At 53.1% G+C, this 140,877-nt stretch overlaps 2 protein-coding genes across 5 annotated transcripts; one reads left to right on the plus strand and one right to left on the minus strand.

Moving 5' to 3' along the window:
• The first annotated feature begins 10,888 nt into the window (after positions 1–10,888).
• On the plus strand, positions 10,889–50,895 carry PITRM1 (pitrilysin metallopeptidase 1). Of its 2 annotated transcripts, XM_032881673.1 has the most exons (27): positions 10,889–10,906; positions 13,075–13,174; positions 15,285–15,391; positions 15,685–15,836; positions 16,340–16,454; positions 16,528–16,624; positions 17,792–17,952; positions 25,330–25,456; positions 25,732–25,820; positions 26,591–26,719; positions 27,322–27,435; positions 27,666–27,762; positions 28,697–28,831; positions 37,170–37,308; positions 42,362–42,478; positions 43,464–43,596; positions 45,001–45,121; positions 45,217–45,293; positions 45,493–45,658; positions 45,935–46,035; positions 47,362–47,482; positions 48,198–48,269; positions 48,811–48,923; positions 49,587–49,712; positions 50,114–50,259; positions 50,574–50,676; positions 50,778–50,895. In XM_032881673.1, exons 4-27 carry the CDS (start codon positions 15,794–15,796, stop codon positions 50,872–50,874), a joined length of 2,739 nt encoding a protein of 912 aa, XP_032737564.1. In that variant the 5' UTR covers positions 10,889–10,906; positions 13,075–13,174; positions 15,285–15,391; positions 15,685–15,793; the 3' UTR covers positions 50,875–50,895. The 2 variants fall into 2 exon arrangements, with proteins under 2 accessions (XP_032737564.1, XP_032737565.1); XM_032881674.1 differs by lacking the exons at positions 10,889–10,906; positions 13,075–13,174; positions 15,285–15,391; positions 16,340–16,454 and having other exon boundaries at positions 15,751–15,836.
• Positions 50,896–51,878: 983 nt separating this feature from the next.
• On the minus strand, positions 51,879–101,851 carry PFKP (phosphofructokinase, platelet). 3 transcript variants are annotated; one of them, XM_032881677.1, is made up of 23 exons: positions 101,655–101,851; positions 89,409–89,482; positions 79,833–79,910; positions 77,179–77,368; positions 76,579–76,744; positions 75,588–75,632; positions 75,305–75,413; positions 73,476–73,571; positions 72,144–72,236; positions 71,446–71,571; positions 70,200–70,264; positions 69,668–69,737; positions 69,403–69,549; positions 67,818–67,888; positions 66,726–66,813; positions 66,091–66,243; positions 61,761–61,913; positions 59,919–60,083; positions 58,367–58,428; positions 57,263–57,374; positions 56,276–56,375; positions 52,583–52,685; positions 51,879–52,300 (listed from the first exon to the last, which is right to left on the minus strand). In XM_032881677.1, exons 1-23 carry the CDS (start codon positions 101,764–101,766, stop codon positions 52,153–52,155), a joined length of 2,526 nt encoding a protein of 841 aa, XP_032737568.1. In that variant the 5' UTR covers positions 101,767–101,851; the 3' UTR covers positions 51,879–52,152. The 3 variants fall into 3 exon arrangements, with proteins under 3 accessions (XP_032737568.1, XP_032737567.1, XP_032737566.1); XM_032881676.1 differs by lacking the exon at positions 66,091–66,243; XM_032881675.1 differs by lacking the exon at positions 61,761–61,913 and having other exon boundaries at positions 101,655–101,766.
• Between the last annotated feature and the right edge of the window lie 39,026 nt (positions 101,852–140,877).

The raw sequence follows: 140,877 nt of genomic DNA on the forward strand, positions 1-140,877 counted from the left end.
ATAAAAATTATATTTTTGTAATATAAAACTATTATAAAATAGTTTTATATTTCATATAAAACAAATATTTTATATTTATATAAATACTTAAAATATTAATATTTTATTAAATGTTTCATAAAGAAATTATTTTATAAATTATTTTATAGATTATATAAATAAATTGTATAAACATTTTCTAAATAAAATTATAAAAATTATACCCAGTCCCTGCCTTCAAGGGGGACTCAGAAGAACGGAGGAATATACTGTCTTCCCAGGAAAACTCATGCAGAAAAGCAAAAGTTGTGAGCAGCACACTTTACATTCACACAGGAAAGGAGCAGCATAGAAGCCCAAGGCTTTTCTAAGTAATGGTTTCTATGTATCTGTTGGAGAGGTATCCATAGACATGGTACACATTCCTACTGGAGGTAACTATTGAAGTCATAGATACACAGGAAAAAATAAAGTTTCAGAAGGGTGTAAAGGGAAAGATACATATCCTCTATGGCTCACATCTGTTTCTACCCTCTACAGCCATTCTTAACAGATGCTTCCGGTTATTTTCAATTGCTGTAACATGTATATCTGTGCCTACATTTCTATTTTAAAAAGTTTTATTTTTAAAAAGGATCATACTAGTGGTCTCTCAAAAAATTAAAAACAGAATGACGACATGACCCAGCAATCGTACACCTGGGTCTACACCTGAAGGGATTGAAAGCAGGATCTCAAAGAGATATTTGCACACCCGTGTTCACAGCAGCATTATTCACGACAGCCCAAAAGTAGAAGCAACCCGAGTGTCCATTGACAGATAAATGGACAACGAAATGTGGTAAATACAGACAATGAGATGCTTTCCAGCCTTTGAAAGGAAGGACGTCCTGACATGGGCTAGCACACGGATGAACCGTGAGGATAATATGCCGAGTGCAACTGGCTGGGTGCGAAAGAAGAAACAACCGTTGTGTGACTGCATTCACACGAGGAGCTGAGAGTAGTCGAATCCATGGAGACAGAGAGGAGGGAGGCTGCCAGGAGCCGGGGAAGGGGAGACAATTACTCCTGAGTGTGTGCACAGTGCGTGCACGGTTTCAGTTTGGGAAGATGAATGTTCTGTGGATGGACAGTTACACAGCAATGAATGTGCTTCCTGCCACAGAGCTGGTGATGTGAAAATGGGTAAAATGGTCAATTTTCTGTTACTTGCATTTGACTAAAATTAAGAGATTTTTTTTTTTTTAAAGGAGGATTATACTTTTCACATTTGTTCTTTTTTAGGCAATACTCTTGATGGGCCATCTTGTCCTATGGGCACACAAAGCCTGGCTCTTTGTTATTATAGAATATTGAATGGGTTGTCCTTTTTTTCAAGAATCTGCTAAAAAGTAGTGGCAGAACCAGGGCCCAGCACACCAGGGAGTGTGCCCACGACAGGGGGTTGAGGAGCCCTATGTGGGTAGGGATGGCTGGCAGCCGCCATCTCCAGATCCTGGGAGCTGGGCGAAGGCAGCCCAGCAGACCCGGACGTGGGCAGGGGGAAGGCCAGGGATTTGAGTCATAACCGGGAGCAATGGGGTCTGAATGTACCTTTGTAGTGGCCGCAGGAGACTGGGAGGATGGCGCCTCTGTGAGATGGGGTCAGCGAGCAGGGAGGGAGACAGAGAAATAACACCTCTTCCCTGGGCTCCAGCTGCATCATCAACAGGGCATGGCCCTAAGGATGGCTTGCACTTCCAGCACATTCCACGAGAAGAACGTGTAACAGTCTGTTAGATGGCACGTGGGCACGTCTGCACTTACCACGACCTGCTACACACAGTTCTGCCGTCTTTGGTGTGTCTGTGCCCCTACTGAGCTGTACGAGGTGACAGTGCTCTCCAGAAACAGAACTATCTGACCTTTTACCCACACTACGGGTGCACTTTAAGGTGCCTGCGGTGACCAGTGCTCCAACCGTGAGTGCACGAGGACTGCTCCTGACACCGACTGTTATCAAACACCTAAACCTTAGCCAGTGGGAGTGGTTAAAAATGGTTTCATGTTTTATTTTAATTCTTATTTCCTTACTTTTGAGTTGGACAGCCTTTCTTCCTTTTTCTTTCTTTCTTTTTTAATTGGTCATCTGTAATTCTAGTTTGGAAACAACTTTGTTTGTAAAAAATGTGTGCTAAGGCCTTTTCCTGCCATGTGATTTGCAGGTTTTTTGGAGTTTTTTTGTTTTGTTTTTTTTTTTTTTTTTTGGTTTGTTGGTCTTTTGACTTTTTAATGATACTTTTGCTGTGCCCATATTTTCAAATTTTATAATGACAAATAAACCAGGTTTTTTAAAAATATTTATTTATTTATGTGAGAGAGAGAGTGCAGGGGGTAGGGGATTGCAGAAGGAGAGGGACAACCCAACTCTACCCTGAGCAAAAGCCCGATACAATAGGGCCTCCATCCCATAACCCTGAAATCATCACCTGAGCTGAAATCAAGAGTTGGATGCCCAAACAACTGAGCCACCCAGGTGCCCCAAACCGGTGTATTTTTGTTTGTTTTTTTTTAATGGATTCTAGATTTTTTTGTCATACATATAAGTAATACCTAAATTGTGTTTTAAATTTATCCACCTTTCTTTTTATGTTTTTATGTACTCATTTTATATTAAACTCATTGATCTATCTGGAATCTCTTTTGGTATAAAGAATAGGTCTGTACTGAACTTATTTATTGCAACATCATTTCTTAAATAATGGCCATTTACCCTGTGATTTAAAATGCTTCCTTTATCATGGATGAAAATTCCATATGTTCTGTTGTCTGTTTCTGGACAGTGTCTGGGGTCCTTGTGACCAGTCCGTCTGCTCCCTCCTCATAGCCATCCCTGCTGGTTTCCTGGGGCCACCATACCAAGCACCACAGACCAGGGCTCAAACAACAGAACTTTGTTGTTGCCCAGTCCTGGATGCCCGGAGTCTAAGATCCAGGCGTGGGCAGGGCTAGTGTCTCCTGAAGCCTCTGTCCTGGGCGTCCAGACGCTGTCTTATTCCCCCATGCCCCATGTCCTCACATGCTCTCCCTTCTGTGTGAGTCTGTGTTCTCATTTCCCTCCTTAAAAGCATACCAGTCAGATTGGATTCAGACCTGTCCTAGTGACCTCATTTTACCTTAATCACCTCCATAAAAAACCCATCTCCGAAAGTAGTCCCATTCTGAAGAACTGAGGGCTACTGGGGGTTAGGGCTTCAGCATAGGAGTTTGGTTGAGAAATGATTCAGCTCATAACACCATCTTATAACCAGAGACAAAAGATGGTTTCAGGGGAAAGATAAAATCAGGAAGAAAATAAATCCTGTCTGTTTAAACCATAATGACTCAGATTATCCACCGTCTGCCTCCAAAGCTTTGCTAATGATCATGAATGGACATCCCAACACTTAATTTCTCTGGAAATATATCTGACAGGTCCACAAATTTAGAAAGGAGTCTGTGAGGCAGAAGGTGCAGAACCCAGACATCTGCTTCTGGCTTGTCCATTAAGCCCAGGTCTCTAAGTACCTTCCGCAAACATGTCAGGGTGGGGGGTGGCGGGAGCAGGATAGAAATGAGTCCTAACCGAGTACTAACATGGGATGTGCAAGGTCCCTTAGGAACCTGTGCCTTTCTCTCATCCAATTCCTGATTCTTACTTCTTTCTCCCCTTGGATTCAGACTTAATATTTGAGTTGAGACCCTCCCAACTTTGTGTTTTCAAACTCAGTTCCCCTAAAAACACTTTCATTAGAAACAGGACCAGCCCTGCCCTGGAATAGGACCAGTCCTGCGCTCCCCACCACACACTAGCCATGGGGGTAGAAGAGCCACTTCTTACCCAGCTTTATTTTTCAGTTTTATCTGGCTTCTGACCCAACAGATCCTTTGTTTCCCCAAGAAGTGTATTTCAACAAGGAGATGACTCCTTTATTATCAGTATTATCAATAAAGGAGTAATTTTCATGATTGATATGTTGAAAAATGTGTTGAAAGGAACCTACTTTAAAGATACATTCTCTGAATTTAGAAAAGAACCAATTCAGAAGTAACAAAAACAGCTTTTCTCCCATTGAGCTTTAGGTTGTATAAATATGCTGTTGCCTCTGGCTTGTTTCCACTAAAAAGACATTTCACTAATGAATATTTATTTCACTGCCACTGATAATAATGCATAAAAATGCTAAATAAATGCTATCCTGGGCTTTCTTTCCCTGCCTCCCTCCTCTGATATGTACCCATTTGTTCTTTCTCTAACTGACAGTTATTTGTTTCAAAGCTCCAAAAAGTGATGTTTGGAAATTCAATTATAATATTCATTTCCTTCTATTTCTGGCATGTCAAAATTCCTCCTTCAAACAATAAGCTAAAATACGGCAGCATGTTCTGCTGAAAAGACCAACAATTTACCATAAAACTTCACATTTGTTCTGTGAAATAGTGATTTCGATCAGTCAGCGGAACTCAAGGAAGAAACTTAGAGGGAAAGCCCAAGGGGTGTGTGGGGGAAGGGAATGGCTATCCATAGACTTCCCCTTTTTAGGATATAAACCTGACAATTGTGTTCTAAAGAATCAATATCAGATTAGTAAGATACTAATTTTAACAGTATAGCACAAACATTAACATTTTATTTTGAAAGGTCTTTCTAGCTTTTCGTCATACAGGAAGCTGACTTATAACATGGAGGTGGGGTAACATAATGGTTCCCAAGTATGTCCACATCCTCAACCCTGGAACCTGAGAGTGTGTTAGGGTACATGGGAGAGAGGATATAAGGTAGCAGATGCAGTTAAGGTTGCCAGTCAGATGATCTTTTTTTTTTTTTTTTAAGATTTATTTTTTTGACACAGAGAGAGAGTGAGAGAGGGAACGCAAGCAGGGGGAGTGGGAGCGGGAGAAGCAGGCTCTCCACCGAGTAGAGAGCCTGATGTGCGCTAGATCCCAGGACTCTGGGATCATGACCTGAGCTGAAGGCAGACGCTTAATGACTGAGCCACCCAGGCACCACCACCCCCAATCAATCAGATGATCTTAAAGAGATTATCTTGGATGATCTGGGTGGGACCAACATAATTACAAGGGTCCTTAACTAGGGCAGCCAAAGACAGAAGAATCAGAGACGGAGAAATGGCATTGGGAGAAAGACTGGACCAGCCATTGCTGGCTTTGAAGATAGAAGAAGAGATGATGAGTCAAGGAATGTGGGTGGCCTCCCCAAGCTGAAAAAGGCAACAAACATTCTTCCTGGAGTCTGCGGGGGAAGGGCAGCCCCTTCACGCTTCTTTTAGCCCAGGGAGACCCGCACTTCTGACCTCCGGAACTGTGAGATAATTAACTTATGCTATTTTAAGTCAGAAAATGTGTGGTAATTTGTAGCATCAATGGGAAATAAATACAAACACATCACATTGTTTATTAATTCCCTGTTTGGGGGAAGTCTGATGTGTCCCCTTCCCCAGAAAGGCTTCTCTGAGCCAACATTTGCCAGTAGAATCTTTGCCTTTACCCTCTCAGTCATTTCCCACTTACTTGTTTGCAACCTGTGCAAGACCAAAAGTTCCATAAAGTGGGGATTATGTCTTTAGTCTCTGCCTGAAGAACTAGTTTCTAAACTTTTACCCAAGTTTTTGGCCGCAGCTAAGTTGCTTATCCTAGGAGTCCAGTAAATATTTATCCAACCAGAGTGATTATGGACCCATTGCATTCCTCCCTGGAAACCATTTAGAAACATATCATAAAGTGTTTTCAGTTTTATAAAATGACTTGTCCTATGAAAGATGTAACCCATGACCACAGAGCAGATAACAGGTCACACAGAGAGCTTGGACCTGAATATTGCAACCAGCCAACTGAGCTGTGGGTGAGTCACAATAACTACCAAGTCATTCACAAGGAAAGAGTAGCATTTGGGTTGCAGATAAGACATCAGAAACAGACAAAACGATTAGAACATGAGCAATGACTAGCCTTGGAAAAGAAACATTTGAGGAAAATAAACTTGGGCTTTGGAAGTCCCCAGAGTTTTGCTTTCCCTCTTCATTTTATCCTTTCTACCTGGTGATGACACCCTGTCCGCATAGCCTTCCCCCAACTACTCAATAAAAGCCATTCGGTCTCGGCGTGAGTTTTGGTGAATGAGCATTTGCATTTTAAGCATTTTGCTCAATTTGGAACACAAGTCCGTCTCCTTCTAAAGTATTTCAGGCAACAATAAAGACGTGCTAAAGGCACGATGCAGGTGGAGGTCCTTTCTCTGCCTGGGTTCCAACCCTAATTTGCATCTTGGGGGATGGGGGTCCAGATTTATTCTGCAATCATTTTAATCTCGAGGATTTCTCTGTTATGGAAGCAGAAACAAAATTCAAAACCATGTGTATTAAAAGCATAAGTGAGAAAAGTAAAACTTCTAACTCCTTTGAAGAAACATGAAATCACTATGGCCTTGGGGTAGGTGCAGACTGATCTGAACCAGCAATTGACTTTTTCCCATATAAGTTATAAGAGTCATTGAGTCTGTTCTCCGTGACCTACTTCTAGGTGCCTATTCCTGGCTTTCTTTATATTCCTTTAGACTCTTTGACTCTCTCAGTGCTAATATTAACACACTGTCTTATTTCTTATAGTTTTTTATAGACTTATAAAAGTCCTTAATAATAGGACTTGTTTTAATATCTACTAAAATAAGTTTCCCACATTGTCCTTCAAAACTTCTTTGCCTGTTCTTGAATCTTTTCTTCTTCATCTGTATTTTAGGATCATTTTGTGCTCCTAATCTATTGGGATTTATATTGAAATTGCATTGCATTTTTTTAACAAAGAAATGACATCTTTATCACACTGTGTTTCCTATCTATGAATATAGATTGTCTTGCCATCTATTTAGTCTTCAAAAATTTCCTTTCATTAAAATGTTATGTTAGATCCATAATTAAAATCTCCTTTCCACTTATTCCACTCAAATGGGAGTATATGTTTCCCACTCTATGAGAGTTTCAGTCTACATCTAGCTTTCTTTTTCTTACTAATCTGTGCTATACACGGATGAAAAATAATGCATATCCCTATTTTTACTATCTGTGTAGTATTCAGTTATATACTGTATATATACTGTGTTACTTAGTTATATAATGTGTTATATTTTATTTAAGAAAACTCTTCTTGGTAGACTTTAATGTTATTCAATATTTGCCATAGTTGAAAATCCTGCAGAGAACATTATTACTTATAGATCATTGTGCCCTCATGAGAATAGAGCTGTAGGGTAATTCTCAGGAAGTGTCATTTCTGCTGAAAGAGTACACTCACTTAAATTTTGCATAAATTGTACCAAAGTGCTTTCCAAAAGGTAAATAGAGAAGCAGAGTAGCACATAGTCCTACAGCATAAAAGTACCTGATCTCCGTAACTTCACTAGCCTCCCTGGTCTTAGATTTTATCCAACCTTTACATCTGATAGATAAAATAATATTCCATTGTTATTTTGATGTTCTTTTTCTTCAATTATGATTAATCCTGGATTTATTTCACATATGAATACATAAGTTTGTAAGGTCTTTGAAAAATTATTATTAATATTAGAGGCAGTAGGCAAGTGAGATCACAACATCTTAGATTTTCTGAACCAACTGTTCAAAACATCTGAGGTCAAAGTACATTCAAGCGGAGAGCTTCTCTCTGTCAAAGGTGGCTGTCAGATAGCATACCCAGAAGCAGAAATGGAACCAAAATCTGTCAAATTAATGTGAATTTCTTAATGGGTCATTGTAAGCAGACAGAAAAAATAAAGCTGAAGCCTGGAGTTGATGCTGTCCCAACGTCACAATTAAGACCCGAGATAACACAACTATGGGATCTTAGCATTGAAAGTCAATGTGCAGAAAATCATAGGCTTGTTTTTAGAGTTCAGCAGAAAGATGAAAGGCTTGTATTTAACTCAAGGTGGCAGAGTTCAGGTTGTTAAGTAGGTGACACACAATTTATTCCTGTTGACTGAAAAACAGTGAAGGGGCACTGGTGCCAGGGCTAGGTTTTAGTATGGGGACTTCTCCTTACTCCATGTCATTAGCGGTTTTTGTTGACATTTTATACATTTCTAAATTTTATAATTTTAAAGTTGGAGGTGCTGAGGTAATCCCTTATCTTGTTTATTTATTATTTCCTTGTATACTTGTATATTATTTCCAACAGTCATCACTTGTGGATTATGATAGACTCAGGAGAAAGGATTTCCAAAAAGTATGCACTGTGTCAATGACATGCAATCCTGAACAGCACATTTTGTATTTTATTTCGGGAGGTGGAAGAACCTTGGCTTCTTTGCATTAGTTGGCTGGGGCGGCCATCACGAACTACCACAAACCCCATGGTTTAGAACACCAAGTTCATTGTTCATTAGTAGACAAATTCCTTGTCTCTTCGGTCTGGAAGCCAGAAGTCTGAGATCGAGCTGTGGGCAGATCGGTTCGGGGAATCTTCTCCATGCTTCTGGTGTACAAACAATCCTCGATGCTCTTTGGTGTATAAGAGTATCATACTGATCCTTGCCTTCATCGTCACATGGCCTCCTGTACGTGCCAGAGGGTCCAAATATCCTCTTTCGATAAGGACACTGCTCGTATTCACTAGCCGTATTCTAATGACTTCATTCTCATTTCATCACCTCTATAAAGACCCTACTTTCTAATGCAGTCACAGCTTTCTGGGGAGATGTAATCTAATCCGTAACCCTCAAATATTCACTCGATTGCTTTTCTACATCCCAGACAGCAGCCATTCTGATCGGTGCTCTTCTTACTAAAACAGTGTTTCATTATGACACTGGATGTGTTTTTGAACATAGGATATTGCATAGAGAATTTTTTATTTTTAACTTCACCATCAAAATGATTTTTAATATATGTCAAGATTACATACAAGTGTTAAAATTATACTAGTTGCTGTTCAAATAATTATTTATAAACTCTTAGTATGTGTGTGTGTAGGTGGCCATCAATGAGGTTGTACACTGTGGGAACATAGCAGTAAGTGGCAATTACCAGATTTACACAGCATCTGTCCTTCAGAGAGATCAAAATACTCTAACTTCCGGTGCTTATTTCCCTAAACACTTAGTCAGGTTAATCACACCCAGCTGTGTCTGCAGGATCACAGGCATGCGATGGTGACCACCCAGATTCCCCCAGGAAGGAAGGTTCATGCCGGGAGTGTGTTTGTATTAGTGGCTTCTTATCATCACCTCTCTTTGTGCGGGTTCAGCTGGTTTCTCCTCTGGATAAAGAGGTACTCAGTTACCTGCAGAATCCATGGCGCCCTGGAGAGTTTTTTGGAGACTTTTGGAGGCTTTTCAATGTGACATCACCCTCTGCATCGCTGCCACAGCACTTATATGTTCAGACAGAAGGCACCTGTCTACTTAGAAGCCTTTCTTTAGAGCCCAGAAGTTGGGGCAGGCAGGGGTTTGAGTCTGTCTGCAGTAGAGGGTCTGGGGGATGAAAGACGGAGAAAGAGAAGAGAGGAGGGCCATGGCCCCGGGACTCTGCAGACAGATGTGGGACCGGGTTTCTCCCCACTGCTGCAGTGCCCAGGGGTGGTTAATCCCAGATGCCCTTCTACCCCACAGTCTCAATGAGGGCCCACCCGCATGACCTGCCCTCCTGGAGCCCGTCTTTGCGGTTCAAGAAGGGCACGTGGGTACTGTGGACAGCTTAGAAGTGTGCAGTCTTCCCAGACACGAGAAGCAGGCGGGGAAAGCGGTGAGTCAAAAGACCCCTGCAGGTGCTTGGAGATGTCCTGCGTTTCCCTGGGGACATTCTGAGCAGAACCATTCGTAAGGAGGGTGATATCAGGGTAGCCTGACCCTGGAAACCATCTGGTGCAGTCCTCAGACCATTTCCACCAAGCCCCAGAGCCAGGGGCTGAGGAACCTTGCGTGCCCGCACCCCAGACCGACGTTCTTTACTGTCACCCTAATATCCGAGACCTGCAGGCAGAGCTGCGAGCACGCACAGGTGCAGGCTCACGACCTCCTCCAGGAGAGCAACCGGCGGCTCACCTGGCCAGCCCGAGTCCGCCCCACCCCCAGGGAAACCCACTTCACCAGAGTCGGCCTGCCCCTCGCTTGCGCAGTCCCCGCCCCTCGCCCGCGCAGGCCCGCCCCAAGCCTGCACAGTCTCCTCCCCTCGCCTTCCACTCCCCGTCCCCGCCCTCACAGCCCCCGCCTCTCTCCCTCACAGTCCCGCCCCTTGCCTTCACAGTCCCGCCCCTTGCCTTCGCAGTCCCGCCCTCCCCCGCGCAGTCCCGCCCCTCGCCCTCGCAGTCCCGCCCTCCCTCGCGCAGTCCCGGCCCCCCGCCTTCACAGTCCTTGCTCCTCAGCACCGCCCCTACCCGGCTCAGGCCCGCCCCTCGCCTTCACAGTCCCTTCAGCCCTCCCCTGAGCAGTCCCGCCCCTCGGCTTCACAGTCCCCGCCCCTTCCCTGCGCAGTCCCGCCCCCTACTGCGCACGCCCCTCCCCAAGCAGGCCCCGGACTCCGCCCTCAGCGGCGCCCCGCCCCGGGCTCCGCCCCTCTCCGCGCCGGCCTGGGCTCCGCACGCAAGCCCCGCCCCCGCCCTGCTCCTACGCTCCGAGGCCCGCGACGCTCCGCCCCCATGGCCCCGCCCACCCCGTGTCCCGCGGCCTTCGAGATCGGCCCGCCGCCTCAGGAGCCCACCCTTTTCCCCGCCAGCCTATTAGAGAGAGCGTCGCCGTGCGCGCTGACCAATGAGAGTCGCGGCCAATGCGTCACGCCCCCCGCCCCCGCGCGTGTGTCTGGGTACGTAACGCCGCGACCTCGGGCCTGTAGTGGTCACACGCCATGTGGCGCTGCGGCGGCAGGCTTCCCTGCTTCGTGAGGCGGCTGAGCCGCGGGTGAGACGCGCGGGAGCGCGAGAGGGCGCAGAGGCGGGAGCGCGGGCGAAAGGCGTCACGGGCGGTCTCGGCGGCGGGGAGAGCCGGGAAGGATGCGGGGTCTTGTCCCGGCCCGGCGGTGCCGCCCGCGGCCCCCTGCTCTGGACGCCCCCGCCCGGGGAGCCCCGGCTCCCGGCCGCCTCTCCCACAGCCCAGCCCCGGGAGCCTTGCGGAGCCTGGGTGAGGGTGCAGGGGGTCCCCTGGCCTCGCAGCCCCGCCGCAGGAAAGGAGCTCCTGTCCAGGGGTCAGGGTTGGGGCCTGCAGCCCGGAAAGCCCGTGGGAAGGCGGGTCCCGGCCCAGGCAGCCCCCGCGGCCCCGCGACCTCAGGCGCTGCCGGAGTGGGTGGCCGTGTGTGCGGGTCGTCAGAAGAGGAAATGGCCATCGACCTGGGTGTCGGGCCGCGTCGTGGAAGGAGTCGCTGTGCTTCTCGTTCGCGTGCTCGCCGTGCTGTGGCCGGGAGCCCTCGGACGCCCGAGGCTTGCGCCCGCAGCGCTCTCGGCCCGCGGTGGGGGTGATGGGCCCCGGGAAGCGTCGCACGGGTGAACCGCGGTGGTCCGGCCGGCATCCCGGCGGCCAGCAGCGGGCGTTTTGCTGAATGACGAGGTTCACGGCGAACAGACCCGCCCCAGCCCTGAAGCTGTGGCGTTTCGCTCCAGGCCGACTCACAGCCGCGCTTGCCTTACGGGCGGGTGCGCTCGGTGCCCGGGAGCGCTCGGTGCCCGGGAGCGCTGTGCGGCACGGTCCGCGGCGCCTCAGCCTTCCTGCGCGGTGTCCGCGGCGCCAACGACCCCTCGGAACCCGCTGTCCCGCCGGCCGCGGGTCGGCCGGCTCGGTGCGGAAGCGCCGGCTGCGGACGCGCGCGGCCGTGACGTTGCCTGACGGTGGCGCGTCCGCGCGTTCTCCGCGGCGTCTTCCTCAGAAGAAACCGTCTTTGTGAGCGGCAACCGCGTAGAAGCTCTTGGAAGCGTACGATGCCGTTGGGAGGGAACATCCCTAAACACGGTGTCGCCAGCTCCCAGATGACGGTCACCGCTCAGTGGCCGCGCCGGCCCGCCCTGTCCCTCCCTGTCCCTCCCTCTCCACGCGCTTCTCCTGCTCTGTTTCCTGCGTTCTCTAGAGAAGCGGCTGCGGGGGTCCGCGGGTCCTTTCCCGCCTCCCCACCCTCCCCAGTGCTAACTTCAGCCCCTTCTCTGCAGTGGAGTCTGTTCCCTGATTCGTCTCTTTTTTCTCCTTTGCTCGTTCGTTTCTTAGTGCACGGGAGTGACGTCGCACGGTCTTTGTCTTGCTCGGTTCACGTAGCATGACACGGTGCAGCTCCGTCCGTGTTGTTGGTTTTCTTTGTTTTCACCATCTGTATGTGGCCTGCAGCCGCGTTGCCTGTTTAGGACAATACTGCGTCTGTCGTTTCCGTTTGGTTTGGTTTGGTTTCTTGGTGCAGCACTCTGTGACCCTCTTCTTCGCGCGGTTGCAGTCGGCCGTATTTCTGGCCGAGCTTCTTCATCTGTTGCATGGTCCCCAGTTTATCCGTTCTGATGACCGTCGCGCTGGTTGCTGGGGGTTGGGACTCAGCAGTGTCGCCCACATAAAGGGTGTGTGCTGGCAAAGGATGAGTACACGTTCTCCCCGACACACACACGTGCAGGTGAATAGTTGCTGATTTAAACGATGCCACGTTATTCCAGAATTACTATTTGCACAAAGTGCAGTTTAGGCATTCCTGGCAATGATGGATTTCTTACTTTTTACCAGTTCGGTAGATGTGTAATGGGAGTTTACTGTGAGACTGTACTGAGACAGAAAAAATCATTTGAACATGAGAGTTTTTCATATGGGTAAGGAAAATCGGTATCATAGTTATTTATGAGCATTTACACATAAAAGGCGTGGAATATACAATTATTAGTTGATATGAAGCTTAAGCTGCGTAGACATAAAGATCATAAAATTGAAAGAACTTAACTAAAGATTCCAGAAATCAGTTTTCTGGAATCTGTAAGAGGTAAGGTTTAATTTTTATTGGAAATGTCTTGATCATGTGAAAATGTTTTTGTGATGTTGCTGAATTACGTTAGCCAGACGGTTGTCCTGCAGGAGCATCTAACCTTGGTTGCTTTCCTCCCATGGAGCAGTGCCAGCCCCCAAGCGCGGAAGAGGAGGGACGCCACCGCCTGTGAGAGGGCGCAGCAGTATGAGGTGGGAGAGCGGATCCATGGGTTCACCGTGAGCCAGGTGAGCACCGCCCACCTTGTTGCCCAGCCCAGAGCCCAGGGGAGTTGGCATCTCTGTCCCAAGGCTTGATTCATCCATAATTTCACAGTGTGGGCTCTACTGAGTGGAGTTTGCAAGTGAAAGGATTTCCTGATTCTTTAATAAGGGATTCCCTGAACTGAACCCCTTGAAGCCTAATGTCGCTACATTTTAGAAAGTAAGTCACACACATTGAGGTTTGTGCGTCCACACACGTGGCTGTTCACTGTGCTAAGACGGGCCCCATCCGTGCAGGTCACATTTTGCCTAGCACGTGAGTTTGCGCCACACACAAAAAATTGGTTTTTGAGCTGAGTAAGGAGCTTCTGAGCCTGTACATTCACAATGTTGTTTCTTTTTCTTTTAATGCAGTAATTCAAACATACGTATTTCACATCACTGACTGGCTTTTGGCTTCATGCTGTAGATAACACTCTTTTTTTTTTAATATTTTACTTAGTTATTTGACAGAGATCACAAGTAGACAGAGAGGCAGGCAGAGAGAGAGGAGGAAGCAGGCTCCCCCCATGGAGCAGAGAGCCCGATGCGGGGCTCGATCCCAGGACCCCGGGATCATGACCCGAGCCGAAGGCAGAGGCTTTAACCCACTGAGCCGCCCAGGCGCCCCTGTAGATAACACTCTTAGCAGATTCAGAAGACAGGCAGCTCACAGTCCAGAAGATACGAGTGCAGCTGCAGTGCGAGGGGGAACGTGAGGAACGTCTCTGTCTCCAGGGACATGCAGAGACCAAGAGAAAGACAGGAGGAGAGGGTGCTCTGCTGGGTGGGGAGGCGTAGGGACAGGTTCACGGAGAACGGAGGAGTGCGTAAGTGGGAGACGGAGGGTTGGACGTGCCCGTAGCAGCAGTCCGTGCTGGGCTCCTGGGGGGGGCCGGTTAGCTTGAGACGGGGGGACTCAGGACACTGGGTGAGAGCACGCACGTGAGCACGTGTGAAGTCCCTAAAGGCCAAGCGGGGGAGCTTGGCTGTAGAACAGTGACTGTCAGGGAGGACCTCAGAGCTGTGTTTCTGTGTTTTCGCAGCGTCACGGAAACTCCCGATAAAGCATGGGCCTTGTTGGACTAGTAGTTCCCGTGAAAGAGGTTAGGAGGTGGAGGTTCGCTGTGTGAACGGACTTTAAATACGTTGATCATCTCTTACAAAGTCAACTCTCAACTATGGGTAATTTAACACTTGTAAACTAAGCAGGCATCGCAGGCCTCTTTAAGCAACGTCGCTTGCGTAGAAGGCCCCCACACGACGGTCGGACACCGAGTTCTAACGTCTGCCCTGCTGGTAGCTTGCTGTGTAAGCACCGACGAGACCCCTTCCCAGCCTCTGAAGAGTGGGGCTTGATAAACAGGGTGGCTGTCGCAGTGACGCACTATTGTGATTGAAGGGGAGAGGACCCTGGCGTGGTGGGACGATACGGCACTTTCTAAGGGCCAACAACCCCAGAAGGTCTCGGGAGGCTTGCATAGCTAGGAGACCACTGTCCTAGGGGTCAGGATGCTTTGTTCTTACTGGAGGTGATTTGGACCCTCCCAATAGGAGCAGGTAACTGGCGATACCCCAGCGCACCCCTGGGAATTCCGCAGAACTGTAGTAGCCAGGTGAGGCACAGTTCAGTCCCAGGCTGTGGGCCCGCTCCAGCGCCTGCCTCATTCTGAGCTTTCCTGCCGTGACATGTGGAAAAGGAGGCGGGCTGTAGGCCTGGCAGGTGAGAGCAGGGCTTCTCTGGTGCAGCCTGACGTGCGAGCTGGGGTCTGCGTCCCTGTCTGACCGTTCCTCCGAGCCTCAGCCTTTCCATCTGCAGATGGGAGTGAGGCTCCCCCTCCCAGCGTTCCCCGGGAACCGTTTGCAGACTGGCCAATAACAGGTGTGCAGAAGGCTAAGGCGCCCAGGATGGTCACGTACATGGGTCTTACTTGGCTCGTTTGTGAGATTCAGGGTTTAAACAAGGTAGTTTGTGTTGACGTGTTGGCTCCCTGCTGTCACCGGAGACACAGGCCAGGGCCTGCGGTGTGACCGTACCTGTGCCAAAGGCCTTCCCGTCTAAGTTCAGCTGCTCGCGTGTTTCTTGTTCATGCAGGTAACGGCCATCCCTGAGCTGTCCCTGACCGCAGTGAAGCTCCGCCATGACGGCACAGGAGCAAAGTACTTGCACTTGGCCAGAGAGGACACCAACAACCTGTTCAGGTGCGTGGGCACCACGAGATGTGTCCTGGACTGGCTCCACTGAGAACGTCTGCCAGACGTTAGGCAGTTTAAGATCCCCGTTTGCTCGCGTTTTAGTTTTACTGACCGCATCCTAGAAAACAAAGGAAAAGGTGAAATGAGTTTATGTCCTCAGCTGCCTAGAGTAAGAGCCGAGTCTGAATTAGTGATTTTCTGCGTTGCGGGGGGAGGCTGTGGCGGTGAGCGGCAGGGCGGTGGGCCGGAATCTGGCGTCCGCCTGAGCCTTCACCTGCTTCCCCCCCGTCTGGCCGCAGCGTGCAGTTCCGCACCACGCCCACGGACAGCACCGGCGTCCCGCACGTGCTGGAGCACACTGTCCTGTGCGGCTCTCAGAAGTACCCGTGCAGAGACCCCTTCTTCAAGATGCTCAATCGGTCGCTGTCCACCTTCATGAACGCCTTCACAGGTGAGCGGCGTGCACGGCGGCCCGGGCTCCTGGAGGCCGGAGCGGGCGCCCTGTCCTCTGGTCTGCTGCAGGGCTGCTGGAAGTGGAATCCTCGCATTATAAAAACCAGTTTTAGGGAAAAGGTCTCTGATCTTTTTCTGGGCAAGATCAAATTAATAATCCTTTGGAAACCTTGCTATGAAATTTGAGCTGGGCCCCATATGTGAACATGGTGGCTGTGGTGTTTGAGTTGATTTCCAGGAGCTCGGGCAGCGTAGGGGCTGCTGCTGGGCACAGAGAAGTGCCCAGGCCTCCAGGTAACTGGTGCACTCTGGTCGCACCCGCGGGTCAGGTCCGCTGTGTAGGCGTGTGAGGTCATGGCTGGCTGTGGCCCTTCCACCTACCCCCAGCCAGGCCTGCCCAGGACAGTAAGGGTTCAGGGTGGGGGCCTGGCGGTGGGGCTGGACGTGGCTCATTCCTTTGGGAATCTGTTGAATTTTTAAAATCTTTTCATTTATACCCAGCTAGCGATTATACTCTGTACCCATTTTCCACACAAAATCCCAAGGACTTCCAGAATCTCCTGTCTGTGTATTTGGATGCAACCTTTTTCCCATGCTTACGGGAACTGGATTTCTGGTGCGTAATGATTGATTGATTTGACATTAGTATTAGAGTTATTATCATTCTGTAATTACTTATCATTATTTAGGCAGGAAGGTTGGCGACTAGAACATGAGAATCCGAAAGACCCCCAGACACCCTTGACCTTCAAAGGAGTCGTCTTTAATGAAATGAAGGGAGTGTTTGTGAGTTTGTTTGTTTTTTCCTTTTTAAAACTGTTAAAATGATCTGTAAAATATTGGGATGTAAATGGGCCTGGGAGACAGCGGACATTCTTTTATGTCATTTGATATGCTTCTCATGTCGGAATTGTTGAACTAGCCCGAGACGGTGCAGTGAGCACCAGCTGTAGGACAGTAGAGGGCCACACACTCGTGGCAGGTGGCAGCTCTGGAGCTGTGGGGTGGGACCCGGGCATGTGGTCTCTGGAAGTCTGTGAGATGAAACTGTTAACATGACAGTGATAAGACCTTGTCTTTTTTTCTCATTCAGGACTTTCCCCAAGCCTGTGTTACATGTTTTGCAACAGTTTATAGGATACAGTAGCAGATAGAGTATCGCTGTCTCTCCTTAAGCATGACATTAAAGAGATTTGCAAAATGTGCAAAACAGTGCAATTCTTCTCAGTAATATTTCCGCTTTTTTCTGAGAAAGTTTCCAAAAAAATATTAACATATTGCTGGGTTAAGATAATGAGTGGATAAGTAATGTCTTCTAAGGTCTCAGCTTTAACTTCTAATGTGCGAAAATTATGTGTACACACACACACCTGTGTAATCAGGAAACCCACATCATCAAAAGCTCTTTGGGGGCCTCGCTGATTTTTAGGCGTGTGAAGGATCTCGAGAGTAAGCAGTTTGAGAACCTCTCTGCTGGGCCCGTCCTCCCAGCTCCTCTGCCTTTGGAGTCCTGCCCTGACATATGGGGCTACTCGATTGGGGCCTCATTTCTTCAGCACCTTCTGGAAACTCAAGCTATAGTGACCATTCTTGCTCCAGAAGACCATGGGACCCCTCCCTGCAGCTCAAGGACAGGGACCCTTGTGCCTCTTTCCTTGGTCTGCAGTTCCCTCCCCTGCCCTCAGCTGTGCCGTTGCTGGCGGCCCACGCACACCACAGAGAGTGTTTCCTTCTCTTGGGAGCCCCTGGGTCTCTGGGTGCTGTGCGGAGGTAGTGAAGGAGTGGCACGCTCTGTTAGGCAGGGTCTGCAAGGACCACCTTGCCTTCCACTGCCGCAGTTCGAACCGTAGGGTGGCACGGCTGTGTGTGCCCAGAATGTGATTAATCGGCTGCATTGTAACGTAGCAGTGGGCGTTATTTTTCACACGTGTGTATATTTGTTTATATTTGAAGACGGACAACGAGAGGATATTCTCGCAGCACCTTCAGAACCGCCTCCTGCCCGACCACACGTACTCCGTGGTCTCCGGGGGTCACCCGCTGTGCATCCCAGACCTCACGTGGGAGCAGCTCAAGCAGTTCCATGCTACCCATTACCACCCCAGTAACGCCAGGTAACACTTCCTTTCTGTAGATTAACTCAGTGGGTTGATTAAGAGTAGGCTCGTTGGCACACACTGAAGGGCACGGCTTCTCTCCTGTGCGGCGAAGAATTGTTTGCGAAGAACTGTGTAAATTTAGAGCATTCTCGGCCTGGCGGATTGCCTCTCTCCTGTGGGTGCTCTTTCTGAGTGTCTGCAGCGGGGACTTCTGTGCCCGGCCTGATGGGGACGCCGCCTCCTGAAGGAGGAGCCATGTGCCACCGCGCTCCCTCCCTGCGCCTCCGCTTTCTCGTGTCTAACACAGGAGCGCGGGCTGCTGTCCCCTCCTGAGCTGCCCCGGGACCCGGAGAGCTCCTGATACGGAGCTTGATCCCAGGCCCCGAGATGATGACCTGAGACAAAGTCAAACGCAACCCACTGAGCCACCTAGGTGCCCCGATGTACCTTCCTTTTTTTTTTTTTTTATTGTAATTCTACTGTAGTTAACATACAGTGTTATATTAGTTTCAGGTGTAAAAGACCATGATTCGACGCTTCCATATATTGCCCAGTGCTCATCAAGCTTCCCCGTCATCTTTTTCCCGTTGCCCCCATCACCTTCCCTCTGGTAAACCATCAGTGTGTTCTCTAGAGTTGAGACTGTTTTTTCCAGTTTCTCTTTTTCTTTCCCTTTGTTCATCTGTTTTCCTAAATTCCACATGAGTGAAATCATGTGATGCTCGTCTTTCTCTGGCTGACTTATTTCACTTAGCGTAACACTAGCTCCATCCACGTCAGAGCCAATGGCAAGACTTCATTCTTTTTTACGGCTGAGTAATATTCCATAGTATATACGCACCACATTTCCTTTATCCAGTCATCTGTAGACGGACACGTGGATGGCTTCCGCATCTTGGTTATCGTAAGTAATGCTGCTATAAACACGGGCATGTACACATGTGCGTACCTGTGTGACCCCTGCGTGTACACAAGCGCGTGTACACAGCAGGTATACCAGTTTGCATTCCCACCAACCATATAAGAAGCTTACCTTTTCTCCACCCTCACCAATGTCTCTTGTTTCTTGTGTTGTTGAGTTTAGCCATTCTGACAGATGTGAGGTGGGATCTCATCATGGTTTTGATTTGTATTTCCCTGGTGATCAGTGATGTTGAGCATCTTTTCATGTGCCCGTTGGCCATCTGGTTGTCTTCGGAGAACTGTCTGTTCATGTCTTCTGCCCATGTTTTAATTGGATTACTTGGGGTTTTTTGGTGTTGAGTTGTAAAAAAAAATTTTTTTTTAAGACAAAGATGTCCTACATCCTTTTTTTTTTTAAGATTTTATTTATTTATTTGTGTATTTATTTGTCAGAGAGAGCGAGTACACAAGCAGGCAGAGTGGCAGGCAGAGGCAGAGAGAGAAGCAGGCTCCCTGCCAAGCAAGGAGCCCGGTGTGGGACTCGATCCCAGGACCCTGGGGTCATGACCTGAGCCAAAGGCAGCTGCTTAACTGACTGAGCCACCCATGCATCCCAAGTTGTAAAAATTCTTTATGTAATTTCGACATTAACCCTTTATCTGAGATGTCATTTGCAAATATCTTCCCCCATTCTTTTTCCCATTGAGTATGACGTTAGCTGTGGGTTTTCATATACGGCTTTTATTTTGTTGACTGTTCCTTTACTGTGCAGAAGTTTTTTATTTTGGTGTAGTCCCAGGAGTTTAATTTTCCTTTTTTCCCCTTGCGTCAGGTGACCTATGTAGAAAGAAGTTGTTAAAGCCAGTGTCAGACGGATTTCTGGCCTTGCTCTCTTCTGAGATTTTTATGTTTCAGGCCTGACATTTCATCCTAAATCCAACTTATTTTTGTGTACGGTTTGGGAAAGTGTCCACTATCGTTCTTCTGCATGTTGCTATGCAGTTTTCCTAGCACCATTTAGTGAAGAGACTATCTTTTTCCCATTGCATAGTGTCCTGCTGTGTTGAAGATTAGTTGACCACAGGATCATGGGTTCATTTCTGGGTTTTCTATTTTGTTCCGTTGATCTGTGTGTCTTTTTGTACCAGTACCATACTGTTTCGTTTACTACAGCTTTGAAGTGTATCTTGAAATTTTGGTATTGTGATACTTTTAGCTTTGTTCATCTTCCACATTGCTTTGACTGTTGGGGTTCTTTTGTGGCTCAATACAAATTTTTGAATTGTTTGCTGTAGTTTTGTGGAAAATGCTGTTGGTATTTTAATAGGGATTGCATTAAATCTGCAGATTGCTTTGGGTAGTTTTAATAATATTGGTTCTTCCAACCTATGAGCATGGAGCATCTTTCATTTCTTTGTGTCCTCTTCAGTTTCTTTCGTCAAGAGTTTTGTAATTTTCAGAGTACAGGTCTTTCATCTCTTTGGTTGTGTTTGTTCCTAGGTTGGTTTGTGTGTTTGTGTGTTTTGGTGCAGTTATGAATGGAATTGTTTTCTTTTTTTTTTTTTTAAGATTTTATTTCTTTATTTGACAGAGAGACAGAGACAGTGAGAGAAGGAGCACAAGCAGGGGAAGCAGGGGAGGGAGAAGCAGGCTTCCCACCGAGTAAGGAGCCCGATGTGGGGCTCAATCCCAGGACTCCAGGATCATGACCTGAGCTGAAGGAAGATGCTTAACAACTGAGCCCCCCCAGGGGCCCCGGCATTGTTTCCTTCATTTCTCTTTCTGCTGCTTCATTATTAACGTGTAGAAATGCAACGGATTTCTGCGTGTTGATTTGTATCCTGCAGTCTTAAGAATTAATTCAGTTCTAGTAGTTTTTTGGTGGAGTCTTTAGGGTTTTCTGTACATAATATGTCGCCTACAAATAGTGAAAGTTTTAGTTCTTCCTTACCAGTTTGGATGCCTTTTGCTCCTTTTGCTTGTCTGCTTGCTGTGGCTAGGACTCGCCGTGCTCCGGTGAATAACAGTAACGAGAGTGGGCATCCCGGTCGTGTTCTGACCCGTAGGAAAAGCTCTCAAGTTTTTCCCAGTTGAGTATGATGTTAGCTGTGGGTTTTTCATAGATGGCTCTTACTACCTTGAGGTGTTTCCTTTAAATCTGCGTCGTTGAGGGTTTTTATCATGAATGGATGTTGTACTTTGTCAGATGTTTTTTCTGTATCTTTTGAAATGCTCATAAGGTTTTTATCCTTCCTCTTACCGATGTAGTGTGGCATGTTGATTGACTTGTGAATATTGAACCATTTGCATCCTGAGAATAAATACCACTTGATGGCGGCGAATGATTATTTTAAATATATTGTTAGATTCAGATTGTTAATGTTTTATTGAGGATTTTTATATGTATGTTCATCAGAGATGATGGCTGTGGTTCTGTGTGTGTGTGTGTGTGTGGTGTCTTTATCTGGTTTTGGTATCATGGTAATGCTGACCTCATAGAATGAATTTGGAAGTATTCCTTCCTCTTCTGTTTTTTGGAAAAGTTTGAGAAGAATAGGAATTAACTCTGCTGTAAATGTTTCATAGAATTCACCTGTGAGGTTGATTGATCCTGGACTTTTATTTATGGGGGTTGATTACTGATTCACTTTTGTTTCTACTTATAGGTCAGTTCAAATTTTCTATTTCTTGTTGATTCAGTTTTGTTGGTTAATATTTTTTTGGAATCTATTCATCTCTTCTAGGTTGTCCAGTTTGTTGGCATATAGTTTTTCATGATATCCTTTTATAGATGTTTGTATTTCTATGGTGTTGGTTGTCACTTCTCCTGTTTCAGTAGTGGTTTTGTTTATTTGGATCCTCTTCCCCCCCCCCCCCCCCAACCCTTTTTTTTTTTTTTTTCTTCCATGAGCCTGGCTAGAAGTTTTATCAATTTTGTTGATGTTTTGAAAGAACCAGCTCCTGGTTTCATCTGTTCTATTTTTTTTTTTTTCCTAATTTCTCTATTATTTATTTGTGCTCTCATCTTTATTATTTCCATCCTTCTGCTGGTTTGGGGTTTTCCTCGTTATTTTTCTAGCTCCTTTTAGGTGTAAGATTAGGTTATTTGAGATTTTTCTTGCTTCTTGAAGTAGGCCTGTATTGCAGTAAAATTCCCTCTTAAAAACAATTTTGCTGAGGGCTTTGTGGCTCAGTTGGTTGAGTGACTGCCTTCAGCTCAGGTCACGATCCCGGACTCCCGGGATTGAGTCCTGCATCAGGCTCTCAGCTCCAAGGGGAGTCTGCTTCTCTCTCTGACCTTCTCCCCTCTCATGCTGTCTCTCTTTCAAATAAATAAATAAGATCTTTAAAAACAAAAACACTTTTGCTGAATCCCAGAGATTTTGGACTGTTGTGTTTTCATTTTTGTTTGTTTCCATGTATTTTTAAATTTCCTCTTTGATTTCTTGGTTGACCCATTCATTGTGTAGTAGCATGTTACTTAACCTCCATTTATTTGTGGTCTTTCCAGATTTTTTTCTTAGAGTTGATTTCTGATTTCATAGTGTTGTGGTCAGAAAAGATGCCTGGTATGACTGATCTTTTTGAATTTGTGGAGACTCATTTTGTGGCCTAATATGTAATCTCTTCTGGAGAATATTCTATGGGCACTTAATAAGAATGTGTATTCTGTTTTAGGGTGGAATGTTCTGGATCTATGTGTTAAGTCCATTTGATCCAGTGTGTCATTCAACACCATTGTTTCGTTATTGATTACCTGTTTAGGTGATCTGTCCAATGATGTAAATGGGGTGTTAAAATCCCCTATTATTGTTGTATTTTTGGTTAGTTCCCTTATATTATGAACTGTTTTGTGTATTTGGGCGCTCCTATGTTGAGTGCATAAGTATTTGTAATTACATCTTCCTGTTGGCTCGTTCCCTTTGTGATTACGTAGTGTCCTTTGTTTCCTGTTGCAGTCTTTGTTTTAAAGTTTATTTCATCCAGTGTAAATATTGCTACCCCAGCTTTCTTTTCACTTCTGTTTGCATGAGAATTGTTTTCCATCCCTTCCCTTTCAGTCTGCAGTCCTTTTTAGGTCTGAGGATGGATAGGTCTTGTGTTTTTAGTCAGTCACCCTGTGTGTTTTGATTGGAGCATTTAGTCCATTTATATTCAAAGTAGTTATTGATAGGTATGTACTTAGTGCTATTTTGTTACTTGCTTTATGGTTATTTTTCTGGTTTTTCTCTCTTTCCCCTACTCTCTTCTCTCACCATAAGTTGTTTTTTTAGTGCCATGCTTAAATTCTCTTCTGTCTTTTTTTTTCATATCTGTTACTGGGTTTTGATGTGTGCTTACCGTTCGGTTTGCATAGAACGTCTTCTGTGCATGGCAGTCTCTTTTAGTTGACGGTTGCTTGTTTGCCCCCATTCGTGACTCCCCGCCACCCGTGTTCTAGGTTATGGTGTCATACTTTACATTCTTTTATGTTGAGAGACCCATGGTTAATTTTTACAGACACACTTACTGCTTTGTGTTTCCTACCTTTTTCCCTCTTACTAATGGTCTTCTCTTTCCATTCAGAGTCCCCATGAACATTTCTTGTAGGGCTTATTGAGTGGTCATGAGCTTCTCTAACTTTCGTTTGTCTGAGAAGCTCTTCATCTCTCCTATTCTGAGTGACGGCCTTGCTGGATACAGTGTTCTTGGCTGTAAATTTTTTCCATTCGGCTCTTTGCTATGTCATGTGACCCCCTTCGGGGCCTACAGTGTTTCTGTTGAAAAACCCACTAATAGCCTCATTGGGTTTCCCTTTTACCTACCTTTCTTTTGCTGCTTTTATAATTCTCTTTATCACTGTTTTTTGCCATTTTAGTTACTCTGTCTTGATGTGGACCTCACTGGGTTGGCTGCTTGTGGGGGGTCAGACTCTCTGCCTCCTGAATCTGGATGTCTGTCAGCTTGCTTGCATTAAGGAAGTTTTCAACTATCATTTCTTCACATAAATTTTCTGCTTTCTTTTCTCTCTTTCCTTCTGGAATCCCAATAATGCAAGTGTTCCTGTGCAAGTGTTGGCATTTTGCGTAGGTCTTCTGCTCTTTTCCCGAGTCCAGCGAGTATCTTTATGGCCATCACTTTAAATTCTCTGTCAGGCATGTGACTTATCTCTGTTGTGCTTAGGTCTCTTGTGGTTTTGTCCCGTTCTTTCATTTGGACCTTATTTCTCTGTCCCCTCATTGTGGCTCACTCTCAGCATCTGTTTCTGTGCATCAGGAAAGTCTGCCGTGTCCCCTGCTCTTGACTGTAGGGGTCAGTGTTTACAAGGTGGCGCTGGTGCGAGAGGAGAAGCAAGGCCACTGGGGAGACCGAGTCGGGTGGGGCGGCCTGCAAAGTGCACGTGCACAAGGTTTTAACAAGGTGTGTGCATGTCACCCGCTGGAGGTGACCAGCCGCCACCACCAGCGGGACCGAGGCCCTACAGGATGTGTGTTTGGGAGACACGGTGTTGGCCAGGAGTGCCCTGGTCCTCTGTGGGAGGGGACCCGCTGCACTGGGCTAAGGCAGGCCTGGGTGCAGGGGGTGGGACACGTAAGCAAGTTGGGAGGTGGTGAGAGCTGGTGCCTGGCTGGTTCCCGCAGGTGGCTGTCTATGCTGAGGAGCAGGGCTGGGAAACAGTGTCATTTGGCTCCTTTGTTCCTGGAGGAGTCTCCCATCATCTCTGTCCCTGTTGGAAACTCTGAGATAGGAACCCACTCTCCCTCCTGTGTGCCCCTGCCTTTTTCAGACTGCTGCTTCTGTGGCGTATGTCCCTGGGGTGGTTGCTGTGCTGTCTCTTTCAGGGAAGAAACTCCATTTCCTGTCACCCTCCAGGTTCTCCCGGAACAGAGCCTGCTGATCTTTATTTTATTTTTTAAAGATTTTTATTCATTCAGGAGAGACAGAGACAGAGGGAGGTAGAGGCAGAGGGAGAAGCCTGATGCAGGACTCGATCCCAGGACCCTGGGATTAGGATCTGAGCTGAAGGCAAAGGCTTAACCGAATGAGCCACCCAGGTGCCTGCACCTGCTGATTTCTAAAGTTCGAGGTTTAAATCCCACTGGTTGTAAGAACTCATGAAATTTGGCCTCTCTGGTTTTCAAAGCCAATGTTACGGGGATTTTTGTTCCTGTGTGGGCTCCCTGGGGTGACCCGCTGCTTCTCTCCCCCTACCCACGGGTCCCTTCCTCCAGCAGACAGTCCCGTGGTGCAGTTAGCCCCCTCAGCTGCTCTGACCTTCCCACCCTCTCCAGGGCAGTCTCTTGTGTACATTTAGTTGTGGAGTTTGTTCTGCCGGAGTTTGGGTTTTTGGGTTATTTACCCTGATGAAGCTGTTACCTGATTGTATGTGCAGGAGGAGGTGCGTTTAGTTTCCTGCTCTGCACATCTTCCATTCGTACAGAAAGCCGTCCGCGCTGATTTCTCATCTTTTAAACTAAGGTCGACTAACACCTTCTCTGAATGTTTCAGGTTCTTCACTTATGGCAATTTTCCATTAGAGCAGCATCTGAAACAAATTCACGAAGAAGCACTGAGTAAATTTGAGAAAATTGAGCCAAATACTGCGGTGCCAGCTCAGAAGCCTTGGGATAAGCCAGTGAGTTCCCCATCTGGAGAATAAGCAGTGTTTTTACTTAGTAAATCCACTGACGCGAGGAGTCGAACTGTGTATTAGTGATAAGATTTTCAGATGTGGCCTCTGACTTGAATGTAAAAGCTTCTTACCCCAAGGAATGGTTACTTATTTGATAAGAAAATTTAGCGGAAAGCATCTCTTAGACCACTTTGTACCTATGTGGGTAACTCACTCTAGTGTAAACCCAGTCGTTCGTACTGTGCACTGACTTAATAAAGTATCATGTCGTTGTACAGAGGGAATTCCATATCACATGTGGCCCGGACTCCCTGGCTGCGGGTTCCTCTGGACACACCACCGTCGGGGTCAGCTTCCTCTTACCAGAGTAAGTGTCCGTTGTGAAGGGGGGGGGGGAAGTGTCTTTGCTGGGTTGGAGGCGAATTCTCCACACTGAACGGCTCGATGGTTAGGGTTTAGGAGTTGAGCAGCTGTTGGATGGCAGGGAAGGTGTTAACATCTGGGATGGTTTGGGGGTAATTGCCTTTAGTAGCTACCCAGGAAAAAAAGTAACTTCTTACCATGTTTTAAAGCTTATTTCTGTGGAGAAAATGGGACAGCTGGTGATACTTATGGGCGTGGGATGCCCCTAAGCACGAGAAGAGCACAGTGAACATGGGCTTCAAAACTGCGCGCGACCGCGGAGCTCTGTCGTCAGCTGTGCACGCCTGCGGGCGCGTGGGCGGGTGGGCGTCCGTGGCCAGTGGGCGGCAGACTTGGCTGCCTCAGTGGCCCTGCGGCTCGAACGACTTCCCCATCTGCTCGCTGCTCTTGTCTGTGTGTGCACAGTGCCCTGTGATCGGCATGACCCAGGTCAGAGTGCTTGGCACGCTGTGACGGGATGACATTCGGCAAGCTGCCAAGTCAGCTTGACGTACGAGAGCTTTGCAAACCAAAATCAAAACAAACAAAAAAAACAGTTTACTCTTTTTTCCACATACCTTAAAACAAAGGTTGAAATACAAGCATTTGTAGAACATCTGTTTCTTTGGAAATAAATGTGTCGATTTGGTAGTGATTTTAATGATTTTGAAAACACAAGGGCCAATAGTTTCCCTTTTTCTCCTCCCCCTCCCCCAATCTTGGTTTTAAATGAAGCATCACTGATACATTTGAAGCCTTCACGTTAAACCTTCTGTCCTCACTCTTGATCAGTGGACCCAACTCCCCCTTCTACAAAGCATTAATTGAATCTGGACTTGGCACAGACTTTTCTCCTGATGTTGGGTAAGTTTCATTAGCCTAACAGATCAGTGGTGTTTGCACTTGGGGCCAGTTTGGACATTGACAGTATATGGACACACCTGGGGAGGGTTATTGGCCTCTGCTAGGTGGGGTTAGGGATGGAGAATGCTGGAGATCCCACAGTCGCAGGATAGGTCCCCTGCTACCCCGGCACAGAACTGTGCATGAGAACGCTCGTCCGGTAAAGCTGTTTCTCATCCCTTGGGGAGCACATTTGGGGAAAGAAAAAAAAAGGTAGCTTGTCCAGCATCTGAGAACGGCATACAGCTGCCTGCTTTAAAAGCCAGGTTGTTACATATTTCAAATCTTAAGATTTTGTAACACTTAGCAGTTTTGTTTCTAGATTTAATTTTGCCGTCACTCTGAAGTTTAAACTGCACTGATTTTTAGAAACGTGAGAAGGACAGAACGTAATTGTGCTCAGTTATGTTTGAGAACTCGGCTTCTGTGGCTTTCTCTTGGAAGACTTGGGAGGTTGGAGTGTCCATAGCTTTGTTCTCTACAGTATTGGGTCTCTGAGTGAAGCATGTGGTGATGATGGAAGTTGCTGGAATTCTGCCGTGTGACCCATTTGTGTATTGTAGATACAATGGCTACACGCGGGAGGCCTACTTCAGCGTGGGCCTGCAGGGGATCGCAGAGCAGGACACCCAGGCCGTCCGGGACATCATCGACAGGACGATCGAGGAAGTCATTGAGTGCGTGTGGCTTGCGCTGTGCAATCCTGACACTGTCCTGACACTGTCCTCGCATTGTCCTTGCACTGTCCTGACGCTGTCCAGTGAGGGCGCCCACCTCCCCGTGTCTGGCTGTCTCTTTACCTCATAAAACACAGTTGGTTCGCTTAGAGCTATTTAAAGATTATCTCTGCTGCCTTGTTGCACGGGGACTGGTTTCCTTTTTAACATCTGTGTACTCTGTTCTTTAGGAAAGGGTTTGAAGAGGACCGCATTGAGGCTCTCCTTCATAAAATTGAAATACAGATGAAGCATCAGTCTGTCAGCTTCGGACTCAGCCTGACGTCTGTATGTAATTTCTCTTCTGCCTTCTTCCGTTTGTCCTTTGCTTTTACTGCTGTGATCGTTGGGTACTTGCCAGCACTGTAAACACAGGTGGGCGTTCATAGTGCCTTTCGTTTGAACCTTGAAATTTGTGCTGTTTTGGGTCTGATACAAATTTACTTTTAATTTAGTTTTATAATACATCGTGCCTTTTTACCAGCGCAGTTGGCTTTCTGATATCCTTTTTTTTTTTTTTTTTTTTTTTAAAGATTCACTTATTTTAGAGAGTATATGCAGGGAGGATGGATAGTTGGAGAGAGAGAATCCGAAACAGGCTCTGCAGGTGTGGAGTCTGACACGGGACTCCATCTCATGAACCTGAGATCATGACCCGAGTCGAAGCCAGGAGTCGGACGCTCAACCAACTGAGACCCTAGGCCCCCCGATATCTTGTGTTTTTCTATGGGACACATTCCTGCGGAGTATGCTTGAGTAGAGATCTGTAACTGTACATATGTTGGTAGTTATATTTGCTAAAAAAATTTTTTTTAATAATTTTTCTTTTTAAAGATTTTATGTATTGATTTTAGAGCGAGAGAGACAGAGATAGCAAGAGAGAGCACAAGCAGGGAGGAGAGGGAGAAGCAGGCTCCCCGCCGAGCAGGGAGCCCGATGGATATAGGACTCAGTCCCAGGACCCTGAGATCACGACCTGAGCCTCAGGCAGACGCTTCATGGACTGAACCAGCGAGGCGTCCCTCCTCAAAATGATTTGAAAACCTGTGCTTCACTTTGTCAGAGAAAAAACAGACTTAAAATTTCCTAACCAAAATATGATTTAATTTTTGTTACAGTCGTCATGGTATTTTTAAATACAGAAACGGAGATCTTAATACAATGTTAGGTTTGAGGTCGAGGTGCTGGTGTAATGTGCGCGGCGTGGCGTTCTCGCTTGCAGTACATCGCCTCCTGCTGGAACCATGACGGGGACCCCGTGGAGCTCCTGCAGCTGGGGGGTCAGGTGGCTCGGCTCCGGCAGTGCCTCAAGGAGAACCCACACTTCCTGCAAGAAAAAGTAAAACAGTACTTTAAGGTAAGGAGATGGGAGAATTTATATGAATAAGTGACATGTTTCTTAATGATTGATTAATGTACTAACAAATTTAGCTCATTCTGATGCAGTTTGGCTTTTTATGTGAATATGTGAGTTGTCTTTTATATTTGAAGGTATCGTGTGTGTTTATTAACAGAGACATCTGTAGGCATTTTTGTTCTGTTTTGTTGAAAGAAAGATTATACTGTCCACCCCTCAGTTTTTGGGAAGTTTTCGACAAGAATTGTTCACTTGTTAAATGATTGGTAGAACTCACGCATGAAGAAATACATTCCTGGGATTTCTTCACTGGGAGCGTTTCACTTTCCTTTTCCGTGGCTGGTTCAGTGTCTCCCCAAGTCCCTGATCTCTTCGGAGTTTTCTGCGTCTTGCCTCGGTGTTGGTGGCCGCCGCCTGATGAGGGTGGTGGCTGCTGAAACCACGGCGGCTGCCGCAGTTCCTTAAAATAAGACACTGGTGAATTTTGCGCAGCGACTGACTCTGCCTTTCACAAAGGAGTTCTCGGTAGCAGGTGCTGTTCGATAACACTCCACCCACCGCGGGACTTCTCTCGGAACTGGAGTCCGTCCTCTCAGACCCGGTCCCTGCTTTACCAACCGAGTTCATGTGATATTCTAAAGATTTTTATTTATCTTAAAGAGAGAGCGAGAGCATGTGAGAGAGCAGGAGGGAGGGGCCGAGGAGAATGAGAGAGAGAATCCCAAGCAGACTGTGCTGAGCACAGAGCCCCAACATGGGGCTTGATCCCACAACCCGGAGACTACAACCCGATTAGTAGATCTTCAGTAAGATTGTGCTGTTTGTTTGTTTGTTTTATTTGAAAGAGAGAGCACAAGCAGGGGGAAGGGCAGAGGGAGAGGGAGAAGCAGGCTCTCCGCTGAGCAGGGAGCCCAATACAGGGTTTGATCCCAGGACCCTGAGACCATGACCTAAGCGGAGGGTAGATGCTTAACTGACTGAGCCACCCAAGCACCCCTGTTTTTAATTTTTGAGGAACCTCCACACTGTTTTCCAGAGTGGCTGCACCAGTTTTCACTCCCACCAGCAGCGTCGGAGGGTTTCCCTTTCTCCACATCCTCGCCACACATGTTCTTTCCTGTGTAGTTGGTGTTAGCCGTGCCGGCAGGTGCGGTGGCATCTCACGGTGGCTGTGATCTGCATCTCCCTGATGCTGAATGATGCTGGGCATCTCCTGTGTGTTGGCCATGAGATGTCTTCGCCAGTACCGTATTTATGCCAGTACCGTACTGTTTTATTACGGCGGCTTGGAGTCGTGACGCCTCCTGTACTGTTTCTCAAGACCGCTTTGGTAATAGGGTCTTCTGTGGCTCCACACACATTGTAGTGTTGTTTGTTCTGCTGCTCTGAAAAATGCCTTTGGTATTGTGACAGGGATTGTATTTAAGCGGATTGCTTTGAGTAGTATAGACATGTTAACAATATTTATTCTTCCAATCCATGACCAAGGAATGTGTTTCCATTTTTTGCATCATCTTGAAATTTTTAATCGGTGTTTATACTTTTCAGAGTATAGGTCTTTCATCTCTTAAGTTTATTCCTAGATGGTTTACTGTTTTTGCTACATTTGTAAGTGGGATCGTTTTCTTCATTTCAGTTTCTGTGGCTTCACTATAAACATGTAGGAATACGCAGATTTCTTGACGTTGATTTTGTATCCTGCGACTTGGCTGGATTCATTTGTCAGCTCTGGTTGTTTCTGGGCGGTCTTCAGGGTTGTCTGTACATGGTACCGTGTCGTCTGCAGATAGAATTTTACTTCTTCCTTACCTCTTTGGATGCCTTTTATTTCTTTCCGTTGTCTAATGGCTAGGACTTCCCCTACTGGGTTGAATAAAAGCAGTGAGAGCCAACATCTCTGTCTTACTTCTGACCTTAGGGGAAAAGCTCTGGATTTTTCACCATTGAGTGTGATGATGTTGGCTGTAGGTGTTTCGTGTAAGCCTGTGTCATGTTGAGGTATGTTCCCTCCTGCTCTGCTCTGCAGAGGGGATTATCATGAATGGATGTTGTGCTTTGTCGAGTGCCTTTTTTTACATCTATCGTAATGATCATGTGGTTTTTATCCTTTTTTTTAAAGATTTATTTTTTATTATTATATATATATATATATATGTATTTTTTTTTTAACTGATGTGACATATCATGTTGATAGTTTTGCAAATATGAACCACCCTTACTTAGGAATAATCTTGGGAATAAATTCCACTTGACTGTACTGTGTGATATTTTTAATGTGTTGTTTGATTTGGTTTGCTAATAATTTGAGATTTTGTGCATCTGAATTCATCAGAGATATTGGTCTACAGTTCTCTTTTGTTGTGGTGTCTTTATCTGATTTTGGTATCAGGGTGATATTGGCTTTATAGAATGAATTTGGAAGTTTTCATTTCTCGTCTCTTTGTTGAAATAGTTTGAAAAGAACAGGTATTTACCGTTCCTTTAATGTTTGGTAGAATTGGCCCATGAGGCGATCTGGTCTTGGACTTTTGCTTTTTGGGACATTTTTGATTACCGATTCCATTGCATTGCTGGTAATTGGCCTGTTACAATTTTCTGTTTCCTTCCTGCTTTAGTTCTGGGAGGTTATGTGCTTCTGGGAATGCATCCATTTCTTCTAAGTTGTTGGCATGTAGGTATGCATAATATCCTGTGACATTTGTTGGTATTTTTGTGGTGATGTTTGTTATTTCTCCTCTCTCATGAGTGATTTTGTTTATTTGGGTCCTCTTTCTTTATTTTATTTTTTTCCCCCAATGAGCCTGCCTAGAGGTTTAATCGATTTTGCTGATCTTTTCAAAGAACTAGCTTCTGGTTTCATTGACCTTTTTTAGTTTCTGTAGCATTTATTTCTGGCCTAATCTTTATTATCTCCTTTCTTCTGCTGATTTTGGGTTTTGTTCTTTTCCTAGCTCCTTTAGGTGTAAGGTTGGGTTGTTTATTTGTGATTTTTCTTACTTGAGGTAGGCCGGTATTGCTAGAAACTTCCCTTTCAAAATTGCTTTCATTGTCTCCCAAGGATTTTGGACCATCATGTTTTCATTTTCATTTGTTTCCCTGCATCTTTTTATTCTTTCCTTTCCTGGTTGACCTGTTTATTATGGAGTTGCAGGTTACTGAACCTCCATGTGTTTGTGCTCCTTCTGGATTTTTTTCTTGTGATTGATTTCTAGTTTCTTAGTATTATGATCAGAAAAGATGCATGTCACAGGCTTTTTCTGCATCTCTCGAATTAATCATATGATTTTTATTCTTTCTTTTATTGATGTGATGTAGCACTTTGATTGCTTTGCAAATACTGAGCCACCCTTGCATTCCTGGAGTCAATCCCACTTGATTGTGGTGTATGCTTTTTGGTTTTGTTCAGTTTTTGTTTTGTTTTGCTTTGGTTTTTTAGCTTGTTGAGGCTTCTTTTATGCCCTAATATGTGATCTATTCTGGAGAATCTTTCTTGTGCCCTTGAAAAGAGTATGTGTGCTGCTGTTTTAGGATGGACTGTCTGAATATGTTAAATCTGTCTAATCCAGTGAGTCATTCAAAGCCACTATTTCCTTGTTGATTTCCTGTTTCGATGATCTGTTCACAGACGAATGCAGGATATTAACAGCGCCTACTGTCTGCTGTCAGTTCCTTTGTATTATTAACTGTGTTACGGATTTGGGTGCTCCCACATTGGGTGTGTGAATACTTACAACGCTATGACTCCTTGTTGGATTGTCCCCTTTATTATGATTTTTGCCCTTCTTTGCCTCTTGTTACAATCTTTGTTTTAAAATGTTTAATGTAAGTATCGCTTACCTTGGCTTTGTTTTCACTCAGTTTGCATCATTGTTTCTCCATCCTTCACTTTGAATTTACAGGGATCTTTAAGTCTGAAGAGGAGTGTGGGTGGGTCTGGTTTCTTTATCCATTTTGTCACCCTGTGTGTTTTGATTGGAGCATTTAGTCCATTTATATTTAAACTAATTATTGGCAGGTATGTATGTACTGCCATTTTGTTTCTTATTTAGTGGTGGTTTAGATTTTCTCTTCTCCTTTCTTCTTGCTCTCACAGTTTGTTGGCTTTCTTTAGTGATACAGTTGGATTCCTTTCTCTTCATTTTTTGCATATCTATTCCTGGTTTTTGGATTGTGGTTACCATTAGGCTTATGTATGACATCTGTACATAGCAGTCTCTGTTCAGTTGCTGGCTGCTTGAATTTGAACACATTCTTTACCTCTGTCTCCCTCACATTTTAAGTATGTGTTGTCCTATTGTACATCCTTTGATTTTATGAATCCCTTGACTGATTTTTGCAGAAATACTTATTCTTACTGCTTCTGTGTTTTTTACTTTTCATAATCTTATTTACAGTGTTTCCTTTCCATTCAGGTTCCCTTTAGTATTTCCTGTAGGGCTAGTTTAGTGGTCATGAACTCTTATGTTCGAGAAACTCTTTAGGTCTCCAACTGTTCTGAATGAGCGCTTTGCTGGGTAGTGTATTCTTGGCTGCATGTTTTTCCCTTTCAGCACTTTGAATATGTCATGCCACTTCCTTTGGGCCTGTTCCTGCTAAAAAAAATTCCCTGATAGCCTTAAGGGGCGTTCCCTTATATGTAATGTCCCTTTTCTCTTGCTGCTTTTGAGATTTTTTTCTTTATCAGTAGTGCCATCTTAATTACTGTTTGTATTGGTGCGGACCTCCTCAGGCTGAACTTGTGGGGTGATCTCTGTGCCTCCTGGATCTGTCATCTGTTTGGTTTTTTCTCCCAGATTAGGGAAGTTTTCAGCTATTAGTTCTTCAGATAAATATTCTGTCCCCTTTTCTCTCTCTCCTTTTGGGACCCCTATAATGTGCATGTTATTCTGCTTGATTAGAGTCACTGAGTTCACTAAGACTTCTCAGTTTGCAATTTTTTCCTCTCATGTGCTCAGCTTGGTTACTTTCCATGGCTCTGTCTTCCAGAGACATCTAGCCTATTTATTCCCTCAGTGGTATTTTTTATTTTATTTATTGTGTTCTTCATCTCTGGTTCTTTTTTTATCTCTCTGTTAAGGGTCTCACTGAGGTCCTCCACTCTTCTCTAGTCCAGTGAGTATTTTTATGATTATTATTTTAAATTCTCAATCAGGCATACTACTTAAATCATTTCACTTTAAGTCTCTTGCCGTGGTTTGGTCCTTCCGTTTGGGACACTCCTCCATCTCTCCATTTTGTCAGCTCTCTGTGTTTCTTTGTGTTAAGAGAGTCAGCTATTTCTCTTGCTCTTAACAGTAGTGGCCTTACGAAGAAGAGGTCCTGTTGTGCTCTGCAGTGCAGTGTCCCCTGTTCCCCAGGGCCTGGAGCTTCAGGGAATGTCCTGCTATGTGTGTTGTGTGTGCCTTGTTGTTGAGTCCTGGCCTCTTTTTTCCTTTCCAGTTTTCTCATGAGGCTCTCTTTGCCTCTTGTGGGCAGTGTCGTTTCCCATCTGAGGTAGGGCACGTTTTAACAAGGTGTCCAGTGCTCTGCTTGTGAAATGAGCCTTGCCCCCACTGCCACCAGAACTGAGTCCTCCTCAAAACACATGGGTCGGAGATCCGGTATTGGCAGGATTTGTGCCAGCCTTTGCGGGGAGGAAGCCCACAGCTCCAGGACTAAGGCGAGTGCTACCGGGAAGGACAGATCCACTGAAGTATGGTGAAGGTGAGGCTCGGTGCCAGTTGATTGAGGAGTGTCCATGTGGTCCTGGTTCCCACAGATGGCCATTGTTTATGGAGGGGGTGGGAGCGGAAAGTGGTGCCTACTAGCTCCCTTGTTCCTGCAGGAAACTCTCCTTGATCCGTGTCTGTCTCTCTGTCACGCTCTGAGATGAGCAAATCACTGTCCCTCCTGTCTGCCCCTGGCGGTTCTCAGACTGCTGGTTCCATGCTAGATCTGCACAGCTGTTTGATGTGCTGTCTCTTTAAGGGTGGGATTCTGCTTCCGAACACCCTCTGGTACTGATGTTTTAGATTCCAGGCTCTGTTTCCTACTTGGTGTAAGAACTCGCGACATTCAGCCCCTCTCATTTCCAGAGGCATGCTGTGGGGATTCTTGCTCCCCAGTGGTGGGCTCCCCAGAGTGTCTGTTTTTCACCCTTCTCTGCATCACCTGCTTCCTCCCTGCCCTGGACAGCACTGGTTTGTTTCTCTCCCAAACTGCGTCTTGGCTCTTCTTACCTTCTCTGATGGGACCTCTTCTCTACCTAGCGAGGAATCTGTTCTGCCAGTCTTGAGGTCGTTCGCTGGGTTATTGACGTTGATGGGACTGTTTCTAGTTGTATCTGTGGGATGAGGTGAGCCAATGGGATGCCATCTTTCCAGCCAGCCTGAGTGTCTGTCCTTGTGCCGGTTCCATACTGTTCTGATGACTGCAACTTGGTAGTTCAACTTGAGATCTGGGATTGGGTACGTCCAGCTTTGTTCTTCCTCTTCAAGATTGCTTTGGGTATTCTGGGTGTTTTATGATTCCTTATGAATTTTAGGATGATTTGTTCTTGCTCTGAGAAAAATGCTTTTGGTATTTTGATAGGGATTGCATTGACTCTGTGGATTGCTTTGTAGCATAGACTTGTAACAATATGTGTTCTTCCAGTCCATGAACATGCTAGATCCTTCCATTTATGTCATCTTCCGTTTCCTCCATCAGCATTTCATAGTTTCCAGAGCACAAGTCTTTTGCCTTTTCAGTTATATGTTCCTGGGTATTTTATTCTTTTTGATGCAATTGTATATGAAACTGTTTTCTTAATTTCTTTCTGCCACTTTTTTATTGCTGTATAGAAACAGCCGATTTCTTTAAATTTTACTGAATTCATTTATTCTAGTAGTTTTTTTGGTGGAGTCTGGCGTTTTCTGTGTTTAGTATCAGGTCATCTACAAATAGTGAAGCCTTTCTTCTTCCTCACCAATTTAGATGCCTTTTTATTTCTTGTCTGATGGCTATAGCTAGGACTGTCAGTACTGTGCTGAACAGAAGTGGTGAGAGTGGACATCCCAGTCTCATTCTTGATCTTAGAGCAAAAGCTCTCAGGTTTTCACCATTGTGTATGGTGTCGGCTTTTGCTTTGCCTTATGTGGCCTTTGTTATGTCCAGGTATGTTCCCTCTAATCCCACTTTGTTGAGAGTTTTTATCATGAACAGATGCTGAGTTTTGCAAATGCTTTTTCTGCATTTTTTGGCAAATGATTGTTTTAATGTTACTGCTGAGTGTGGTTTGCTGATGACAATTTGTTGACGATTTTTGCATCTTTGTTTATCAGGGCTATAGGCCTGTCATTTTCTTCTTCTGTAGCGTCTTTGGTTTTGGTATCAGGGTAATGCTGACCTTGTAGGATGTGTTTGGAGTACTTTGAGGAACTTAGGTGTTAAACTCTTTAAATGTTGGGTAGAATTCCCCTGAGAAGCCATCTGGTACCTTGATTTTTGTTTGTTGAGAATACAAAAACAGTCACCTGAATGTGTGGATATTTTGTTTTATGATGGATTCTTATGATGCTTGCTCCTTTTGTTTCTCATTTGTTTGCATTTGCTTCAGGGCATTTGTAGTCTGCGTATGCCCTGGTAGACTGTCAGGAATGTGGTAGAACCTAGCCAGATTTACCATGGGGGTTGGACTGTCGTATCTATGAAGAGCCTCTCTGTCGTGCTGTGTGCCATTAGGGACATGGGGCATAGGTTTGGCGCTTGACCTGCCATTGCTCTGTTACTCCAAGTCACTTGGTATAAAGTTTATACTGTACTCCGGTGTTCCTTCCTTCCTGTAGTATTAAAAACAGATGAGTAGTGTGTGTGTGTTGAAATGAATGAGAAAAGCACATTAAATCTTCTAACATTTTTATAGTAGGTGGACATCTAACTTGTCCTCATTTTTAAAAAATGACGAATGCAGAATTTAGTTCAAAATCTTTAAGAAGTTAATACTCTGAAGAAGATTAAAGATTACATTGTTTTATTGCTATTTTTGCCTTAGAATAAAGTCAGAGATTTATAATGTTAAAACACGTACAAAGAAAATGTCGAATGTCGGTATGTTTCGAGTCTACACGTGGTACCCGTAACAGGAAGCGCCCCAACGGTGAGAACCCCAGCATGCGTGAGTGACAGTTACTGCGCAGTGGCCAGGGTGCCCCGTGCCTCCTGCGCTTTCTCCAGGACCGCCTTTGAGGCCGCTTTGTCATCACCGCCCAGAACAGGCGGGAACCTCGTGGCGCAGAGCACCGTGCTGCAGGCTGGTCAGCGCGCCGGGCTCCACTGACCCCATATTTCAATTTAGCCTTTGTTTCTGTGCCCGTTGCAGAACAACCCGCACAAGCTGACTTTGTCGATGACGCCCGATGACAAGTACCCTGAGAAACAAGCACAGATGGAGACAGAAAAACTCAAGGAAAAGGTCGACTCTCTTTCCCCGAAAGACAAGCAGCAGATCTATGAAAAAGGTCAGATGTTTGATTTTGTTCTAACTCCCTCGCCTTCTCCCGAGCCCAGCGAACTTTGTAAAATGAATGGATAGTTGGAAGCAAGTATCCTTTCAACTAACAAATATTTATTAGGCACCAACAAAGGTCAGTGTTGGATGTGATGGCTTCATCCCCAGTAGGACTGCCCTTACTCTCAGGAGACTGATCCTGCAGTTCAGTAGGAAGGGCAGGAGTCCTAGGAAAGAAGCACACTGATCACCCCGATCGACCCCGTCCGGGTCCCTGGTTCTAGTCACCTGGGCAGGCATGGTCTCTGGAAGATGGCGCTGCTTCTGATCTGTCGTCAGGCCAGCGGTAGCCTCCTGCTGCACTGCAGGGCCTGCACGCCCACCTCATGCGTCTCCCCATGGAGGCATTCTCTCATCTCCCATCACCACAACAAGAGATTTTTTTTTAAGATTTTATTTATCTGAGAGATTGAGAGAACACGAGCTGGGGGAGAGGCGGAGGGAAAAGCAGGCTCCCCCCTGAGCAGGGAGCCTGACTCGGGGCTAAGTCTCTGGACCCTCGGATCATGGCCTGAGCCAAAGGCAGACGAGTACTGGACTGAACACCCCAGGCTCCTACAACAAGAGATTCTGAGAGCGAGACAGACCACGTTCAGCGTAACTTTATGACAGTTTATTGTTGTCAGTGTTCTGTGTTATCATTAGTTGTTCTCTTGCTGTGCAGAATTTATAAGTTGAGCTTGATTATAAGTAAGTACGTATAGGGTCAGGTCCTATCCACGGTTTCAGGCGTTCTCTGGGGTGTTGGGAACTTGCTCCCCACAGATAAGGGGGGACTACTGTAGCTTCGTAAGTTTATTCATTTTACAAATTGTATAAGTACTTGCTGTTTGCCGGGGCTGTAATAAGCCACTAAAATATATGTTATGTTTGATCTGTCATTAATTGCCAAGTGAGCACTGCATACGGTGTGATTTTGCATTCAGAAGGGGCAGATCTTGGTGAAGGATGAAGGCCTTGTGCTGGTCATGAGGCCCTGCTTGGGTCCCGGGGGTGTAGGCGCGGGTGAAGACCGAGTCCGTTATATAATTCCTCACTGTCTAAACACACACTGTTAGGCGCAGTGGTCTGTTCCAGAGGATGTGCCCAGGAGAAACGAAAGTGCATGTCCACACACACTTGCAAGAACCCACATTTCCATCAACATGGTATATCCGTACTGTGAACCACCACTCAGCCACAGAGAGGAGCAAAATACCGATGCACTCACATTGATGAATCTCAGAAGCACTGTGCTAAGTGAAATGAGCACAAAAATACCTGCTCTGTGAGTCCGTTTATATGAAACTGTAGAAATGGTAAAACTATACTAACAGAAGGCAAGTGAGGGCAGGGGATTGCCTGCAGGGAGCCAGGAGGGAACCTTCTGGAGGATGGAAATGTTCTGTGTCACTATGTGATGATTACATTATTTTTTGCATTTGTCAGAACTCATTGAGTTATATCCTTAGAACTATGCGTTTTGTCATATGTAAATTCTGTATTAACAAAATGTACCAAAAGAGGTATACAAGACCCACGGTACCTGCCCCACCAGAGTGGTAGTTGGCCAGAGCTACATGAAGGATTTGTCAGGTTTGTCAGGAGGTAAAGTTGGCTTTCTTTTTCTTTTTCTTTTTCTTTTTAAAGATTTTATTTATTTATTTGAGAGAGAGCATGAGAGAGAAGAAGGTCAGAGGGAGAAGCAGACTCCCCGTGGAGCCGGGAGCCCAATGTGGGACTCGATCGAGGACTCCAGGATTATGACCTGAGCCGAGGGCAGTTGCTTAACCAACTGAGCCCCACCAGGCGCCCTAGAGTTGGCTTTAGATAGGAAGTAAGTAATGCTAAGTTCCAGCTGATTTCATCCAGTCGAGGCAGAGTTAATTCCAGCGTGTAACCTCTTACTCTCTGTCTCCCAAGTTCCTGTCTGCATACAGCTGTTGTAAGCTCTTCCTACATTCAGTAGCTCATCATGAGTAACGTGATCACAGAATGATCACTTCTGTTATGGGAGTGCCAGTTGGCAAGTCCCATCTTCCTTTTTTATTATTTGTTTGTTTGTTTTAAAGATTTTATTTATTTATTTGACAGAGATCACAAGTAGGCAGAGAGGCAGGCAGAGAGGGAGGTGGAAGCAGGCTCCCTGCTGAGCAGAGAGCCCGATGCGGGGCTCGATCCCAGGACCCTGGGATCATGACCTGAGCCCGAAGGCAGAGGCTTTAACCCACTGAGCCACCCAGATGCCCCATCCATCTTCCCTTTTTAAGTTGAGATACTGATTGCTTGCCAAAAGGCTAAGATCAACTGTAGTGTCTGTTCTGATGTGTTTAACATCTGGTGCGCTCTCTCGGAGCACGGTCTCCGAAGTGGACTGAAGTCAGCGAGTACAGGTTATCAGTGGTGCATTATGTGAGCTTCAAGTGTGTAGCAGCACGAATGGACAGTTTGTGCAGAGTGCAGTGATCACAACAGACCACGCTGACCTCTGTCACCAGCCAGTTTATTTTTCTTGTGCTGGAACTCATGAGATCTACTCTCTCAGCCACTTTCAAATATGTAGCACGGCACTATTACCCGGAGTCACCGACGCTGTGCGTTGCATGCCATGACTTACATAAGTTTGTACCTTTTGACCCCCTTCACCCATTCCTCCCACCCCAGCCACCAGCCTCTGGTACACACCAATCTGTTGTTCATGTCTAAGAGCCTGGTGTTTGGTTTTTTGGGTGCCACAAATGCATGAGATCGTACAGTGTTTATCTTTCTCCATCTGACTCATTGCACTTAGCTTAATGCCCTCTGTATTGCCATAAATGGCAAGATTTCATTCCTTTTCTTCGGCTGAATAATAATCCGTTGTGTGTACACCACGTCTTTGACCGTCAGTGGACACTTAGGGTGTTCCCACATCTTAGCTTCTGTGAGCAGCTCCGTAATGAACATGGAGGCACAGATACCTTTGCAAGTTAGAGTTTTTGTTTTCTTTGAATAAATACCCAGGGGCAGAATTGCTAGGTCATGTAGTAGTTCTGTGTATGATTTTTATTGGAGGATCCTCCTTACTGTTTCCCAGAGCCGCTGCACCAGTTTGCATTCCACCAGAGTGCACGAGGTTCCCCTTTCTCTGCATCCTTCAACGCTATTTCTTGTCTTTTTGACTTAAGCCGTTCCGACGGGTATGACGTGGTATCCCATCATGGTTTTGATTTGCATTTCCCTCTTGATGAGTGACGTGGGGCACTTTTTCATATTCTTGTTGGCCCTCTGAGTGTCTTCTCTAGGAAAGTGACTATTCAAGTCCTATGCCCATTTTTAATCAGAGTATTTCGGCTTTTTCTTGGTGTTTAGTTATTATATAGGTCCGTTTGTATCTTCAGATATCAGCCGCTTATCAGATGTGGCCTGCCAGGATCTTCTCCCATTCTGTAGATGGCCTTTCATTTTGTTGATGGTTCCCTTTGCTGTGCAGAAGCTTTTAGTTTGATGTAGTCCCGTGTGTTTTCCATTTTTGATAAAGCCCTTTATAGCACAGAATGTAATTCCAGGCCTGAGCAACAGATTGTACATTCCCTGGGTCGTCAGATTCTTGGCCTGGCCATGAAGGTGTGTGTGGTTCCAAGAAAACCCATGTGCTCCGGTCCACACTCACATGTGAGTGGATGGAGGCCCGTGTTACATAAACGTGTGTTTATTTTACAGATCACCACAGAGTTCCGTTAGGTAGGAGACCGTGCTGGTGCATTTCAGGGGTATTTCAGGTCAGTCTCAGTTGTGGACTTCTGGGAGCAGTCTGTGAATCTGTAGCTAACCACCAATGACAGCAGTGGCACTTGGAAGTCAATTTACGGAGAACTTTAAACAAGCCTTCAGTTTGGGGTATTGCTGTGTAACTGGCCCAGTGCTGTTGCAAAGGGTTATAGCCCCTGCCATTGGGAGCTTGTTACCTGGCGGAGGAGAAGCTGCTGGAGATTGCCCTGCTGACCCAGGGGTGTAGGGAGAGGAGTGGCAGGGGTCAAGGTCAGGGGACTGCACAGGAGGATGGGTTGACCCTGGAGCTGCTCTTGGAACTGGATGCGGGGAGAGGCAGGAGGCAGGCTTCTCAGATCCCGCACACAGACCCAGGAGGTGTCCAGGGGCAGAGGGCAGCCAATAGTTGAGGGCGGGCCTGGGAAGTCTCTGGAAATTCTCAGAGAGCCCACTCCATGTGCCTCCCAGAGCTAGTGCTGTGGGCCAGCAACCCCCCACCCCGGGAGTGGGGGAGCGGAGGGAAGGTGGCCAGCCGCAGTCCCTGTGCCTGTGCAGGGCTGCCCTGAGGGTCCCCCAAGGGGACAGGTGCTGGGGACCTCAGGGAGGCAGACATGGAGGCGAGTTCAGCCCAGCTCCTCAGACTGCCACGGGGAATAGAGCTGCCATCCGTTTGTTTGACGGAACTCTCATCTGGCGTCATCCCTCGGGCACCGTTCAGTGCTGTCGTCGGGCGCAAGGGCTGAACATTTGGGGTTCCCTCCCTGATGGGCTGGGTGGTTCTGTGACTCCAGGAAGGAGGGGTCTCTCCCCTCTTCTTACCAGGTGGGTGAGGGCCCCGGCCCAGAAAAGCTGTGCTTGAGCATTTCTAGGATTTGGGAAATTTATGTGATGACACAAGCATGGAGAGATTAGTGCGGATGAAGTAAGAATAGAGAAGTGTGAAAGTCACTAACCTTCAGTCCAGCAAGAAATGTGTTGAAAACCCTGAAAACAGTGGACTCCGTGTAAAATGCAGGGTGGAGGGGAAGCTTCTTGAGCAAACTACCCCCTCCAACCGAGCAAAGTAGTTCTTGCATGGCGTGAAGAGGAGAGAGCGGGCTTCGGGGCTCTGGAAGGGCTTGCTGGGGACAGCGGGGCTGCGAAACCACGGTGGGCGCGCCTGGGGCGGCCGCCCACGCTGGTCCTCTGGTGCTGTTGTGAGCAGGTTCAGTGGCGGAGGCGCACCTCTCCGCGGCTGGGGTGTCCCGCACACTCACCACCCGACCTGTCTCCAGGCTTAGAGTTACAGACCCAGCAGAGCCAGCCGCAGGACGCCTCTTGTCTGCCAGCCCTGAGGGTGTCGGACATCGAGCCCACCATGCCGCTCACCGAGCTGGAGGTGGCCCTGGCAGGTCAGTCTGGGGGCGCCGTGTCTGTAGGAGAGGGCACCGCGTGCGAGTGTTTTCTGGGAAGCGTCTCACCACCCTCTTCGTGGGCTCACTACCCCCATGGCGTCTGAGTGGGTTTCCTGTGCTGGGACCAAGGACTTCCCTGCCCAGAGACCTTGGCGCTTCCTTGGCGGGGGCGCTCCCAGGACGCTGTGGTGTCCTGCTTCCAAGGTCGCGGGAGGATCCGGCTCCGGTGGGGGCTTACCTGAGTGCAGCCATGGGGCAAGCTGTGCCCGGGGAGTCCAGACCTCCCGCCGCACTCCAAGGCCGTCTTGCTTCCCCTTTCGCAGGCTCCTTCATTCACCAGGGCTGGTGCATGGGGGCACACGCACGGATGAGGTCTTCGTCTCTGGATGAGGCCTCTGGAAAATGGGCTTAGCGTCCCGCTTGTGTTTTAGTCTCGCCCAGTCTTGGTTTAACAGTGAAGGTCATTGAGTGTTGATGAAGAGAGCAAGTGAGGGTGAGTGACGGGTTGTGAGTCCGTGCCAGCTCCCTCTGCCCGGTGTACGGCGCCGCGTGGTGCCAGAAGGACCGGAGCATGCAGCATGTGCCCCAGAGGGACTCGGGATGCCGGATGATCATCAGATCTGAGGTGGGGGCAAGGGCAGGATTTGAAATGGGAGAGAGGAGCGTGGGGTGTCGCAGGTGGGAGCTCTCAGTCCCGTGACAGCATGGAGGGCTGCATGGAGGGGGTGTAGAGATGGGGAGAGGCGGGCTCTGCCAGCTCAAGCGCCAGGGCGGCCTCAGAGCCCAGAGAATGCTGCTCCTGTTCCCGCCCCGCCAAAGGCGTGGGTTATTTTAGTACTGAAGGTTGTTTCAGTGTTTACCAGTGATGGGTAGTTAGTCTTTGCTGATGTAATGTTTAAACACTCTTTAAAAGCAGCAGCATTTTAAAAACCCTGAACGATGATTTCATGATTCAGAAGTCAGCTGCCTTGTGCTTCCGCAGCTGGCCAGACCCCTGTGCAGTTCTGCGCACAGCCCACCAACGGCCTGGTGTACTTTCGTGCCTTCGTCAGCCTCCATACCCTCCCTGAGGCGCTCAGGCCCTACGTCCCGCTCTTCTGCAGCGTGCTCACCAAGTAAGTAAGACACAGGGCGCCTGGGTGGCTCAGTGGGTTAAGCCTCTGCCTTCCGCTCAGGTCATGATCTCGGAGTCCTGGGATCGAGCCCCGCATCAGGCTCTCTGCTCAGCGGGGAGCCTGCTTCCCCCCCGCCATCCCCGCCTGCCTCTCTGCCTACTTGTGATCTCTGTCTGTCAAATAAATAAATACAATCTTTTAAAAAAAAAAAAGGACACATATTTTGGGGTCGGGGTGTCTTTGCATATTTTGGCCGTGCGTTTTTCTCCATATGTAGTTGTTTTAGTGCCTCAACAATCATTTTTTAGCATATCATTTTAATTCTAAAAACCCATCGTGTTATTAAAGTGTATAAGTAAAATTTGTACGATATTTGTTGAGAATTTTTCCTATAAAAACCATATTTTTGTTTTAAAATGTAGGACTTTATTTATAAGCCTAGCGTATAAGGTGATACAGATACATCTATCTCAACATATTAGTTTCTTATAAAATTGTGACAGTGCTGGTTTTTCATCAGAAAATGTTAATTGACTCTGACACGTAGTCAATTGAGAGGCCGTGTCGTGTGCCCTACTCTGAGCTAACTGAAACCCCACTTTACTCCCACAAAGCTGGTGTCCAGGTCGATGTAAGAACACGGGCGGGTCATGCGGCCGCAACCCGCCGTTCCTCTGCTGAGTGTCGGTGGCTGACGGTGCCGGGCTGAGTGGCAGGCAGGCAGAGCGCTGGGGTTTCCCTTTCCATGTGCTGGGACGGTGAAGGGGATGGCAAGGGGACAGTGAGGGGAAGGAGCCTTTTAGGGAGTAGGCCGGCCGCCCCCTAGGCCACGCGCATAGCCTTCCCAGTGAGGAGCCAGAGGACATGGGTCCTGTGTACCCTGGCAGGTGTCAGGGGAAGACCGCTTGGACCTTTTCCATGTTCTCTGCCCTCCAGGGCTCCCCTTGCTGGCCCTTCTGCGGCACAGCCGTTTCGGGGCGACCTCATGAGCGTCGCAGTGGCCTGAGTTACACTGGGAAAAGCATCACCCACCTGAGATGACTTCTGCTTTTCGTAAAAGCTCTAAAAGATCTCCTTTGTGAGCATGAACATTTGGGCAGATGCCCTCTGTGCCAGGACCTTTTAGAGCAGAGACAAGCCCAGGGCGCGCTAGGAGGCCCGGCAGGCTTGGGCCCGCAGGAGCAGAGCTCAGTGTTCTGTTGTTTGCGCCGGGCAGCGGCCGCCTCTGCACACACGGCCGGGGCACTGCTCGGTGACCTCCCAAACGTGTCGGCGTCTGCCTGGAGCATTGCACGACCGTGCTCCGTAGTGTTGTGCGGGGGTGGAGGCTGCGGCAGCTCGCGGTGACCGGGGATGCGCCGAGACCACGCCGGCAGTTGGGGAACCCTCCTTTGCTGTTGACAGGCTGGGCTGTGGCCTCCTGGACTACAGGGAGCAGGCGCAGCTGATGGAGCTGAAAACGGGGGGGATGGCCGCGTCGCCCCACGTGCTGCCCGACGAGGCGCATCTGGACACGTACGAGCAGGTAGTGCGGTGCTTCCGCATCCCAGCGCTCCGGAGCGCGTCTCCACCTCTTTTCCCTCTGAAATAATTTTTTCTTTTGTTTCTTTCATGATTCAGGGTGTGCTTTTTTCATCTTTTTGCCTCGAGAGGAACCTGCCCGACATGATGCATCTGTGGAGTGAGATATTCAGCAGGTAACCGCTCACAGAGCCCTCGTCCTGGGGCTGGGTCAGAGGGCCACGCCTGAGAGCGGTTGGTTTCTGAGCTTGATTTTGGTTGTAACCCCTGAGCGTATGTACATCATCTGACGACTTACGTCTAATTAATTCTCCCGAGTATTGAAAAGGGCGTGGGTGGGTCTCCAGAACTGAGCACGGTTTTCTTTTCCCACAGCCCGTGCTTTGAGGAAGAGGAGCACTTCAGGGTGCTGGTGAAGATGTCCGCTCAGGAGCTCGCCAACGGGGTCCCCGACTCGGGCCATCTCTACGCGTCCCTCAGGGCGAGCAGGACCCTGACGCCCGTGGGGGACCTGCAGGAGACCTTCAGTGGGATGGATCAGGTGACGAGCTGCGTCTTCCAGAGTTGGTGACAGACTGTTTCTATCTCAGAAAAGCGAACTCTGACTGGCCCCACTGATGGGGAAAGAGTCTGTTCTTTCATCCTCCTCTCCCAGCCCTCCCCGCCCCCCCCTACCCCCCCCCCAGGCAGCTGCATCCCACACCCAGCCCGGCCAGATTCCCGAGTCCAGGCTGTCTGGTTTCCAGACCGGGAAAGCGCACCTGCGGTCACCCCCTGCCTGCGGATCCGTCTCTAGATCTCGGTTTCTCTGGCTCAGGTGAGGCTGATGAAGAGGATTGCAGAAATGACAGACGTCAGACCCGTTCTGAGAAAGCTCCCACAGATCCAGGAACACGTGCTACACCGTGACAACATGAGGTACCCCCCCCAATGCCCCGGGCTGTTTCTGCACAGACATCATCTCATTCTTCCCGTGTCCCTGGGTGTAGTTTTTACGGTCTTCTCACTTGAAGCTGTAGTTGCACACAGTTTAGTTCAGAGAGAGCATTTGGGGCAGGTCATAGAATTCATTCTAGTCCTCAGATGTTCTTGTCCTCAAGAAGTCCTTTTTTTTTTTTCCCCAGAAGTCATTTTTTATGGGAGAAAAGGTTTAATAAACATGGAAGGTGGGAAAGCAAGCTAATTTAATCCTAGACCTGCTAAGTTGATTTCTTACACGTGTCCAGTTATGTTGGTTCCAGAAGTAAACTGCAAGACAGGTAAGGCTAGCTTGCTTAAGAACAGAGTAAAAGTGCAGTTTCTCGTGAGAACAGTTCCATGATGATAAGAGGAGCACGTCTGACACCATCGGTGTGAACAGAACTTTCAGTGACGGACGGCGCATTCTTGGGTCTCACCAAAGGACACGGGTTTAGATTACTTGTAGTACCTTGTCGAGACCCCCACCATCTTCCCGGGCTGGTTTTCAGGAATCCGCGACCCTCTGGGATGGCAGCACTGGCTTTCACTGCCTGGGCCGCCACCCGCCCTCACCCATGGTGTCCTGGGCAACGAAACCACTCGGACCCTCTGTTTCCTTCTCCATAAAACACTGTTGCGTGGACTTACGCGAGGAATAAACGAGCTTCTAAAGCAGTTGGTGTAGTGCGTGGAATGTAGTTCGCATTGATACGACGGTACTTGCTATTAGACGAAATTCAGGAGTGAGGGCAGTGTCAGGAAGAAACACCACACTGTCCGCAGTCTGTACCGTCAAGTAGCTTGCACGTGACGGCGGCGTTTGTGACTGTGGCCGGCGGAGGACTTACGTACGGGCGTGTTCGGGAGAGCACAGGAATTCTTTGGCAACTTAAACTCCACTTGAACGACCAGTTCACATCTTCAAATTGTTGATTTCTCTTCTAGACAGTAACGTAGGTTTTCTGCCTTCAAATAACATAAGTCGCAGGCACGGTTGGCAGATTGTGTTCTGTGTCTCCACGGGCTGAGCGTCCGAAGCATGCTGCTGGCGGCCCGACGGGCCCCGGCTCTGGCCTGGACCCGCGGGCAAAGCCTTTTTGTAACTTGGAAGCGCTGTGGAGACGGCTGTATTGTTTGCTACTGTTTGTTTTTAATTCTTTTGAACATGATTTGATTCAAAATGGGTGTTGTAGTCCCTTCTTTGTATTATTCATGCAGAATACCAAATTAGTAAAACTTTCATTTCTCTAAGGGTTTCCTCCACATTTGTGGTGTTTTGCACAGGTGCTCTGTGAACGCTACACCTCAGCAGATGTCTCTGGCAGAAAAAGCAGTAGAAAAGTTCATTAGAAACCTCGGTCGGAGTAAACCGGAACGGGAGCCGGTGTGCCCGTACGTGCTTGAGGTGAGTGCCGCGGGCGTGGGTCCCCGTGGGTCCAATGCCCCTGATGCCCCCATGGCACGTGAGGAACCAGAGCCTGGCAGGGGGCGGTAGCTTTTGCCCTGTTTTAGTTCGGCCAGGTGAGAAATGAATCCACACCCTTCATCCCATTTCCCTCGTTGTCACTGCAACCTTGGCACTGGACATTGTCCTGCCGGGGAGGAAAGGCCGGTTTGAGATCCGCTGTGCTAGCATGAGAACAGGCCAAACCTGACCCAGGAAAGCCGGGACCGGAACGCCCCAGCACATGGCCGTTCTCTAGGTCGCACCTAGTACGGGCTGCCTGGTTCCGTGACCGTACAGAGCGGGTTTCATGGAGCTCACCGGAACACGCCAGAACATTCTCAGGGAGAAGGTGGGCAGTCCATAGGTGGGGCAGAGACCATTCCTGCTCTCTCCTCCGCGATGTTCATGTGCCGGTGACCCCATCGGGCGGACCAGGCCCGTCTTCCCGGTGAGCAGCGCCCCGGCGAGGTGGCCTGCTGCTGCTTCTCCCTGCCCGTCTGCCAGTCCGCACAGAAATCCCACTTGTTTCAAACAGGGTTGCTGGAAACACACAAGCACGTATGCCCCAGCACTTGTAAGAATTCTTTGGCCGTGAGTTTTCTAGACCATTCCTTAGCTGTGTAAGGTGTATTTGGGATTTTTCTCATCTCTCTTGGGAACGTTTTATTTTCAGAAACCTGCACCCAGTGGATCCAGTGGGAGCGCCCACGTTAGCGGCCCCCAGGTCATACGGAAGCTGATCACAGTGAGTGGACACAGCCCCTGTCCCCTTAGGAAGAGCAGCTTCCCATCTTTGCCCTGTCTGGGATGGGGTGGCCGGTGCCACGGGGGCTTCTCCCCTGCAGGGGTGCAGCAGGCCCTGGGCCTCTCTGGGGCCCTTGTGTTGCCTGTGTCATCCTCGCCCTGTCCGCCTTTACTCAGGCACGGCAGGCTGCCGCGTTGGTGGGGTCACCATCATCAGGGCATCCTGTGCCCTTCTCCCTGCTTGGCTTTAATGGTGACGGTTTTTGGTTTGGTTCATCAGACAGTGTTGATTTAACATATTTCTGGGGAAAAACGCAAAGGTGAGGTCAGTCACTTATGGATGGAAACCATGTAGGAGGAAATCTTTCTAATTGAGGAACTACATTTCGAAGCCCTGAGTTAGGGTTTTGGAGTGTTTTTTGGTAAAGCAACCGCTTGTGTGGACTGACCTGACGGACACGATTGCCAGTGCCTTGCCCTTAGCCGTGAGCACATGGCGGGGGTGGCGGGGGGAGCCAACACGGCCTGCCTGTCGTCCTCAGGATCCCACCTTCAGGCCGCGCCAGATGAAGACGCACTTCCTGCTCCCGTTCCCAGTGAACTACGTGGGCAAATGCATCAGGACTGCCCCCTACGCAGACCCAGACCACGCCAGGTGCGGGGCCAGGGGAGGGCAGAGATGGCTGGTGCGCACACAGGGCCCCGGCACACGAGGCTGGTTCTGGGTTCCATGGGAAGTGTGTTTCCATGAGGGAAGTAGAATCATGGGCTGGTGTCCAGCTGTGTGGCCAGTTGCTTTCCGTGTTTCTGGGAAACAAACGTGTTTTCTACACGGAGCCCCACAGACCAGAGATATGTACTGTATTAAACAGACTCAAAGCACAACAGGTTATGAGAAGTACCCTGGGTCGTATCGATTTCTTTCCCCCTTTCTTTGTATTTTATAATTTTCCAGCAATGACCTTATGTTCCTTGTGTAGTACAGAATGTTCACAACCGGGGCGGGTAAGCCTCCCGGGCCCTGCTGGCGAGGGGGAGCCCGTCCGCACGCGTCTGGCACTGCGAACCCATGCTGTGAGCGGCTCCCCTCCCCCATCTTCCAGGGACACCACCTCTCCCCGCAGCCCTGGTTTGAAAATTCATCTCCCGTTTTCCTCCTTGTAGTTGTCCTCCCCCATCAGGAAAGGGGAGACTGTAGTGTTCCGTGCTCTGTCTTGTTTTCACCTAATCCAGGACAGCGAATACGAGTACATCACATGGGGCACTTCCCTGCCGGGCCTACGGTTTTTAACTTGTGTTTTTTAATCATTCATTTCAGCCTTAAGATCCTTGCACGGGTGATGACGGCCAAATTCCTGCACACAGAAATCCGAGAGAAGGGCGGTGCTTATGGTGGCGGCGCCAGACTCGGCCGCGACGGCGTGTTCACACTGTACTCCTACCGGTGAGTGCGAGCGCGCGTCTCCCAGCTCCGCTCAGCGCCGCGGGCCGCTGTCTGACGCGTGGGGACCAGCCTCTGAAGAAGAGTTTGCCCTTGTTTCTCGCTTCTGCGGCGCATCAGCACACCCAGCGGCGGTGCCTAACGGGAAACTTTCCTGGCTTGCGGAGGACAGCAGCGCCGCCGTGGCCTCCTCGGTGTCTGCTGCCAGGACGCGGGCTGCTGCGCACGGAGCCGGGAGCAAGGGCATCCGAGCTCTCTGGCCCCTTTGGGGGGAGTGTGGGGCGTTCGTCTGTCCCGGGTGTGTCTTAAGGAAGTGTGTCCGTGAGTCGTCTTCCCTGTGCACCTGGTCTGTGTTTGATGATCTGGTGGGGAGCAGGCCAGCATGTGTCTCTTCGGTCTCCTAGGGATCCACGTTCCGCAGAGACGCTGCAGTCTTTCTCGAAGGCTATGGACTGGGCTAAGGCTGGGAGGTTCACGGAGCAGGACATTGACGAAGCAAAGCTTTCCGTTTTCTCCGCCGTGGATGCCCCCGTGGCTCCTTCGGACAGAGGTATGTGCCGTAAACCACGCGCTGCACCCGATGTGAGGTGTCGCCATGGTTCCCCTCGCCCGTCCGCCCCTGTGGCGCGCAGACCTCCCCCTAGAGCTGCAGCTTCTCGTTGGCCGCTCGCAGAGGGTGGCATCCTGTCATCCCAGAGCTTGAGCCATCCGAGTTCCTGACTTGGCCTCCACCCCGAGGGGAGAGGCTTGGTGGGCATGTGGAGGTCAACAGTGGGACCTCCAATGGAAGTGTGTCCCGCGGGTACCCTTAGAACAGGGTCCGCGCCCCGGGCCGCTGCCCTGAGTGACTGTGCTCATGGTCAGGGCTGGACCACTTCCTGTGCGGCCTCTCGGATGAGATGAAGCAGGTGCACCGGGGGCAGCTCTTCGCCGTCCGCCATGAGGATCTCGTCAATGTGAGCAACAAGTACGTCCCGAACCCGGGGCCGGGTGTCGAGAGCCCTCCCGCGGCAGCCCCAGGCTCCTCCTGCGGGAAGCAGCCCTGACAGGTCTCCGCCTGCTTCCCAGGTACCTTGACACTGGGAAGAGCACGCATGGGTTGGCTCTGCTGGGACCAGAGAACACAGAAATCGCTAAGGACCCGTCGTGGGTGACCGGCGAGTAGTTCTGACCCGGGAGTCTGACTGCTCAGGTGAACCTGCAGGCCTGTGGGGCTCCTCAGCACGAAGCCTGAGCTGCTCTCGTTTGAAAGGAGAGAAACGTTACTGTTCGCCCCATATTTTGCTCATACCTGGTTCTTATGTGGCCGGCCAGCCCAAGCTGCTCTGTCTCGGAAGAGACGACCTCGAAGAACTTGAAATAATCACGTATTAAATGCCAGAGTCGCACAGACTATAACTAAAGTTGACATAAATGCCATTTATCTTATTAATTCTGGAGCATTTATTTCAAAAACTTAGAAATAAAAGACCACTCTGACCTGACCTGCTTGTGCCTTCGTCATTATTTTAAGTGACATTTTGCTAGAGTAGTTCTCAAGGCCTTTATTAAAAAATAAGTGAACAAAGGCCCCTGAGGTCCCTTGATTTGTGAAGCCAGTGTGGTCGCAGTCTGGAACAGATGCGCGGCCTGGCGGATTAAAAGTGCATTAAGCTTCTCCCACGGGTTTACAGGACGGAGCTTCTGTCATCCTACGTATCTCCCACAGAAAGCACAGTCCGTGCTGGTGCTTCCTTGGCCGCGCCGCCCGGCTCCCGAGCAGACTTGGTGGGGGCCCTCCAGCTCTCGGACCTCTCAGACGATGGAAGAGGCAGAAACGCCGCTCGCTGAGCACAGGCTCAGGTGAGCGAGTGCCCTTCCTCGGCGAAGCCGGGCTGTGCCCCGGCCCCTGGCTGGGCCCCTCCCAGCGGACACCACGCGGGAAACCACCGGTTTCTGTTTATAATTCTACAGCCGGCATCGCATTAGGAGGAGTTGGGTCACCTCACCTGGGGTCCTGGGGTCCCGGTCCAGGGCCGACTCCGCACACTTGCCAAGTCACGCTCTGTGGATGAGAGCGGAGCTTCTGTCCCTGCACCGGGCCTGGTTCACGGACGCAGAAAGAACACTTCATGGCGGCCCGCGGAGCCTGAGGATTTGAACCCCTACCCACAGAGACAAGCACCACGGTTGGAGGTTGAGCTCATGTTTAATTCTACTGGCTACACACGCTGGGAAGCAGGACACGGAGTACGAGACGCAGCAGACCGCTCGTGCTGGAGTCTCAGGGTCCCGTGGGGAGGCAGGACACAGGACGGGGGCTCTGTGAATGGTATTCGCGTCAACAATACTCGCATCGGAGGGCCGACAAATAACTTAAGTGTTACAAAAACGGGCGGGAAACGAAGTCCAAAGCGGTGCTTGCTAGCCGGGTGGGGCGGGTCCGGTCCGGGTCCGGCGGCGTCTAGATGGCAGCGGGCTCCTCGTGGCCTCGGGGGTGCACGGGCTCCAGCTGGTTGGAGTCGGAGACCTCGTAGCTGGCCTTGTACTTGGCCAGGATCTTCATGAGCGGCCGCAGCTTCAGCCACCACTGCTCCTTGGGGATCCTGTGCCTGCGGACGGCAGGAAGGGGTTGTCAGGGCAGCCTGGCCCCGGGGGATGGTTGTCATGGGGTCGGGGCTGGAGCAGCTCCGCAGGATCTGCTCATTTTCCTAAGTGGCATGAGCCCGTTCTATAGACGTCTAGAAATCTGCCCTGTTTCTCAAAGGCTTGTGTTTTCCGAGTTGTGATGACAGGTTAGTGCCCCTAAGTCTGGCAGCGGCAGCGTCCCCCCGCCCTGTCCTGCACACCTTCCCGGCCCGGACGTGTGCACCCGCAAGGGCTGATTTACTCACTCGAAGTCCGTGTCCTTCCTCAGCTGTGTCACAGGCTGGAAAAGAAGGTTTCTTTTGCTTATTCCCAGCACGCAAATGGAATCCTCACTCGTAAACCTTTTTCCTGTGAAAGAGAAAAAGTGATGTCAGAACCAATTCTCAGTCTTGTTGAGGACAGGAGGAGAGGTGAGGGCGAAAAGGAGGTTTGCCGACAGCGGGGAGCAGGATCCTGGGAGGCAGAGATGAACTCGGATGGCTTGGCAGGAGGCAAGGAGCCCCAGGCGCTCTGGGGTCTGCGGGCGAGGTAGGGAACGAGCCCAGGTGACTGACCGCTGCATGATCCTGCTTTCTCAGGGGCTGCTGGCTCTGGCCCGCCGAGCCCCGCAGGGCTGGAGCGGGGAGGGCAGAGATGGAGGCGCCTGGGTCACCACGCAGCCCATCATGCCACACACACCCCAAGGGGGGCCAGGGACACACATTGAGCGCTTCACCCCCCGAGCTAAGGGAGGAGGCGCGCGCTTCTCGTGGCGAGGCAGGGGCTTGATGAACACCGGCGGCAGCACTGGCCTCCCCCGCGGAAGAGCCGGCTTCGGGGAGCCAGCGGCAGGAGCCCCGGCTCGGGAGTGCACAGACGGCGAGGCCGCAAGGTCCGGAGAGGCGCGTCCTCGGGGACGTGGGAAAAGACCCCAAAGTAGAAATGGAATCAAAGCCAGAGTCTCTTCTCTGAAGACTAAAATTATGTTGGCTCTATTGGCCTCGCTGTTTTTTAAGTCAAAGTCTGGAAATCAAACTGACAGACACGGATCTGGTCAGGCTGCTCCGGAAAACGGGGCTGAGGCCCGGTGTCCGCAGTAATGGGTGGAAGCACCACGTGCACAGAAAGTTCTAGAAACAGAACCTACAAACCCGGTCACAGAGCAGCTCTGCTCTTTCTGTTAACTTAGGGAATTCCAGTCAACTCTGCCCACAAGGTGAGCAGGAGGCTTGATGGTATCCACGGGGAACCCTACCCCCCCACACCTAGACTCCGTGCAAAGCCAGAGCGAGCTCGCGCCCCGCACCCGACAGGGACAGGACGCGTCGGGAAGTCACCGGGGCAGGAGGCCATCACGGGAGACCGTCCAGGAGCCCGTGCCCGGGGCGGGCAGCGCACCGCAGGAAGCAAGGCCGGCCTCACACCGGCTCCTTGGGGCCAGCAGGCCACACGTGCCTCCATCTGTGCAAAGGTGCATACAGGTACCCCACTTTGTCCCAAGACCTGCACCGGGACCTCTCTGTACAGACAGGACACCCAAAGAGGATTTTAGCTTTTACAAAAAGCGAAAAGCGCAAACCTCAGAAGTGGCGCCACCCAGCGCCTTCCCTGGGAACTGCCCGCGGCATCTGCACATCCAGCCGCCTGGGCTGTGCCTGTGCGCGTCCTGCTGTACCCTGAGTGATTTCGTGCCTCCCTTAGCAACGCCTGTGTCCTGAGTGACCTGGGGCGGCCTGGGAATGCTCAGGAACTTCTGTATAAACTGCTTCTTTATGCCACTATGACTTACAAAACAGTTTTCTAAGATGGCAGAGGAAACCCAGAACACGCGCTCACGGTCAGAGGACTGCATGGCGACACGGCATCATGACCGCAGACCCACGGCACTCGCGAGCTGCAGAAAGCCCTCAGACAGTTGCCGATCGTGCTCAAGGGGGCCGAACGCATCCCCATTCCCATCAGGGCCGCGGCCTGCACAGGAGCTCTCCTCACTCCGCTCCTCAGGACTGCCCTAGAGCGACACACACACCCCCATGGACACGAAAAACGAACAGACTGGCAAATAACTACGGGAATTCCGAGTGTGTAGGAAGTTGTGGATCGCAAACTTTACAAAAGTTGTATTTCTGTATGCCAACAGTGAGTTTAAAACAATACCATTTACAGTAACAGTTTTTAAAATGTTGAGTCAGGAATAAAATTAGAAAAGATACCGCAAGATCTTCATACCTTCACAAGAGATAAAGAAAGGCCTAAGTATATGGAGATAGTGTTCGTGAACTATAAAATATTTTTAAAATCTCAAATCCTCCACCATATAATTTACTGATTAAATATAATTCCCTCAAAACATCCAACAGTTTTTGGTGGACTGTGACAGTCTGATTCCATTTCCGTGACAGCACAAAGAGCCAAGGATAGTGGAAACCAAAAGATGTCCGGGGTAGTGGGGCCTCACTTTTCCTGCTATCAGAAATCACCTATAGGGGCGCCTGGGGGTTCATGGGTTAAGCATCTGCCTTCAGCTCAGGTCATGATCCCAGCATCCTGGGATCGAGTCCCGCATCGGGCTCTCTGCTCGGCGGGGAGCCTGCTTCCCCCTCTCTCTCTGCCTGCCTCTCTGCCTACGTGTGATCTCTCTCTGTCAAATAAATAAAATCTTGAAGAAAAAGAAATCGTCTAGAAAGCTGGCGTACCGGTGAGGACCAATAACTGAATGCCAGACCGCACACCCACTAACCCAGAGACGGTCCCGCCAGTGTCCCAGCTACCCGGTCTCTGACGGAGATTAGAGACGACGCAATGAATGGCACGTGAGTGAGTGCCCACATGAAGTCAGACCTCAGACTTCACATCACAAAGAAGGGAATGTAAAAACGTTTCAGTGAAGAGCTCAAACCGTCAAGGAGAAGGCAAACGGTCTACCTAAAGACTGAGGAGCGATGCTTGCACAAAACGACAAACCCCACAGGATAGCCCTGTCTGCAACATGGCCTGGGCAGAATATGAAATGGAATTTTCTAGAACACAGAGTAGAACAACTTTCTGTAAAGTCATTGAAACATTTTTAAATCTATACAATGATACAAAAGCAAAAATTACGTGTCAATAAGGGAAATATTACTAAGCAATAGGAAAGTAGGCAAAAAAGCGCACAGAACCAGCGGGAGCCTAAGGAAGCATGAGGGAAGCTGACCTCCCTCCTCGCGTAGGAAACTTCACCTCAAAGCCACAGGAAACTGCCCACATCACAGCGACAGCCCGCCAGGGATGGGTCACGTGTCACCTGGGCAGGAGGAAGGAGACCGCACACCCCCTGGGTTACCCTGTGGTTGGGGACACCGGGATGCAGGCCAAAGGTCAGGAACACCTGCCAGGTGTGCATCAGAGACCAACGCCCCAGCAAAGGGACATGCACACTGCCGGCCTCCATCCCCATAAGCCACAGGAGCCTGCGAAGGTGTCCCCGAAGTGGCAGGACCACGGAAAGCAGAATGATTCTACAGTTCTCAGGTCTGGTGGGGAGGGAGGGCCGTGTGCCGGAGAGAACATGCTAGATTCGGGAGGAGCAAACCGTCCAGACACCTGCCAGTTCCCGGTTTTCGCTGAAAAGAAGGGTCATGAAGAGTCCCTAAGTCCTCGGTGTCCTAAGTCAAGGCCAGGTGAGAGCGTGCTGTGTGGCCAAACACGAGGGCAGGTCACACCTAGGGTCCTGTTGGGGGAGCCCCGTGTATGGGAGGCGTCCTTGACGTAAGGAGCATGGCGCTGAGGTACCTGAGTGCCCCCCACCTCCATGGAGCAGGAACCAAGCCCTGCCTTTGAGGAATCACGGCCAACGACAGCCTTGAAGGTCCCAGAGCACCTGCAGAGCGAGGCCCCGTGCGGCTCGAGGCCGAGCACGTGCAGAGCAGCAGGCACCTGCCCCTGGAGCGCCGGCCGCCCCCAGCCATGGCACCTACCTTTGCCCGGAGCCTCCTTCAGTTTCGTGCTGATCCACTGCATGGCCCTGGCGGAGATTTTGGTCCCGAAGTTTCTATCGAACGGCGAAGGCGCCCCACCCTGTGGACGGCCAGAGGTACGGGAGAAGTTACGGACACAGGACGGCGGCCTGGCTGCATTTCAAAATGCACTGAAAGGTGCGAGGGCTTACGAAGTTCACCTCCTACTCTGACGAGAGTCACACCCTGTAAGTGGGGGCTCAGGAGTCTGTGTTTTTGTTCTTGCACGTTTTTACCTGCTTGTAGGTAGCTGGGACCTGCGGCCAGAGCTCCGCCCCCGAGGCCAGCTTCCCCGCGCTCACCCCCACCCCACACGGGGCTGCGCAGCTCCCGGCTTCGTTCTTTTCAAATCTCCTGTCGGGATGTCTTATTTTGGGGTAGGGAGCAGGTCACAGTTTCCATTAAGAATATGACCAACCCCGAGGGCTTTCACAAAAGTACACGCACACCGTTTCGTCACATAAGCAGGGGACCGACCGGCCCTCTGGAATGGACGCGTGGGTAAGTTAAGACCCTAAGATGGTGGGGGGAGGGGGAGTAGTGTTGGGACCAGGACAGGCAGGCCATCTGGCGACTGCGGCCCCTACCCCACGCCCACCTCCAGCAAAGCACACCCCAAGGTTCCTTCCAGACCGCTCCGATTCTGTGCAGACCTCAAGCATCATGTGTCTGATGTGTAAATAGTTACTAAGAGCCAATAGTGAATGAAGTACTTGGTCACCAGAAGAACACCGAAGGCCTCCCATCTACCCCTGCGCAGAATTTCTATGGCTGGCAGAACGTGGTGGGACTTCTTAACGGAACTGTAAGGTGGTGAAGTAAATGCCAAGATGTCTGAAATCTCTCCTGAACACATTTTTTCCCCCATCACAGCTAAAATAAGGCATCCGTCTACACCAAGCCTCCTGGACAGCGGCCTGCTTCGCATCACGCGGGCCCCAGGCCCACCTGCTGCATGTGGCCCAGCACGTTCTTCCTGCAGTCGAACACGCCCTTGCCCTCCTCGGAGTACAGCTGGTAGATGAAGTCCGTGGTGTAGTTCTCGCTGCAGCTCTCGTTCCTACAACAAGAGGACACGTGGGCTCAGGGCTCTGGTGGGGCCCCATGCCCGTCCCACACTGCACGCATCTTGTAGAAATGCCAGTGGCCACCCGAATGTTTATAGCAGCAATGTGCACAACAGCCAAACTATGGAAAGAACCGAGATGTCCATCAACAGATGAATGGATAAAGAAGATGTGGTGTGTATATATATAAATTCCATTTCATATTTCATATATATATATACACACACCACATCTTCTTTATCCATTCATCTGTTGATGGACATCTCGGTGTGTGTGTGTATATATATATACACACACACAAACACACACACACACAATGGAATACTATGCAGCCATCAAAAGAAATGAAATCTTGCCATTTGTGACGACGTGGATGGAACTAGAGGGTATCATGCTTAGCGAAATAAGTCAATCAGCGAAAGACAATTATCATATGATCTCCCTGATATGAGGAAATGGAGATGCAACGTGGGGGTTTTGGGAGATAGGAGAAGAATAAATGAAACAAGATGGTATCGGGAGGGAGAGAAACCATTAAGAGACTCTTAATGTCACAAAACAAACTGAGGGTGCCCGGTGGGGGGGAGGGAGAGGGTGGTTGGGGTTACAGACACTGGGGAGGGCATGTGCTATGGTGAGTGCTGTGAAATGTGTAAACCTGGCGATTTACAAACCTGTACCCCTGGGGATAAAAATACATTTTATGTTTATAAAACAATTTAAAAATTAATTAGAAAAGAAATGCCAGTGTCTTAAAGAAATGACTTGGTGACACCTTAGGGGGAAAAAAAAAAAACTACAAAGCAAAAGTGCATTTTCAGATGTGCCCTTTAGTTACACGAATGCGTGTGGTTCTGAAGTCAGCATGTAGCCGCCCCTCCTGCATGTCTCCAGTGGTGAGCGACGACCCCCCCGGAGTACTTCAACCCCGTGGCCAGGTCGTCTGGGGAGCTGGGGCTCAGTGACCGAGGACGAGTGTCCGTACCTGAGCACGAGTCCCCTCTGAATGGTGGTCTTCATTTTCTCCGTCAGGTGCTCCACATTGGACTAGGAAAGAGCGTTCAGTTAGCCCAGCACCCGCCACCACACGACCCCAGGGTCGCACGCAGCAGCGGGCGCGGGAGAGCACAGCAGCAGGGCGAGGACCAGCCGGGGTGCCAGTGGAGCAGGAGAGACCAGCACCTGCGGGCAGGCAGCGCGCTCGGCCCGGAGGGCAGCTGCTCAGCTGGGCACAGATGCTGTCCGGGGCCCCAGCGCCCCTGCAGCATGCATGGGCGGAATAAATAGCTTTCCCTCGTCAATCGCGAATTCACGTCCTCTGTGTACCAAACCTGCGTGTACCAGCGCCCCTTGCTCCTGTGCCTGACGATGTCTTCTCCCTGGGAGGACAAACTAGCACACCTGAATTTGTGCATAATCTCCTGACTGCCTAAGCAGGAGCTGGGGGCCTGGAGAAGCTTTTCTAGCCTTGCACTTGTGTACAAAGTTTGTACAGAAAGGGATTCTGGATCCTGAGCACAGAAAACGTGCACGGGAAGGAGGTATGTGCGTGTGAGCAAATCTGTCCTCGCAGTGGCTGCCCGTGTGCTGGGGCAGAGACGCGCACACTGAGCCCTGCCTTCTGGTGGTTTCTGAAGGACAGATGGTCAGATCCACGGTGTGAAGAAATTCCCAGGTTAAGTCTGATAACGAGTAAAAATCATCAAGCGGGTCTCTGCTTGATTCGTGGGATCCAGAAACAAAGACTTTAAGGTTCCTGTGCTCACTTCTGCAGCACAAATGCAGTTTCATCTGTATTTTCGTGCGAGTTGTGTCTTCCTAAGGCCTGTCCTTGGCCAGTGCCCGCCTTGTCCTGCCCCAAGGAGGTGCGCAGCCCAACTCCCCTGCACTTGCCACTCGCCCCCGATAAAGCTGGGACCCGAGGGAACCTTGGCTGATTCGTAAAGCGCATCTCAACCTTAGGATCCCCAGGTGAATCCTGATGTCAGTTGTGGTCCCAGGTGCAGGTGACACGTTAATGCTGGGGAAGGGGGTTCTGTTCTGACAACTGTCCCACCTTGGCGGGGGTATTGCTGGGTGTGGGGCAGGCGTGCAGGGGACCTCTGTCCTTACCCTGAAACTGCTCTAAAAAATACATTCTGTTAATTTTTTTTTAAAAATCTCTAAAGGAAGCATGCAATCAGAAAGCAGGTTCTATTTTGTTCTTAGTGCCTTAAGCCCGCCATCCCGGTCCCGCCAGCCCAGCAAGCACCATGCACTCCCCCGTCATACCCAGCCTTTGCAGCAGGGAGGCCTCGGCACTCCAGGGAGCATGTGCTCCCGTGGCCCTCCCGCACGGACACCCACAAGGACATGGGTCTCAACTGGAAGCTGGGCGTCCGCTCACACCCCTCGACCCAGTGAGGGTCCCTTAAAGCGTGTAGAATTCGGTGTCCTGTCAACCCCGTCACGCTTCCCTTGGAGACAACCACCAAGCGTGTGACCGGACAACAGCACCGACAACCGAGTCACCCAGGGGCCCCACAGTAGGGACGTACCTGCAGGTCTCGGATGTCGAACGGCTCCTCAAAAATGTAGGCGGCATCGGCTCCAGCGGCGAGCCCCCCCATGTTGGCCAGGTAGCCGCAGTAGCCCCCCATGGTCTCGATGATGAACACGCGGCGCTTGGTCCCGCTGGCCGACTGTTTGATGCGGTCACACGTCTGGCCACAGAGGAGGACACAGGTCATTCCACCGTGGGGGCGGCCAGGGCTGGGACACGGGGACAGAGACTGCGGTCCCCGGTGCCCCCGGCCCTTGCGGCTGTGCTCACCATCCCTGTATCCTGACATGCCCACCGGGGGGCTGGGCCAGCTCGCTGGAGCTGCCCGTGTGGCCTTGCGGGCTGTGGGCCCCGTCTGGTGGATGGGCTTCTTCTGAAAGGCTCCCTGTGACATCTGGGTCCTGCTCCTCCTCAGTCTAACCCCAAACACGACACCCCGCGAGGGCAGCTCTCTGGATCTGGACAGGGGCTCCTGGACAGAGGCCCCCAGGAATCTTCCAGACGCTCAGACAGCGGGCCTCCTAAGGAAACGCCTGCCACGGGTCAGCCTTGGGACACAAGCTCAGGGCTGACACAGCACACACCTGTCCACTGCCTTCCCGCGGCCTCACCAGCGCAGACCCCGTGCACGCTCCCGGGACCACAGCGTCCCCACCTGACCCCGTCCCAGACAACCACTCTGATCCGGGTCTGCCGGCCCAGCCCCGAGATAAGGTCTAAGTACGCATCCAAGTCTCTCCCTGGAGGCCCACTGCTGGCACCAGCTGCAGCTCTGTCCTGCTCCCGGGAGAGAGGACCCGGGGACGGTGGCCGCCAGACGCACCAGCTCCTAATCCAGCAGCAGGGCCCCTTCGGTCACTAAACCAAGCAACGACAAAGCTTCAGTACAGAAGGCAGCCCTACTCCATGCTGGGGGCACAGGTCGGGGGACAGGGAGGAATCAGGAGCGTGGACGTCCCCACAGCGGCCCCGTTCACGGTGGGAGGGTCCCCTCCCAAACCCAGATGCCCTGCCGTGGCAGCCAGACCGTTCTCCCAGCAGTCCCCGGGCTACAGTCCCACTCGCCTCGAAACTTGGCGTTACAGTCCAGTGCGGCTAACGTCTCGTCACACGTGTTTTAAAAACAAATTGTGTGAAAACGTAAGAAGGCGCTCAGAACAGGGTGAAGACGAGAGCCCCGGACCTGGACTGGAGGACTCAGTCTTGCTGGGAGGTTAGCCCCCACCATGGGGATGTTCCTGAGAATTAGGTCAAGAACATGGCCCTTCCCTGGCCACCTGCCCTCCTCCTGTTGGGGGACCACGCCCCACAGCACTCCGTCACCATGGTACCGATGTCTGGTACCCACAGAGCAGACAGTGCCCAGGGCGGGGCCTGCCGGATCCCCAAGGACAGGAGCCCCTTTCTAGGAGCAGAGCCTCCCCCTGCACAACCAAGGGCATGTCCAAGCCACATGCCTGCTCTCCCCTGGAGCGTTCCCACTCCCAGGCCCCGAATCCCTGCACGCACGCCCTCCAGACTTGCGCGGAGCCCTCCTCACACACCACGGCGGGCTGGCTGTCCCCTGAGCGTGAGCACGAGCCTACTGGGCACAGCCCACGAGAGACTAGGGTGTCTTGCTTTGGGGGGTGTAAGAATGAACCTCACCCAGACAGCTCGAGGACCAGCCCCATCTCAGCTACGCCACGAGCTCCCACTGACTGACCACAGAAGGAACCCTCACTATGGCTTGCGCCTTCTGCAGCAGAAGGTGGGCTTCTGCTCTGGTGGGCTCCTCCTCTGCGCCCGCAGAAACCCCCTGCCCAAGTCCGCCTGATGGAGCCACAGGGCCTCTTACCTCCACCACAGCATTGAGGCCCGTGTCCGAGCCCAGGCTCACATCTGTGCCCGGGACATTGTTGCTAATGGTGGTCGGCAGGATGCAAATGGGAATGCAAAACTCCGGGTGGTGGTCCCGCGAGTCGGCGAGCAGAACAGCACTCTTGAAAGCCTGAAGCAGTGGTGCAAGCGGTCAGCGGGGAGTCCCCAGCACCCCCTGTGAGCTGTGTCCATGGGGCCAGGGGCATGGGAGCTCCGGGACTGCAGAAGGGGAGCTGCGGGAGCGGGGACGCAGCCGTGGGGCACAGGCCTCCAAGAGGAGGGGATGCAAGCCGGCAGGTGGCAAAGCAGGAGCCAGGGAAGGTGGCGTGTTAGTGGACGGACAGCCATCCCTCCTTGGCAGCTCGGAGGCAGCGAGGGAGGCCAAATGGTGGCGGGGTGTGGGGTGCTTTATCAGGGGCCAGGCCAGCCTGGCAGCTCTGTGCGGTCCACGGGGGCACAGGGGCCCTGCAGCTTGGCCTCGGCAAGGACCCCAGCACCGGCAGGAAAGGCAGCCAGCTGGGGAGCCGAGCCAGTCACGCCTCTGCTCTTCCCCAAGCCCTTCCCAGGAACTGACCCAGCAGGCGGAAAAGCCAGAGCCCCCCGGCTGCTCGGGGACCCCAAGCTGAAGAGTCTGCCTCCGAGGTCAGAGGGACTGTTCGCAGGCTCGTGGGCGGAGGTCTGAGCTCTCTGCCTCTGTTAATCCAGTGTTCATTAGTGGCACAGGTCCCCCACCTGCCAGCCCCGAGCCCACCAGGCTCGCCGTAACGCCGGGCGGTTTGAGAGACCACCCACGGCCACACAGACGCCCACACGGGCTGTACTTCTCCAAGGTGACCACCGTGCGCTGCGGCAGGAGCGCACCGGGGGGGGGGGGGCAGGCCTCCCGGAGACGCGGATGCTCTCCATGGCCTCGTGCTTCCCCAAAACACATCGGGTCCTGGGGCTGCTGTGGCCCGAGGACCTGTGGATGGTGGACCTGTGGCAGGTTAGTCCAGGGAGCAGCCAGGAGGCAGCTGAGGGGGTCACTTCCCTGCCTCGTGGCCCCTCCGCCTTCACCCTCCTCCACCTCCGCCTGCCCCCGTCCCTGCAGGGACCCTCCTTTTTGGCCCCAAGGCCAGGTCAGGGCCCCGCGTGTAGTGCTCGTGTGGGCAGGTGTGCAGCCGGCTGTCCCGGAGTCACAGGGTGGGCTTTGAGGCCAGGAGGGCGGTTAGCATCCCTAAATCCAGCATCCCACAACCACAAGAACTGTCTGCGTTCTGGTTCCTGTTGCTCCTCTTTTTCTCCTCCAACTCCAGGAAAACGAACGGGACCCTCCAGCAAGGACAGGGCACAGCCCTGCCAGGAGAGGGAACAGGTGGCCGGAGGGGATATCTGGTCCCGGGTCTGGGGAGCAAGGCAGACTTACGCTTTGGGCTCCAAGCGTACGGAATTTACAACACAACAGCCCCGCACTAACACCGAGAAAGATGGGACCCCTTGTGGGGAAATAACCCTGCTCCCATCTCGTGCTCCTAACTCGGGGCGGCCACCCTCCTGGCCTGCACAGCACCACGAGGCTCAGATCGGATGGGGATGTCTTGGGCGCCAGTTCTGGGGATGCAAACACAGCCCCTCACGAGCCGCGCAGCCGCGGTGGGACGGCTTTCTGAGCCCCCGCTTGGACGGGCCCGGGCGTCATCACAGCCTCCGGGAAGCGCGAGACGCACAGAGGTCTGTCTGAGGGATGCCCCAGTAAGCCGAGCACCCTCGCTGACATGGGGGACATCAACTGTTAGGACAGTGACCGAAGTGCCCAAGATCACGACACGTCCGGGGGCCTGGGCCCTGCGGACACTGGGGCCGAAGGCTCCCTGCAGCCGGGCCATGCTGAGGTCGTGGGGGTCAGCAGCAGTCGGGCCTCTACCCACCATGCACCAGTGGCACCCCCACAGCCCGTTCTGGCAACCGAAACCACCCCAAGGCACTGCTGACGCACCCCGGGGGCAGAATCCCAGCACAAGAGGCACTCAGGGCAGCCGGCACACCACGACAGGAGGCCACGGGCCCACAGCTGGTCCACCCGGGCAAGAGCTCCTGGGTGACGGGCACACACCTGCACATAACTCACTCTGGTGCTCGGTCCCTCTGGAGCCCGTCAGGAGCAACGCAGGGTGCCCTGAGCCGGCCCCGGAGCTCCGAGGGCACCTTTCCAGCCGGCCGCTCCCCTCTGTGCAGCCAGCCCCGCCAGGTTCCAACCCAGATCCAAACTCCACACGGCTTCACTCCGGCTTGCACAAACACCACTCCATACGAAACCCAGCCACGTCCATACACCCGGCCCGTGCCTGGGTCCCAACCAGGACACAACCAGCAGGGGCAGGAGTGGGTGTCGAGGCTCCTACACAGGTCCCCCTGGACATCCAGCTCACCACGGGTCACAGGCGAGGACAGGGCCCTGGTGCCAGCGAGCCCGCCCACAGGCCTGGGCCCCAGCACGCGTGCGCACCTTCTCCCTGCAAGCGCGGGCCTGGACCAGCCCCAACACGAAGGGGCCACCTCATAACTGGGCAACCGGCTTGAAGAAACTCAGACACGTGAGAAACCCGATTTAAAAGATCATTTACCCAATTTCCAAAGCACTCCATGGCAGCAAGGTGGACCATTTAGAGTTTCTGTACGTATTTTTCTATCTAATCTTGATAACCTGGAAACCACATGTTTTCAAGCATAGGATCCTGGAACTCTAAAGCCGGAGACCCCCGGCTTCATGCCACAGAGCACATACCCGATGCCACAGGGAAACCAACACCCACCAAGGCCCGCCCCGCTACCGACTCCCGAGTACCCCCTCCCGCAACCACCGGAGGGCTCCAAGCCGGTGACAGTTAGGAAACAAGAACTTGCGGTTCCTTCCACCGAGCGTAAGCAGATGCAGACTCCAGCCAAGGACAGAGAAACAGCAGGAAAGCACGGACGACGGTCACACACAGGAAGGGGCAGTGACCCTCCCACAGAAGGCGGGAGCCTCATCAGGGGTGGAACTGGTTCCCAGCAGGCAAAGCAGGAGCAACAGGCACCAGGACGGCGGGCGCGATGGCCCGGAGACAGGTTAGTGGCGCCAACAGGGGCGCTCCGGCGTGGACGCACGGGAGACACAGGGCAGGGCTTTTTAGTAAAGAAACCACAGAACAGTGAAGCAGCTCAGAAAAGCAAAACAAAACACAAAAAAGCTAAGTGCTAAAGCATTACTTACCGCCTGAATTTTATTTAAAAAGCTGCTCTTTTATTTACCAGCACTAGAGACAAACGTGATCCCAGGGGTTAAGAAAAAGAATCCTAGAAAAACACTCTTGGGATCTGTGTCCTCACGGGGAAAATAAAGACTGGAGGATTGACTGAGGAGCGGCGGACGCCACATCAAAAAGGAGGAAGGGCGCATTCTGCTCGTTACTGTGCTGTGAGCTCCCACACCGCTTGCCCGGCGCGATCACAAACCGGGGAACACGGGTGTGCTTCTGCTTTGCTACTGCTTTTCGGCAAAACAACCAGCATGGCATCACTGATTTTTCAGGTGTGAGTTAGTGTCCCCGAGTTACAGTGGGGAGAACGGTGCCAGCAGCAGGAGCCACAGGGAGGACGGAGGCCACGGGTGGATTCAGGTCAGTGAACAAAATTACAGAACCCTCAAGCTCAGGGTCTATCCTCATCCATTCAGAGGCATCAGACTCAGGATTTGTCATAATAAATTATGATCCAAGGCTTCCTGGGGGGCTCAGTCCTTAAGCATCTGCCTTTGGCTCAGCTCATGATCTAGGGTCCTGGGATCGAGTCCCACGTCGGGCTCCCTGCTCAGCGCGAAGCCTGCTGCTCCCTCTGCCTGTTGCTCCCCCTGCTTGGGCTCGCTCTCACTAACTGTTGCTCTCTCTCAAATAAATAATAAACCAATTAAAAAAATTAATAAAGGATGTTACGGGGCTGAAGTAAATTTGGTCCAGCCAAAAAAAAAAAAAACAACAACAACAACAAAAAAAACACCTAACTTTAACTTTAATGATTAGCTGAATCACAAAATCCAGCCCACAACTATGGGAGCCTCAGACGCTCCCGGTCACTCGAGGGCTGGCCGCAGCGGAGCCCCGGTGCTGAAACAACTCTGGGCATCGGATCAGAGACAGTCAGGCTTAAGGAAAAAAAGAAAAAAAAAAAAAAGCGTTTCTGGAAACAAGCTGGGGTCTCACCAATGTCTCTAGTGCATGGCAGATAAAAGCAGGCCAGCGGCCCCCGCGTTAGCGTCCGCCGCATCTCCTCTGCCGGCCACACGGACTTACGTCAGTGATGGTGTTGAGCGCTGTGTCTGCGCCGATGCTGAAATCGGAGCCCGGCACATTGTTGGAGACGGTGGCGGGGACCATGACCATAGGGACACAGAGCTCCTCGTACCTGTCCCGGGCAGCCGACAGCTCCAGCAGTCCCAGGTAGGCCTGTCAGGCAGTGTGCAGGTGTGGGGGGAGGGGGAGCAGAGGGCCGTTAGGAACACGGAAGGCGTGAGGGTCACCAGATAGGTCAGGCAGGAGGGACACTGCGTCTCCTGGGGGCAAGCGTCTCATTGTCTGAGGCCCTTACATTTTCTCTAAAGCAAGCGGAGAGGTCAGGAGGGGACCGATCATAGTTGAATAAAAACAGTTAAGGTCTGTGGTCCAATGTACAACCGCAAGCGGTGGGGTCACATGACCACCCTGTCTGCTGGTGGCCCACGGGCCTCGAATTCAAGAGAGACGACCACCTGCGCAGACGGGAGACGCACGCGTCCCAGCTGGGGGGCCCCGCTCCTGCCCCCGACTTGGCTGCTCCCGCGGCCCCCAGGCCCAGGGGCTACCGCCCCCCGCCCACTGCACTGTGCCGCTGAAGCCTGCCCACGCTCACCCCCCACACCGCGGGCAGGCGCCCAGGGCCAGGGACACACCTCGAATCCCCCGATGATGAGCAGGGCGTTGATACTGTGCGTCCGCATCTGCGCGGCGATGTCCTCCAAAGACTTCCCGGGCAGCGTGCTAGAGACAGGCCAGGGCACACATGCGGCCGGGCAGACCCCGCACCACGGGCGACACCCCCGCAGCACCCCCGCCAGCACCCGGGGAGCCCCACGACCCCCGCGAGCCGCACCCTGCTGGACGGCAGAGCTGGGGAAGCAAGGCTCCAGGGAGTATATTCAAAAAAACAAAACCGAACACCACACACAGGAAGGGACGCTCAGCTGTGTGGTGCCTGGACCCCAAGAGAATCCTGACGCCTCCTCTGGGAAACGCTCTGTCAACGCCTGTGAGTGTTCCTGACCCCCGGAACCCCCGCTTGTGCAGCTCACCCAGCCCTGCTCTCAGTAACGCGGCACGCGCTCCCGCTCGTGACTCGCCTCCCGTCTTATCACCTGGAGGCAACGGCTGGGCCAGCGTGGAGGACCAGACGCATGACCGCTGGCCCCGCCGTGGCCGCAGAGCCGCCAACACCCGCCCTCCTCTTTCCTCCGTGCGGACAAGATGTTTGTGCTTTCAGTACATTTAAAAGAACTCTCAGGACAAAACTGCCCGGGGCTGGGTAGTCGGGGCAAACCAGGGGGCTCAGCGGCAATGAGAGGGTCCCCCGGCTTCTGGAGCACAGCCACCACCTTGGAGCAACCCTGGGCTCAAAAGCACAAGCACGTGGGTATCACAGCTGATCGGAAGGGGCCCGGGGCACACAGGTGGACCAGGAGCCCCAGCGTCCCCAGCAGCGGGGGCGGGCAGCGAGCCGTAGTAGAGAAAACGTGGGCTCCGCAGGGCCCGCCTGCAGCCACCATGGGGCTCTGTGCACCAGTGGAGATCAAGGACACTGCGACAGCAGTCCCCGAGTCACGTGTCTCGCCTCTGCTGCAGGGCAAATCTCGGGGGCTCCCCAGAGCATGACCCGGGTCCCTCGTGGTGGGAAGGGTGCTGGCACGTGAGCCAGCGCCAGCTGCTGGTCTAGGATGGGTGCCCTCCCCCTTCCTAAGAGGTGGTCAGAACGGGGACGGGGAAGTTACCGTTTGGTCCCAAGAATGGAGCCTCCTTGGCCGGTCCAACCTCCGACATCCCCCCAGCCGATCTCCTTTATCTGGCGTGCAGACACAGCCGAACAGGGGGGCGACAAACAAGGGGATGAGCTGTGCGGACAGAGGGCTCCCAGGTCCGCACGCTCTGCAGGGGCACCTCCCCAGGGGCCTGCGAGGCACTCGGAAGCTGTCCCCGTCGTGTCACTGAGCGAGTCAGATGGGTCAGGTGGAACCCAGGACACCTCACCCCGGCCTTCCCACCGCCTACCCCCACCATGCAGATCAGATCCAGACCTCAGCTGGCCATGCTCTACCCACGGGAATGAAAGAAAGACAGATATTGTTTTTCTTAGTTGATACAAAAGAAAACTTCTTTAATTAAAAATTGAAAGAAATCTCAAGAATGCAGGTGAGGCCAGCTAGAGGCACGCACACAGGCCGTCTCCTGGGCTGGCTCCCCTCCCCAGTCCTAAGAGTGTGGTCTGATCCTGGCACACCGATCCCTCCCCAACTCCGGTCTCCAGCCCGTGCTTCTTAGAGACCCGGAGCACAATCCCTGCCAGCTCCCAGGACACCTCCCCCCAGGGCATCCGGTCACCTGTCCACAGGTCCCATCCTGCTTCTTCAAACCCCTCCGGTCTTCTCTGAGCAAAACCCAAGCTCCTTCCAATCACCTACAAGCCACCTGGCCCCACCCCCTTCCATTCCCCTGCTCCGCTGAGGCAGCAGCCACGTGAGCCCACCGTCCCAAGCCCCTGTGGGCCTTGGCGCTGTCCTCGCCCAGCCGGCACGTTCTTGAGGCCACTGGCTCAGCGCCTCCGTCCCCTGTCTGAGACTCCCTCCCCTGGGGTCTCTAGGGTCCCAGGGCAGACCCCTACTCTGGGCGTCTGTGCAGCGCTGGTCCCGGCCCAAGGTGCCCCATCCCATGCTTCCCCCCATCGCTCACCATCCTCTCCCTCCCCAAGCTACAACCTGGCAGAGGGCAGCTCTGCTTTCCGCACCAGCTGGCTTCCCCGGGGTAAGAACTCAGTACATTTTGGGGTAATCAGGCCAATAAATACTGTCCCGCAGGGCACACCGCAGCCTCAACCACATTATCTCAACTCCTGCAGCATGTGACCTCGGTCAGGCTAATCCGTGTCTCCATGCCTCAGTTTCTAAATAAGGAAAATGGGGCTAATATCTCAGGTCTGCAGCTCTCCTTGGAGTACTCAGTGTGCACAGTAAGCACCCAAAGTGCCTGTTCACTCCTTTCAGCAAAACTTTCCTCCAAGTGCTTGCTGGCTGCATCCCACTCCCACAGCACAACAGCCTCTGGGAGGCACAAAACCCGTACCCTTCCTTCCTGAGGCCGGCTCCCACGGGCCCCACCGGCCGCACTGCCTGCAGCCCCTGAGGAACCCCGGAGGTGCGCTCCACACGGGGCGTCCTGCGGCGCCCAGGGCGCGTACCCCAGGGCGGATCTAGAGCAGAAGTCGTCCTACAGAGCAGCGTCTGCGCTCACCATGTGACAGAGCCCTAGGTTTGCAGCCTTGGGAGGTCCTCCGTCTCCCAACGACGTCCCCCAGGGACTCACCTGGCCTTTGGCGAAGCCCTCGAAGCCGTCGTAGATGGCGAGCATCTTGTGTCCATCCGCGATGCCCACGCGCACGGCGGAGCGCACGGCGGCGTTCATCCCGGCAGCGGGCGCCCCCACGTTTATGACCGCCACGTTACAGTTGCTCTGCGAGACAGTGGGGGCACACTGTGAGCGCGGGGCGGGCGCTCAGCCCAGGAGCCCGGGGGCGGGGTCCACGGGGAACGCGGGGCTGGCTCTCGGGGTGGCGCGCAGCGTCACCGACCTTCACAATCTGATCATCGGGCAACTTGATGGCGAGCCGCTTGTAGGTGTTGAGATTGGTCTCGAAGCTCCTGGAAGGAAAGGGGGCCATCGGGTGGAGGTCAGAAGGCGCATGGAGCGTGAGGGGAGGCCCTGGGAGAAGGCCTGTGCCGGACGCGGACAGTCCGCACAGCCCTGCTTGGAGCGCTTGGGGCAAGCAGGCAGCCCTGGGGTCACCCCGCATCCCCGAGGCCCCGGTATCTCCAGCTACCGTGGCCGCCTGCTGAGAAACCTGGTCTTTCACGTGCTCCGGTGTCCTGCCGGTTGCGCCCCACTTTCCATCTGCCCCTCCCTAAGTTCTCCAGCATCCAGCCTGCCGGAAAGCAGACTGCACGCCAGCTGGTCCCCCAACTGCCCATCAGGGCCCTGGAGCTGCCCAGTGGCGCCCTGCAGCCTGTCTCAGCTTCCGACTTTGTCCGCGGGGACAGAAGGAGCACAGCCCTGAAGCACGTCCCACGCCAGCCCCGGGGACGCAGAGCTCTCCCGACAGTCACCTCCCACGGAGCTGCACAGCATCCTTAAATCTCCTCTCGTCCATGGCCTTCTGCACGTCCTGGGTCTTCAAACAAATAAAGAGAAGAGAACATGTCAGGACTCCCACGTCTGTGGACGATGACGGCTGCCACACCTGGCGGCTCCTGCCGACTCAACCCTGTCGTCCCCACCTTCCAGGCTGGCAGCCCAAGCTCGGCGAGTCACCTGCTACTGCGGGCAGCAGCCGGCTGCAGGGGACACACCCAGGCCTGCCCAGCAGGCAGCTCGGTAACAATTGCTGGGGGTCGGCCGGCGATCCCGGAGAGGGGGACCCTGAGATCCCCAGGAGAGCAAAGCGAGAGCGAAACCAGGCTCTCCGATGGACGCAGCCTTCTGAGCAACTCCTTATCTGATTCTGACGACAAAGAAGCAGGACAGAACCAGCCTCTCGGGGGGGGGGGGGGGGGGGGGCGGCGCCGCAGGGCGGATGACAGTGGGGGACAGGTCCCCGAGGAAGCGGCCCGCCCCTCCCAACCTGGGCATCTTGGTAAGTTAGTCCCTCTGTGAACCTCGGCCCCCTCTGATCCCCACTGCCGTCGGGGGTGACAGGACTGGGCCAGGCCCTTGACAGAGAGCAGGTGACACACACGCAGCCTCGCACACTTGCGTACACACATCTGCTCACCCCAAGGGCTTCTGGGAAGTGTGTTTCTGTGGCTACGTTCAACATGTCCCTGCATGTAATCACGTCCCTGACTAGGTGACACAACACAGCCACTCAGAGCTGCCAGAAAGGCCAGGGAAGGGACGGTCACGGGCAGGCTCCGGAGAACGAAGACAGGCACGGTATCTAATGCCACTCGCTGTGCCCGGTGACCTGGGAAACCATAACCCGTCCCTGCATCCAGGGGCCTGAAGGAGGCCGGGGCACATCAGGATGCCACCTGCCTTAGCAGCCCCACGGCCAGCCCTCCGGTCAGAAGATGCTGAGGGACAGGAGGGCAGGGACGCAGAGATCGGAGCACTTCAGCCCCATGCCCCTCCCCCCGGGACGCCCTCCCCGGAGTCCCCACAGACCCACGTTTCCACACGTCATCATCGTCTGCACATACTCCCTCTCTCAGCGTAGCGGAGGTTACGTCCCATGCCCCGGACCGATGACCTCAGAGCCCCCTGCCTTCGCCGCGGGCAGCAGCTCGGCTCTGGGGAAGCTCCTGGAAGCCTGTGTTGGACTAACCAGGGAGCGTGTGGACGCCCGGAACTCACCATCTGCACGCACTCCACCAGGGGCAGCCGCACAGCCTGGTTCCCGCTCAGCGACACCACGCAGGCCGGGGTCTCCGGGGTGGCCTGGAGAAGGGCGACCACGGCCTCCACCCCCATGCGACTGGCCTGGAAATGAGAGTCACAGAGGTCAGAGACAAGGTCCAAGCCCAAGGCACCATGCCCCCCCCCCCGCCTGGCCCCCGGCTCCACCGTGGCATGAACACAGTCCCCCCAGCAGATGCGTCCCTGAGCAGAGACCTGCCCCCATGGTGTTCAGAGGGACCCAACCTGCCTCCTGGCCTCCAGGTCTGGGTCCCAGAGAGCCACTGACCATCCACCCGCCTCCAGCAAGGAGATTCCGACCCTACTAGCAAGCGGCTGGCCGGGGGCAGTGAGGGGAAGGTCAGAGGGCAGAGAGCACCCAAGACCAACACCCACAAGTGTGGACTGGGCCACTCCATGGCCTGCCTCCAGACACATGCCCATGGGCTCTGTTCCCTGGGGTCCCTGTCACCCTCGGCCCCCCAGGTCTGGGGTCTCCCACATCTGTGTGACGGGGGGCCGAGCCCGGTTAGCATGTCCAGGACGGGCCACCCACACTCTGCTCAGGCAGAGACACTCTGAACGGGATGGTGTGTGGGCAAACCGTTCTTCCGCGCCCCAGGCGAAGGCACCTGACCATCTCCCTCCTCACTCACCAAAATCCTGTCAAAGGCCGAAGGAGTCCCGCCTCTCTGCACATGTCCCAGGATGGTCACCCGCGTGTCGTACCCCAGCTGCTTGACCACGAGCTGCAGGAGACACAGCAGTTTAACCCAGGGGGTCACTGCGTCCCGGGTCTTGGCTACTCCTGCTTCACACCGACATGGAAAAAAATCCTAGTTTCTAAATTTCACTTCCTAAAAGGATGCTTCATTTAACGGTGAGCTGAAGTTTGCTTTTGTGAAAGAATGTTTTTGTTATCACATAAAATCTCTCTCCTACCTCGCCAATGAACCAAAGTAACACGATTTTTGAAAAAGGACACGGCATCCCGGATGTTTTACAGGAATGTAGACGTTTCCCTGAGTCACATCAGCGGGCACAGCTGTATGTGAAAAGCGTACCGTGGTCAACCACGGCATCCCCACGGGCTGGCCCCATGAGTGCACTGCAGGCTGCGGGGTCAGGCCCCTGTCCTTGCCGGACCTCACCTTCTTCTCTATGAAAACACTGGGGTGGGGCGGGGGGGACGTGAAGCCTGTGGCCCTTGCTCTGTGGGCCCGTGTTCACTCTCAATGTGCTTACATGGGGAAGAAAACCTTTGCCCTACTCCTTCTTTCACTACTGGCCAAGCACCTTCACCCACAGTTCCCCAGGCCTTGAGGTCAGGTGCTCAGCTGGTCAGGGAAGGAGGAGAGCGCGTGACAGAGAAGCCACGTTGCAAAGCCCGGCTGACAGCGTCCTTTGGGGTGATGGCCGGCTTCACCCAGAGCCTGCCCGCCCATCTGTCGGTCTGTCTCCCCAGCATTCTGTCTGGAACACGTGCAGTCACCTGCCCCACTGGAGAGCCTGGCCCATCCCGCTGACCCCGGGGCTTGCGCGCCAGGCCAGCACCTTCCAGTGAGCCACACAGCAATGGGACCTCCTGGGCGGCCCTCCACGGGGCCGGGTGTGGCACAGATGCCCATGTGACAAGTGCTCTCATCTGCAGGTGCACTGGGGCTATGCGTCCCAGTGCCTGAGCCTTGCCCCTGGTGGGGCAGCCGGCGCCCAGCGCTGGGACCCCCTGTCCACCCTGCGGCGTCTCCCCGACCGCCAGGGCAGCTCCTGGGCCTCTGGGAAGATTCCCAACAATCAGGCGGGAGCTGCAAGAGACTCACCCCATTAAAGTCATGAGTCATTACAAAACCATCTATCAGTATCCGGGAGAACAAAAAGGGTTTTCATGATAATAACACAACGTTCCAAACGCGAACGCTGCCAGCGCCGTTAAAATCTCCCCTTTCCGGGCTGGCGCCCGAGGAGAATTCAAACTGGGACACACTCACCTCCTTGATCTGCTCAGAGGTAATGGGCTTGTTCTGGGTGTCTATGGCTCCCTCCGCCACAATGATGATATTCAGTCTCTTTTTCCTGGCACGGTTCTAGGGGAAGCAGAAAATGAACATCCTCAAACTCCTAAAACTGTTTAAACAACAAACAAATCCCGGGCCCTTTGCGCCAGGTGAACGGCCTCTTGCCGGGCAGAAACCGTCACCTAGTTTCGCAAGCCTGGTTTCTACCCATCCGGGCTGGGAAAGGCCCTCCCGGCGGCGCGTAGCTGGAGGCGGCAGGGGGCGGGAGGGGCCTGTAGGCTGCCCCAGACGCAGGCGGCAGCCGGGCAGTCCCAGACCGGGGGCCACACTTCTTGGCCGTTTGGTCCCAGAAGGCATGAGCTCCACAATGCGCTTCCATGGCACATCTATGCAGCAAACCAGGCTTCTGATCTCCTCAAAAACCAGAGCTTCCCACCACCCCACCGTGAGACAGAAACCCCAGGCCCATGCAGGAGGCTGGAGGGGAGCGGGGGAGAGCGCGGGGCTGGGGACAGGCCCTGCTGGCACTGTGCCCACACCTGCCATCCCCACAGGCTCAGGGCAGCCGTCACCCAGCGACACCCTGAACTCATTCTCAGCCAGTCCGTTCTCTATCCCATCCCAAGTTACAGACCCTCCCCCTGGACGTGGCCCTGGACCAGGCCTGTGGTGTTGGGGGGAGGAAGGATGGCCGGCGGGGACGGGCACGGCCCCTGGAGGATGCGACCACAAGTAACGCCCTGTGGCATTGGTGATTAAACGCATGTCTCAGAGCCACACAGAAGGACCAGTCTAAGAACAGGGCCACCTCCAATGTCACGCAGCCAGCCTTGAATCGCCCCATGCCACTGGCCCACGTCCCCAGGTGGGAACCGAGAAACTACAAGTGGATTTATTACATTCACGAGACTACTGGGATGTGTTCCTGCCTTCACCGGTCCCCCGCAGCCGTGCCCCACCTTCCTGGGGGCATGATTCTCCCAGCAAAGCCGTGTGTCATCATCAGCTCCTTATATTTGGGTCAAGTACGTGGAGTCAAGTGCGTTGCTCAAGTCCCTTTCTTGGAACCTGTCAGCTTGAAGCTGGCAGCAACGTCCTATTGCTCATGTACCCTGGCTGCACGCAGAGAGTATGTCCTTGCTGAATACAACCACAGCCGGCCTGGGCCATAGGCTTACCTCCCCACCTGCAGGACGGGGATGACGTGGTCGGGAAATGCGCCCCGTGCCCCAAGTTCTGTCCCAGGGGCTAAGCTCATAGGTCCTCCTCAGAGGCCCTCCTGCAGGGAAACTGCCCTCCGCACATGTGGGGGACACAAGCAGCCCCAGGCCACAAACAGGGCAAAGCCTGGTGTAAGGAACCCTGTCTGCAACCATGCCTGATGCACACCCGGCGCGGCAGGTGGGGGGGACTGCACAGCCCAGGAGGAGCTGAGACCTGCCCCATGCTGCTCTGTGCCGCTGCGGCCGGGGTCAAGACATGGCTCTGTTCACACTGGTGCGTGGAGACAGAAGAGGAGGCAGAGATCCCCCCCGACTCTGGTTTCTCCTAACAGCTTCATCTCTACTCAAGACCTTCCCTCAAACTCCAGCTGCTGCTCTGCAGGAAAAACAGTTTTGGGGTCTCTCTACGGCACCCCTTCATGACCCCGGAGGGCAGCCAGACACGTGAACAGCCAGTATATGCAGACCCTACGTGACAAGCTTGAATTCTGTTGAGAACCACGGAGTTTCCACGTGTTTGTGACTCCGCCCATCGCCGTCAGAGACCCTGGCGGTCAGGGGACACGCAACACAGGTTACCTCGGAGAGTTTGATGCACATGTCCTCCTGCCAGCCCTCTTCTGGGGGCGACTCCGGAAGGAACACCCAGTCCGCTCCACAGGCCAGGGCGCTCACCAGGGCGAGGTACCTGCCCAGAGACAGCGCTGGTTTTGAGGCTGCGTCCGGGCACCCTCAGCTTGGAGGCGGCCCTGGGCAGGCAGCCGGCGCACGAGCGTGCAAGGGGGATGGCGGGCCACTGGGGGGAATCAAGGGGGCCAAGCGGAGGGTGCTCGCAGTCCAAGCTGCGTCTCCCCATACGTACCCGCAGTGTCTCCCCATAACCTCGAGAACGAAGGTCCTCTGGTGGCTGGAAAAGACAAAGGAAACATCCACTGACCACCACGGGGAGCACCGAGAAAAGCGAAGAGAAAAGTGCTCCCAGGTCGGATAGAAGCCCGCCCAGCCATGACAGCAGCACCTGCACTTCCAAAAAGCGCCCATTTCCTACAAAAGCAGATGCCACTGTGCTAGCATTTCGAGCTCTTGTGAGCAAAGGGGCTTAGAGTTACTCGCTTCACAGCCAGTGTTTGCTCTCCCGCACACACGCACATTCCCGGACACCTCTGTGCCGGTGACCGGCTATGGCACTCCGCACAGGCAGGGCCGGGATCCCCTGGGGCTGGGCCCCTCCAGAGCCGGGAGCACAACCTCTGGGCTCTCCCGTCGCCCACAGGGTCCTCGCCCGCCCACGGAGCCAGAGGACACGGGGCATATCCAGTGCTGCTGCTTCCACTGGAGGCCCTGCGTGGGACTTCCCAGTAGCATTAGTCTGTCTTCCCTCCAGGAAACACTTTTTTCTTCTAAAATCAGGGGCAGGAGTAGACTTCCACAGTTGAAAATAAAGAGTCAATGGGAAACAGTTTTCTCGCTCTGGTTCTAACATTCAGTAACAAGACTGGATCAAACACCTGTTTGGGGAACCCTCCAGACCAGCATGGACGTCTATACCGCAGCACAGAACACCCCCATGAGGGAACCCTCCAGGGCGGACGGACGTCTACACCGCAGCATAGAACACCCCCATGAGGGAACCCTCCAGGGCCGGCACGGACGTCTACACCGCAGCACAGAACACCCCCATGAGGGAATCCTCCAGGGTCTACACCATAGCACAGAACACCTGTCTGGGGAGACTTTCAGGGCCAGCACAGATGTCTACACCCAGCACAGAACACCCTTATGAAGAAAACATCCAGGGCATCTAACCCACATCTAACCCACCAGCCCCTCCCAGGCTCCCATGGCCCTGTAACCTTTGGGCGGTGGTCATGATGGCATCCACGACCTCGATTATCCTGTGCAAAGCAGAGTCAGTGCCGATGGTCATATCGGTCCCGCAGAAGTCATTGTCGATGGAGCCCACCATGCCCACGACGTTGAGGTACGCGTGCTTCTGCACCTGCTCCTTGTCGATCTCACCTGCGCGGAAACGAGCACCGGCCATTACCGGGAGCTGCCACAAGTGGATGTTCAGGAGCCCCCGCGGAGCGGGAGGAGGAGAGCAGTGGGTGAAGGGCAGCCCAGCTCACCCTCCCCTCCACCCCCCAGTTCTCCTCTGCCAAGTGGGGACACACAGGAAACCTATCTCCAATGGCCGTCACGGGCGCTACCCGAAACTGTGCCAGGGGTGGGCGGTGCCCGGCACGGGGCAGGACCAGGTACACAGAGCTCATCGTTTTTGGAGGCATGAGGTTGAGTGCCCAGCCTGGGGGACTGGGAGACCGACACTATCACCACTGATGCCTCTCCGCAGTCTGACAGCGGGCATGGGGGCTCAGAGCTCTCTGAAGGGAACAGAAGAGGAACAGAGGGAACAGAAAACCCACAAGGGCAACACAGAGGCAGGGATGTACCATTTTGAGCCAACTCCTCCAGCAGCCCACTCCACTCTTTCCGGAAGATATTGGCCCCTGTGAGACTCCCGTCCCCGCCAATGACACACAGGTTGGTGATGCCCCGCTGAACCAAGTTCTGAGCAGCCTTCAGGCGACCTTCCCGCGTGCGGAAGGCTTTGCAACGAGCACTGCCGATGATGGTCCCTCCCTGGAAAATAAAGAAAATCACATTTATTTTTCTTCTTCCCACAGGAGAGGAAGCGGCAGAGCTCAGCACATGTGAATACCATTGTATACACATAGGACTTGCAAATCTAGGTTCCCCTCGTTTAATCTCGTAAGCTGGTCAAGCATGGGGACAATGGACAAAGGCACGGGCATCATGCCCAGGGCAAGCTGGGGAGGGTCTGGAGACAAGGACGGCCATCAGGTAAACACGCAGAGGATAAGAGTCTGCAGGATGACCCAGCTGTCCAGGGGGCCTACAGCAGAGTGGTACAGCACGGGGTGCCGGCCCCCGCCCCCACCCCCACCAAGCCTCAGATGGACCCGGCGCTGGCCAGCAGCTGCGGTCAGAGAAGGCGTGTCCGGGAGCCCCCGTAACAAGTCCCCTGTTGTGTCAGAGCTCACCGTGTGAAAAGGCAAGACAGGAAACCGCGAGCCAGAGGGGCTGATTTCTGCACATCTCCCTGCCCCTCCCTTGTTAAAGGCTAAATCTTAAGAGAACACAAGTTGGATCAGACAAACTTCTGAGAGCGAGAAGTCGTGACTTTCACACTCGGTTTTTCAGAAACAAAAGATTCTTAGTTGTCTTTAGGAAAAAGCAGGGCTCCTTCCCACGCACCCCCATCTGTGGGTCGTCCTCCAAGGGCACGCTCACTCCGCAAGGCAAGCGGCCCTCCCGGGAAGGGAGCCTGTGCTAAGGACTGGGAGTGTAGTGGCGACGGTGCTGTGGCCCAGCACAGCACAGGGGAGCCCGGGCGGAAGGCACAGGACACACGGCCACAACTGGCTGGTTCCCCGGACTCTGCTTCCACCCAGAGGGATCGGGGCGTCATGTGCCTTCTTGCAACCGGAAGCAAAGTTGGCAGCTGGTCCACACTGAAGGCATCATAGGTGTGGGACCCCCAGTGCGAGGCCACAACTGAGGAAGGTAAAGAAGGCGCCCTTCCCTGCCCCCACACACCCAGGGGCACCTGCACACCCCGTCTCCCCGGGGCAACCACATTCCACCCGCCCTCGTCTCCCCACCGGGGCGACCGAGATGTAAGGGGCCGAGAAGGTCGCGTGCGCTCAGGGCACCGTGATTCACACGCACGGGGTGACGTGATCACCGTGCTAAGGCACGTGGAGATATGTGGCTGCTCCCATCGTTAGCCTGTTTTGTCTTAGCACTTTCAACACTGACTGTTCTAGCAACTTTCAACATTACAATTATTAGGCAGCACAGTTAACACTGTTAACACGAGGATTTATGGGAAATGATCCCCGTACTCAAGTTCCTTAACTCGTCCCTCACCACAGCCACCTGCGAGTGTGTGTGTGAAGAATGAAGACTTACTCTCCGGGCGGCTTTTGAGGGGGCAACGCGGTGTCCTTAACCACCGTCGCCTGGCCGGAGGTTGCATCTAGAACTCACTCGCCATCCGCAGGGAAGCTTGTGCCCTGTGACTGCAGTCTCCGTTTCCCCTCCCCCAGCCCCCTGGCAAACACCGTTTTTTCTGTTTCTGGGAATTCAGTTTTTTCAGATCCCACGTGTGAGTGAGAGCACCGGTATCTGTCTGTCTGTATCCGCCTTGTCTCGCCCTGGAGGCCCACCCTCGCCACCCCAGCCTGCAGGATTCCCTTCTTCTCATCGGGCTGCACATGTCCCCTTTATATCTCTAAGCCGCGTTTACTGGACCCATTCTTCCATCGCACTGGCACCTTCAGTGGGACCGAACTGATTCTGGTTTCTAGTTAAAAAATACCCCACATGAGTTCCAGATTAACACAGAGCTTTTCAGCATGTCCATTCTTCTCACCTAATCCTCCTCTCCAAGGACTGGGAGGCCTCCCTTAGCTACTGGGCTTGGGGAATTTATAGGCATGAAACATCCTGGCAGGTTTCTTTCAAATTCAAAGTAAGCAATTGTTTTGCCTGAAGCCATCCTTGCCTCATTCCTGCACACACCAGAGCAATTAGCCGGGACTGATTCAGGCCATAACAGGGAGGCTGCTTCCCACTACATCCTGCCATCCTGGAGGGACCATTCCCAACCTTTGCTACAGGGACACAAAGTGACTCTCAAAAATCCAACAGGCGGGGCTCTGTGCCCTGAGCACAGCACCAACAAACCCAAGAAGCCTCAATATTAATCTGGTCTTAAGAAGACAAAATCTGAAATCCACTACAAGGACCACAGGGAACACTAGCGGTCACAACATAACTTTTTACTGCAAGAATAATCCTGTTTGCACGATGTAAAGCTTTCTAAAAATGTTAATTACATGACAAATTAAGGCTGGTTTGGTTTTGTTTTGTTACTATGTAAGTAGGCGAGAATCACGCCAGCCAGGACATTAATCCGCGTTAAGCATTGCTGGAGCTTGTGTGCAGAAGATTTCCGAATAAAGGAGGGACTTGACTTGACTTACTTTAGAGAAACAGAGTTTTGGAAGTCAGCACGTACCACTTGCAGAATGCTGGAGACGCTCTCCCAGTTGGCTTCCACGATGTTTCTGCCGCCATCGACCATGCCTTGGTAACCCTGGGGGAAGGGAACAGAGATCCTCGTTAAGACTAGGCTAAACTCGGGGCGCCTGGGTGGCTCAGTGGGTTAAGCCTCTGCCTTCGGCTCAGGTCATGATCTCAGGGTCCTGGGATCGAGCCCCGCATCGGGCTCTCTGCTCGGCAGGGAGCCTGCTTCTCCCTCTCTTTCTATGCCTGCCTCTCTGCCTGCTTGTGATCTCTCTCTGTAAATGAATAAATAAAATCTTAAAAAAAAAAAAAAAAAGACTAGGCTAAACTCTAGTGAGAGCCTAGATGGATGTGTGAATTCTGTAAAATGCAAAGGACGAGGACCCTGAGCCGGGAAGAGGGGTGGGGAGCCACCCGAGGCGAGTGCTCGCTCCAAGCCTTCCGTGAATGGGCACTTCTTGCCGGGCTAGCGCTACGGGGAAGAAGAGTTTGTCACCTAACAGTGCCAGAGAGCCTGAAAGGGGAGATGCTTACCCCCAAACCGTGTGTAATCTAGCAAACTCCCATGCAAACAGTGGTGTCCATCACACGGCGTACAAGGGAGCACTCCCGTCGGGGCCTCAGTTTGCCCATGTGACCCGTGCTACCCTGCATAGACACACCGTGTTTCTGAAAAGCACCGCAGACATCCATGGGCCCTACCCTGCGGTCAGCAGCAGCTGACCACCCCGAGGGCTGGTGAGTACATGGGATGGGAGCGCTCACTTTCGGCCGGAAGCCCAAGGACCATGACCTTCCAACTCCATCTCGCTTTCCCCCCAAGACCACACAAGATCAAGGCATCCGGAAACACCCATGTGTGTCCTTACCTGAGTGACTCTCTCCAGGACACTTAAACTTACAAAGGAACGGACACGGACCATTTACAAAGTTTATCACCACAGATCCTTACGGGGGATTCAGAGCTCCTAAACCAGTGAACATCAAGAGGAACGGAAAAAGTAAGGATTGCTCAAAATGGAATGGTCCACTGAGTAGAGAACCACGTCTGCAAGTTAACCAACAGGACAGGGGCCTTTACAGGCCATCAGGACGCACCTGTGCTTACAACGGACACTTTCCGCCAAAAACGTGCTACCATCTTCTGTAAGACACTGGGTTAGTATGTTACATCTTAGTAACATGTAACACGTATTAACCTATTGTATACAATACATATAATGTATGACTAGACTATCTTTGTATCATGAAACATGGTATTATAGATTTCTACATTATACGGAGAGAATCCATTTACATATACTGTCATAAATTATACAGAACGAACCTGCTCTCAACTTTGCTCTGTTCTCTTTCAGTCCATGCCACTCTCCTCTCTACTCATCACACACAGAACACTAGGCTGCTAACACACACCTGGGTCTGTATGTGTATACGTTTAATATGTTACATAGATATACACTGTATATAACATGTCATTATATGTTTATATGTTTCTAATATACTGATACAAATATGTATTTTATATATCATACAGAGAACAAATTGTATATAACAGAATACATTAGAGTCGTGTAGTATTTTATACTACATAGTATACGTATACATAAGTACACGTAAACCTGTGAGTGTCACAGTCACACAGTTGTCACGTGCGACAAACACCGAAGGGACAAGGTGGCCTGAACGAGGTAGAGAAGCCAAGAGCAGGTGCCCGTTGGAGCTGGCAGCCTCCCTCTGCCCCCGGATGGAGGATGTTACCCTGGGGCTCTGGCCCCTCACAGTCCCCAGAACAGGCCCACTGTCGTCACGGGGCAGCGATGCACATCTTGTAAACACAGCTCCCTAAAACTCACAGGGCATGTATCGTGCCTTTTCAGCCCACTCCATATAAGGTAGCGAGCCGCGGCACCTGTCACTATGGAGGGTGAGCGTGATAAGCAGAAGAGGCTTTGATCCAGGCCCGGTCTCTGGAAAGGGAGCTCTTAAGAGGCGCTATCTACACTGGGCGCTGTGTGTGAGCTCCCCCAGCAGAGGTTACAAAAGCCAGCCCTCCCTGCTTCTGAGGGACTCCCAGGGATCTTCAGCAGAATGTTAACAACAGAGAGAGAGCCAGGTGATAGCTGGACGGCAGCAAGACAGAGGACACAAAAGGGAGGGCCCTGCCTCAGGGGTGCCTTCCATTGAGCCCTGCAAACTCCTGGGCTCCCCCGTCACTCTGCACACACGCCCAGCTCCGCAGGCCTCAGATTCAGGCCCAGCACTCAACAGCCAGCGGCGGTGCAGACTGTGAGCTCACTTCCAGGAGGCCTGGTGGGCGGGGACACCCCCACCCCGGGAGCGGGCCTGCAGGCTGGCTGCAGCTTCCAGAGCCTCCGCCACCGCGGGGACATGGCCCCTATGTGGAGGCATGATGTCCTACCACCCCAGCCTGCGTGGGGCTGAGGACGAGAGAAACCATTACTCATGAGGCCGGAAGGGCAGGTGTAGAGCAGGCTGTCCCGAGCAGGGCAGGGCAGAGAACTGCCCTACCCATAGGCTTTGACAAAAACAGGATGGGGACATCCTCCCCATGCCCACTCAACACCCACAGCCAGAGGGATGATTTCTGCACATGCACCGCGAGGTCAACAAAGCAACCCAGGGCACGGGGCCGCCCCAGACCCCACAGGGCTGACAAGGACACGGAGGCCGGGGGCCATCCCCAGCTCATCGGGGGCCATCTCCGCTGCACGTGGCTGGCAGCACCAGCCCGTGGAGGATTCCAGCAGCTCATGCTCTGTGGACAAGCCCTGTGCCTGGCTTCTGCCCCACAGGTGCCAAGCTGGGAGCACAAAAGTCCCCTTTGCCTTTACGATCATTGCTCTGCATTTGTACAGTGACTTCATGAAAGCATTCACAGACCCCTTTGCTGCTGGGGCAGGAACGTGGAAAATCATTCTGTAAGTCGTAACATGTGTTCTGAAACACAGAACTTTCTCCGAGAATCCTGGAGGCCGTGTGGCACAGGGACCCTGGGACAGGGAGGATAAAGGGATTTTGGAGATTCCTGTACCCACCCTGCTGCACCCACCCCGCTCCTGACCTCACGCCTGGGCAGGGCAGGAAGTGACTCACCCTCCCTCCGCAGACTCAGGAGCTCCTGCAAGCCTCGAAAAGGCCTCCCAACGGCAACTTAAGGGCCCTCCACTTGCAAGGAAGTGGTTACTAAATTAAGACGACTGATTTTACACAAACGTACCGTAATTTATAAATTCAGATGCGTGTTTTTCTGTGGAAGTCTCTCTGGAGGCTTGAGTACTTGCTGCCAACACAGCCAGCGCCCCAAATCTTTTCTTTAAAATTCTCCTTGGAATCTGCCTTCAGAACCAGTTCCATGACTCACACAGGAATCAAAACACAGCAAACCCTTCCAAGTCACACTCGGTTTTTAACCCACAGTAACCCAGCCCACCTTGCTGATCCCCGTTCAAACGGTCAGCCCAGGAGACCGTCAAGTGCGCTGTCCTTTGGGTAATGTCTGAGAAGGAGCCACTGATTCTGAAATCATCTCAACTTCTTGTTTGAAATGTTTCTAAGCAATGGGGATGTCAGCGTAGGCCCCCCATTTGCTCCTCTGGCAACGGCGCTGCGTTTTGTAGAACCTGTTTGATCCACTCAGAGGAGAGTCTGCGCTAGCCCACGGCAGGTGGCTCTCTCTTGTAAGAGATCTTGCACTACATAGGGTTTCTGGATCAAGACTCAGAGGGAAATCACAGTCCCGTGCTCTCTGGCCAACTAGGCTTTTCCCCTTGAACACGGATGCTGGATGAGTGCACTGGCCTTCTCAATCTGAAAATGGCTTTTCTACATCTGATTTCCTGGATTACTCAGTCAACAACTCACTATTTGGGCAGCAAACACTCCACTCCCAGTGGAGACAATCTACAAAGATCACGTCCTTCTAAAGTATTGTCTAGATACTGCAGTGACCAACACCACAGACTTCTCTCCAGGCTTCAGTGCCTTGAGTAAATACAAATTTTTGTCTTTCTGGCTTATTCCTTAATAAATTAAAGCATTTCGCTTACAGCACTTGAGAGCAAGCCCATGGAGAGGTCAGCTCTGAACCACTCACGTGTCGGAGCTGGGAAATGCCATGGTGCAAGACAAGCTGGACACGAGAGAGGCAGCAAGGTCCTCTGGGTGGGCAATGGTTTTCCAAGTTCAGGAATCACAACTCTTTTCTGCACCAGGAAGCTCACCACAGACCCCCCAGGTCACGCAGTCCTTCTTGCACCCACCCCCAGCCATGGCTCAGCCCCCACCAGGACTCTCTAGGGCACGGATGCCCTGGCCTCGGGACCCCTGCTCAAGGAGCCCATGACTTCAAGGATGATGCCTGCAGGCTTGCCTTTGCATGGGTCCCTGGCGAGAAGAGGCCAAACTCTGACCTTCTAAAATAGGTCAGAACACACAAGGCCATTGCACTTTGTGCTTGTGGAAACCTGACAATGGAGACCCATGGGACTGATTTAGCCATCTGGTATTATCGGATTGCTTAACACCAAAGCTGCTAATCCCCGGTTGCAGGTACGTTATAAACCGGAGGCCGCTGCAGGACACAGCAGGTGCATATCCTCCAGAAGGGAGAGCCCACCACCTCTCAGCCAGCCCCTCACCCAGCCGCACGGTGATAATGCAGGGGTGCACAGTCAGCACAGGAGACCATCCTTTTGTGATTAAAACACTGGAAGGGTAACTAGGACGAGACTGAGGAGAGCCACGGGGACGGCAGCAGGACCAGGCAGAGCTGGCTCTCAGATATGATGCTCAGGGCGAGCTCGGCTGCATGCCACTGTCCAGCTGGGCACTGGCCACAGGACCTTGGTGACTCATCCCGCTCTCATGCTGCCTGCTACCGGTGGGCCACACCCGCTTCAGCTCGGTGGTCTACGCCGCCCGGTCACCTGCAGACCAATCCATTTCAGCGCACGTTCAGAGATCCTATTACTATTTTGACGAATGTTTTGTGGTGAAGCAGCTCTAACTTTAAGGAAGTGAAGATGCAGAAATAGTTCTGTGGGAAACCTCTGGCAGACGGGACGGCGTGGTTCCGGCCACCGTGCCTGGCCTTCCGGCACTTGTGGGAAGGGGGAGGCAGAGGCAGGATGGGTCAGAGCAGCCATCGCAAACCAGTCCCCCAAAGGCCACCCCCGCATCCGGGCCCGCTCTCCTCCCATCGCGGGGTGTCACCGCCCAGCGGCTCCGACAGCGGCCACCCCGCAGGACACACAGGGAAGCCCAGAGCCCGACCCTGACGGGACGTCAAGACAGGAGGGGAACCACCGTGTCTGCGAGAAGACCTGCCCGGCATCTGCTGGGAAAGGTGGGGTTTGGGTTGTCTTTGTGGTTCTGCCCCAAGCATGCCACTTCCGACTTTCAAAATTGTGGAAGCAGCAACTCAACAGATCCGAGAAGTCACGTGCCCCACAGCAAGCAGAGGGTTTCTGTTCGGAAGGGGAAAATGACATTAATCTATCAGCAGACACATGGAAGCTGGTTTATCTGATTATTAAGTCAGGCCTGATGCCCAGGGCCCCAGCCCACTGAGCTCTGTGGGAGGCCGGGGTCCAGAGAGAAAGCCTCTCAGGGCCTTTGGGCCGGGCCTGACTCTCCACCTGCAGCAGGAAGCCGGCGCGGCCAGAACAGAGCTCTGACCTGCTCTGAGGCTCTCCCAGCAGGAAAGCTCCGGGCCGGCACGCACGGAGAAGCTCATTTCTAAGACCATCGGCTGCTCAACGTGATGGGCGTCAGTCCAGCCTTTCTTTGAGGCTCAGAAGATGGGAAGACGGGCTCTGTGGACATTTTCACGTCGGCGTGAGCAGGCCCAAAGGGGAAGTGATGTTTTAAAGAGGAAAGACGTTTTAAGTGGGTCCTATTTAAAGAGCTGTAATTTTTCTCAATCTGTAGAAAAGCCTTCAACTAACAGGATTTTGAGCCCACAGATTGCATGAAACAGGACTAGCCTAGCTCTGCGACCAAGATCACAGGAACAGAGAACAGATCTCCTCCCCTGCTCCACCAAAAGCCAGGGCGGTCTCCTGAGCTCGGTCTTGCAAAACCATGGGATGGCCTTGCCATCAGCATCCCCCAGCAGCTAAAACCACCTGTAGGTCTCTAAGGAAAAGCCCTAGCCTAAGTGGAAAAAAAAAGCAACGGGCTCTGTGGTGGCAAGAACGGGTTAATCCCTGCTCGCCCCAGCCTCCCCAGATGTCGCCCTGGGGCCCGGCATGCACCACACATAGACCGGGCCCAGGCTGCCAGCCTTCCCCAGCGGCAGCCAGACAGCACAAACCCGGTGCCAGGCCCTTGGCAGGAAGACCAGCGTTCTCCCATCAGTACCCCTCCCACAAACTGTCTGCTAAGGAAAAAACCCAAAAGCCTTTGTTTACATAACACGAACCTGTTTCACTGTTTAGGTGAGCCGGCAACCTTGAAGCTCTAGGCAAACTTAAGAAACCGGACCACAAGTGAGCACATGTGTGGGACCGAGTGCTGACGAGGTCCAACACACTGAAACCGACATCTCAGTTTGTGCTCCAACAGGTCTGGGACGGGCGCCCTTGGCAGGGATGAGTTAGCTGCCCTGCCTCCCACCTCTAGGGACAAGTGCCGGTGTCCGGAGATGTTTCTGTCAGGGGGTGGTCCTGGCCGGTGGACCCCGGCCCCGTCTTAGGGATGGTCACACTAGGAGGGTGTGGATGCGTTAGGAAAAACTGGCAGATTTTAGAGAGGCTGGGACTCCAGAGACAGGGCCATGGAGATCTGTCATGAAGAGCTGATGTTACTGCAAACGGGGGTTCACCCCAAACTGTCTCCTAGGGCAAAGCCCGAGGGTCCAAGGCGGGGCTGAGGACCACCCCCCATGCAGCTGTAAACAACAGGCCTGGTTCCCTACAATTTCTCTTTTTCTGGGGGGGTGAGGTGCGGCAGGGAGGGGTGTCACGAGAAGCACGGTTTGTTCTCCAGACCGACGACTTCAGCCCCAATGAGTCCAGCTCCAGGCCGCTTCCGTCTGCTCCCCTCTCCGGACTCGCGGGCGGACGGTCCCTGGTGCCAAGTCCCAGACCCTGCCGTCTGCTCTTCTCCCCACACACCCTCTATCCTCCATCCAAGGCCCCAACTGCCAGGAAACCAGTTACTACGAACATACCCTCGCCCTGACACTCAGTACCGTACCCCCGGATTCTGTCTGGCTTTTCCTGATGGGAGAAGCTGCACAAATCCCCTCACTTCCCTGGAAGAAATGGGATCCGTTCAGACTCGGGACTCCTCGCTGCCCACCCCAGCGGGCAGGAGCCCTGCCCATCCCCCCCTCCAGGGAGGGGGCGAAGGACACAGCCCCTGCAGTGGGCAGGAAAGGGGTGCTGGGGGGTTCAGCAGGTGAAGCCTCTGCCCTCGGCTCAGGTCATGATCTCGGGGTTCTGGGATTGAGTCCTGCATTGGGCTCCCTGTTCTGCAGGGAGTCTGCTTCTCCCTCAATCTCTGGTGCTCCCCCTGCTTTTGCCCTCCCTCTCTCTCTCTCTGTCAAATAAATAAAAAAATCTTAAAAAAAAAAAAAATGGTCAGGAGCAAAGCAGGCCACATTGCCCACCTCTCCCAGCAGAAAACGGGATGGACGCATCTGGTTCCCTAGGTCAAGGTTCTTCCAAAGGAAATCCAAGATGCTCTTCTCCTAAGACAGCCCCAGTGTTGCTACATGTGGGCGTACCGTTGTGCTCCAGCCCAGCCCCTCACCAGGGAGCGTAGGCGGTCTGGCAGGAGAGCTCCCACTAAATATCCCATCTAAACCCCCGGATACAGAGCCAAGAGAACGAATGGAAAGTCCTAAGTCTGAAGGATTAACATCCACGGTTCTCGGGTCAGCTTCCACACCCAAGAGTCAGCACGCGCACGGGCCTGGCCCCTGCTCCCCACGACACTCACCCTGAGGATACGACCTGCCCTTGGCTCAACGTGGGCCTCCTGGCCGAGGCACCACAGGCCCTGGGACCAGAATACGAATTCCTTGCTGTGGGAGCTGTGCTGGGTGTCACAGGGTTCCCACCTGCATCCTGGTCTCCTCTAGCGAGATGCCAGGAGCACGGCTCTCACCCTGGTAGTGGGACAGTCAGAACCGTCCGCCCTGGGGGCGGATCCTAGCCCTGCCGCTGGCTGGACTCCAGAGAGAAACCCAACAACAGCCTGGGAGAGCTGTGGTGGGGCCCACCGTGTTAACCTCACCGAAACCCGATAAATACAAACCCCAAGCTCACAGAACCACAGCTCAGAAAAGCACATCAAAGCGCAGGGGAAAAAAAACAAAAACAAAACCCCCCAAAAAACCCTCTTTCCAGCAAATAACACACCCTCATGTGGCCCAGCAGGCACAGGCTTAGAACAGCCACTTTCCAGAAGGAGAAAAGGAAGGGGACAGCCCGCACTGGAACCCAAGCCAGCTCCCGGGCTGGGGACTGGGGGGTTGGGTCAGGGCTGCACACAGGACAGGCGGTCAGCGCCACTGCTTCGGAGGCCGGCCGGGACATGCAGGGGTGAGGGGGAGAGGGGCGCTGGAACCAGGGTCAGAAACCACTGCAGTCAAACGCACCAAGACCTGACACGAGGGACGTCTGGGGAGCAGAGTAATCCCAGACACTGCATAGGTCTCCCGCCCGCACAGCTGGAAAGCACAGTTCAGCCGCTTGGGAATGGCACGTGTCCCCCACGGGGACTATGACAGACACTGAAGTGGTCGTGCACACTACAGAAAATGGGCACAACGGGGGCACAAAGCACATACACAAGGTGTATCTGCCAAGGTTTTAATGGTGTCCAGACCCTTGTCCAGACTTTCACACGTCATGCTGGGAAGAATCGGAATACGAAATCCTAATGGTGGTTTCACAGGAATCAAGTCATTTAAAGAACATGTGCTCTTCTGTGTTTTCAGCTTTCTCAGATCTCATAAATTTAAAAAGTAAATATACATTATTTTTTTTCTGATAGTTCCTGGAATAACTAGCAGGGTCTAAACTACACTGGGGCCTTCCTTCCCCACCTCGCCCACTTCTCCGCGCTCAGGACCCCAGGAGAGAACGCGCCAGGCCTGCTGTCCTGTGTCAGGCACTCGGTTTCCAAGTGAACACGTGAATGGCTGTTAGGGAGGTGGCCTGGGTTCTACAGAAATGATGAGAAGCTCAAAGTGGCCGCTCTCTCCTGCTTACCTCAACGCTTACTCAAATTCACCCCCACATTAAATAACTATTACTTCTTTAGGGAAGGAGGACTACAAATAAACACATTAATCCCAGGAGACCACTGTGTGCCCCGTGGGCTCTCCCCTCCCCACGCCCTCCCTGCCAGATCTCGTAGACCTGCTCCTCGACCAGGGAGCACCACCTCCTCCCCGTGCCCCCGCAGGACCCCCAGCCCCTGGGGCGCTGACCTGGCCCGGCCTGAGCGTGCCCGTCCAGGTCAGCAGCACCCGGGCAGGCGCAAGGCTCAGGTCCCAGAGTCAGAGAAACCGGGAGGGAGACGCAACACTGACCTCATAGATAAAGTACACTTTGGCCCCCACGTAAATTCCCATGCGCACCACGGCTCGGACAGCGGCATTCATACCTGCGGAAGGAATCAGGGACAGGAGTCAGTGACCAGGCGGGGGCGAGTCTGGCTGGGCCACTGGACCCACTGCGACCAGGCGTGACCCGCGAAAACTGCAGCAGGTTCCTCACGCGGACCACGGGCCTGGCGCATCCCTCAGGGGTCAATGTCAGCCCAGAATGCGTCACCGTGAAAGAGCGGGGGCACCTCAGAGTCGCAGCAGGCAGGCATGGGACGCCCACTCGCGGGGGGCTGTGGGCAGCACCGCCCGTTTCCCAGACACGAGAGGGGCTGGGGGGTTACATGCAGTCAGCCCAACTCAAACCTATATGAAAAGGGACAATCCCGCTGATCTGAGAAGATGAAAGAGAAATATCTGATTTCAGGAGTAGCCCCCAGGGTAAAACAATTTTTTAGTCAACGGCCTTAAATTCAAAATAAGTCCTGCTATTTTATTAAAAGAAAAATTAAACCAATATATTATAAATAATACCTACTCAAGATAAATCTAGGACATTTTCCACACTTTCTCAGGGGCTGTTACTTATTAAAAGTGGCTTTTTTTAAAAAAGATTTATTTATTTGAGAGAGAGAATGCAAGAGAGAGCATGAATGGGGTGAAGGAGGAGGGAGAAGTAGGCTCCCCGCTCAGCTCGATCCCAGGGCTCCATCCCAGGAGGGATGCACCAACTGAGCCACCCAGGCGCCCCTAAAAGCACCTGTGCGCCGTGGCCTCATGTGCCTGCTGCTCTCCCGCTCGCTCTCCCTGGGAGCCCCATTTCTGACCAGCTCATCTGGGCTGTCCTACCACTGTCAAGACCTAGGTGAACAGGTCTGGATTTCACCCCTGCAGAACCCTGTGTCCTCACCGTGGCTAAGAGTAGGGCCCGGGAGGACAGGGGCGGGGCCGGGGACTCAGGGAGGACACAGTCCCAGGCCTCCAGCACTCAGCGCCCAGACTCCCAGCCAGACTCCCCACGCAAGCACACCCACCCGACGGCCCCAGTCGGCCTTCTCTGCGAGTTTACGGCTCAGAAACCAACATCAGGTCTGAAGACGCTGGAAAGCAAGACCCATGAAGTAAAGCCACTCCCAGTCACGGCCGACGAAGGCACTGTGGCTCCCAGGGGCGTAACAGACACGGAGACTCCACCCATGGGCACGGGACGGTAAGCCTGACCTTCGTGATGCAAGAATAAGGCTGTTGGCTTAAGATCCAGACGGACGTGGACGTGGGTGTACCCCGAGTCTCACGACTTCATATCCAAACCAGGCGTAGGACATGAAGAACTTGAATGAACTAGTGATCAATGGGTCTTCGTCCCTCCAGACCCACAAACTCCATAGATAAGAAGCAATCAACTTCTGTTCCTCCCCGCACGCCCCCTCCTCCTCCTCCTCCTGCCACAGGCGCGGTTCCCTGTTGCTCACGCCCCGGACGCACGCCCTCCACAGCCGCTGCCCATAAACCTAACATCGGTCCCGACATTTGCCCCAAATCCTGCCTCGTCCCTCTAACGTGATCCACACCATGGCCAGAAGGACTTGAAACAGGTTTTTCTCTTTGGTTAGCAATTATACAAGCAATTTATAAATACATTCTTCCTGTTTAAAACAAAAACAGGTTTTTTTTTGGAAAAGGCAAAACCACGGAGACAGCGCAAAGATCAGGGCTTCCAGGGGCTGGGGGGACAGGAGAGGCAGGGATGCTATTCTCTCGGATGCCACGCGAGTGCTGTGGGTCATCCCACATCTGTGCAAACCACAGGACACACACCACCAGCAGCAGCTCTGGTGGAAACCACTGGCTTTGAGGGAGGATGGGGAATCAGGGCAAATTCACAGGCGGTAACACAGGGCCGCAAGGTGGGGAGGTAGGCAGCAGCACACTCTGCACCTTCCACTCAATCTTGCTATGAAACAAAACTGCTTCAAAAAATAAAGTCTTTAAAAAAAAATCAGGGGCATCTGGCTGGCTCAGCCAAAGGAGCCTGTGACCCTAGATCTCCAGGTTGTGAGTTTAAGCCCCGCACTGGGTATAGAGATTACTTAGAAACAATTTTTTTTTAAGATGTTATTTATTTTAGACAAAGAGTGACGGTGGGAAGGGGCAGCAGGACAGAGAAAATCCCCAGCGGACTCCCCGCCCTACCCCAGGTAGATCTCAGGGTCCTGAGATCATCACCTGAGCCCAATCCACGAGTCAGATGCCTGACTAACTGAGCCAACCAGGCGCCCCAGAGATAAAATCTTAGAAAGTAAAAGCTGCGCTGTCCTTTCCCCTTGCCCATCCCCAGAGCCACCTGCAGGAGCCACCATGGAAACGTGGGGACACGCTGCTGCCTTGCCCTGTCACCAGCCGGATTGTGACATTTCTGTGCTCTCCAGAGGTCCACCGCATTGGCCTCCACAAGCAGGAGTATGCCCACCTTCTTGCTCTGGATTCTACCCAGGGGGCCTGCACGCATCACCCCATCCACAGGGAAAGATTCTCCCCGGGGAAGACTCCTCCTACCTGCCAGCCCCACACCCCCTGAACCTCACAGTGCGCGCTACACAGCACAACCCAGAGCTCCCCCAGGACCACCACCACGTGCCATCTGTCCCAGCTGCTGGACACCGTCCCTCAACCTCAACCTGCAGAGAGACCTCCCAGCGAGCCCCCCACCACTCCTCTTATCCCTGAAGAGCTCCCCGCACCTGTGCAAGCGTTGGGGTGGGGCAGGGGGCGGGGCATTGCCGCAGGTGTGGCGCATGAGCTCATCTGTACGCCCAAGTGCAGGTCTCTCCATGGTGCTGCCCCTGCACAGACCTGAGCCGGATGGAGAGACACAGCTGCTTGTGGTCCCTTCCCACAGACAACAGGATTCTAGGCCTGTGCTGCGGCCCCTGTCCCGGGGAAATTAATCCCCCAACACTGCAACCATGCCAAGACGATCGCCAAGTGACAAGCATGATTAACACGGGATTTCAGGCCCTCGCCCTCCTGAGCGGCCCTTCTCTAGGGAGACACAGCTCCAGGGGGTATCTCGTAAATGCACGATAAATGGGGGGTTCTAGACAATGTAACCAACGGCAGGAGGAAATGTGGCAAGTACACCTGTTCCGGAGGGGACGCCCAAGAGAACTGTCATGGGAGGTCCGCACACCTTCCCACCAGCCCCCACGCCTGGCTCCCACCCTCGCCTCTTGGGGGGAACTTGCACTCACCTGAGAAGGGGCTGGTCACCTGCCACACTGGGTATCCCCTGGGCCCTGGCAGAGCAGGGACAGAGGAGCCTGAGCTGGACATCTTCCTCGGGATCCCCGGGAGGGTGGGCGGCAGCCGGGCCTCAGAACCACCTCCCGGGCTCAGGAGGCTTTCATTTAAAGCGGTGAGTCGAGCCAGCCGGCTCCTCCCACAGCTGGGGCTAGTCCTGGGGGGGTAGGGGGGCTGCTCCAGCTCACAGCGGTTCCGGGGAGCCTGTGGGGTCCGGAGTCCCCCTGGGGCGATGAGGAAGTCAGGCTCTGAGCAGACACAGCGAGAGCCAAGGGAACACAATTAATAAAGGGCACGGCTGGAGAGTAAACCTTCCTCTCCACTGTATTTCAACTAAAAGACGAGCAACTTCCCTCCGGTACAACGGCGTAGCTTCAGAATCTCAGAAGGGAACTCAGGGGTGAACACGCCTGCTGGGCCGGGGCGTGGGGCTTTGCCAGGGCTCCTTGCAGGGGGGTGTGGGGCTGGGCCCTGCAGGTGGACACCTTCCCAGGAGGGAACCCTGGAGGACAAAAACCAAGCACAACAGAGAACCCCCCCATGTCCCCCCACGGCCTCTGTCACACACAGTCTGGACAATGGGCTTCGTTCCTCGTGCTTTTTGCTTTTGTTTCCGGAGCCAGATCTGGGAATTCAAACAACTCTCCCAAATACTACCATGGGAAAATGGGATCCTGCAAGCAGGTCGGAATCCTAGTAAGGGGAAAGGAGCCTCCTCCTCATTTGCAAATCTTTAGACTCTGGCCTGCTCGGAATGAAGAGGTTGGTTATGGGAACCAAAAAGGAACAAGTCTTGAAAAAATTAGGGAGCAGCTGAGTGGGAACTGTGTGGTCAGTCCTTGAGATGGGACAGACAGGACAGGTCCTTAAACCCTTGTCTTGATTTTACGTATCTGCTGCTTCCTCCTAAAATATCCTGCAGGGAAGAACGGCCTTCGTGATCATTCCTTCCTGAAATAAAATACAAACTTTAAAAAAAAAAAAAAAGGAATGTTCAATCAATCACTCTATTGTGTATCTGACGCTAATACGACCCCGCGTATGAACTACACCGGAATGAGAATGAAAACTTAACACATAGTAATAACAAAATTAATAATTTAAACTAAAAAAAATAAAAAAGATCATCTCTTCCTTGAGGTCACAGAGTGCAGTGGACCTGCTCTGATGACATTTAAAGTTGGAATCATTTCTAAGAAGCGGATCCTAATGAAATAATGGGGGCCCATTCTTGCTGTTTCCTACGTGATCTGAACGGCACGATCAGTCTCCTTACCGAACCCTTCAGACCAGACCGTCCGGAGCTCTTTCCCCTGCTCATCCCCCCTCGCTAACGTCAGTACTTAATATTCCAGTTTGAAAAGTAAAGTCAGGTTGCTCGGCTGTCTTACTGGCTTCCCCCTGAAATCACGTCGTTCTCAGCTGTGTAGCAAAGCCGTGGTGTCAGCCTGTGTCAGAAAACAAACCTGCACCACCGTATCTTGCCCTCACTCCCCAAGCGCTCCATAAAAGCCTCTCGACTGGTGGCGCCTGGCGGGGCTCAGGGCATGATCTCAGGGTCCTGGGATTGAGCCCCACATCAGGCTCTCCGCTCTGCGGGAAGCCTGCTTCTCCCTCTCCACTCCCCCTGCTTGTGTTTCCTCCATTGTTGTGTCTCTCTCTGTCGAATGAATAAATAAAAATCTTTAAAAGCTTCCCCAGGGAGTAACTCAGGGGCTGGAGGTCCCAAAGGAGCCCTGGGTCCGGTGGCTGGCTCCCCCGCAGATCGGTAATGAAGCTGGGAGCGTCTCTGCGTCCTGCCCCACCTAAACCACTGAGCTCAGGGTGAAAAGTCAGAAGAAAGCTTGACTTTCTTCTCACAGGTCTGAGGGGAGCTGCGTCCATCCGATGCCCAAGGATGGGGGGCCCTTCTGTCGGCCAGGCCCTGGGGCGCTCCATCCGTGACGGAGCCGTCCGTGAGGAACACACACGCTGTGCCCAGCGCAGGCAGGTGCTGAGGAGGAGGACACGCAGCTGGGCAGGGCTGGGGGACCGGGTGGGGGACACTGTGAGACTCGGGGAGGGAGCCCGCGCAGGCCTCCTCCAGAAGCCCTAGGGGCAGAGAACACAAGAAGCCAGCCAAGGGAACATCTGGAAAAGAAGGGCCCTCCAGGGCCACGCGCGGCGCCCCAGCGTCCACTGCAGACACGGGGACCGTTGCCAGCAGCCCCGGCCTGGCATCTGAGCTTCAACACACACACTCAGGAGGGACCCTGTGAACACACGCTCGCCATGGCCGCCTGGGATGGCCGCCCCATGTGCCAGAACCCCACTGTGCTGGGAGGGCCGCTGGCCACAGCGAGAGGCCCCGCATCACCGAGCGGACGGCAGGGCTCGGCGTGGAGAAAAAGAAGGTGGGATGTCTTATTGATGAGCCTTCTAGGCTGGACAAAATACACGTTTACAATTAATTGTTTTAACGTGGTGACAGGATAAAGTCCCACATGTAACGAGCGACTTCCCTCCGGTACAACGTGGGATCTAGTTCTGAACGTCCTCTATAGTGGCCATGTGTCTATCTTGCCTCGGGAATGACAAGGGTCACTGAATAGTCCCTCCCAGGTTCCTAATGGAGCTAAGCTCACACTGATGGCCTTTCGCTGGTCTCCCCGCTGTTCACTAGAGTTCTCGGCATTTCCTCCTGCTGCACAGATGAGCTCCTCTGAGGCCAAACCCTCAACTTACAAAATGCGCCCCACACCCCTGGACACCAAAGGGGCACCCTGGGGCAGGAGCGCCCAGCCCCACCCCTGCAGTCCTCCAGCTACGGCCCAAGTCTGGAGTCCTCGAGACCCTAAACTTGGGCTTCCCACTCCAGCCCTCCTGGCCACGCCACAAAATTACCCTTATCTGGAGCAGCCAGTACCTGCAGTAGCTTTCCTGCTCGCCCCCTCCACCCCCTATCCAGAATCCTCACTGCCTGCCCCTCCCCACAGCCTCATCCATCTGGCCCTGACCTCTTCCTCTCAGCCCTGCACATGCTTCCCCCTCGCCAGGCTGCTTTGCACTAGCTCAACCCTCAGTTCCCGGTGGGTTGTGAGTTGGGTGGAGGGTCCCCGACCACAGGTACCCTTGGCCTTCCAGAAACAGAGACTCTTTCCTAGGTCCGGCTTGCTTCTAGACTCAGTATGAACTCCCTGAGAGACGGGGGTCCGCTGTTTGCCTGACGCAGGACTGCCCATCGGCAGTCATCGTCTGTGGGTGGGATGAGGACATGCATAGGGAACCAAACCACAGGAATGTTAACCCAGGGCTGAACCAGTCACCCTCCGCCACTCTTCTGAACATTTTCTGGCCCGGAGAAACGTCCAGCAGCATCACTTAACTTACAGCCTTTTCGCAAGGGGTCCTAAGTTAACCAGCCTTCCCAGCCAAGTTCCTCATCAAGGTTGGAAAGCCGTCCTGTGAAACTGGATGCAAGCAAGGTGCTGAGCAGACCTGAGAGACAGGCCCCCACTAGACCCCACCGACAAAATCAGAACACGCATCTCAGGAAGAGCCCTGGGCCTGGGCTGGGCAACCAGGAGGGAGAAAGCTCCTGACCCCCTAGGGGCAGGGTGGTGGGCGGGGTCCCCAGCAGTGGGGCCTGGTCCCAGCAGCGTGCTGCACTTTCTCTTCTGCACACCTCCTCCTGGCTCCTGCCCTCCCTTGAAGACCTGCACAGGGGAGACAGGAAGAGGAAGGGGGAGGCAAAAGGGAGGAGGGGAGAGGAGAGCTGTGCCAGTAAGGATGGAGGCCCCGCCCACTGCTGGCAGAGAACAGAACTGGGAACCAGGACCTACTAATCAGTGTCTTGACTCTCGAGGCGCTGCTCTGCCACACGCTTTGCTGCGTCTCGTCCCGACAGGCACAATTCCCATAATTCCCAGCATGCTAAGTATACGGTGGCGAAGATGCGTGGGATACAGGGGCAGTGGAAGGACACGGGGCTTCCTGGCAGGTGTGCTGCATCAAACAAAACTGGAGCACCATGCCAAGCTTGCACAAGACCACCTGTTCTTACCCAAATACGCCTTCCTGACCTGGTTACCACCGCACTAGCTGTACAGTTTGGGGCCCGATGTTTCCCTTTCCCATGTTGCCAGCCCATCCCCATTTTTTTTGTTTGTTTTTATTTTAAGATTGTATTTATTTATTTGACACAGAGAGAGAGATCACAAGCAGGCAGAGAGGCAGGCAGAGAGAGAGGAGGAAGCAGGCTCCCTGCTGAGCAGAGAGCCCGATGCGGGGCTCGATCCCAGGACCCCGAGATCCTGACCTGAGCTGAAGGCAGAGGCTTAAGCCCCTGAGCCACCCAGGCACCCCCCCACCCCATCCCCGGGTTTCTAACGGTGACTGCTTCCGACAGCCCCTCAGATTGGTGGAGTGTGTCCCACAGGCCCCAATTCTCCCCGATGAAAGGTTCCAGCTCTGAACAGAAGCTATTTGGTCCCCCCCAAGGCAGGACTGAGCTTTTCTTAAAGACGACAGAGCGCCTAGCTTCTAAGGGTCGCCGGGGTGGGCTGTGCAGAATGTGTGCGTTACTGAACAGGGGGCAGGGGGCTGACTGCCCATGGTACTCAAGGGATGAGCGCTGAAGCTCTACCACGCCACCCCTAGACACAACCGTGCTTGCTAAATTATTAAATTGCACATGGGGAAAAAGTCCTCCCACTACAGAATGTATGTGTCCAGTAAGGGGCCCCCGAGCCCGGGGAGGCGAGAAGCCAGCAGCCCCCCGTTTTCGTCTGTACCGAGCTGGGCTCTGCAGCCAGTGCAGCTTAGGGCGAGCACAGAAGGAGCCCGCACCAGCAGGGCCCCAGGACAGTGTCCAAGCAACACAGGGTCAACGGCAGAGCTGCCCCGGGCCCGGGCTCTGGCTACCAGTGCCCGGCACTTCCGATGATGGCCATAAAGTCCCAAGCTTTGAGCCATTAGCCACTCCCAGATACTGCTCTGCAGATAGAAGGCTGCTTTTGATCAGTGAAGGTTCAAGTCCCTGAAATGACTTAATGAGAAAAGGAAGGAGCCAGGATGGCAGTCAGCCTGCATTTTATGAAAGGAGTGGCCCTAGAGATTCAGCGGGAGCTATCCCGCAAGCATCCAAGAGCCTGCCTCATGCCCAGTTCCCGCTGGACGCCAGAAAGGCACTGAAGACGACCTCTCATGCTCTCCGAGGCCCCCTGGCCCAGCCGGGGCTGCCACCTGGAACTCAAGGAAGCCAGTCCCTCGTAAAGCCCGCCTGCTCCCTCGGGAATAGGGAACAAGTTACGTGAGCATGGCGCCCGCCGCCAGCAACTGTTAGTGGTTCCTGCTGTCCTTTTAAAGACCAACAGAGACTCAATTTATGTGAACTCTCTGGAGACTACGTTCATGTTTGCTTTGCCTGAGGCGAAGAGGACTTTACAGTTTATTGCTGTGATGCCCGCTGGGGGCACCCGACTTCTCCACCTTCTCTTCTGAGCCCACAGTCAGTGTCCACACCCGTGAATCATTTTTGGTGAATGACACAATCTCGCTTGAGGGTGGCTACTTAGTCATGGAAAGGCTGCCTGTCCAGCAAGGTGGAAAATCCGTTTAAACTTGCAGACATGCCTGTGACAGCAGAAGACACCCAAAGAATGAGAAAAATAATCAGCCTGAGAAAGAGTCTTCCTTAGTGGGTGGGGCTGGGGCAGCTGAATAGAGACGCACGATTTTCTTCTTTTGTATTTTAACAATAACTAAATTCGACTGGAAAACAAAGCGCCTCATCACTCTGGTATCAAGGGTCGCACGGCTTCGGCTGACCTAGGGCTTTCCCTGTAAAAAGGTGTTTTCTGCTCCACTATCAAAGCTGCTTGGAAATCACCCGGGGGCACCTGCGGGGCTCAGCGGGTTCGGGTCTGACTCTTGATTCTGGCTCAGGTCATGATCTCAGGGTCCTCAGACTCTGCCCTCAGCAGGGAGCCCACCTGGGGTCCTCTCTTCCCCCTCGACTCCTCCTCTCTCTCTGTGTCTCTGATAAATACACACGTATATAAACAAAATCTTGAACACTTGGACTTCCATTTACAAGGCCCCTGGAGAGCATGGCCTACTGGGAAGGCCCCGGGACTGAAATCGGACAGAAGTTGGTTTAAATCCTGCCCAATGCCACATATGAGCTGTGTGACCCAAACCAGGTCACTTACGTCTTTGTAGCTCCTCCTCCAGCCTTCAAAACGAAGACGATGTGTCTGGGAGCAAGGTGACCGGGCCTGGAGAGAACAGTAAAGTTCCTGGTACACAGAAAGAGCCCAAGAAGTAGTAGCTACGCTCCCTGCCCCCCACCCCGGGGAATCTGACCAAAATTTCACACCTGATTGGAAACCCCGACATTAAGACTTGCAGATGCTGCTCCCCTGGATCTCAGGTAGGAGCAAAATTCTCCCTAGTGCAGGAGAGCACGTCCTGGCGGAACTCAGAGTCGGGCTAAAAATGGGAAAAGAAAAGAGCTGAGTGTCTCAGGCACATCTCTAGCAACGACCTTGCTGAGGGCGCCTGCAAATGCGTGGCCGCTGAGACCAGACCCCGGGCCCAGGTAGAGATGAGCTTCCTCAGAGGGACGTACACCCCGATGCTCCATCGGTCTAAGACAGGACGAAAGCAGGGCATCGCGCTTTGCATGAAGTCCAAGAAAACCCCAAGTCAGAGGCCTTCCCTGTACCACGGCGAAATACAGGGCACAGGGCTCTCCCTGGGCCGCCCAGACGGGCACCTCCCGTGCCAAGCGGGCTTCCCATGGGATTGGGATTCTCGGAGGATCGTCTTCCACTGAGCAGAGGACAGGGGCACTGCCGGCCTCTGCTGGAACCACGACCAAGGGCTGAGCCCGGCTACGGGGCAGAAAATGCTAATTCTGCAGGTCAGGTCATCATCTCTCGGGTGCCCACACATCACCAGGTGGCTGGGCAAACTCTCCGAAACAGATCCCAAGAGCGGACTCTTAAACAATTTTTTTTTCAACAGACACGGCAGCACTTTAATTGTCAAGTAACCGTGAAACTCTGGCCTTGAAGCCAGGTGGTTCAGAGACTAGTTCCTCTTCCTTTGCCAACGCTGCACTACCAAGACGCAGATTAAGATTCAGGCAAGATGCTTCCTAGCTCATGCTGGGGCAGTCTCCAGACGCATGTGCGTTTTGCGCCTTGCGCGCGCTGTTTGACAGGGAAGCCACTCTCGGCCGCACCACGACCCCACTAGGACTCCACGTGGCACACCTCTGGGTGTTCGTTAGAGTCACGTGGGCGACATCCTCTGTTTCACTGCATTTTCCCAATCTGGGCCTTAGCTCTATCACAACATTCTCCTCCTCCGGAATGTTTACATCGGGGCTCACTACTAGAACACCGGATCAGACAGAACAGCCTCCTTTCCCTGGCTTCCCTCGCGGAAGCAGACGCAAAGGGGGCCCTCGGTATGGGGGCGGGGACTGGGCCGCGGTCCCGCCCTCAACAGGACGAGGCGGGTCTCGCCGGGGACTCGGGCTCCAGAGACGCTGCAGGGGTCTGAGCGCCATCCCTCACCTCCTGCACGCGCGGCGCCGGGTGCCAGATGCCAAGGGCCAAGGGCGCAGGGCGCGCAGGAGGCGACTGGCCGGGCATCACGTAGGCGCGCGGCGGGCGGGGCTGCGGCTCCAGCGCCCCAACCTGCCGCCCCCGCGTCAGCCCCGCCCGGCTCAAGGGCAAAGGCAAGGTCACGCGCGCGGGGGGCGGTGGGCCAGGGCGCCGGGTGCAGCTCCTGAGCATCCCTCCACCTGGTGTGGCCGGGAAACCTGGAAAAATCAGGCGCCAGGGATAGGAGGAAGAGGAAAGAAAAACCAAACGCAGCTCGGGGAGGGCGTCTCCAGCCCGGGCGATCTTAGGCTCCAGGGACGCGTCCGCCTGCAAAGCGGAGATCCACTCTCTAGCGGGCGGCTCGCCCCTTCCAGGAATTTACCAGGATCAGGAAACCCCACCGCCTGGGAATCCCTGTGGCCCCATGTGCCGCAGCGCCAGGAGCCCGGGCGTGGCCTTGTCACCCCCTCCTTCAAATTTAGATACTCTCTTTGGGTGTCCGCGGGCCCTGGGCTTGGGTCCCCTTCTCCTCCAAATCTGCCTCCACATGGTGGGGGAGGAAGGCTGGACTCCGCGCCCGGGTGCTGGTGACATCCTGGAGTCCCTGCTTCCTGGTCCCCAGAGGAGGCCAGCGGGGCGGGCCTAGTGACCCATTTCAGTTTTCGGTTTTGCCAGGAGAGCGGCGGAAACCTTTTAAAGAGCCTCCAGCGGAAACGAGGCCGCTGGGCATCCCGGGCAGGGTCCCCGCGAGCCCCCACCGCGCTCCACCCTGCAACAGCGGGGACCCCGCCCGCGCCGCGCGGGGGACGCGAATCCGCGGGACTCGCGGGGGGGACCCAGCCGTTGCTTCCACCCGGTGGGGGCGGGGTGCGGGCGGGGTGGGGGCCGGAGCATCCAGGTGGCCGCGCGACTCCCAAGCTTCCCAGGGGTGTCGGCCCCGCTACGACTCGGACGAGAAATGACTTCCGAGGACCGTCCAGGAGACCCCAGCGCTAGTCTCAATTTAAAAACTAAACGTGGAGGTGTGTGTGGGGGGGGGTAATTGATCTTCCGATAAAGGATCCTAAGGCCCCATTCTTCCCTTCTCCTGACTCCCCCGTCCCTACCGCAGCGACTCCTCCCGAGGCTGCACCGCCCACTCCTGCCCCGGAAGGTACCCTGCGGTTCCCGGGCGCCGGGTTTCTCCCCCACCCTGCTCGGACCCGCAGTACCCCCTCCTCCTCGCTTCTTCCTGGGGCTCCCATCGCGTGTCCCCGCTTGCCCCGGGACCCCATCGCCTCTTCCCGGTGCCTCCCCCCATCACTCAATGCCCCAGCCCGGTCGGGCGGTCGCGCACCTTGGGCATCCCCGCCGCTGGTCAGCACTCCGATGGCCTTGCCGGCCCCGGAGAGGTGCTCCAGGCACTTTCGGAAGGAGACCTTGCGGTTGGCGACATCGTCGTCGTCCATGGCGAGCAGGCCGAGACTGTGCTGGGGCGGGTGCTCAGCAGGCAGTGCCCCCGCCCGCGCTGCCGCGACTCAGAACCATCCGCCCCGCCCGCTCGGCGCGCGCCAATGGCGGGCCAAGGGCGGGCTCCGGGGCGGGAGGGGCGGGGCGACGGGCGGGGCTGGGGCGCGCCGCCGGCCAGTCGGGGAACTCGGCCGTGGGGGCTTCCAGGGTGGGGGACGCCGCAGGTGGGGGGAGCCACGAGGGGAACGGGAGGACCCAGCGCAGAAGGTGGGCGGGAGTAGCGCAGAGGGGGAGCGCCACAGGTTTGAGGGTGGGAGCGACCGCCTCAGAGGGGCAGTGCTGCAGGTGGAGGGCGCAGCGCTGGTGGGAGGAGGATCAAGGTCCGCTCGGGAGCACCCCCGGGGGAAAGAAAAGCATAGCAGGTGGGCGGAGCGTCTTAGGTGGGCGGGGTCACAGTAATTGTGGGAGCATTGCGGGCGGCGGGGAGTGCCGCAGGTGGCGGCTGTACCCCGCTGGGAGGGGCCTCACAAGGGGCAGATGTCACCGGCGCTGGGTAGGGAGCATCTCAAGTGAAAGGGAAAAGCTTCACAGGTAGGTGGGAGCTTTGCAGGTAGGAGAGAGCTCCGGGGTAGGGGCGCGGGGTGGAGAGAGCGCAGCAGGTGGCGGAACAGTAGCACAGGTGGGCGGAGCATCCTGGGTGGGCGGGATCGCAGCATGGAAGGGAGCGCCCTAGGTGGGGGGCGCTGGGCCAGCAACTATTAGGGAAACAGAACCCCAGGGGAAACCCTCCCCGCAGGATTCCTGCGCCCTGAGGTTGGGGGAACATGCAGCGGATGCTCCAGCTGGTGGCAAAAGTGGGGGTCGTTGACTGGGGACCATCAAGCCCTGGGCCTGACCCCCCTCACCCCCCCTGCTAGAGGAGGAGCAGGAAGTGACCCTGGAGATGGCCTGAGTTACACTGTCAGCTGGACCTGGATGCAGAGAAGCCAGTGGGGCCCGTGGGGGGAGGGCGGGGGGCGCAGGAAAGATTTGGCTGGGGAGATTAGACCAAAGTTCTTACCTAAGGAAACTGACTGTACCTGTGTTGTCAGCCGGGAATCTCCAAACGGAAAACATTCGTACCCAGTATCATGGGGGAAGGATGAAGGATGAGCGGACTTTTCACAGAGCTCAGCTCAATGCCAGTTACCTGCTTTGGGTATGGAGCCCATCCCTTTCAGGGGCCTAGGGTCACCAGGCACCCAGCACTGTGCTTGGAGTGCAGGTTACCCCAAAAAGAGTTTCAGAGATGCCCCGTTGACAGTTCATGGTAGGGATGGCACCCGGCCTCAGCCTACAGATAGAGGCTCAATAAATGTTTGTCTGGTGGAGACAAGAGGGAAAAAGAGCTCAAGGCAAGACTTGCAGAGTTAACCGGAGACGTCTGTAATAGCAGAACCAACAAGCTATCTGCACAGGGCCACCCCGCCCAAAGATGGTGGTGCCCAGAGTCCTCGCCTGCCTCCTCCCAGCTACACCTGATCCTCTCGCTCATCTCTCTGAGCATCAAAAATTGATTGTAAGACAGAAAGAAATGCCTGCCTTCCACAAAGCTGGAGGTCTGACCTCTCCTGACCAGTATTATTGGTGAACCCCTCAACCCCATGGCCATCAGAATGACCCTGGCCTGGTTTTTCCCAGCCCCACCAGAACCACCAAAGCCCAGCTTTGGCATGCAACCAGGTAATATGCATTTTCTTAACAAGCTCCGCATGTGTTCTGATGATTTCAAAGCCCGAGAGTGACTGCTCCAGTGGATTGAGCCTGAGCAGCACAGGGGCGGCTGGAAAGGAACCCTGGGCCTTTTTGGGGTGGGGGGCAGGTGCCCTTCACTCTCCCAGGGCAGGGGAGGAGAACCAGGCTGCACCCAGAGGACCTGCACCACCAGCCCAGGATCTGTGCTCTAGAATCACCCACTACTTCCCAGAGCATCCTGCATTTAAAACATCCGGGAACGCTGAATTCTGTCTTAGCCAAAAAGGCCTTTAACTTCTTATACAATTGGTGTTTTTGTGATGTTAAGTTAGAGATTGGCCATCTGTCATTGAATTGTCTATAATATAGAAAACAAAGGATATAAACGGAGTTCAGTCATGACAGTGGGTTAAGTAGATTATGGCTAACAACATATACTGGAATAATTTTCAGTTGTTGTTACTATTATGAGCATAAACATTCACGGACATGGAACTATGTCCAGGATCTTTCCGCAAGAGGCAAATGCCGCGAGCCCACGCATGTGCGTGCACACGTGTGGGCACATGTATGTAAACAGATCTAGATATGTCCGTTCTCTTTCTTTTGCTTATTATGGGTATTCTCTTATTCTGCAACCAACAAGTGTTGTTTTGGAATAAATATGTGATAGTTAATTAAAAAACAATAAGGTTGAGATTCGTCAGATGCCCGAGGCTCTGTCTGTTTTGCAAAAGCTAAGGTCCGTGTGTGCAGAGCTGTAGCTCAGGAGGGTCACCCATCTCTCTCCCCGAGCTGCGCCCCAGAGCCCTGACCCGTTAACGGCTCAGGGTATCAGAATACCGTGTGCAGAGACTGCCAGCGAATGTGGGGAGACAGAGCTGTCTCCTTTCTTCATCTCTTGCAGTATATGTTTTAGTAGTTCTTCAACCCCTGCAACTGGATGGTTTGGGCCGGGGCGGGGGGGGGGTTGTTGTTGTTTTCCTTTTTATAACTTGGCCTTGGAAGAGAATCTCTGATACAGAGGGGATGGCTGCATGCCCCACTGACTGCATCGCTTACCTCCAGCAGGACAGGACACGTGCGCAGTTTCTCCTTTGCTGCCTAAAAATTACCAGCACACGCTTCCATCACAGGGAGAATTGTCCCAGGGTCAGGAATGCAGGCGGGCTGGGCTGGCCCCTGCCCAGAGCCTGCCACAGGCGGCAGCCGGTGTGCGCTGGGGGTCTGGAGGCTCATGGGAAGGCTCTGCTCCTCACACCCCACACCCCACCCCCCACCAGGCTGCTGGCAGGATTTGTTTTCTTCTGGGGGCTGGAGGAAGGGTCCCGGTCCTTCCGGCCTGCAGGCTTTAACTATGCCTCTCATCTTGGCAATTTCCTTCCCTTCCAGGCGTCCGGCTAACTTTGAGCTAATCTGCAACCACACGCCATGGTCTTGCCTTTTCCACAGGCCTCATGGTCCCTCTCCTCCTTCCTAGAACTTGGAAAGGCCACGCACCAACGCTCAGTCACCCGCTAAACTAGGGAATGAGGCCAGCACCCCTGCCTCCCTGGGCCGGGTATCACTCAGTGTCCTTGTCCAAATTTAAAAATAATTCTGCTCTGCGTCTGACAGCTAAGCTTTAAGTTATATATAGAACAGTTGTATGCTTTCCAAGACTATCTAGCAATGGGGGGGAGGGGAATGGAGGGGAGAAACAGTCTCACTATTTCTCCAAGTGTGTGTAGTTCAGAGTTTTGACCCTCTGGGCATCTCCATCAGTAACCCGGAGCCTCTCACTGAATAACTTCATGTGCTTCGAAGTACGCTGGTGCAGTTTGGCTAACGGGGACTTCCCCATACTTCCAGCAGGGTGAGCGTGACAGGAGGCCACAGCCATGCATGCGGCATCCACGGTGAGTAGGTGGAGGGGTTGGTCTGTTGTCCCTGAGGAACATCATCTGAGCCTTCCCGTGCTTGCTGGCGCTTTGTCCCTCAGAAAGCAGAGGGCAAGAAGGACGGTTGTCCTGAAGCATACATTATAGGGGGATCGCCCAGTTAGAAAAGCGACTGGGATTCTAGCCACATGATAGAGTGATAGATACCTTCACGAAACGAGCCAGACATTCCGTTACACAGGACTCTGGGCATGTCTCTGGCTAAGGTTAGCATTTGACTCTAGTGAAATCAGAGAAGCAGATCTCCCGCCCAGATGTCGGGGGGCTCAACCCGTCGCCTCCTGAAGAGACTAGAAAGGCAGAGGGAAGGAGAATTTGCTCTCTCCGCTTGAGCTGGGACACGCTGTTCTCCTGCACTCCTGGTCCCTGGCCTTCGGGTTTGGACTAGAATCACACTCGTTGCTTTTCTGGACTTCCAGTCTACACATGGGACATCATGGGACATCTCAGTGTCCATAGCTGCCTGAACCAATCCCGTACGAGAAACCACCCCGGATGTGTGTAAGGACACCCCATCGGTTCTGTTTCTCAGAGCATCTTGGCTCGGACTCACTGCCTGATTAACTATGTGTTCCCCGTGAGCTGTGAGATGCTCCGTCTGAATACTGATTTGCAAACTGCCTCTGCCGACCTCTGTCCTCTGTTGGCGCTTGAAAGTTTGGGTGTATACTGCCTGGTTTGTAGGGCTCCTTATCAGAATTGAGAGGATGTATGCCCCGGGGCATTCAAGGGCCAACTGTCTGAAATGTCTGAAAACCAAGCGAACCACAGTAACCCATTTTCAGTTTGCAAACGGGCACGCGGGCCATGCGCATGTGAGAGGCATGGGCCAGCATCCCGTGGGAGTTTTTAACAGTTGGGATAAACTTTCCGAGATTCTGATATAAGCCACAGACCTCCTCCGCCCCGAAGTACATACATGCTCGTGGGACCAACACATGCTGCAAACATCTGAGGGGACTCCCTGGTCAGGGGAATGGCCAGCGCTGGCCCAGGGCTGACGGCTGGAGGGCAGAGCCGGGGTCACAGGCCCAAGAAGCAGACATCTCTGGCTTCTAATCGGTCCCTGGCTGCCCACCGGCACCCCCTCTTATCTTAGGAGGCCAAGCCTGGCTGATGGTGTTTGAGCCCAGGCCAAAAAGGGACAGGGCCCTGCCCCCTGGGGAGGAAGCTGGGGGTCCTGGGCCCGAGTCTGTTACCACATTGGCCATTTATGCTCAGACCCCCTCCTGTCCCCTGCAGCCTGAGAGCGACTTCAGAGCTCTGGGTTTCTCCCGCTGAGAGGGGGGCATGGGAATGCTCCTGAGGCGCGGATCCCTTATGAGCCCTCTCTGGCCCCGGGGCACTCACTTGGGCCTTTCCTCCTCTCTTTAGAAGCACTTCACAGTGGAGCACGCTGGCCGCTGACCGTCTCTGCCTCGGGGCGTGCTCTCGTTGCCTCCTACACAGGCCCTCTTCGAGTGGGGTCTCTCCTCAACATGGGACTGGACGGCCCGCACGCAGAGGGGCCCCGGTCCCATTTCCCGGGTGCGGTACCCACAGCTCACGCAGGGGCTCACTGCCCTGGGCACAGCCCTCCAGGCCCGCGCCGGCCCCGGTGAAGGGCCACTCCCGGGGCCGTGCACGTCAGCTTGCTTAGCCTAGGCGAGTGGAGGACTGCAGACAGACAGAGGCAGAGGCGGGGAGACGCATTCGGGTGGGCAGGGAGGGACTCAGAAGCTCACTCCCCTGGCCCTGCCTTCCGGACCTCGACTGTCTGGAAGTGTCTCCCTGACTGTCCGGGTCTGCCCACATCACCAGCTAACCAGCAAGCTTCCGAAAGCCGTCCCTCCTCTTGGTCTTGTTTCTCTGCTGTTGTAAGGGGCGAGGTGCTGCTTCCTAACCCTCCCCGCGCCCCCAGACCTTCTCTCTGCTGGGGTTCTGTTGCTGTCAGCCGCCCTTCCGCACACGTGCCCTTGAAGACAGAGCACTCACCGCCTCCCGGGGGCAGCCACCTTAGGGTCCCCTTCCCTCCCAGCTTCTGCGAGAAGCCCATACTTCATCTCTCTCTGGGTGGCATGTGAAATGCCAAATAAAGGTCATAAACGTCAAGGTTTCTCCTTCCAAGCAAGTGCTGGGTCCATGTTTTGCTTTCATTACCATGGATTAGGGCCACCTGCTTCCCGTGCCCCAGAGATTTCTGGAGGAGAAAGCACTCAGGAAGCCCTGATTCCTCCCCTGCCCTTTGTCAGATAAGAGATCCCCCCCTGGTGTCAGGAGGGCGGCCCGCGGGGGTGTCCCCCCCCCCCCCCCCCCCCACCCCACCCCCCCACCCCCCCACGCTAAAGATTCAGCCCTGCTCAGGACAGTTCCTGGAAGAGCTCTCGTTGTGCAGACGCTCACCCGAACTCACAGCCTTTACGCCGCAGCTGGGAGGCGACAGCTTCAGGACCCCAGAATAGTCTGCCTCGATTCCTTCCAGGCTTGCCGGAGCCTTCTATCTCCGTGCACCCCCACCGGGGCTTTAGGTTTCTCTCCCCAACTCCCCACGAAGCTGCGTTGGCATGAGCCCCGAAGAAAAAAAAGTGTCTTACGATTACATATAGTTGACCTACAAATCTTCCAAATTCGGAAAAAGAGAGAGAGAGAAGAGAAAGAGAGAGAGAGGAAACATTTACAAGCACAGGAATTTTCAGCGAGGTGAGAGCAGATCACGCAATATCCCACAGATCGACCCCATACTTTTCTGTATGACCCGAGCTGGTAATACTCTCCCAGGACATCCGTGAATTCCCCACCCCTCCCTCAAGATGCAACTCAAAAGCAAATGCAGCTAACTGATTCCACCGTGTCTTCTAACTAACCACATGGGCTGGCCCAGCAAAGGAGGGCACCTCCCGGTGTCTTTGTCCGTCGGCCTGGCCTGGCCATGTGACCCTATTCTAGAGATGCAAGTTGGATTGATGAGGAGGACTTTCAGAAAGACTGCCTAAAACGAGTCCGACTACCAGCTTTTCTCTCTTCTTGCTGCTTGGAATGCTGATGTGATGGCAAGATCCAAGTCACCCCTGGGAAGCGTGAGGCACTCCAGAAGATCTTAGAAAACACAGCAGAGGGAGCTACGGGGAGGCTTGGCCCTCTGAAGTCTGGACCTGCTGCACAGTGGGGGACTATGGTCTGTCTTCGGAGTCCTTTGATGGAATGGATAGACCTTATGTGTGTAAGCTCCTCTGAGCTCGCATTTTGTGTTCCATGAGCAGAATGTGACGCTCACTGGCGTGTACCTCCTGCTTATATTTTAGGCTGATCCGTCAGGAAACCGTGTGGTCCCAGAAACTCCTAGAGAGTAGGAAGGGTTTTAGGATCACATAACCCATCTTCCTCACTGGATAAAGGAGGACCTGGAGGTGGGAGCGGTGTTGGGGGGATGGTTGTTCAGGCCTAGAACTGCATGGCTTGCGCGGCCTCATCTCTTACTCATCCTCTGGAACTGCTTAGGGGAGGCTGAAGTTGCAACCGCCCACTGACAGGGGCGCCTGGGCGGACTCCTGGTTTCAGCTCAGGTCATGATCTCAGGGTCGTGAGATCGAGCCCTAAGTCGGGCTCCACTCTCTCAGCGGGAAGTCTGCTTGAGTTCTCCCTCCTTCTCCGTCCATCTCTCCCCGCATCTCAAGTAAATAAGTAAACCTTAAAAAAAAAAAAAAAATAGAAAGAAATTTACCACCGATGGTGCAAGGTGTTCTCAACATGGCGAGATGCACCTCAGTCCTGGGTCCTTGCCCCCGCAATGCCGCCCTTCCCCGCCCAAGCCCCGGGTGATGCTTCTGACCAGAGGTGCTCCGCCATCTCTGAGCCTGTCAGGATCCGGGCCTGCTGTGTGTGGTTTATCACACCCTGACTCAGAATTACTGCCTCCTGGGACTCGCCACGCCTGCCAAGTTCTGATCCGTTCACAGCACCCGCGGGCAGCGGGCTGCTGAGAGAGGGGAATTCAGTAACTGAACAAATGCCGCGAGCATCCCCCCACCCCCCCGCTCCACATTTTACACAGGAAAAAACAATACAGAAGCCCCCCCTCCCTCCACTGCTATTATGTGGTAGAATTATTTCCTCCTTAACTTCTTTTCTCAGTATTTGCCCTTAAACTGAGCTCAGGGGCCCAGCGCCGTCTGCCGTCAATGCCAGAAAGACGTTGCAGACTCCCTTCTTTAAATACAAGTCTAGTTCTAGTTGTTCAATTATCTAGTAGTTTGATTATTTTATTATCTTTTTCCTTAAAGAGTCTTGGACAGGGAAGGAGATGTCCCTGCCGTTGCTACAGGCAGGGAGAGAGAAAGTTTTTCCCACAGTCAAGTGCACCTGGGACCAGTCTGGCTCTTGAGGCCGGCCTCTGCGTGCAGGACGGTAAGCCGGACTGTGACCCCCGTGCCCGGAAGTACTCAACACTAGGGGACACCCACCTGCTTCATCTGCATGCATGCTTGCTCCCATTTATTTTTAATTTGGCAAACCGTCAGTAGTAAGCCATGAAACCTGCTTTTAGTAACGTCCCCCCAAAAGCAAGTGCTTAGCTGGTGGGTCTGGGGAAAGGCCTCAGACTTTGGCCAGTCCAGCCAGCACTGGGACTAGAACTTCTCTCTGCTGTGCCTCCTCCTTTCTGTTATCCCCTTATCGTGCTCCAGACTTCCTGGGCTCTGTAGCTGTGCTCAGCCACATCCTACACCTGTCTGCTCTGCTTCCTGCCCCACTTTGACGTCCAGCGTGAGGATAGCTGGACGCAGACCCACCCAGAAGGGCAGGAAGCAGATAAGCATTGCTGTGAGCAAGGAAGATAACGTTATTCTGCAGACAGGTGTAATTAGTCACTGGGAACAGGATGCTGATTCATCTGGTCTCCTCTAGCACGGACCACGGGGGTCCCAGGTAATCTGAATGCTCAGTCTGATCTGGGATGCCAGCACTCACGGTGTCCCTGACCCCTGGGGACACTGAGGGAGGTCTGCTCGCTGCTCGACACCAGAGTCTCTGCCCTCCCGGAGCAGAATCTCATGATTCCAACCTCATTGCCGTGACCCATGAGCCTCAACTCCACTCCAAGGCCACTCTGTGTCATTGCCTCACTTGAGCTCTGCCTCTCTGGCTGGCACACAGTGCCTTCCGGGCACGCGGGCCGGTGGAGCTGCACACAGGAACCTTTGTCCCCGCATTGGCCGCCTGGTCCTGGCGCAGGAGGCCTGGATCTGGGGCTGCCTGGCTCCTGGTCTCCCACTTAGCTCCAAGATTCTGACCTCAGGAGAGGGTTCAGAAACTTTCTTTTAAAAACTTATTCTCTCTCTCTCTCTCTCTTTTTTTTTTTTAAGGCAGACCACCAAAAAATAAAGCACACAATTAAAGAAAGGAGAACCAACTGGGAGTGGAAAAGTGTAGGTATTGACGTGGAAATTGCACACCCACTAGTGGTCAGCAGGGCTCTGGGCAGGGTGGGACACTCACATTCTGTTTCACCGTCAAGTCTCCCTGTTTGGATGATGGGTTTTGCAGATTTTTTTTCCTCCTTGATGTCTAGTGATTTGGAATCACAGAACTAATGCTGCAGGAGCTCTCACAAGTAGGTGGGCGTTTGCTGGTGGACAGAATCACTGGAAACCAATGTGCGAATCAGAGGGCAGGTGGGTACGTGGGGATGAGCAAAAAGGGTGCTGGGTTATTTTGATGGAATTTCCCACCCAAGTGTTAACGGGAGAGACAGACAGAGCTAAACAGACAGGGAGACAGAGACACGGAGAGAGAAATAGAGAGACAGAAGGAAAAGAAGAACAGTTGATCCCTTTTGCCGGAAGACCGGGGACGGACTCTCCCAAGCCTTCCCTTGCAGCATTTTGAAGAGGGGCTGACGCCACTCATGCTGCGCCCTTTGTTCTAGATCACGACCATTCTCAGGCTGCTCTGATTCTGCTCTTGACTTTCCATTTTAGAAATGAGGCTCTTTTGCTGAGAACTTATTTTCACACCTTGTTAGCTACGGCTTGGTGACATTCCAGAAATGACTGCGATTATAGGCGCAAACGGGTGACGTTCTGTGAGACGTGCTTGGGGAGGTCTTCCCTGTAGGTGGCTAACTCCAGAAGGGGTTGATGAGCTCCGAGATCTCGTTCAAGCTCCCTGTCTTCCCGGACTGGTTGCCGAGAAGTTGCCCCGGGTGTGCGTTTGGGGGGGGGGGGCACGCGTGCAGGCACACGTCTGCACACCCACTCACACAAGGGCAGATTGGCACGCTGCGCCTGTGTCCCTGGCCTTCACGAGCAGGAGCAGCAGGACTCAACGTGTGTCCGGTGTCCGTGAACGCCGGGCTCCCGGCCGCAGAACAGCCTGCTTTCCAGGACCAGGGACATTTTTCAAGGACGCAGGCCTTATAGTCCTTTCCTGGGACTTGCCCCCCACCAGATCTTGCCCGGGTATCTCTCTAGTGCACTGACCCTCCCCTGGTGGGGTCTGACCCTTCCTGGGCTCAGGAAGCATGGCCCAGGCCCGTGGTGGGATGTCTCAAAGTCAAACCCAGTCCCAGGAGCTTAACTGGCTTCCAGAAATGTGACCTGTGACTAGGAGGACAGTTGAGGTTAGGGAAGATTCCAGGCAGAAGGATGTGTGTAGGAGGAAGCAAGCTGTGTGGGCCCCCTCCGCAGGTGGGGCCGGCAAGAGTGGTCTGCAGGGGTGAGGAGAGGCTGAGCCCAGGGAGAGGGGGGAGGAGCAGGCAGAGCAGGGGAAGAGCAGAGGGAGTGCAGGGGGACAGCAAGGAGAGTGAGGGAGGGCAGGGGACTGTAGGGAGATCAGGGCACAAGCAAGGAGGGCAGACAGAGGGAGAGCAGGGTGAGTAGTGACACAGTAGGGGGAGAACGGAGTGCAGGGGCAGGGCAGGGAGAGCAGAGGGAGTCGGGCTGACCATGCAGGGTGGGGGCGAGGTGGGTCCTCCATGTTCCCAGGCTGCACTGGTGCTGAGTTCCACAGTTGGGGGACCGGCTAAGAGAGGTGAAGACCGAGTCGTGAGGTGTGCTCTGTGCTCTCTGCCCGTGGAGTCAGGGCTTCTCCCGGGAGGCAGGAGCTGCCCCCTTGCCCTGTTTGGTGCCTTGGGCGGGGACGGATGGACTCGAACTCTCAGCCCCAGGGCAGGGCACTGACGATCCCCCTCCCTTCCGGACCTTAGCCAGTTCCACTCTTCCAGGGAAAGGACATGGTCACTAGGTGGGGACCTGTGGCTTTCCACCAAGGACAAGTCAAAGGAAACATGTGTGACTGCGAGGCCAGCAGGTCAGCAGGGCTCTGGGCAGGGGCCCAGGGCTGATGTCATCCTGGGCAGGGACTTCCTTGTAAGGCCAAGCGGGCAGTGGGCAGCGGGCATCGGGCAGCCAGGGCTGGGCTGCAGGGGCGGGGTGGGCTCCCTGGGCAAGTTCCAAAGGCCAGGAAGGGAAGGAGCACATAGAGAAGGGCACAGGCTGCGGCTGCCCTGGGGCCCTACTTCCAGACAGCAGGGAGGGCTGGGGGGTCCTTGCTGCTTGTAAGAACCCCTGGGTCCTGCTGCCCACATCAGCCTGGTGGGTGGTGACCGGCAGGTTCTGTCTGATGAAAGGAAGAAAGTATGAAGTATGGACCATCCCCGTTCGTGAGCCTGCCTGCTCTCTGACCGCTGCTCCAGCTGCGCGCAGGTCAAGAAAGAGCCTTTGTTGGTGGTTTCCCGGCTTTCAAATAATAGTGTGAGTGACTTCTATTCAGTAAAGCCGTCAAAAAGTCTCCTGAGAGTCCCGTACTGATTTGGGAAATGGCTCCCCTGCTCCCTCTCTCTCTCCCTCTCTCCTCTTTTCCAGCTTTGTTGTGCCTTCTGGTTAGGACTGGAAGGCTGGGCCCAGGCCCCCAAAGGCCCACCATACAGGACATAGATCAGGACGGACACGGTCTCAGTGTTCACAGAGGAGGATGCCAGCTCATCTATGAGGCAGCGTGGAGATAGGCTAAAGGAAGGGGCTGTCCATAGGACCCAGTGGCCCCCTCACTGTCCCACGTGGAGACACTCTCACACATGGAGACAGAGATGTGTGTGCATTTCCATTTTTATCACAAGGGAACCAATAGGAATCCAGGTACGTTGTCTTTGTTCTTTTCCCCAACTAGCTAAAGTTGGAATTTAGGAAATACCTACATATGTAAAGAGCAATTTCAAATCAATAAGCTTTATATAAGTGTTCCTGGGACTGAAATCTTGAGAAAGCAAAATCCTGATCAAGCAGACTTGGAAGTTCATAGATTTCTGGAGAGCTGGCAAGGTTCTGTCTCCAAGCGGCTAAATTTGGCCAAGAACATCGGGAGCCTCTGTTCTGAGCACCATGCGATGCCCCAAGCTAGACAAAGCCTCAGTTTTTCATTGCAATCAGGAAAGTGTGCAGTATGTGTATATGTGCATGTATGTGGGTGTGTGATACAATATCATATTATGTTATTCTTCAGGTTTATGTCAAAATATTAAAAACAACCCTTTGTGGGACACCTGGGTGGCTCAGTTGGTTAGGCTAAGCATCTGACTCTTGATCTCAGCTCAGGTCTGGATCTCAGGGTCGAGAGCTCAAGCTGCACGTTGGGCTCTGGGCTGGGTGTAGAGATTAGTTAGAAGAAATGATGCTTTGGAATGTGTTTCCGTCTGTCCTCACTGCCTTCTGCCCCGTTTCTGTAAGTACGGTCCGTGCTCCTGGGAACCAGCGTCCCTCCGAGGGATGCAGAATCCAGGGTTTCACTTCAGCATAACCCTCCAGCTGACTGTATGCGTATTAAAATCCAAGAAGCACTTCAGTCCCAGAAATGGCCTCAGCTTGTGAAGAAGAGCCCTGGTGTTTGGTACCTGAAGCCACTGAAGCCCTAATCCCCCTAATTCCCCATATCCCTCCAGCTGTGCTCTCTCTTCCTGCTCCCCCACGGCACAAGGGCCCCAGAACCTGCCAGTGGAGACCTGGAGCCTGCCTCGGGTTCCCTCTGGGGTCAGACTGCATCTGTGATCCCCTGATGGGAAAGTTAGGGCCCTGGGTGTCCTCTCCTGACCAGTGTTAGCCACACGCTAGGACGGGACACAGTGTTACTAGCCACAGTCTCCGGGCTCTGCTTCAGACAGGCAGAACTTACTCATTCAGAGCTGAACGGTGCCTTCTGACCACCCTCTCCGTCAACCACACCTCCGTGACAAAAAGAAAAAAAAAAAAAAGAAGAGAGAGAGGAGGGGAAGCCTGGGGGCCTCCGTTGGCTAAGCATCTGCCTTTGGCTCAGGTCACGGCTCAAGTCCCCTGTCCGGCTCCTTGCTCAGTGGGGAGTCGGCTGCTGCCCCTGCTTGTGTGCTCGCTCTCAAATAAATAGATAAGTAAATCTTTTTTAAAAAACCAGCTGGGGCTCCTGGGTGGCTCAGTGGGTTGAGCCTCTGCCTTCGGCTCAGGTCATGATCTCGGGGTCCTGGGATCAAGTCCCGCGTCGGGCTCTCTGCTTGGCGGGGAGCCTGCTTCCTCATCTCTCTGTCTGCCTCTCTGCCTACTTGTGATCTCTGTCTGTCAAATAAATGAATCTTTAAAAAAAATAAGTAAAAAATAAAAAACCAGTTGACTTTCAGTTATTTTTTCATATATAGTGCAAGGTAGAGCTTAAATTTTGTCCTTCTTGCTTTTTTCTCATTTGCAATGAACAGGTTGCCCGGCTCCACAGCTACTCTTTGAAAGACTAACCCTTTCTCCCCGAATCATGTCTTCGCTGTAGTTGGCGATTAAAGGGCCCCCAGTGTGAGTGTGTCCCTCAGTCCGCACCACGATCCACCAGCCCTTCCCCTCCCACACCATCTGCTCCCCCTTATCTCAGGACTTCAGAAAGCCCCAGATAAGGTCGTGTAAACCTTGCTTTGTTTTCCTTTTAACTGGCTCATGTTTGGAGCCTTCGGTGATACAAGTTTCCCAGGGATATGGGCCTCAAGTTCTGGTGCACTCTGCTTGTTTTTCCAAATTGGCTTTGTCCATGTGTGGGTTACACCAGGGAAACGATTTCCCTGACTCTCGAACTCCGTCTGCTCTAAGACCCACCACTGTTTTCCGTACCGACCAGAAAGACACAAAGAAAAAGCCTCTGAGTGTAATACGCACTCTGGGTTGGAGACTGTTATTAGAATGTTAAAAATGCGGTGTCTAGCGTTAATGAGAAAGGGTCAAGAGCAGAAAATGATAATGAAAAGTTCCGATTCATTACGGTGGCATCGTTCCCGGAGAGGCGGAAAATTCTCTCCGTCTCATGAAGGAGCAGAATCTCCTTCTGCTGGAAGGAGCTGCTTTCTCTTCTCTAGAAAACTGGGAAACACATCTTCACACAGACACCCAGATACACAGATGGCCCCCGGTGCCACCTGCCCCTGTATTTCTTGGTTTCTTGTCTCGGTTCTTGGAGATGTTTAGACATTCCTCGTTGGAAACTAATTCATCGTGGGAGACGTCTGGCACGAGGCACGCGAGCGCTCACTGCTCTGTCCTATCTTAGAGCTGCGAGAGCCTTGACCTTGGGGTAGTCCGTTGACCTTTACCATGGCCCCTTCCGCATTAGTTCATCTGCTTATCACAGGACAGATCTGCCAGATTATAGTCACGGGTAATTTCCCAGGGATGTGAGGGTCACGTTATGGTGACATAAATACAGCTGGAGGTCACCCCTCGCCCGCTGGGTGTGACGCGCGGCTTTGAACAATCCTGTGTGTATGATCTTCGCCCTCAGACGGTCTTTCGAAGCAGGACCTCCAGGACCCGCACTTTACCGCGGGGGACTCCGAGTCTCAGAGAGGCTGGAAACTTTCCGGCGGTCTCACAGCAGTAGTGAAGGTGTGGGGCTTAGAACCTGCACAGCCATGGCACAGAGCCGGGCTGTCACCCCCAGGAGCCGATCTGCCCCCCACCCCCAAGCTGCTTCACCTCGTGCCTGAGATGCGAGGCCATTCTGGAGAAGTTCACCAGAAAGCTTTACAGATGAACCATAAACTCAGAGTTACCCATACTTGCGCAGAGAATACTCGGTTTCCGTCTTTTTCTCACGGCCTGTCTTGAAGGCTCTTACTTTTACAGAACGGTTGTGGATAACAGTTATGGATACAGTTTTTATCCCTCGGTACTTATCTGTGGCTTTCCACGTTGTGACCTTAGTTGTGCAGACTCTTCTAGATGAAGATTCTAGAATCTAAACTACCTGGGACTGTCACATCCTACGGATGCTTCCAAGATCCTGAATTGTGATATTTTTTATACATATTTCCCTCCTCCCATCCCTCCCTAGGTAGGGGCTGGGGTGCATCATTTCCTTTGCCTTTATTTATTTAGTATTTTTAAAGATTTTATTTATTTATTTTTTTAATTTTAATTTTAATTTTTTAATTTCTTTTCAGTGTCACATTATTCATTGTTTTTGCACCACACCCAGTGCTCCATGCAATCCGTGCCCTCTCCAATACCCACCACCTGGTTCCCCCAACCTCCCACCCCGCGCCCCCTTCAAAACCCTCAGATTGTTTTTCAGAGTCCATAGTCTTTCATGGTTCACCTCCCCTTCCAATTTCCCTCAACTCCCTTTGCCTTTAGCTAAAAGCCCACTTTCTCCTTTGTCTTGCAGATGTCCCCACCCGCTTTCAGGCTCTGCAATTTTGCAATCCTATTAGGCATTGGTTCCTGTGCTCTTCCCTGGTGGGTAAATGCCTGGTTTATTCTGATGTTTTGACCTCCGCAGTCTTGCCCTCTCCTAGAGCTGGTGAAAGACTTGCCTGGGGGCTCGTCTTTTGAAAGCAAACCAAGCCAGTCCAATCGGGCACACCCACCCTCCTCTGCTGCCAATGACACTCCTGGGGTACCGTCCCCAGCCCTTACACCTGCAGCGTCAGGTGTCTGAAGGCTAGGGACAGCTCCTTCTCCCCAACCCACGAAAATTAATCAAACTAGCCATTCCTAACCCTGTGCACGTTCCCTCCTGGGTTCCTTCTGGCCGAAACCACAGTACAGGCTCCTGCCCACGTTCTGGCATCGCTCCTGGTGCCTCCTGCACTCCCTAGTGCAGCTGGGCACGGGGGTGGGGAGGGGGGCAGGTAATGGGTGCTACTTCCTCCAGATAAACTGTCTTTTCAAGGACAGTCTTGCTAATCTCTTGGTCTCACCATCCCAACTAATAATAAGACGTCCATTTAAAAATACTTTTCCAGAAAGTGTTCCTTTCTTCCCATGGGAAATATTTGCAAACTAGCCTGGAACTATGAATGCCTGGTTCTGAATGAGGTGGGGAGACAGGTGTCCTGTAATCTGGTCAGTTCCAATCTTCCAAACACAAATCCTCAAAGCTGAGACGAGGCAGCCCTGCACCTCATGCTCCGGCAGCCGACACTTGACCGGGAAGGGGCTCATCATTGCTTCGGCTTCGTGAAACAACATACCCGATTGGGACACTTGTCAGGGGAAAACGTACGCGTCACAAACTCATTCTAATAGATGCATGGCATCAGTCGCTTTTAAGTGCAGAACAGCAATGTTTTTCTCCAGAATCTTACATTTGCTGGAAGAGCTCCCCGGTTCTGAGGCGGACGGCTTCCCGGCGCAGACGGGGTTTGTTCTGTGGGAGTCGTTAGCCGCGGCGCGCAGGTCCAGGCTCTGAGGTTACACGGAGCCCTTTAGTGAACGGCTCTCGCTACGCATCTGGCCGGCCAGTATAGACATATCATCGTCGGGTGTCAGATGTTTTATGACCGTGTTTAACCCTCATGACATTGAGCTCGAAACGATCCCACAGCGATGTTCCTGAGTCGCGTGGGGTGTGTGGGAGACTGAGACAGACAGACAGAGATGTCCTTGAACAGTCACGGCGCTATTCACACAAAGGACTCATTTTCAATTCCTTTTCTCGGTGGCAAGTGGTTTCCTGGAAAAAAATGAGCCCCAAACACCACCCTTGCTGCCATCACAGGAAGAAAGAAACAAATCCTCTAAGGGGATCAGAGGGAACACGCTGAGGGTAGAGAAGCGTAATTCTTGCAAATCATGTCCGGAATCTTCTGGAACGTATGAAAGGAAAGTGTGGCTTGGCGTAAACCACCGGGATATGCAGACTCCGCTTGGAACAAGTTTCTAAGCAAAGACTATCCTTAGGAATAAGCATCTGGAAAGGAGAAGGAGGCATCCGTGGCATGAGGTCGGAGACGCAGGCAGGAGTTAAAGAAAACACACTCTGGACCCGCGAGAATGTTCCATGCGTGACAGTGGATACAGCCCATTCCCTGAGAAGAAGGGGTCAACGGCATCAAGTCTATCTATGGCCCCGTGTCCTGTTGTGCTCTGGGAGTACTGGGTTGGTTCTGTTTTCACCAGATTCCACTTAAATACATTCCTGTAGATGTATGGGGTTGATACCGCCTCACAATGAAGACTCTGGTGCCAAAGAATATAAAACATCAGGTTAAATCGACCCCCGACTCCCCACCCCCCCCCAGAAAGAATCTGACTTTAGGAAGGGGATTCCTGCCTGAGGGTGCCGTGTTTAACGAGCGTTTCTGACGCATTATTTTTTAAACCATCGTGGGTCTGCCCTAGGCCTTTCTCTGGATCTCATGAAGGCAATGTTTGCTTTAGAGAGAGATGAATTAATTATTACTCTGGGGCTTTTGGATAAACTTGTTAAGGAGATGGTGACTCATGATGAATGTCTTCTGGAGCTGAGCGTTCCCTCTGGACTCGAAGTTCGTTCCCATGTTTATAGAAGCATTTGGCCCTTTAAATATTAAGATGGGGGGAGGGTAAAGATGCCAGAGGTTTGTTTAAAAAAAAAAAAAGACTTGATTTAAAACTACACACACAATGTGCAAAGTCGTGGGAACGGTCAGGATAATGGTCGGAGCGGCCTTTGGACTCCCCGGTAAGGAATTCATTGTGTGAACTGGGAACAATGGACATTTTGCTATTTATTCGTTTTAGGTTATCTCATTCTTCTAAAGGGAAGATGAGAAAGTGCACATTGCGAGTTCACGGTCTCTAACATAATGTTGGCTATTTTGGTCACAGGGAGCAAATGGAACTCAGTGATGAGCCAAGACCGGAAAGCACCGTCTCCACTCTTTCTCCTCGCCCTCGGGGTGCCAGGTCATTCTGACTCACTCCAACTCTTTGAGGTTCCTCAATGCTTTTATTGAAACCAGACTATTTTAAAATTATGTGGTAATCGAGGGGAACTTCCCACCCGATCTCCTGACCGCATCTTAGCCTCCACTTGGTTGAGGATCCCGGTGTATTTGACCTCGAGATAGCTGAGATTCTTTGTTGTACTCACTTGATCCTGGAAAGAATTTACATCCTTGAAGTTCCTGTTCACGAGAGATCACGGTGTGCTCAGAAACGTGGGGCTCTGATTACAGAATGGAAGCAGCAAGGAGGGTTGACTCTCCATCCTCTCTTCTCCTGTCGTGTCACGTATGTTTGCAGATCAAATCCAACAGCTACTGGGCAGGTCCCCACAAGATACAACTCAGAGTCTCCTCAGTCAGCCATGGGGATCCTAGGTTACAGAAGCTTCGTGCTGGCGAGTGCTGGGTCTCAGACACAGGACCTCAATTTGACCTTGGACTTTTGCATCGGGATGCATCAAGTGAAAAGGTTTTTCGGTGACTGCTGTGCTATGCAGGGTGCCGCTCTACAGCCCTATGAGCGTTTTTAACTCAAACGCTCACCTCCTATCCCTCTGAGGGAAGCTTGCTTGTGTTTCCCGTAACTAGACAGGGACGTGCAGCGACAGACTGACCTTGCCCACCGTCACACACCGGGAGGATCCCGTCCAGCCGGTCTGGCCCACGGCCGGGGCACTCGGCCACACGCTCTGCTGCTCCTCTAGGACCTCCTGATATGCAAGCAATTTGGGGTTTTTAAGTATAATAAAAAATAACCTCCGCGTCCCAAGCCTGAGCTCGGGGAGCGAGTTTCCGGTTTGAGGCCGGCTCAGCCACTTCCCAGCTGGGGGCCCCCCAGGAAGGGATTTAAGTGCGTCTGTGGGCTCGGTCTCATCAAGGAAGTGAAGATAAGCCAATCAGAAGGGCTGTCCAGATAATTCGAGAGCACAGATCACCCAAGGCAAACACCTGAGTTTCCGGGGCCCTGGGGAAGCAGCTATCAGTAACCATTGGTTAATTATTAATAACAAGGCAAATGGGTGGGAAAAGCATGGCTGAAAATAAGGAATTTTTGAAACCCGCTGCCCTGCCCACACACAGCTGAGCCTGTGCCTGTGGGTTTTTCCGCCCCTTTCTGGCGGGGCCTGTTGGAGGCGACACCCGCAAGCGCTGCTGAGTTGGCGGCTGAGCCCGGAGTCGTGAGCCCGTCTGGTTTCCTTTCTTCCCCCAAACACTTCCTTAGTGCCCTGCTTTGCATTCTGGATCAGTTTCACGCTGCCTTCCCAGGTATTTGTGGAGTAAATAACACTATTTACCGACAGCAGAAATCTTACCTTTTCGTTCTTTGATAGGTTCAAGGCAAGGAACACTTAAAAAAAAAAAAAAAGAAAAAAAGATTTGCAGTGAAAAAACAAAGAACACTTCTTTTTTTTTTTTAACTTTTATTTATTTATTTTATTTATTTTCAGTGTTCCAGAATTCATTGTTTCTGCACCAAGAAAGAACACTCCGTAAGTCCTCTAGAAGGAACTTCTTAAGTCTCCATTCACAAGAGTCTGCGTCAGCCTGGGTCTCCCTCGACCCACCGGCTTGACGTCAGCTGTCCTTTTCCTGAGTATGTCAATGTTCGTGCAGCTTTCATGGCATCATATTGTATTATCGAATATGCACACTTGTTTTTCCTTTTTAAGATTTTATTTATGTATTTGTCAGGGAGAGAGAGAGCGCGAGAGTGCAAGCCGGGGGAGCAGCAGCAGAGGGAGAAGCGGACCCCCCGCTGAGGTCGAGTCAGGACTTGATCCCCGGACTTAGGATCATGACCTGAGCCGAAGGCAGACGCTCAACCGACTGAGCCACCCAGGCGCCCTGAATCTGCACACTCCTTATCCAGTATGAGTTCCTGAGTCTCTCCCTGAGGCTGGGGCTGCCACAAACGTGGCTTTCTATGGTCGCCGGGCACAGCACCTTGGGCACTCAGGGTGACTCCGTCTGCCGTTCGCTTTCAGGTACAGACCACATTCCATTTTGGTCCCCATCAACAGTTTGAATCATCACTGTGGATTAAGTGGGACGTGCTCCTCTTTCTCCTGCCAGTTTGCATTGTTGGCTGAGAACCTGCAGGAAGCAACCCATTGCATTTTAAACTAAAAGCATTTCATCTTTGCGAGGACTTACCACTGTCATTACTGTTGTAAACAATGCCCAGGATGGCCGTGGGAGCACTCCGTGCAGGGAGCCAGACAGCCTTCCTGAGAACCCTCCCGGAGCGGGCTCAGAGAGGTGGGGTCCCCGTGACGTGCTTATTCAAGTGCTGGTGTTGGGTGATTCTTTTTTTTTTTTTTTAAGATTTTATTTATTTATTTGAAAGAGAGGCAGTGAGAGAGAGCATGAGCGAGGAGAAGGTCAGAGGGAGAAGCAGACACCCCGTGGAGCTGGGAGCCCGATGAGGGACTCGATCCCGGGACTCCGAGATCATGACCTGAGCTGAAAGCAGTCGCTTAACCAACTGAGCCACCCAGGCGTCCCGATGGTGTTGTTTCAGGACCCACCGTAACAAACTAGTCATTTCACATTTTAAATTAATCGCGCTCGGAATGTAACGCAATGGCAGGCACGCAGGCCCACCCAGATCTGGCAGCAAGAACAAATTCTCTCTCTGCGTTCCTTTTATACAATTATTTTTGGTATTTTAAAAATAGGTTTAAAGATAGATTCCCAAATAATTTAGGTTGTACCAAAAAATGCAGAATAAATAACGTATTTCTGAGAGAAGCGTTTTCTAGTTCTGAGATGATTTACTGACCCTGTGTGTGAGGCAATGGCGCCAGTGACCTTCATCCCTCTTCACAGAAGGCTCCTGAGTGTCTCGGTGTGACCAGACGGTCCCTGCAGGGCCAGACAGAACCATCTCACCCCCTCTCAATGAAGTGTTTAAGGTGCAAACCTGTCACTTGCTTAAGATGATCTTAAATCGGTCATTTATGATGCCCAGATAGTAGGTGTTTTTGTTTTAAACCTACTTTGTGCTTCACACTCTAATGAAATTGTGGATTACTGAAGAATGAGCAGCGTTTATTTTCTTCAATGAATTAAACAAGTCTCCACTTACCCTTTCTTGAATTTTCTGTGGGATGTGGTCAGTCTGCTCATTTCCTGCTTTACCGGCACAAGTGACTATGTTATTTGGGTGGTGGGGTGGGGAGAAAGCACCAATACGGTTGCATATTTCAAAGCCAAGATTGAAACTGCATAAAGTTTTGATGGACAATTCAACGATTTGTGGTATTCTGTCCGCATTAAATAAAAATAACTCAAAGTGTTTGATATGAGATTGCTAAATGTAGTCTTTAAGATTATTCTCATTCACAGGACCTTTTTGATATTGTATTCCTAACAAACATGGATGCAAGTATTTGTGTGAATATGGGTTTTTTTTTTGCATGAATATGTTTTGAAAGCACATCAACATTTAGTTCAATTGGGCCAATCCCAATTTGTTTGATTTTAAACCTTTTCTAATAATGCTTTATTTATATTAAATACAATATCATTCTTAGGAAGTCATGTTTAATGAGGAAGATAAACTAACGGACAGACTATGAGCTGGTGTTCACGCGAAGTTTTGAAGACATAAACGCTGGCAATCCACTGTGTACACCATTTAAATTAAGAAGTTAATCAGTAATGGGTTGGAGGGTCTAACAGCACCGCATGCACACAGGTAGGAGGAGATGGCACCTATCAATACTGGAATTTTTTTCAAAAGTTGCCCCTCAAGGACTCAACACACAGCTCATATTTGTTCTGGGGGAGGGTGCAGGCCGACTGAACCAGGATAAGACCACACCGACGGAGATCATGACCGAGCCCCGCGTCAGGGTCCGTGCTCAGTGCACAGCCTCCTTGAGATTTTCTCTCTCCCTTTCCCTTGCCCACCCCCTCTGCCACTTGCGCGGTCTCTCTTTAATAAACAAATAAATAATTATGAAAGAGAAGCACATGGAAGGAAGAAAACTATGGATCTCTATTTCTATTTCTGGCAAGACGGTAAACCAAGCCACTGGAAGCCCTTTCTGCTACTAACATTTGGAAATGCTGGATTCAGTATAAGGCGGAAATGTAAATTCATGGCTAAGTTCTCAAGAAAGAAAGGAAACTCCCCAGAGTGAAAATCAGTGCGGTAAGTGCACGAGCAGATGCTGTTTTGGTGAGGGAACGAATTCAGCCACCGGATACCATGGTTTTTAAGCACCGCAGCCTCAGGCAGGGAGGTGGACGGGGTGAGAGTCCTGCAGGGAGCCTCGGGCCTTCAAGGGTCTGTCCCCTGGTGCACACCAAGAACCTAGTGGAGCGGCGGGGGTGTTGGTCCCTGACGGAGCCCTTCCAGGGAGGAACATGTCCCCTGAGCCATCGAATATTGACTTTGCTTCTTGTGCGGATCGGATCTGAAAGCTACACTCCCCGAGAAGTCGGTGACTAGGACGCTCAGAAATCGTCTCTGTGACACCCGCCAGCAGGACACGCAAACCCTCCCTGGAAAAAACATCCCCGCGCCCCAGACTACATGGTTTTATCACCAAGGCCACTGAAGATGAGCTCACGATTCCAAATACGCCCACACGCACACACGCGCGCGCACACAGAAAATTCCCCAGGAACGTAATATCTGGTAGTCCTGGGGGCGTCAGGAAGTTCACGGTGGGTTCACTGGGATCAGAGGAAGGTGTGGCCGGCTGGAACCTTCCTCCAGCTCTCGGGGGTGGGGGGGTGGATCTGTTTCCTTCTCTCTTCTGGCTTCTAGAAGACCCTGCTTTCCACATCTTCAAAGCCGGGAGTGCAGCTTCCTCTCTCATCCCTGACCCCTGTCCTCTAAGGGTCCTTGTGGTCACAATGAGCCCACCTGATAATCTGGAATAACCGGATCACGTCAAGATGAAGAAGACACACGAGTGTCCCGTAAGCCCATGGAAAGACGCCCAGCATCACTCACTATCAGGGGATGCAAATCAAAACCGCGTGAGCTGTCGCCTCACACGTAAGACGTCTACTACAAAAGACAAAGAAATCCTCCAGATAGCAAGTGTAGGGGAGGATGTGGAGACACCGGAGCTCCCGTGGTCCACGGGCGGGAAGGCAGAACGGTGCAGCTGGGGAGACAGAATGGCGGAGTGCTACCATCCCACCCGGCGCCCCACTTCTGCGTGCACGTGCACGGAGCCGAAAGCAGAGACGCGAGCCGATACTCCTCACCTGTGTTCATAGCAACAGGATCCGCAGTAGCTTTTAAAACCAACCCGAGTGGTTATCGATGGACGCTGTCTTGTGTCCATACAACAAACATGATTTAGCCCCCAAATGCGAGGGAAATCGGACACCTGCTACAGTGGGGACGGACCGAAGACGTTATACTCGGTGAGATCAGCTGGTCACCGAGGGACAGAAAGTGTCTGATCCACGTATCGGTGTCCCTAGAGGATCAAATAATGGACAGAATGTAGAACAGGGGGTGTCAGGGGCTGGGCAGGGGGTGCGGACTTAGTGTATTCTGGGGACAGCGTTTCAGTTTGGGGCGATGAGAAAGTTCTGGAAGTGAGTGGTGGTGATGATCATACAACACGTGGGTGTGCTTAATGCCATTGAATTGTACACCTTAAAATGGTTAAATGGTAAGTGTTACATTACAGATATCTTACCACAACAGTAAGAGATTAGCAACACTTCTTTCAATTTTAGCTTTCTTGTCCTGGTTTTATTTATTTATTTATTTTTTAAAGGTTATGCCAACATCATACTTTCAGTTCCCCAAAACAAGTACCATTTCCTTATAAAACAATTGCACAAGACAATTGCCCAATTTCTTAGATAATCATCTCTGCTAATATTACAAGTGTTTATTATTTAGGACATTTTCTAGGAAGTCTAAAAATCCCAGATCAAAGATGAGTGTGTGGTTACTGGAAAGCAGCTGGCTTGCTTCATCAGAGGGTCAGGAAGAAGTTCAGGGTGTCAGCACTACGTGGTCTTAAGGACTCGAACAATGAGCTTCAGGCTCTGGGCTGAGCACGGACCTGCCCGGACAGCAAGCAGCGAGGTGTGCCTCATCACTCTTGTATAACCCGGTGCTCGGCCCTTGATAGAGTAAAACTTGTATTTGGGGAACGAATCACTGAATCACAAAATCACAAAAGTGACTTTTGAAGTCACTTCTGAGTGGATTAATCCTGAAGACACAAAATTCGTTCTCTCAGGGGCACCTGGGTGGTTCAGTCAGTTAAGCAGGTCTGATCCCAGGGTCGTGATCCCAGAGTCTTAGGATCCAGCCCCGCATCAGGCTCCTTGCTCAGCGGGAGTGTGCGTCTCCCTCTGCCTGCCGCTCCCCGGCTTGTGCTCTCTCTCTGACAAATGAATAAATGAGATCTTTAAAAAAAAACTCGTACTTCTGAAGGTTTACGGAATTCACATGACGTTCAGTTCTACGCAGCACGCTGGGGCTTTGAGTGACCAGAACATGACTGGACCCCAGGTGGGCTTGACATTTTGGGTCGAGAGGTCAGACACTGCCCCCGGGACGCAGAGGCAGGGACTTGGGACCTCGTAGGGAACAGCCTCGCTGGACCTGGCACGGACCTGTGAGTGGGGCACGGTCGTCCGTTTTGGGGGTTGTGTGACACAGACTCCGTGTTCTCTCTCTGTCGCTTGGGGCTTGGGGAGCAGAAGTCCCGGCTGTTGCGTCCCGTTGGAGAGGACCACTGCGGACGCTGCCCGGGACAGCTGTGTGCGCCGTAACGTGTGTGATGTAACGTGATGAATCCCCAAGCCTCAGATTTCAGCGTCTGAAAGTCCCGCCGTGAAACTTGAGGCGCGGCTGCGTGGACAGTCGCCACACGGTTGGTTGACGCCCACCGCGGCGTCTCCCGGGAGGCAGATGGTGGGATGTTCACTCTGCGTGAACACATACATGGAGGCCCCTGGGGCCCCAAGAGGTAAGGGATTCCTTCGAAATCCGAACCCGCTCCACAACACGGAGTAGCTCGCAGCTTCTTTCTGGAGCCAGAAGGACCTGCTCTCCCCAGGATCCTCAGCTTGGGGAAGACGAAGACTTCTCCCCCGCGGGCGTGTTGAGCTGCAGTCGTCAGGGCCCAGGCTCGCGAGTTCCCAGAGTGGCGGCTGTTTCGTGGCGGGGACAGAGCCGCCTCCTTTCTGGTCCTGTTCGGCGGCTGCCGACGAGTCCTCGGCCCTTAGCATCTTCCGGGGGTCGATGCCCCTGGACAAAGGTCACGGGACCGTCTTCTGGGTTGGGGGACCCCTGACAGGTGTTGCTGTCTGCACCTCACAGCCCCTTTCTTCCCGTCAGGACCCTGGTTGTGCTCGGGTGTGAGGAGGGGTGACAGCGTTTGACGATAATGAGCCCCCACGCCCCCCACAGTCCTGGGGACGGAGCTGGGATGAGTCTGAACTGGTCAGGCTCCCTCTGCCTCCTTTGCTGGGGCTTGTTTTGGGGTAAATCACCCCACTGTGGCCAAGGGACCCCATGGGAAGGCTGCGGGGAAAGGTTTCTTCCGTGGCAAGGGGAGCTCTCGGCGTGAGGACGTGATGCTGCAGCCGGGTTCGCTCTTTGTGACCGCAAGCTGGAAGCCCAGAGCTGAGAAACTGAGCCAGAGGGGGCTCTTCTGGAAAAGCCTCGCCTCCGAGCCCCTTGTTGCCAGGAGAGTTCCTCGTCCTTCTCGGTTAGCCTCACCCAGCAGGCGTTTTGTTACTTGCAACGAAGCAAAAGCAAATGTACCCAACTGGCCTGGTACCTAGAAGGTTACCACTGAAGAGAGGGACACATCCTCGATTGACTTTGGCCAGAGGCCCCCACCGTGTTCGTCAGGAGCTGGTGGAAGCACAGGCGTCTGTACGGGTGTGCGCGCAGGAAGGGAGTGGAGAGGCAAGGTGAGTGTGACCTTCACGGGTGAAACGCGCGCTCAGGTGCTCGTCTGCAGGATGCAGGACAAACCAATGGCCACGTGTGACCGTCGTGATCATTCTGAGTTTCTGCTCCTACTTCCCACGCTTCAGATCGGCGTCCGCCCCTCGGCCCCTCACGACCTGGGCTAACCGTCACCAGCAGCAAAGTCGGTGAGGAGCGTGGAGGTCCGTGACCAGGGAGGGATGCGCGTTCTCCAGGGCCCGTCTCTGCCTCCCGGCATCCAGAACGGCTGCGGAGATGAGGCAAAGACACTCGAAGGTCAGGGACACATCGGAGGATGGGGGCCGGTGTGGTGAGCCGTGGGGCCCCAGCACGGAGGGTGGGGGTCAGGTTGCCATCAGCGAAGGTCGGAGGGAGCAGGCGTCCCCAGGTGGGCGAGGACTCGAGAGAAGAGGACGGGCCAGGCAGCAGGTCCGAACCGGATTGCTTCAGGGGAGTTGGGGGAAGAGATACTGGATTGTAGGAAACTAGTAACAAAATTGAGATTGTAAGAATGTGCAGTAGTGGGTCCAATAGTTATTATGGGGAGCTAAATTCTTAAGAGGCGCGGACAGCACTGTTTCAACCTGCTCTCAGAGGGCGCAGCTCTGCCTGAGGCTTTGGCTTCTCTGCCCAGACTGGATCGAGGAGGAGACCTGGGACGCGGAGAAGTCTGTCGGTATCGAGCGGCTCGGGCTAAGTACGGGATCATCTTTGCCTCAGGTTCCTGGGCTATTCCACACTCTGGCAGTCCCACCCGGGAGGGGGGGTATGTTCTATTGTGTGGAGGTCCCCGCGGATGCCCGTGACCGCGTCCTTGATGGGCGGGGAGGACGCTGCTCTTACAGGGCACGGATGGTGGTGGTGGCGGTTTGTCCAGTGACCAACGAATGACACAATCTTCGGGTTGGAAAGAATTAATGATAAGTTGGCTTCACCATTTTCCATCGCTGAAGAGAAGGCCTGTTCATTTGAGTAACCGTCAGGGAAGGTCGTGTCCAAATCCACGAGCTTTGCCTGTGCTCTGTCGTCAGTGACGAATCCGGGTGATTGCAAACAGATCGTTGTCACTGAGCTGAGTCTCACGCCTTCCCCACAGATCGTGCTGTCGTGCTGGAAAGCCGTATGTGCTTTTTTCATCCAAAAATGGTTGTCGGTGCTCAGCCCTCCTGCAGCTGGGCCTCGGGTGAGCTAATGCCTCAGCTCCTCCTCGGTGCAAGGGGAGGGTGGCGGGGACGGCTGTGACTTTGGGGGCTGGGGTGGTGTGGATCACCCTCCCCGGGAGCACAAGCCGGACAGACTGGCCTTAGGGGTGGCCATGGTGGGGGAGAGACTGGGGACACAGGGCTTCGGCGGGAAGGTCGGGAGTGGGAGAAAGGAGAGAGAGGGAGGGGGACAGGCTGGGAGGGGACAACGCTGGTGGGGAGGGGCAGGGATGACTACTTGGCCCAGGGAGGAGACGTGGGGAGTGCCATCAGGGCCACCCCGTGTTCTTCGCCCTCTTCCAGGGCCTAGTGGCCGGTGTGCAGGTAAGACCAGTGCTTTCCTGGACTGGGCAGGGCAAGGCTGAGGGCAAAAGCAGACCCAGGGGCCTCTCCCTGCCCCGATGAGGGCCGTGGGAACACGGGAGGGGCAGAGAGAGCCCAGACTTATAATGCAGCATTGGGAGGGAGGCCTGGCGGCTCTGCTCCCGGTGGAGAGCCTCCATCCCTGTAGCTGCCCTCTGTGCAGCCTCCCCTCTGCTCCCTTCTTTGCTCAGGAAGAGCAGATGAGGAGGTTTTTACCTTTGAATCTGTGTATGCGTTTCCCTCCACCCTGCCCTGCCCTGCCCCACAGAAGGCTCCAGATGGGCGGCCGTGCGTCCATCCCTGGGCACCTGCCAGCCCTCGGACAAGACCAGACGTGTGGCCGCCTTCCTGCACCAGCCCCTTCCCACGGGGTCCGTGCTGCCCCCACTGGTGGGTCAGGTTGGAGCTCACTGTCCCAGAGCGGCGGGGCAGCAGGGCAGGGACCCTCTGGGCTCACAGCACCTTGGGGCCATCACCTCTTGGAGGGTCTGCCCTTGCCCCCAGGAGGCGCAGGCTTGTCCTCTCTGGAAGTGTGGCCCGGGAGTGCAGGCCCCGCTGGGGCTCGGGGTCCTCGGGTCCGTGGACTCCAGCACCCCCACTCACGGTTCCCTGTCAGGGTCTTTTTTGCAGAGAGCGGTCTTGCCAGGGCAGAAAGGGCAGCGTCTCTGTTTCTCTCCCAGTCAGGCCCTGGTTTTCAGGAAAGCTGGCCCTCGGTCTGAAGGAGGCAGGGTCCCGCTAGACGGTTGTCTCCACATCCTCACACCCACCGAGTCCCGGAGGCACTGCGTGTGTCGGCACACCCTGCCCGCCTAGACTCCCCACGTGTGGCAGGAGCCGGGCAATGCACTGGCTTCCCCCGGGGCGGGTCCCTCTTGCCACCTGCTCTATGAGTCCCCTCCTGCAAGAGCCCAGGCCTGCAAACCTGCTTCCTAGGACCGCGTGTGCCCCTATCTGAGCTGGACGGCCCCTGAAAGGTGTCAGGGTGAATTCGTGCACACGCAGTGGGTACCCTTGGAATGCCCTAGAATAACCTCCCTCCTGTTCTTGCCAGATTCTGGTCTTTCTTGTGTTAGTGGAAGGACATGGAGCTGCTTCGACGTCTTTGCCGTCATACATAAGGCTCCAGTGCGTGCTCCCACCCGTAGCTCCTTTCCAGTCTGTGCCAGCGCGCTGCTGGCGTGCATACTGGCTTCTGTGGGCGTGCACAGGTGCGCGCGCCGGGGGTCAGGCCGGAGTGAACCACATCCCTCTGGAATGGGCACGAACCCCCCGTTCTCGCTTCCGGCCTGCACCCGCTGCTCTCAGGAGAACACGTTTTGGCGGATAGCACGGCCACTGAGAGAACGGGCCAGTACAGATCTCTGCTCCTTCATGCCCGCTTAAGACTAAGTTTAGGATCTCGGTAGGATGGCACCAGATTGGTACGTACGGAGAATGTGCTCGTACGCACGGTTCTGTGTGCGAGGCCATGAAACGCAGTCGGCCGGGAGGGGAGAAACCGCGTGGATTACAGGACGAACCTGGACCACAGTTGCTCAGCTGGCGGTAAGAAAACGACATAACGACATGTTTTACTTCAGGAGGCCTGCGAGGGAGGCTGAGAACGCGCTGCTCCTTCTGGACCGCCGGCCGCCCTGCTGCAAACCGTGGGTCGTTTTTATAAAGAGAAACACCCACCACCAGATAGTTAGGAACAGCTAGGAGCCCCTGCCACGCAGCTAAAAATATTTGCTGGATGGAAGGGGAAAAGTCATCAGGGAAATAGGCCGGACGTGCCTCCAGTGACGGAAGGCGGCGGAGGAGGAGGAGGCGGGGGGTACTGGTCTCCCGATGTGCAGACTGCGCTCGGGGATGGACGGAGGCCCTGAGGGAGGGAACTGAGGTGGATCGCGGATAAAGGGCAAACTGAGGTAATGCTCCGCCGCCAACTGAAGGGAGGCAAAATGATGGATAAGGAGGTTGGAGGAGCACGTCAAGCTTTAAGCTCCGTGGGACCCGTGCTGCAGGGAAGGCTTAGCTGAGGCCCCCAGTCCCCGCTATCAAAACGTTCTGGAGGGCCTCTCCTCCTGGCTGGGCTCCCAGAATCCATCCTCAGGGCCGGGTGGGTCATTCCCACCCGTGCCCGGGGGTCACTACTGATGTGATGGTGATGACAGGCCCCTGTTCCCTCATGCTCCTATGTCCGAGCCGTCCTCCAGCATTCCGGGGTCCAGCATCGCTGGAGGGGCACGGTCCCACGCCCCCACCCCAGATGCTCCCTCTCTGCGGGCCTGGGCCTGACCCATGACTCGAGTCTCTAATTAGTTCCCTGGTCCGTGGATGCTGGTACAACGTTGTTGTTTTGCTCTCTAATTTTTACAACATATTGTTACTTTGTGTACAATCCTACACTCAAATCTTGGGCCTCCAGCTGTGTGGACAAGCCCCCAACCCCAGGACACAGGAATGAGCAAGCTTCAGCTCCCGTCCCGCTTCTCCTGCTGCGGGATCAGCTCCGACGAGCGAGGGGCTCCTACCGCAGCAGCACGCGCAGAAGTGAGAGGAGCCGTCGCATCAGTGTGCTTGGAAGGTGACCAGAGTAGATGGGGGAGAGCTTAGCGCCCTGAGCTCCCTGAGCTGTGCCCCTGGTCCCAAGTAATCCGAGGCTTGTAAGGCACATTCTGCTGCATAACCTGCTGTGTTAACTCGTTCAGGTGGTCTGTAGACAACAGACACTATTCTGAGCTCTGGAGGCTGCCGTCCAGGATCCAGGCGGCAGCAGCTTGGGCGGCCGGTGACACCTTGCCTCCCGGTTCACAGCTGCCGTCTTCTCGCCGTGTCCTCACGTGGTGGGAGGCAAGGAGCTCCCGAGGGTTCTGTTATAAGGACACTAATCCCATCATGGGGGCTCCCCACTCATGAGCTCAGCACCTCCCAGAAATCCCGTCTACTCCAGCACCACCTTGAGGGGAGGTTTCCACCACGAGACCTCAGTACCCCTTGTGTGAGGTAAGTGTACAGGGGCTTTTCGTCGCGGACTTCGCGCGTTCACCGTGCCTCTCGTCAGATCGGTAAACTCAGGTGAAGCACGCCCTCCTGCGTGAGTGTGGCTTCCGGCTGCCCCGTCTGATCTTTCTGTGTGTCCTTGTCATGTGTGTGGGGCTGGATTATTCGGGTGCTGGGACAGGGTCCGCAGATGGCTGCCGGGCTGGAACGCAGACACGGGCCCCCGCTAGCTCCAGCCCATTCGTGACTGGGAGCATAACGGTGCCCACCTCCCACAGGGCTCTCTGAGACAGGAGGCCACGACGTCAGGGTTCCAAACGGTGTCTGACGTGTGGCCACCCCAGACACACCTGTGTTGCGTGCGCGGGGGCTCAGCCTGCGTGAGACCCTGGCACGGCATCTCTGGTTATGACCCACCGATGGGCCCACTGCAGCTTTTTCAAGTTTTGCACGAATGCCCACGCTGCCCTTTCGTCCTCAACGGCCAGCAGCTCTGAGAGGAGGACAGCGACTGCTCAAATCATTTTATGTCAAGGCACTTCGGGAGCAGACGCCGTGGAGCCTAAGAAATTATGCGCTACTGTGCATGACTCCTGGTGCCAAGTGTGGTCTGATAAAAAGGCAAGTCCGGACGGTTTTGCCGGCGCGGTCTCTCCCTGCCATGCGCCGCGGGCAGACCTGCGTGGAGGCGAGCGGCCACCAGCGGGCGCGCCGACGCTTTGCACCTGCAGCCGGACCTCGGTCCTGGCCCGGACGCTGGTCCGGTCTCAGCGTGAAGGGTGAATCAGAACCAGCCAACGAACGACAGCAGAAACCGGCAGGTGCTGGAGCTGGTAGCGTGCGGTGTGCTCGCGGGCCAGCACACCGCGGAACACCTATCCCCGGAACCGACATCAGACCCTTTTGTCTTAAGGACACACCTTCCATTTTCCCAGGAAAGCAAACAGGACGAGCAGTGCCTGGAAGCAGCCTTGCCAGCCCGTGGCGTGGGCTTGCTGCTGCAGGCGGTGCGGGCCGCACTCAGGGTGGCCGTGCAGGTGCTCTGGGACCGCACGCCGGGCTGTTCCTGTACCGGTCACCACCATCCTCTACCAGGACCGAGGGGCTGGTGACTTGGGGCCGCTGTGACTACAGGGAGGGAAGGACCCCACCTTCCTTACTCATTTAGGGCTTTCTGTGCACCTCTGTTGGAAAGGACAAGCCCCACCTGCGATAGCACAGTGATGTCGCGGCACACCGGGGTCTCGAACCCAGGCACGTGGCCGGCCGATTCGGCTAAGCTTCCACTGTGTGCGTTTGCCTCTTTATACAGACCACTGCCCTTTGAGGGAAATGTGGTGTCAAGGTGACTCCCCGAAAACTGAGTGCTCCTAGCTATGCAGGGGCTTGTCCTGGAGCAGGATAAATCCTGCAGGGCCAGAGAGCAGACGTTCAGTGGAGAGAGGCAGGAAGGTGGAGAAGCGGGGACGGAGAGGCTGTGTAAAGATCTGCGGAGCGATCCCAGAACCGCAGAGGGTGAGCTGGAAATCAGCTTCACGGTCCCGCACCCTGATCTCCGATGGGCAGAAGATAGAAGGGAACTTCCTCACCTGTGAAGGGAGGATAGAAATCACCCCTTGCCCCGGGGTCTGTTGCAGGATTAACTGAGTTCATGTTTATAGAGAGCTTATCACTGTGCCTGGCAAACAGTATACACAGCAGAGAGGCTTATTCAATCCAGAAAATAATAAAAATCAATGATTTGTATACAGAGAATCCTGAGGAATCCACTAAATAATTATTAGAAGTAATAAATGAGGTGAGCAAGGTTGCAGGACACAAGATCAATAATTAAAAATCATTTGTGTTTGTAAACACTGGCAGTGAATGATCTGGAAGTGATATTTTAAACACAATAGCATCAAAAAGAATAAAATAGTTAGGGGTAAATTTAACAAAAAACTGTAAAATGTGTGGTTCGAAAATTACAAAACATTGCTGAAAGAAATTTAAGAAAATCAAAATAAGTGGGAAAAGATCCCATGTTCATGGATTGGAAGACTTCACACTGTTAAGATGGCAAGACGCCCCCAAATGATCTTGGATTCAACACCAATGCATTTAGAATCCCAACTTTCGTCTCTGTAGAAAAAGACAAGCCAGCTCTAAAATTCACATGGGATTGCAGGGGACCCAGAATAGCCAAGACGATCCTGAAAGAGAACAAAGTAGGAGGAGTCACATTTCCTGGTTTGAAAGTTTATTAAAAAGCAATGACCATTGGGGCGCCTGGGTGGCTCAGTGGGTTAAGCCTCTGCCTTCGGCTCAGGTCATGATCCCAGGGTCCTGGGATCGAGCCCCACATCAGGCTCTCTCCTCAGCGGGGAGCCTGCTTTCTCCTCTCTCTCTGCCTGCTTCTCTGCCTACTTGTGATCTCTGTCTGTCAAATAAATAAAATCTTAAAAAAAAAAGAGAGAGGGAAGAAAAAAAGCAGTTGGAGTTGTGACAACGAGCCCTGAATTAGGCTCTGTGTTGGATGTGGAGCCTGCTTCAGATTCTCTCTCTCCCTCTCTGCCTCTCTGCTATGTGCTCTCTCTCTCTCAAGTAAATAAATAAATAAATACATAAATATTAAAAGAAAAACAACAACAAGAAAACACTGAAAACATTTGTGCTTCAAAAATCACTGTCAAGAAAATGAAAAGACAACTCTCAGAATGGGAGAAAGTATTTGCAAATCATCTATCTGATAAGGAACTTGTATCTCGAATACATAAAGAACATTTACAATTCGATAATAAAAAGACAATTACCCAAATTAAAAATGGGTAAAAGATCTGAACAGATATCTCCATAGAAAAGATACAAAGGGCCAACAAAGTCAAGAAAGGATTCTCAACATTATTAGTCGTCTCAAAAACGTGAATCCAAAACTCAGTGACATACCATATGAGACCCTCTCAAAGGACTAGAATCAAAAAGTCAGATGACACACATTGGGGAGCACGCGGTGGAATGGGAGCCTTCGTACATTAATGGCGGAAATGTAAAATGGTAAAGCCATTTGGGAAAGCCACCTGGCGGTTCTTCAAACGTTTCAGTGTTGTTAACATTTGACCCAGCAATTCCACTCCTAGGTGTCTACCCAAGAGAAATAAAAACATGTATCCTCATAGGAACTTGAACATGAGTGATCATCACAACATTATACGTAATACCCCAGAAAGTGGAAACAACCTGAATGTCCATCACTAGACACATGGATGAAAAAAATGTGTTAATTCCATGCAATAGAATATCATTCTGCCATAAAAAGGAATGAAGACCAGATACATGCCATACATGGAGAGCATCATGCTTGGTGAAAGACGTCAAGCCCAAAAGGCCACACACACAAATTCCACTGATATCAGATGTCCAGAGCATCCACTTCTACAGGGACATCAAATAGATTACTGGTGGCCAGGACTTGGGAGAAGGGCAGGGAGGACCAAGTAATCACTAAACGCTATGGGGTTTCTTTGGGGGGCAATAAAAATGTTCTAATATCGACTGTTGTGATTGTTGCAACTATCTGTGAGTATACTGAAAACCACAGAATTATATACTTGAAATGGGTGAATAGTATGGGACTATGGGAAGGAGATATAGGGCACATAGTGGACCGGTCACCCCTGTCCACTCTCCCACTGGCCTGATTTTACCGATGTTACCGACCCTGTGTTGATCCAACTGTAAAATTGGCCTGACTTGGCTTAAAAGCAATTTTTCACTGTCCTTGTACTCAGAAACAATAGTTTTAACGGGAACAGTGCCAAGATTTCAGGTTTTTATTTGTTTGTTTGTTCATTTTGGTGCATATGGGATGCAGGGAGACGGCACGGTTAGAGTCTGGGAAGAGCTGTTACCGGGACCCCGCAGAGCCCAGGAAGGATGGCTGGGGCTGTGCTGCCGCAATTTCCGACCTCGGCTGTGGGCGTCCTGATGGTGCTTTGTGCAGTCAGTGAGGTTCGTCCTTGTTGGGTAGTGAAATCTACTGCAGAGGTTCATCACATACAAGGGGGTGTCTTTGGCAATGGGTAAACCGCCAAGTCCATCAGCTTCCCGTGGTGGTGGGTGAACTCAGGGGGTGGAGAACCAGCATCCGTCTTATGTCTCTGGATCCCAGACACCCCCTGCCATCGGGAGCCCTGCAAAGTCTCACGTGCAGACAGCAGATCTGTCGATGGACATGTTAGTCCTCTAAAGCCTGCCTGCGGGGCACCCGAGTCATCCTTTATCGTCCCTCAAGGCAACAGCTGCGCATCACAGGCTACAGTGAGCACACTCTATGTGGGGACCGCTGCCTCCCGCCACGCAGAGGACTGGGGGCACCAAAGAAACCTCAGTGTTTTCTTAAATGTAATTTCCAGACGAGATTTCTTTCCACCATGGCTTCTGATTTCTTCTGGGAAATCAGAGAGCCAGTGGAGAGAAATACCTTACCGCTTTCTCCCAGCTCGCGGGAAAAGTGTGGGAAGGATTTGCCTCCAAACAGGGATGGGTTTTGGCTGACTTGTGTCTGGGTGAGTTGATTAAAAAACTATGGAGAGCCCACTCTTTCTTATGCTTGCTGTTGTGGTGAGCGTATGTGTTTTCCTTGTGATAAATGCTCATCATAATGAAAACTATCAAAACATACCCTCTTTATAGAGATTTATGTCTTCACCACATTCTCTGTCTCTTGTGTGTGTCCAATGGGCGTACAGGGACACACATTTTTCTTATACTGTAACTCTGCATCCATATCTACGTGTCTCAAGGAGTGTTTGTGGTAGCCGATTTAGTAGCGGAATTACAAAAGGGCACTCTAAAAAAAAAAGCGTTCATGATACATGTAGGCATTTTTTTAAAAATTTATTTATTTGACAGAGATCACAAGTAGGCAGAGAGGCAGGCAGAGAGAGAGAGGAGGAACAGGCTCCCTGCTGAGCAGAGAGCCCGACGCGGGGCTCAATCCTAGGACCCTGGGACCATGACCTGAACCGAAGGCAGAGGCTTTAACGCACTGAGCCACCCAGGCGCCCCTAGGCATTTTTTTTTTTTTTAAGATGACTTGAAATCACAGCTTTTGAAATTAGAAAAAATTTTCAAAATTTTGGCAAAAACCGTTACACACACTGTTTCTTAGGTTGTTTACTTAGTATGTAGAGCAAGCGAGCTAGTTACATATGTCCACATATTTAAAATATTTGAACAAGCTGTTAGCCGTCCTCCACGATGCAGCTTGAAATCCTGTGTATTTTATTCTAGAGCAACGCGTTAGGGAATGTGATGCGTGAACCTGGTTGTAAGTGTCCTTGCTGTCTGGTTACGTGAAACCCCATGGCTGTCACCATCAGAAACGCACCAGGGAGGACAGGAAGGGCGGAAAAGCCTCTGATTCTACGCTAGTAAAGGCTCCGCATGGAACGTTACAGAAACACCGCCTGAGCTGATCCCTGAAGCTTTGTCATTGGGTGGTTTGGTTTTTGGCTGCCACTGCTGGGAAGGCTAGGGTGTTGCTGAGGCAGCTGGGCTGGACCTGAGGCCAGTGTCCTGGTCTGCTTTGCTCTGTTGCTCTGCTCTCTGCCTGGTGGGAGGAGAGGGCAGGGCAAGGCTTGGGGTCCGTAGAGAGGTGTCCACCCTGACCTTCCAATATGGTGGGGCAGGGATGGTTTTGCTGGTGCCCTGTGGGTCTGTTGTCCTTTTTGGGCCAGGCACTGGGTCCAGAGAACGAGGGTTGTGGCTATTGGCTAGAAGTGGGGCACGCATGGACCACCGGTGTGTTCCTGGAGGGCAGGTGTGGGTGTTGGGAACACACAGGAGGGGCCCCTCCAGGGCCAGAGTGTTCATCACAAGCGCTGGGAAGGAGGAACTGAAGACCCAGCACCCAGCATCCCCCAAGGCTGCTTTTCCTGCACTTGGTTACAATCTAACACAGAGCCCAAGACGAATGGCCACCAATTACACAGAATAATATGCATTTTTGATGCCAAAGGTAATAACTGCTGAGCAAGGGGGTGGGAGGCCCTTGGCCTGGAATGTAGCCTCTGCTGGAAAGAGGGCTTGCCCTGCAGCCAGAGGAGAGGAGTCCAGAGCTCAACAAGCCAAAACACAGCAGAAAGCATCATGAGAAGGAGGGAGGATGGGAGGCGGGAGTGAAGGCAGGGGCTGGGCTGGCAGGAGGCAGGGAGGGGCCCCAGGGAAACTCTTCTTCTCCCTGCCCGGGGCCCTCCTCTGCTCCTTCCCATGGCTCCATCCGGGGAGAGGAGCCCCACCCTCTAACCCCCTCACCCTGCACCCCGTGCTCTGGAGTCCTATTCGGGAAGCAGGGAATGGAGGGGGACGTAGGGAGGGAGGAAAACACCAGAGCACGGGCAGAAAGGAGCAGACTTGCACCCATGGGCACATCTCTCACAGAGGAGCTGGGAGGAACTGATGGAGAAGAGAATCTTCCAGCAAATAGAAAAGGGCAACTCCTGCTCAACCAACCATACGTCTTCCAACACCCGGGGATTTACTGCGGAGAGCACCGGTGGGCTTGGCCGGAGGGCATCAACCGTAGCACACCATGAAGGAGAAGATAAAATCAGGGAAGAGTGTGGGCCTGCAGAGAGGGTGGAGGGAGACCCATGCCGTGACCACGGTGACAGTGAGGTCATGGGAACGGCGGTGTTCTGGGGGCTTCATACCCCACCGAAGCCAGCCAGTGGGGCAAACTGTCTAAGCCTGAAGGTGTGGGGGTGTTACTATTTGCAAGTTTGCTCTCGATCAAATCTCAATTCCCATTAAGAGACCCTGGAAATGTTCGAACATCTTCAACCAGCTCTTTGTCCACGTTTAAAAAGCCAGTTTCATGTCGGCAGGGATTCCCATAAAAACCATGCGTTTCCTGCATACCGACCTCAGGTGCAGGGTGAGGCCCCGGCAATCGTGAATCACGGCACAGAGGCTTTGGTTGTAATGGTTCCTACTGGTCACACCTCTGGTGAGTGTGACAGCACTGATTGCGCACGGAGGGGAGCACGACCCAGATGCCCCGATCGGGTGCCACCAGTTGGAGGACAAACAGAGGGGGACATGGAGACAGCTGCCGGGTTTGCCGGGACGAGGGGTTCCGCGGGGGGACAGGGTTGGGGGGCAGGGGGTTGTGAGGATGCTGGGATGTGCCAAGAAAAGCCAGCAGGAGGGAGACATCTGGGGGTCACAAGTGTGAAGAACGGGTTCCTGCAGTTACTGGACTGAGGAGCCCCCACCTGCCGTGTGCCGGGCAGCTGCAGAGCCAAGCAGACCGAGGGCTGTGGGTCTGAGGCCCGGGAGCGGGGAGCAGAGGGTGTCACCCCAGCCCGAGTCTGCAGGCCTGGGAGTCAGGGGCACCGGGTTCAAACACCGAGGTCCCGCCCCGTCCCAGGTGGGCCATAGGCAGTGGGTGTGCCCAGTGCTCCTGGGCCCCCACCCAGTGGAGGGACCCATGTCACTGTGGAGGCATCTGACTCAAATCTGTGGGGTCCACAGACTCCCATGATCCTGTCATCCGGGAAGGTCTTCACAGACTCACCCAGAAACCATGTTCCACCCAATGTCGGGGCACCCCGTGGCCCATGCAAGGTGACAAACCCAGATAACCACGGCCATGGGGAAGGGCACATTGTGACATGTGGGGAAACGGAGGCGCGGGGATGCTGGGTGACACGCTTAGTGTTGGGGGAAGTCTTAGGGCCACACACATCCACTGAATAAGCCCACCCCTCAGATGAACGCCCACCTCACAAAGATGTCCTCCTGCCTGAAGCTGGGGACTTTCCTAAATGGGAAACACAGGGCCTGAGTCTGGTGATGAAAGAGCGCGTCCAGGGGAGCTGGTTTGTGGGGACATTGCCTAAAGGAGGTGCTCAGTGAGGGCTGGTCCCGTGCCCACGACCACAGAGCTGGAGGACTGTCTGGAGGAGAGGGCACAGGTGGCAGGCACACTTGGGGCCAGAGATTCCGATCGGCCCAAGTTCACCGAGTCCTCACTGAACTCACACCTGCCCAAACTCATCCAGGGTGATGGACTGAAGGGACCCCAGTGGGGGTGGGACGGGAGGCCCCAGATTTCACAGCTGATCAGACTTGCAGGACTTCTCAGAGCAATGGGAGGGTGACTCTCGATGTTTGTCTAGAAGATCAGACTGGTTTCACACAGCATCTTTCTTTTTTTTTTAATTTTTAAAATTTAAAATCAGTTAACATATTTTACTAGTTTCAGGGTTAGAGGTCAGTGATGCATCAGTTACATAAACACCCATTACCTATGCCATCATGACCCTCCTTCATGCCCATCACCCATACCCCATCCTCCCCCCATGTCCCCTCCAGCAACCCTCAGTTTGTCTCCTAGGATTAAGAGTCCCTTAGGGTTTGTCTCTCTCTCTGATTTCATCCTGTTTTATTTTTTCCTCCCTTCCCCTATGATCCTGTGTTTTGTTTCTTAAATTCCACACATGAGTGCGATCGTATGATAACGGTCTTTCTCTGACTGACATTTTTGCTTAGCACAACACCCTCTAGTTCCAAGCACAGCACAGCTTCTTTCTTATTGAAAAAACCACGCTGTCCCTTTGCTGGCTCGGTCTCATCCTGTGGCAGGACAGGACAAGGGCATGGCGCTCTCAGTTTGCTTCCCACGCTTGCTCTGGAAATCGCGAGGAGACCCCAGAGCAGAGCCGGGGGGATGCCCACAGGTGGGGGCTGAGGCCCCGGATCAGGACGTCCAGTGTGGGAATCAG

Source organism: Lontra canadensis, unplaced genomic scaffold, assembly GCF_010015895.1.
Source record: "Lontra canadensis isolate GAN:19392208 unplaced genomic scaffold, GSC_riverotter_1.0 scaffold76, whole genome shotgun sequence".
Classification (NCBI taxonomy): domain Eukaryota; kingdom Metazoa; phylum Chordata; class Mammalia; order Carnivora; family Mustelidae; genus Lontra; species Lontra canadensis.

Excerpts from the sequence above, each read along its gene's own strand:
- PITRM1 (XM_032881673.1), top strand. The coding sequence starts at position 15,794 with ATGCTCAATCGGTCGCTGTCCACCTTCATGAACGCCTTCACAG. Across the intron at positions 27,436-27,665 it reads ACGATCGAGGAAGTCATTGA|GAAAGGGTTTGAAGAGGACC; the intron begins GTGCGTGTGGCT and ends TCTGTTCTTTAG. Across the intron at positions 45,122-45,216 it reads ATCTGGACACGTACGAGCAG|GGTGTGCTTTTTTCATCTTT; the intron begins GTAGTGCGGTGC and ends TTCATGATTCAG.
- PFKP (XM_032881677.1), bottom strand. The coding sequence starts at position 101,766 with ATGGACGACGACGATGTCGCCAACCGCAAGGTCTCCTTCCGAAAGTGC. Across the intron at positions 66,814-67,817 it reads TCCATTCTTGGGACCAAACG|CACGCTGCCCGGGAAGTCTT; the intron begins GTAACTTCCCCG and ends GCCTGTCTCTAG. Across the intron at positions 61,914-66,090 it reads CGCTCAACACCATCACTGAC|GCTTTCAAGAGTGCTGTTCT; the intron begins GTAAGTCCGTGT and ends CCACTGCTTCAG.